The 144,179-nt window shown below is 41.1% G+C and overlaps 1 long non-coding RNA gene across 2 annotated transcripts; it reads left to right on the forward strand.

Annotated features, from left to right (window-relative positions):
* The first annotated feature begins 34,373 nt into the window (after positions 1–34,373).
* Positions 34,374–97,235, forward strand: LOC118499162. 2 transcript variants are annotated; one of them, XR_004901679.1, is made up of 4 exons: positions 34,374–34,570; positions 40,883–41,030; positions 78,313–78,475; positions 81,076–81,640. It is a non-coding gene; the product is annotated as an uncharacterized LOC118499162 (long non-coding RNA). The 2 variants fall into 2 exon arrangements; XR_004901678.1 differs by lacking the exons at positions 78,313–78,475; positions 81,076–81,640 and adding an exon at positions 97,127–97,235.
* Positions 97,236–144,179: the final 46,944 nt, after the last annotated feature.

Here is a 144,179-nt window from a genome sequence, read left to right on the forward strand (position 1 = left end):
TATGACAACATAGATGGACCTAGAGGGTATTATGGTAAATAAAATAAGGCAGACAAAGACAAACAGCATATGATTTCACTCATAGGTGGAATCTAAAAGGCAAAACAAATAAAACAACAACAAAAAAACACACACTTTCTCTTAGATATAGAGATCAACTGATTGTTGCCAGAGGGGAGGGAGATGGGGAGATGGTTGACAGAGGTGAAAGGGAATAAGAGGTACAGAATTCCTCTTATAAAATAAATAAGCCATGGGAATATAGCATATAGAACAGGGACTATAGACAATAATATCATAATATTGTATGGTGTACATTTGGCTGCTAGATTTGTGGGGATCATATTGTAAGGAATATAAATGTTGAATCACTATATTGTACACCTGAAACTCATATAATATTGTATGCCACCTATACTTTTTAAACAGAAACCAAAGTGGTATGATTTTCATGAGCCTTTATGATGAAACTGCTTAACTCAATGGCTGCCATATGAATGTGTAAATGTGTATGTATGTTGCCTTTAGTGACAGGATGTTTCTTGTTCAACCCATTTTTAGTCGGCCCATATTTGACAGTAGCAGATATTAGCTTTCTCATATGTTTGGAACTCTATTCTTAGAAATGTCTCTACTTAGAAATATATCGCAACCATAAGAATCCAGTTTTCTGTACCTTGATGCTTGTCATCTTGAGTGAAGCCAACAGAGTCATGTTGCAGAGTCTACAGGCTACGGAATTCCCAGGGAGGCACTAGGTCCCGGGCCTCTAGGCATGTTCACCTGATTGTCTGGTACAGCAGAGCTTCCTCCCCACTTCACCCCCAGGCTTGTTGAATGCATGAATGAGGGTAGGTCATGGCTCTTTGTATCTGTTGCTCACGTGCTTTGCCTTCTCCTCTGCTCTCACTGCTCTTTACCACTTGGATCTCCTGTCTGGTGCTCTGGGTGGCTCTGCCACTTTCTGCAACTCAGAGCTGGCTACAGGGAGCCAGAGTAGCTTCATCTGGAGTTTCATTTGCAAAGAAAAGATGGGTGAGGGGGGAGAGGGGAAGATGAGTACTTCATAGCCTCTTTCCAAAACCAGAACATCTATGACTCAACTGTTAGACCCAGCACATTTTTATCAGACCTTTGGAGCTCAACATATCAAAACCTAAATCCACCATCTTCTTCCTTTCTCTTTGTCCTGCTCTACCACGTTTTCTATCTGGGCAGATGTAATTGCCATTCACCTGGTTGCCCAAGCCGGAGTCATTCCTTCTGAATGCTTCCTCTCTTTTTAACCCCCACAGTAACTCAGCTGCTGTTGATTCTGCATTCCAAGTATCTCTGGTACTGGTATTTTCCACTTCCACTGCTACTGCCCCTGTTCAGAGCTTCTTCACAATTGCAACGACCTCCTATTTTGAATCCAATCATCTTTCTATAGTTTCCTTTAGTCTATCTTTCAGTAGTTCATTCATTCACTTATTCAGTAAATATATTTAAGGACCTGCTATGTGCAGAAACCCTTTTGGGCATGGGGCTTACAGCAGTTAACATAAGAGGCAAAAGTTCCTGCCCTGTGAATCTTAACTTCTGGTGGGAGGAGACCAATAATAAAATACATAGGTAAGTTTTGTAGTATATCAGAAAGTGATAATTATTAGTAAGACAAATAAGGAATGTGGATACACGTGTTGGGGAGAGAGAGGTGAGATTTTACATAGGGTGGTTAGGGATGGTTTCACTGAAAACATGGCCTTTGGGCAGGGTCTTAAGAAGACTAAGTGGTGACCCATGCAGCTATGTGGGAGACAGGCAGGAGTAAGAGGGAAGGTAGAGCCGTGCCTGGTGCTTTCCAGTGGTTGGGATGAGTGGCGAAGGCAAGAAGTGTGAGCAGCATTAAGAGAGCTAATGGGAGCCAGGCCATTTACATTTAGAGAGGTCATAGGAAGGACCTGCATTTCTGTGTCCCTGAAATGGGAAGTCTTTGGAGATTCTGAGCAGATGTTGTGAGTCTGGCTACTGTACTGAGACTGGGCTGTATGAAGACAAGGGCAGAAGAGGAAACTATTAGGAGACGGTTATCACACTCAGGATGCCAACATGACTTTAGGTCATCCTCTAACTCCACATTCTCTAATGACTTCCCAGAATGGACAGGATACAATTGAAATGGTTTGGATAGCTTCTAAGGTTAGCCATAATTCGTCACCCCTACCATTTTGATCCCATCTCCTTGTGGATGAGGAAGGGGCCACATACTGAATCTGACACGCTCAGGGGAGGCCTGCCTGGTGGCCTTGTAAACTCAGAGGCCTAAAGTAAGCTCAGAGAGTGGTCTGGAATTACAACTTGCTAACTGGAAGCAGTTTATGGCAGGCAGTCACGACCTAGGCTGGAATCTTCCCTAACAAAAGTCAATTTTTGCCTTAATTAAACCTGCCTATTGTCTTTTTGCATCTATGATGACGTACCTTTGGAATGTCAGTAATTTCCTTTTTCTGGACACCTCCAAGCACAGACGCCACACTGAGCACCAAAGCAAAGACCATAAATCCTCTCATTGTTATTGAATTAACTGTTGACTGTTAACTATCCTTTCCCCACTTATGTAAAAGAAGTATGTGTCTATCATTTCACTTTTTTAAAAATTTTATTTATTTATTTTTAGAAAGGAAAGGGAGGGAGATAGAGAGAGAGAGAGAGAGAGAAACATCAATGTGCAGTTGCTGGGGTCATGGCCTGCAACCCAGGCATGTACCCTGGCTGGGAATTGAACCTGTGACACTTTGGTTCACAGCCCACGCTCAGTCCACTGAGCTATGCCAGCTAGGGCTTCATTTCGCTTTTTATCTAATCCCAGAAGTTTCCCTGTTTTACTTTCTCCCACCTCCCTAATCTATCACCAGTGGATTTCATATAAGCCCCTTACTTCTTCTTTGATCCTAATGAATAAAATAAGGTGCAAAACTGCCATTCCCCAGAGCATTTTCTCAATTCCTTGAGGTTTTGCTTCCCAGCAATTGTCATCAGTTTGGCTCAAATAAACTCGTAAAAATTTCATACTGGTTTGGATGTTTCTTATGTTGACCTCTTGCTAAATCTGACTACTGTTCCCCTCCCCCATTCTTTTGTCTGATTGACAGCCTGGTAAATGCCTTTTGAGTTTCCAAGACACAATTTAAATGCTTCCTTCTCCATGAAGACTTCCCTGATTTTACCTATGTTTCTATCCCACATTTGATTTAAGCACTTGTTTCTTATAATATTCATGTTTTTGATTCTTTTCCCACTAGCATATGTGCTTTTTAAGGTTAAGGACTCTACTTTTCATCCTGTTACACAGAAATGACCCCCCAAAAATTAAATTAATGCCTTTAACCATGGAATTTGTCTTGGCTTTCTTTATACACAGTTCATGGCAAGGGACTGGAAGAAGGGTGGAAGGGAAGTACTAGATTTTGAGATCATGTGAGTTACTAGATTCTTTTTTTTTCTCCTTATTGCTAAAATACTCCAGAAGCCACTGAAATCCATTTTACAAAGGGATTCGAGGATGGGATTTACGAATACCTCCTCGATCTGCTGTCATCTCCTCCCCTTTAAGGACAATGAAATCCTTTTCTATTGTTCCTTGTGTTTATCCAGTTCCAGAATCCCCCAAGTAACACTTCAAGAGAAAAAGAAAAACAAGAGAAGAAATAAAATGACTTTTCTCTAGCTGCTATTTTATAATACTCTTGGGTTATTTATTTACATAGGAATTTTGTTGGAGGAAAGGATTGTCCTAAGCATTCAGGCTACACTTATTTTCATCTTTGGGTTAATGTTTATTTCATTCAAATCTCTGAGAATGCCATTTTATAAGACTTAAAACATGTATTTTCTCCCAAATCTTGGAATCCATTTTCCCCAAAATATCAGCTTCTAAGATGTTTCTTCCCAGTTGTTTTGCATGTTTATTTTCTTGTTGCAGACCTCTCAGTTGAGACTGGAATTCACAGTATCTCCCCACAGTTTCTACAATAACAGTCATTAAGATACTCTTTTGTCTCATTCTGTTGATCATTAATGAAGCTGTTAACTAACACTAGAGCTTCATTGATTCCTGGGGCAGGGCTACCAGACATTTCTGTAATGTGGCACATCGCCTTTCTCCTTCGTTGCTGTCATCAGCCCTCAGCTTTCAGCCGGCGTAGAATGCTGGAGTCCAAATCCAATCCAATTTGAATTCATTTTGCAAGGAAGACTTTATTAGGTACTGTATTAAGTGTTTTACCAAAATTAGGTTATGTTACATCTTCATTTTATCTCCCTCTTTTATTAATCATGCAATTCCCACTCTCTTTAAAAAAAAAGAAAAAGACGAAAAAAAAAAGCAATTAGGTTTGCCCAGCTTGATTCAATCTTCAAATCCAGGCTGCTTATTGCCCGTGGTTCCATTATAACCTAAATGCGTGCAGTTGCTGTCAGGCCCCTGTCTTCCTTCTCTACGAAATCAGTGCCACATCAGCTTCTATCAGAACTTCATACCTCCTTAGGCCTCAGTTGTTTTAGACGGAAAGTCCCATCTGATTAATAATGCTTGGAGCTGCAAGTCTCCCCAGAGGCATCAAATAATGTGGTTTTCAAAGTGCTTTTCTCAAAGTTCTTTCTCCCCATAGATGCCGTAGGGACCACAGGGAAATGATAAGGCAGACGCCCAGGGGCAGTGTTCCTTATTCCTGCTTTAATCAGAGCAATATAGTTTTTATCTGTCTTCTGTATCAGTGTTCCATGCAGGGCTACCTCTAGTCCACATGGAGCCTTTGTGTAAGTTAGAAAAAGTCACCCTTCCTTGGAGCAGACACAGACTCGCGACAAGGTAGCCATGGTGTTGTATAATATTTGATTTCCCAAAGGGGGCTCTGATGCTAAAAATTAAGGTGGAGAGCCTTTAACTCAGGCCAGCCTATGATGAACACAGGAAAAATCCAAAACCAACAAGACTAACTTTTCACCATTCTGTAGCACGGTTGTCTGTGTATTCAGCTTCTTCCATCTTGAGTATGTAAATATTTTTGATATTTTCAGTGGATAGCTACTCCTGCCTTGACCATTCATTTGTGCTCACAGATAAATGAATTCATCTAACACATATTTACTAGGCATTTACCAAGTCCACATTCTCATGAAACTTATATCCTAGAGGAGGAAGATAAGTGATAAACAAAGTCATACATAAATGCAATGCCCAGCAGTGAAATGTGCTACAAAGAAAAATAAAGCAAGATGAAAGACAGAGGGTCAAGGGAAGTGGAGTACCACTTCAGGTATCCCATAGAACAGTAATCTCTGAGAGTGATTATAATCTCTTTCACCTTCTTTTTTTGAAATTTTCTTATGTTACAAAGTTTAGGAAACAAACAAAAATACCAACAAACATATTCTTCTTCTCCACTTAGTATTCAGAATTTACTAATAATGTCAATAATAAAATGTGTATCAAACATACAACAGTTTTTAAATTTATTGAATAAATGTTACTAAATAGCCACTAAAAGGAATACATGCAAACAAATAAGATGTGTAATAAAACATTTCCTGTCCTGAAGGATTTGAAGTCTAGTGAGATATGGATATACATTTAACCAACTATAACACATTCATAATGAAATAACAAAAATATTTCAAAGAACAATGACTAGTTGCAACTGGTAAGAGATGCTGGGAAGGGGAAGGTTTAGGTCAATAATATTCAACAAATATTGTGTGTTTGTATTCAATTGGAAAAGATGTGTCAAATGAGCTAAGTATCAAATATGAAAAGGCCCTTAGCAGAAGGTCAAGGCAGAGAAGGATGAGTAGAGACAAAGAAACTAGTCTGATAAACAGGGAGTAGCTTGGAGAGGTAGAATGGTGGAGGCATTGCATAACAGGCTAAGGAATTGGAGATTTCTCCCATAGGCAATAGGGAGAAATGGCAGAATCCAATGAGATGAATGAATCAGTATATCTAAAAGAGACTTTCAGGACTTCCAGCCAAGATGGAGGTATAAGTAGATGTACTTTGCCTCCTCATACAACCAAAAGAAGGACAACAACAAATTTAAGAACAAAAAATAACCAGAACTGCTAGAAAATCAAACTGTATGGAAGTCCGACAAGCAAGGAGTTAAAGAAGAAACATTCATCCAGACCAGTAGGAGGGGCAGAGTGGACTCGTGGCAAGGCGACAGCTGAAGGACTGGGCAGTCTCACATTTGCATGTGGATAAACTGGGAGGAACAATGGGGGAGCGAGACAGATCTCACAACCCAGGGTTCCAACATGGGGAAATAAAGCCTCAAAACCTCTGGCTGAAAAATCCTGTGGGGGTTGCAGCAGAGGGAGAAAAGTCCCAGCCTCACAGGAAGAGTTCACTGGAGAGACCAACAGGGTACTAGAATGTGCACAAGCCCACCCACCCATGAATCAGAACCATAAGGGCCAATTTGCTTGTGGGTGGTGGGGGAAGTGACTGAAAGCTGGGGGAGAGCTAAGCAAGCAGAATTGTTCCCTCTCTGACCCCTCACCCACTTAGAGCTCCACAACACAGCAACATGGGTTGCCCTGCCCTGGTGAATACCTAAGGCTCCACCATTTACTATGTAACAGGCAAACTGAAGAAAAAAAATATGGCCCAAATGAAAGAATATATAAAAGCTCTGAAAATAGAACTAAGCAATGAAGAGATAGCCAACCTATCAGATGCAGAGTTCAAAACACTAGCAATCAGGATGCTCACAGAAACGATTGAGTGTGGACACAATATAGAGGAAGAAGTGAAGGCTGTGCAAAGTGAAATAAAGAAAAATATACAGGGAACCAATAATGAAAGGAAGAAAACTGGGACTCAGATGAACAATTTGGAACAGCAGGAAAAAATAAACATTCAACAGGAACAGAATGAACAAGAATTCAAAAAAATGAGGAGAGACCTAGGAACCTCTTGGACAACTTTAAATATTCCAACATCAGAATCATAGGGGTGCCAGAAGGAGAAGAGGAAGAGCAAGAAATTGAAAACTTACTTAAACAAATAATGAAGGAAAACTTCCCCAATCTGGCAAGGGAAATAGACTTCTAGGAAGTTCAGGAAGTTCAACGAGTCTCAAAGAAGTTGGACCCAAGGAAGCACATCATAATTCCATTATCCAAGATTAAGGATAAGGAGAGAATCTTAAAAGCAGCAAGAGACAAGAAGATAGTTACCTACAAGGGAGTTCCCGTAAGACTAACAGCTAATTTCTCAAAAGAAATCTTACAGGCAAGAAGGGGCTGAAAAGAAGTATTCAAAGTCATGAAAGGCAAGGACCTACATCCAGGATTACTCTATCCAGCAAAACTATCATTTAGAATGGAAGGGCAGATAAAGTGCTTCCCAATTAAGATAAAGTTAAAGGAGTTCATCATCGCCTACCCCTTATTATATGAAATGTTAAAGGGACTTATCTAAGAAAAAAAAGTATATAAAAATATGAACAGTAAAATGACAACAAATTCACAACAATCAACAAGTGAACCTAAAAAACAAAAACAAACTAAGCAAACAACTAGAACAGGAACAGAATCACAGAAATGGGGTATTATCAGCAGGGAGGGGGTGGGGGAGAATTGGGGAAAAGATACAGGGAATAAGAAACATAAATGGTAGGTACAAAATAGACAGGGGGAGGTTAAGAATAGTATAGGAAATGGAGAAGCCAAAGAACTTATATGTGTGACCCACGGACATGAACTAATTGTGGGGGGAGGGAGAGCGGAGAATGATGGTAGGAGGGGAGGTGCAGGGTGAAGGGGAAAAATGGGGAGGAAATAATGAGACAACTATAATAGCATAATTGATAACATATATTAAAATAATAATAAAAATAAAAGAGACTTGCAATGATTTTGTAACATATATCGTATTAGTCAATACATTGACTTATATACTGAATATGCAGTACAAATGTATTTGTTAGGATTCTCCAGAGAAATTGAACCAATAGGAGAAGAGAGAGAGAGAAGGAATGAGTGCTTGAGATTGAGACTGACTTTAAGGAATTGGTTTATGTAGTTCTGAGTACTGGTAAGGAGTCCGCTGGGAGAATTTTCTCTTCCCCAGGGGAGGTCAGCCTTTTTGTTTTAAGATCTTCCACTGATTATATGAGGCCCACTCACATTATGGAGAATAACTTACTTTATTCACAGTCTACTGATATACTAAATGTTAACCTCATCTTATAAGTACCTTCACAACCGTATCTAGGTCAGTGTTTGACCACATGTCTGGGTTCCATACAGCCTAGCCACGTTGACACATAGCATTCACCGTCACAGGCATCTTCTCACCCTTTGTCTGGTATTCTGTGCACACTCAGTAAACAATTCCACCACTGCCCTCAGCAACAACGAGTCTGTGGACAGTGTAACTGAAGCCTGTGCACAAGTGAGGAGAATGGAGGAGGCCTCTGATGTATTTCAGGAGAAGGCACAGAGCTGGAGCTCGGTGCCTGCCAAGCACTAAATTCTGACAGTGATTTTGTAGGTCTGGAGCGAGGCCCAAGACTGGCATTTCTGATAGGGAATGCCGACACCACTGGTCCATAGTCCACACGTAGGGCAGCCAGGCAGTAACGTTTCTGAAGCTCTAATTTTGGCAAGATGGGTACAAGGGAGCCTGTGGAGGAAAAGGGGCCCTCTGAGTTAGTAGTGGAGGGTGGCAAGCGTTGCCTCTCGTGTCTCTTTGAAGGCAATGGGGGTTTTCAGACTTTTGTGCCTCATCGTCCCCTGGAGAGTTTATAAAACACAGGGGCTTCCTCTCTGGAGGTAATGACAATATGTCTAAGGCCAGGACTCCGTGTGAACAATATTAGTTCCAGGAGTTACTGAGGCAGATCTGGGGCCCCCTTTTGGGAAACACTTGTTTAAATGTTTAAGGTCCAGGAAACACTACACATGCGTTTTCTGAGAAAAGTTTCTGAGTCACCTGCAACCACATTTGCTGGGGCAGGGATGGGGGGAACCTAGAAGGGTGGGAAATAAGTTTTGACGAATTCAAAGTTTTACTAGGATGAGAGGACACATACCCTTGGGGAGTGGTGAGTCTATAGCTACATGGAAAAATTCCTAACCAGGCTGGACAAGGATTCCTCTGCTCTTCCAAGGGCAAGGATCAGAAGTGGCCCCTAAGCCCTGTGCATAGATACAGAAAGTCTCCAGCGACACTGGTGGTAGTTTTTTGAATTAGGCCCAGCTGTTCTCTCAAAGATGTCTGAAATGACAATGATGTTACTGAAACTTGTATTTCTCATGTAAAAGAAATCTGGCTGGTGTGGTGACTCCATAAAACTCCTAAGGGGTACAGGTTCCTTCTAGCTATAGTATATTGCCTCAATGTCTCAGATGGCTGCTGGAGAGCCAGCCATCGTTTCTATATCTTAAGCAGCAAGAGGAAGGAAAGATTGAAGAAAGGCATGTGTTTTTCCTTTGAAGAAGACTTCCCAGAAGCCCTATATGTTATTTAATTTCACATTTTAATGACCATACTTACTCAAATAGTCAGTTTAGCTGAAGTATCAGTCATGTCCTCTCAACTCGACCCCATGTCAGTATTCTCTGCTAAAAGTGAAGTTTTCTGTTACAAAGGAAAAGGGAAAATGAACCTTGAAAGGCAGCTAGAAGTCTCTGTTAGAGAAGATGCTAGAAGTTAGTCAATCCACAGAGATGCCAGGCTGGCAGGTAGGGGAAGTAAGTGAGGCCCTTAACGGTACAACCTCAGATGGAACAATATGTAAAAGCAGAGGGTCCGCAGCTAATTTTGCAATCATCCTGGCCTTCAATCATTGATTGAAGAAATGCTGATCCATTTCTTTGGTGGTCTAGGCACTGTACTGTTCAGTGATACAACCATGAATAAAGCACGATCTGCCACTTAGTGTCTAGCAAGAGTTACTAATAAATTTACAGGCTATTATAATGTGTCAATTGCAACATTAGTGCTAAATGTAGGTGCTGAAGTGACCTATAGGTGTGATATCCAACCTAGTTTTGGGAATCAAGGAAGGTGTCCTTGGTGAGGGGAGGGGTGTGCATGTGCTCACATCTGAGTCTGTCTCTGTGTGTGCATACACACACACACACCTGGTGGAGTGTTCCAGGTGCAGAGAAAGATGTTAAAGGGACCCAGGATGGCAAGCTGCAAAGTTGCCTAGACCCTGATCTGCAGCATGCATGTGCAGCTGAGCTACCCATAAGCCGTGAGTGTGTGTGTTCACACGAGCAAGCAGGCTCACCTACGTGCTTTCATAGCAAGAGGATGTTTAGCTGGGAGAAGGGCTGACAGGAGCGGTTGTTTGCAAGACCATGTAGGTAATTATATTTTCAATATTCTGTATACAAAACAAAATGCATAGGTGGTAAAAGATATTTTTCCCTAACAGAAGGGCTCGTGGTACTATGATTCTGACAGCACAATAAAGGTCGGGGGGTAGGGAGATAGCGCAAAACCCAGAGCTGCAACTCTGTACATTTGATATGCACACCTGGCAAACAGCTGGAGTATTTCTCCTGGGATCAGTTTTTCAAAAATAAAATTTTCCATTTAAAAGAACAGAAAGAGCCACTGAAAAATTTGTTGTTATTTTTGTTTTGTTTTGTTTTTAAGACACCACATTTGAAAAGGTAGAAATGTGGTGACAAGTCCAGCCCACTGTGGGGGATCCATCACAAATCCTAAAGACCCAGGATGGAACTTCAGCAGACTGATAACACTTGTCCACAGCCCCGAAGATGCTGTCATAATTAAGAAGTTTTTGTTTCTCCTAATGGAGTTTGATGGTCTTAGTTTATCAGCAACCTTTGAATTGAATTAACAACACGAAACTAATTAATCCTGGTATACCCTGGCAATCCACTTAGAAGCGGCATGCAAAATTCAATTAAGTTCCTTTGCCTTTTATGAAGCATGCACAGTCAAGAAGCCTCGGTTTACAGCTGAGAATTAGGTGACAAAAGGAAAGAGCTTGTCATGTTTTTCAATCCCGATGTATGAAATTAGACAATGGGTTTTAGAATTCTCCCGATTCAGAAAGTTGGCATCTAAAAGGACAGAACAAAAACCCTCCCCGAGCTAATCAGCCCTTGCCTCCCTTGCCTTTGCTTAGATCAGAAAAGAAAGGTGGTGGTCGGTGCCTCTGCCTTGCTGGCCTTGGTTTGTCACCAGAACCTTAGAGTTCACGCTGCTCCTTGAATGCTTTTTGCAAACTCTTCTTTTCCTGGCTTCTGGCATACTCAGTGCTGTCAGTCTTATTGATTAAAACCCTTGGTGGATTTCAAGACCTTCTCGCCCTGTATTGTCACACATCTACTTAAAATGGATTTTCTCTCTTTGCCAGACCTGCGTTTCTCAGTTGGTTGAGCAGATGCAAAGCAGGTGGTACCGAGACTTCAAACAGAGCCTGTTTCTAGTTACCGGGGATAAATGGTAGCATTATAACTTCTTTTGTTTTCTTGTCTCTTTACATTTTGATTTATCTAAAAAAAAATCTTTATACCTCTCAGTGTGTACAGTTAATTCAAATAAGTAGCAGTTATTGCTGTTAGTAAAAGAGTATTTGGCAGAGGTAACAGTCCAAGGCTTTGAATAGCTGAGACCCCATGTGAGAAAGATGTGATAATGTGCTGCAGAACAGACATGGGCTGTGCACACATTAGTGCTTCTCCCATATTTATTTTTCTTTTGCTCCTTCCAGCAGTCCTTGGCATTGGGGAAAATGCATGAAATCTGACGAATTCGACCCTTCAACCCCTCCAGCTTTGGGTTTGGAACTCATGACCTCGGGAGAGTCCATCACAACATTTCTTCCCCAGACTACGCTGACTAGTTCAGGGATCTCAGATAGCCCTGTCAGAGAGAACCTCAGGACTTTTGTTTGGAGTGTGGGAATAAAGGCACTTTTTATCTTTCTTTTTTTTTTTTAAGATGAAATAAGCAGATGGAAGACCCGGAACATCTGCTGTCATTTTTCCACCACAAGAATAGTTTTGTCTGCAGACAAACCCGGTACTTGGAAGAGTCCAGAGTCCAGGAACCACAGTAAAAGTTGCAGAGGTTTATAGACCTCTGGGTCAAACTGAACCCAAAGCCAAAACTATCCCTGGCCTGTTCAGTTTGGTGAAACAGTATATATTTTTTAATGCTTCAGCTAGTTATAGGGTCATATTTTATGCTACTTAAAATGGGAAACATTTTAACTGGATGAGTCAGCTTTTGTTGTATAACAAACATCCTCAGATTCAATGGCTTATTAAACATAAGTAAAAGAATTTATTAATGTAGCACAACAGCTTGTGGGATAGTTGGGGTCAGCTGAGCTGGGCTCAGATTTGCTGGGCTGCTTTGCTGGGCTGCATCTCCTGATACTCATGGATCATCTGGCTTACTCACTCTTCTGCGGATGAACTGGGGCTGTGCTTGAGACAGAGCTGGGATGAGTCAGCTTACCTGGGGCAGCTCCATTTGACAGGTCTCTCCTTTTCCTGGGACCAGAAGGCTAGCATAGGCATGATATTTTTTTCTTGGTATGGTAGGGGGAAAAGTGATAAACAGAAACATATACAGTGTCTTGAGGCCTAAGCTTGTTACTGGCTCATTTCTACCTCGTTCTGTTGGCCAAAGCAAATCACATGACCAAACCCAACGTCAAGAGGTGAGAAAATAGACTTGACCTCTTCAAGGAGGAAGTGAAAAATCACAAGGTAAAGGGCAGGAAAAGGAAGGGGGTGAAAAAATTCAGGCCAGTAATGCAATCTGCCATATTAACTGATACAGGGCCTGCCACCAACATTTATTGTTATCTGGATAGCTCAAGATAACTAGAAAACCTAAATTGTAAAACTGTATAGGAAGTGATTATGCCAGATGTGACAACCATTTGAAATCTACCTTTTGTCAGCTAATGTATTTGTTTTGATATTTTTTTCAGTGAAGAAACAAAATATAATTTTGAATTATACTTTGGTTTCTATATAAGCTGATCTCTGTTCAGGCATGATTTAATCATCCTCTAGATTTAAACTATTCATTTTTCCCTATATATGCAATTGATTTAATGATTGTAAAAACCAACCATTTCTTTTTTAAAATTACACATATTTACTCATGGAGCTAACAGTGCACCCTTCTATGTGAACATGTTTAATTTGTTTTACTGGGAAAAGGCACAGAAACTGAAAGTCTGGAACTTTTCACCTTCCTCATTCAATTTAGATTTGGATGCTCTACTGAGATTATGAATATAATACTAGCAACAATAGTAGCTGATGCTTATATAGTACTTAGCGTGAGCCAAGCATGGTCCTAAAGTGCTTGACATAAATGACTTCATTTAACCTCATAACAATTTTAGAAAGTACTTTTATCACCCTCCCCCCCATCACACAGATAAGGAAACTTAGGTAAAAAGTCAAATACATGGCAAACGGTAAATCTAGGATTCAAACACAGTCAGTTTCCAGATTTCATGATCTTATGTGTCAAGATACTGTTGGAAACTCCGTTAGTGCACTGTACCACACTATGACATTATTTTGTATGCATATTATTGTCTCTCTAGTCTGTGAATTTCTGGACATTAGAGATGTTACTAATTTTTATGCCACCAATGCCTAGCACCATGTCTGGAACATGGACAATGATGTGAAGATTGTTGATATTCATTGGATACTGAAATCCATTTTACCACTCTAAAAATGAGTAATTACTCTATAAGAATAAGTAAATATTCACTTATGTTCTTGTTTGCCATGTTAACGTTCTATGCACATAATCTTAACTCATACTTTTTGTGGTATTTTTGTTAGTGAATTTGTTTTTCCTCCCCTTACAGTTATGGACTTCTAAGTGCTTCAGCCATGTTAGTCTGCTATTGACACCAATAGTCAGCAAAGCTCCAGGACTGTAGCTTATAATGACATATTTGGTCAAGTGTAGAGTTTCTTCTTTTTCTGCTCAGTATTGTCAGAAAATATAGTTATTGGTCTAGAAATGAGAGTTCTTTGCTCTAATTAATAATTCATTATTTTTAAAGCTAAATATCAAATCTCTAACTGCAATGAATTCTTTTAAAATATGTAGAACCGACACATCCAAGAAAGATTTCTGGATTCTAGCAACTAATGATCACCTTTCCCTTGAACCTTTATAGTATTTCCATGACTTTTATTTTGGTTATTCATGCTCCTGTGCACCTCTATTACTGTTTTAAGAAGGAACTTAAATTGTATTCCAATCATACTCAGCACTATGACTTATTAGAAAGGAAAGATAGCCCTGGCTGGTGTGGCTCTGTGGTTGAGTTCCATCCTGTGAATTAAAGGGTCACCAGTTAGATTCCCAGTCTAGGGCACATGCCTGGGTTGTGGGCCAGGTCCCCAGTAGGGGGTGTGTGAGAAGTAACCACACTTTGATGTTTCTGTCCCTCTCTTTCTCTCACCCTCCCCTTCTCTAAAAAATAAAACAAAATCTTTAAAAAATAGAAAGGAAAGATAATTAGAAATGTTGCAGGAATGTCCAACCTTTTGGTGTGTCTGGGCCACACTGGAAGAGGAGTTGTCTTGGGCTACACATTAAATACATTGCAATACATAATCACAAAAAAATCTCATAATGTTTTAAGTAAATTTATGGTATTGTGTTGGGCCTCATTCATAGCTGTCCGGGGCTGCATGTGGCCCACAGTTTGGACACCCATGGAGAGTAAGCAGATTATGTTTCCTGGTTTCCCTTAATATTAAGTTCAAGGATTTATTAACCAACAGAAATATGATGGAAATAGATTTGGCTTCATTTCTTTGATATCACATTTGCACAAATGCTGATGGGTTAGACCGTGAGCCAGACACCACCATTAGATTATAAATTTCTTGAGGGTAAAGTACATATCTTATTTTTTGACATACCACCAGCAGTTAATATGGTGGCTGGTACATAATAATTAGCACTGGAAAGATAGATGGGTGGATGGATGGATGGATGGATAAGTAGATAGATGGACAGACGAATATCAAAGAAGTAAAATTAGTTTGTATAAAGTATGTATCAGTGTCTTCAGATCGCAAGGAGATGTTGTCTGCTCAGTAGGCTTATGGCAACCAAAACACTTATTTTCTCACCCAAAAAAGTAACAACTGTCATAATATTGATTATTAAAAATACAAAGCAAAGTACAAAAGTAAAAACAGTGTGTTTTCAACCATCTGTACTACAAATTATACTTCCAGTTCAATGTTGTCTTTCAAATGTGGGGAAACAGATTTCTTGTTTAATCCTCCTTTGCTGCTTATGCTCACAATATTTTTGCAATTTCCTTGAAGAAGATACCACTCTCTCAGATATATATTTGGACATGCTTGTTAAAACTTATACACCTTACTTTGCAGCCACATGCTCAGATTTTATTAAGGTGAAAAGATATCTGGGAAAAACAAGAGAAAACAGAAGTAAAAATATTAACTTTATTGAACTAATGAGATAATATGGGGACCTGCTGGGGGATTTGATGGCAAAACAAGAGTTTCAGAATATTTCTTAGGGTTCTTAGTTATAGGATGGTGATAGAACACTGTCTATCAGTAACAAGACCAGGCCTCATCTGCATTTCACTTTGGAAGACTGAATTTTCCGAAGGACTCAATTTTAGCTGTTACTTCCCTTGATTTATGCTCTATAATATTTAAGTAGGTGACTAGATGGAAGAGTTGGAAGTGTGCCTCAAACACATAGCCCTCATTTTGCAGGTTCTTGCATGAACTGTCTTTAAAAGCAAGTACCATTGTCCTGTGTACCTTCATAGAAGGGATATTTTGACATTTTTCTACTAAATTATTAATAAGTGCTTTGAAAGACCTGGAGAGCTATGGAACTATTATCTAGCTTTTAAAGATCCTATAGTTAATTTTTTAATGTCCATTATTATCATATTTCTTTTGATCCTTTAAACTGTGAGAATTCTGTGTTCATAGAATTTATATCTAAGGAGCTCTTTGGGCTTTTGGGGCTTCTGTGGAAACTATTGATTATCAAAAAGGAATTCCAGAGTTTTTTATTTATATGAAATTTTTATTTTCTTTATCACAATGTTTTTAAAGATCTTCCTTCTTCCTCATTCCAGGACAAGGATCATATCAGGAGATCGAAAAATGTAATTTTCCATTTTGAATGTTGAAATCCTGGGATCACGATGATTCTGCCAGCTGTATTCCAGTTTTATATGTCATTGTTGCTGTAACTGTGACCATTGCTCACAACTTCTCTTGTAAGGACTTCTTTTCTTTTCTTAAGCACATTTTGAGAATATTTTTAAAGAACCACCCCCATTTCCTTGTAGAAAGCCATCTTATATTCTACAGTTGGAACTCAGCATACTCTACTTCTACTTGGGTTTTACCGCCATAGTTTTCTAGGTCCTACGGACCAAAATCACAGATTCATGTATCTCCTTGTTTATTCTGATTTCCTCTTTTTACCTCCGCTAAGCAGATGCCTAACTTGTCACTAATGTATTTTCTGTGTCTTCTTTCATCACCGATCCGTCTTCCCTTGCTTTTCAATATTTTTTACCCTTTTGTTTTTTAAACCAAGAATTTTTTTTAGGATGTGGGAAAAAATGAAATCCTCTGGGGATCTAATGTAGACAGGAATTGACCTAATTAACAAATGCAGTTTCAAAAATGATGGGTAATGATTTGAGTGTATAAACATTAATAAGTAGGAAAATAAAAGAGATTGTGTTCTATGGCAAAATATTGTCCCTTCTCCCAGCACCCTCCCCCCCTGCCAAATATATGAGAGTGGTTTCATAAAAGAGAGAAAATAAAGTAATTCTTTCTTCTCAGTCCCGTCATCTTGTTATTGCCATTTTAAGTTGTAGGCTTGACTCTGAAACTGGCAATAGTCATTATGAGATGTGTGGATTAGAGGGAGAGTGACAAGAGCCAGTGAAAAGATTTGGGACGCATCAAGGAGACAGGCTTCTAAAAGCTCTGTTGCTTGCTAAAATAGGCTTTTGTGAAAATGGAAATCTCTAGTCATCTCTAAAATAATTGATTGGCAAATACAATGAGTGACCGAGCTGAACCAGATAGAATTTGAAAAGTGCCAACAACAAAATTATATCCCTTCAACCAAATATGTTTTCTTTTCACTGAAATATAATTGACTCATAATAATACTAATTATGCCTAATTATCATCTCAATTATTTTATCCTAGCAAGCACATTTTATCATTATGGTGTTTATCGGTTATCTAATAATAATTTATATTTTCCCCCTTTTTAAAAGAAAAGTTTCACTGGTTTCAACACACTTCCATGGTTTGGTAAGATATACAATTATTATTATTGGCTTTTGTTTGATTGCAGGCCTTTGATGAGTTAGAGAGAATAGGTTCCTCTAAACTCTTCTGTAATAAGTTTTATCAGGAGAGTAGTTTAAGTGGTATTACTGGGGCTCTGGAGGGAGGCCCCCTGTGGCTTTACTGATTAATTGAGGGAGTTGAATTATCTTTTTGTGGGATGAATGTGACCAAGGAGCTGATACAGAGGCAATAAGAAGAAAATGTGAAGTTTCTACTGTAGCCTGAGAGTTGCTTCCCCACAAAATGTAGAGACCATTACATGGGAGAATTCTCCTTTAACACCCCTATCATGTCTTCAGCTTGGTCAGCCTTTGAATGTGTCCAGACTTGAAGAAGTCATTTGGCAGAGACAGGCCCTCCCACCAGTGACAGTCCTTTCCCCCCCAAACAGAAACGCTTCTATTTCTCAGCCCCACCTCTACCTCTTGGGGCCACACAGAACCCCCTTCTGTGTGACAGGTCTTCAATTTTCATAACAGTGACTAACACTTGTAAAGCATCTGCTCATTGACAGAGTGGTCTCCCATACATTATCACATTCAGTCCTGTCAATTGCACTGTGACATAAGCACAGTTGTCCCAAGATTTTCCTCACTCTGCTGTCTCACCGTCACCTTCCTTCACACCTGTCTCACTCAACCTCCGAGCCTTTGAATCCCCTTCTGTTCTGGCAGCTGCCTCTGAATTTGTCTCTGCCCAGTTGTCTGGGTATGAAAAGTGTAGCTCTGAGAACTACGTTGTCCTGCTTTCGGCCTCGTTGTCATGACCCATGCTTTAATCTACTGTGGTCAAAGATTTCTTACGGCAACGTAAGATGTCATTTGTGTTTTTGGCAATGCTATCCTCTGCAGGATTGATTTGGACTTGGCCACTACAGAAACTTTTAGCATTTTAATCATGCAGCTGCAAAGTCACCTTTCCTGTACTTGTGAAGGTTTCTGTTTTCTGTTTTTGTTTTTCGGACTAGAGTGCCCCAATTTTCTTCTGTAGGACCTGGGGCAAATTGACTGACTACTGGACACAGGCAGGTATGGCCCGAGTTCAACTTCCTGCTGCACCACTATTTAGTTGTCTTTCTACCTGTGTCAATGGCAACCCCATCCTTCCAGTTGCTCAGTTCCAGAACTTTGCAATTAACCTTGACTCCGCTCTCAAAATTCCTAATAGTTTCACCTTCAAACATTTTAGAAGCTGATCATTTCTCAGTCGTCCATCCTAACTGCTCGGGTTCAAGCACCCTCAGTTCTTGCTCAGGTGCTGTAACAGCCTCCGACTTCATCCCCTCTGTCCCACATCCGCCCCTGTACAGTCTATTTTTCATGCGACAGACAGACCAATCCTTTTAAATCATGTCAGGACATGTTATTCGTCTGCTTAAAGTTCTCTGCTGCCTTTTCATTTCATTCAGAGCAAAAGGTAAAGTATTTACAGTGCCCCTCCCACCCCCACGATGCTCTCCTGGTCTCCAACCGCTGTTTCCCTCGTTCACGCCATGTAGCCGTGGATTCTTTTGTGTTCCTCAAAGTCACTATGCCTGGTCCTGCTTCTGGACTTTTGCACTTGTGGCCTCTACACAAAACCCTCTTCTACCGGATTTCTGCCTGGCCCACTCTTCACTGTTTTTGGATCTCTGCTCAAACATCCCCTCGTCAGAGGACCTTCCCTGACTGTATGGAGCAGCACCCCAAGTCCTCCATAGCTTGCTTCATTTCCCTCCATAGCACTTTCTAGTACCTGCCATATTATATTGTTAAAATACAAACTGAGACATAGTGCAAATTTTAAGAGTTTAGGTGAGCAAAACTTGATTCAAATTGGCCAGTGCCAAACCAGAAGTGGTTGGGAACGTCCCACCCACAGGGACTACAGGAAAGACTTACATAAAGACTTTAAAGAAATAAAGACAGGAGATTATTGATTGGCTATAGCTTAACCCCTAATTGGCTGTGATAGGTTGACCTTTAAGTTTTGATTTTGTAGCCTTGAGGCATTTATAGGTTTGGGCTTTGGTCTGCTTAGCCAGTCACTGAAACATTGGAGCTACTTTAGTCTAATAGACTCCTTGTTTAATTAACATATTCCCATATTCATGTGGTTTCATTGTTTATTGTCTGTCTTCCTCAATCAGAATGGAAGCTCCTTAAGGCCAGGTCTGTTTTGTTTAGTGATGAATCCAAACATCTAAAATAATGCCTGGTACCTAGTAGGCATACAACAAACACTTGTCAAATGAAAGAATATTTGGACAATTTTTACATTTCTGACTTTGGCTTCCTTGTCTGCAAAAAATTAAATACATAAAGATAAAGATGTTTGTATTAATTTCCTAGGGCTATGGTAGCAAAGTACCACAAACTTCATAGCTTAAACAATGGAAATATATTGTCTGCTAGTTGTGGGGGCCAGGTGTCCAAAATTAAGGTGTCAGGAGGGTTGTTTATTTCTGGATGCTCGAAGGGAGAATCCTTTCCTGACATTTCTCTTAGCTGCTGGTGGCTGCCAACTACCCTGGGTGTCTCTTTGCTTCTAGATACAACACTCAGTCTTTGTCTTCATGTTCACATCAGCTTCTCTGCAGTATCCCCATAGCTTCTCAGAGCACGTGTCATTGGATTGAGGATGCGTTCTAACTTAGGATGATCTTGTCTCAAGATTCTTAAGTTAATTATATCTGTGAAAACTCCTTTCCCAAATGAGGTCACATTTACAGGTTCTGGGTGCGCATATTTTTTTTTGTAGCTACCATCCAACCCCCTACAGCACTATCATGAGGACTATACACAATGAGGTTTATGGAAGCTCTTTGTAGAATTTAATGTATTATTCAAGTGTGAATCATTATGTTAAAACATTTTATCCTCTCAGATATGATTCGGTCTCAGCCTATTGAAATATGTTTAAATGCTAATATTCTAGCTTCTAGGGTATTCATTGGTCTTCCTAACCCTAAGTCAATAGTAAAATTGCTGAATATGTCTTCTATATATTCATTCCAGTTATTAATTTAAATAGCATTAAATAGAACAGAGCCATGGAGAGAGGAATGAGGTCTGAAAGCAGAGAGCTTTTCTAGATCAACATGAATTGGTTAATCAGTACATTTCAGATATAGGGTTGTGTCCAGTTAAGTAACCCCTTTGGGGTACTTTCATCTTTCTATTTCTGCATATTAACCACAGCAATATTATGTTATTCTTTTGAATCTCTTATAAAATATAGATAGAGCTGGCCCATCCCATTGCATTTGTTTGTTGATTTATTCACCTGCTCCTTCAGCCAGGAATCATTGAGTGCCTGCCAGGTGCCAGGCACTGAGGAGTTGGCATTGAACAAAAGAGACAGTGTCTCCACTCTAGTGGAACTTATTGTTACTTATTGCTTGGTCTAGTGACTAGAATTAAAATGAAAACTCTGTGTGTGTGTGTGTGTGTGTGTGTGTGTGTGTGTGTGTTACGGGGAGGGGACTGGAAATGAAGTCAGGCAGTCAGGACTGTTTTGCAGCCCATCCTAACCATCACATTCCTTTTTAGGTGTTTCAAACCATCCCAATTAACTGGTCTGTTCACAGATTCCAGATTTCTCCTTATCTTGTTTGAATATTAGAAGTGCATTTGTTGGGCTCCTGTCTAAGAGTGTGGATTTAGGTCTCCAATTCTTCAGATTCAACCTGTGGTCAATCCCCTTGGAAATTTCTCTTGGTCTTTTGAGGTATCATTCATTCCAGGCAGAAGGCCTGAATCTAGATGCCCTTTTCTGTAGCAATTATAAACACAGGCAATAGTGTGGCGATAGCCAGAGGGAAAGGGGGTGGGGGTAGGTGGAGGTGGGTAAACGGAGGGAAAGAGGGAGACAGAAAGAGACTTTGCTTAGGATGATGGCACATGATGCATTGTGCAGATGATGTTTTATTGAGTTGTACACTTGAACCTGTATGGTTTTGTGAACCACTGTCACCCCAGTAAATTCAACTGAAAACCTGAATATTATTTTAAAGCCAAGAAGAACTGCTGTAATTTTCAGCAACTTCACTGGGCTAAATGCTTAACAAATACCGTTTTTAAAAATCCGCACACATTTATCCTATGAAGAAAGCATTTTACCTCTGCTTTACAGATCAAGAAGCAGTGGCAACAAGGGGTTAAGTAACTTGCCCAGTGTTACACAGCTAGTGATGGTCAGAGCCAAGTTCAGACCTAAGGCTCTTATTCTTTCACCTCTAGGCTACCCTGCCTCCGTTCTTTCCCTTTGATCTCAGAGCTCTTGAACTCCCTCCTAGTGTTCTTTTTACTGATCTGCGCTCCACCCCTTTCAGTTTAGAAATCCCCCACTTGAACATAGCTGCTGTGTTCTTCTTCCTCTTGGTTATCCTTCGAATCAGACCACCAGCCCAAGGCAGAAAGCTGCTTATCCCTGTCAATGTCAGGTTCTGAATAAAACTGGAAAAGCTCCCTTTGTTGTCCCTCACATTTTTCTCATCAAGAATCAGTTCACTTGGGGCTTCCGCCTTTCTGACATAGTCCTTATAAGTCCAAGCCTCTTTCATCTGGTTAAGAGCCCTTCTTACCATCTTTTGAATATTTCCATCTTAATACCTGAGTGTCTCAGAGAATTGGCTCCTTTAGGTACTTCTTTTTCCCTTGATTGGATTTATTTGCAATTACATGTCAGAATTACTTTTATTTTCTGAGAACGTTCCACTTTTTTGAGTAATCTCCTTTTTAGCATTTTATAGCCTCAGTATCACCAATCAAAAACAGTTGTATAAATATACCCTGGGTCAAACTCTATTCAGTACAGAAGTCTAAGAATCTGGTTCCTCAATCTCTTGAAGGAGATATTATAATATAATGTACTATATGTGGCATCATATAATGACATACAAATTAACGGTCAAATCTGTGTTTTCTCATTAAGTGGCATAGAATGGGTTGGGGGAATAGCTGTGAGCTAGAACAGTAGAATAAGCCTTCCCAGAACAGGAGACTTGAATAATGTTAGATAGTATATATAACATTAAAAACCACTTAATCCTCCCTACAACCCAATAGAATATCCCCATATTTCAGATAAGTGAACGGAAGTATAGAATGAATAAGCAAGGTATCCAAGGACACACAGATTGTAAATAGCTAAGTAGAATTTGAATTTTGTGCATAGGACTCTAGAGTTCAAATTCTTAACTGCTCAGCTCTCCTGGAAGCTTCTAGATAAAGAGAGAGAGAGAAAGAAGGACTACCAGATGAGGAATGTTCATGACTGGGATGGGGCACTATTGAGAGGAAGACTTTGGTTGAAGGACATTTACTATTAATTGGAAGAGAAGGATAAGGGCACTATACCTTAGTGATGGCCCTGAAAACCAACTGGGCCACGATGTGCTCGGAGGAAACAGCCCCAGATCTCGTGAAGCCCAGTTCTGGTAACATGACCAGAGCAAGGAGAAGAAAGGCTCATTTCATGAATTATAATAAAAAAATTAAAAATTGGAGTGGTAAATGACAGCAAACAGTGTCAATAGATGCCCCTTGCAACAAATCAAGTGTATTCATTGGGGAAAATCATTGCAGCACATTTTGACATCTTGGGCCTTTCTTGTGCTCGCAGATAGCAGTATTAACAACACTGTCATTGAAAAGGAAGAAAATGACACATATAACAGGTGAAAATAAAGCCATGTGAAAGGTATGAAATTTCTCAGAAAAATGAATTTGGAGAAAATTCAGAGAAATGCACATCTGTTCCACTATTCGATGATCAAACACCTCGGAAGCAAAAACATGGCTTGGAGTGCTAGTTGGCTATATCGTCAGCTGGTGAACCTACCCCGAATAGGTAACCCTGTGAAAACACTACTCATGTGATTTAATCCCATGTTTTTCATGAAGCATTAAGTTGCTTTCTAAGGATTTCTAAATACCAGGTTGCTGATGGGTGTGATTATTAACAATCAAAGAGTCCTATTCACGAGTGTAAAGGCTGCAGTCTTGGGAATCTGGCTAACTTCCAATTGAATAATTAAAGACAGTATTCCCCCTTATCAGCTGGGGATGCATTCCAAGACCCCAGTGGGTGCCTGAAATCATGGATAATATCAAACTTTATATATATGGTGTTTCTTTTTCTATGCATACATACCTAGGATAAAGTTTAATTTGTAAACAGCAACTAATAATAAAATAGAACAATGATAGCAATATATTACAATTAAAGTTATGTGAGTGTGGTCTCTCTCTAATAACTGATCTGATCATTGGGATAGCTACTGAGTGGCTAACACGCAGGCAGCATTCACGGGATGGAGATTCTGAACAAGGGGACGATTCTCGTTCTGGGTGAGACAGTGTTGAGATTTCATCACTCTACTCAGAACAGCATACTCTTTAAAACGTATAAATTGTTTCTATTAAATGGAACTTTCCATTTAATATTTTTGGACTAGTGTTGACGTGGGTAACTGAGACCGTGGAAAGTGAACCCGTGGATAAGAGAGACTACTGCATAGAGAACCTTGTTGAATCCCCCTTGGAGTTGTGGTTATGAGAGCAACTTAGAGGGTGATTTGTAATTGTGTCTGTGGCCATAGAATTGTGCGATGCATCAACAATAGAATAAGCAGTGGCCTCTACTGAAAGCATAGAAAGAACCTATCATGTCTCCTATGGGGAAGCTAATGGTCTCCCTTCAAATAAAAGAAAAAGAAAATGATTACTGACACAATCAAAATAAAATATCAATGAATCATTTCTACTTCTAGTTTTGCAGAATATAGTTAACTACCAAATTATAGCACTATGTCAGAGAGTGTTTTAGAGTACTAAAGTATTTGCTTTTATAGTATCTATCTAAGAGATATTGTTTTTAGTACATAATTGAAGTCCGAGCACTCTTAATTTTTTTATTTTTGATATAATAAAGCAAAAGGATTTTTCTTTTATAAGTTATAACATTCTAAACTCTGCATCTAGTAGATAAGGATACAAATGATTTTTTAATTAATAAAAGATTTGATAATTTTACATTATCAAATCCCAAACCCAACTGTATACAAGAATCACCTGAGAAGCTTAAAAGTAAAAAAGTTTCATGTTCTTAGGTCCCTAACATGAACTGCTTAATTAATCAGTGGTTGGGAGTAGGATTTGGCAATCAGTATTTTTCTATTTTTCCTTTTAATCCTCATCCAAGGACATTTTTTCATTGCTTTTAAGAGAGGAAAGGAGAGAGAGAAACATCGATGCCAGGGAGAAGCATTGACTGGTTGCCTCCAGTACACACCCAGACCCGGGATGGCACTTACAGACTAGGTATGCGCCCCAACTGGGAATCAAACCTCCTCCCTTTTGGTTACTGGACAACACTCCATGCAACTGAATGATATCAGCCAGGGGGGTAATCTGTACTTTTCAAAAACACTTGATGTGCAGCCGCCAGGTTTGAGAACATTTGGTTATCTTCACTCAGCTTCTAGACAATTGCTTTCCTTATGAACTAGACATGTAAAAAATACCTTTGATTAAAAGAATGGTAGCAACCAGGATAACATCCCAGTGTACAGAGAGCCAGCAGCTGGGGGGCTGAGAGCAGTGCTGGGGCAAGGTTGTCTGCACCCACAACCTTTTCTTTGAGGTCCTTTGAGACGGGGCCTCAAAGTCGTTGGTGAAAGTGGAAAAAAAAATGTCTTAAATCTGATGGATGTCTGATAGTTATTAGACAAAGATCATCAACTACTGAGAAATCCTTGTTTCGTACATGCATTTCACAGGAACTTCTTGAAAATATGCTCCAGTCACTTTCAAAAACAATTAAAAAAAGCATAACTAGGGGATTGCAACATTTTCTGTCCAAGTCTGGAAGGGAAACCAAGTAAAAGTTTATCAGTTACTCCTTCGGGGCACATATTTTTTTTGGCTTCCAAATTGATAGAATATTTATGGAAGTGATGAAAACTACCTAACCTAAAATGACTTTGTTTATGAAAATAAGTTTATTATTTTTGTTCTGTGGAGAAACTCTAATGTCTTAGGTGGAACCATGGCCTTCTCAATTCATCACACCGCCTATAACTCAAAACAGTGGATTCATCAGATTTTTCCAGTTTATTGGCAATGGGAAAGAACAGTTTATTCATCTTGTTGGATTAGATGATCTCTAAGGTCCTTTCCATCTATAAAATTCTATTATTCTTTTCCATCTCAGTGATAGACAAAGTATAGAAATTCATCACATCTCTCTGGTACAGTAGAAACTAGTAGAATCTATAAGTATTTTAACCCCAGAGTTTAGTCTCCTCATACATTTTACTGGTGAAGTATACCTTATACAGCCTTAATGTTTTTTATGATTCAAAAGTAGAAATTCATCAGTAGTAATGGTTATAATCAATATGGGGGTGCTGAGTGGAGATGGTAAATAATAGACTCATTACTATTCTCTTGGGTCTCATTCCTAGCTGATGATGAATAATCTTTGAGATATAAAAGATCCCCTATGATACTAAATTATATGAAACCCATGGAATATCAAATAGTTGCCACACTGTCTTTGGTGCTCCTGTAGTTTCTCATATATCTGTTAACATTTATCTCATTATTTTGCATTTTTCCTGCGATGTGTCTGTCTCACTGACTAGACCAGGAGCCCTTCGGAGGTCAGGGCCACTCATAGGTACATCACCAGGATGCAGCACAGTGCTTAGTGTGTGCTTAGTCGGCATTTGATTGGATATGTCTTGAGTATTAAATGAATTCAACTGCCTACAAATAACTGTTTCATTTTTTGAAATAAAAGCTGAAAGAAAAAAATCTTTCTACGAAGTCTATGATGAAGCTTAGAAAAGAAGCTAAGACAATCTCAAGTACCTAGAAAATGTTAACTCAAGAGAAGAAGGCTAGAACACTTACTTATCCGGTCAACTTTTTCTCACTTCTGCTTTTAGGAAGGATAGGTAGATCAACTAAACAATCATTGTATTTCAATTCAATGTAGTGTTGTGTAGTGTTTAGATCAAGTAACACCATATGTACCATTGATTTCACGGGTGGATGTCTTCCCAGGTATTCACTTGATCACTTTGGCGAAATATTTAACTTGTCTGAACCTCAGTATGTTTTTTAAAAAGGGAAAGGTTAAATAGATCAATAGTTTTCTAACATTATTAATAGAGAAATCCTTTCTGTCTTTCAACACACAGTTATGTGAAACCCTTTACATAAAAATGATGCAGTGCTATTGAGATGGGAGGAGGAGTGTATTGGTTAAGATATTCATACTAGTACTGTAACAAATGACCCTTAATTGTAGAAACAAAAAAATAGTTTATTTCTCAACTCACATAAAGTCAAATCTGTAGCCAAAAGTAGGGTTTGAGGGTTAGGTCTCTCTCCAGATGACCACACAGAGACACCAGTAGGTGGAGTCTCTGCCACCTTTAATGTGGGGGCTCTGAGGCAAATCTACATTTTGATGCCAACCAGAAAATGTAAAAAGAGACAAAGGATTACCCATGGGAGGTGTTTTACGGTCCAGGCCTGGACGTGGGCACATAGGTGAGGCCATCACACCTAACTGCAAGGGAGGCTGGGAAATGTGTTCTTCTTCTGTATCCACAACAAAGAGTAAGTAATGGGTTTGGTAAGCAGATAGCTGGACTCTGTCACACAAAAAAATGGTGGCCTGTCACTCAAGAATGTTTACCTAGGGCTCTGAAGAGGACAGTTTGCAATCACTGAAACAGGTGAACCCCAAGAGCGCCTTCAGCTTAATGTTCAGTCATGGTACCAAGCACCATGCCTGAGACACAGGAGTTCCATAAATGCTTCACTTTCCCTGAACTATTGAAAGAGAGATGTTAATTCCTGTTCGGTATGGCATAAGCCGTGTTTGGCACCTCCCCTCTATGCACCCCTGCAGTGTGATAACTCTCCCGGAATTTCCAGATGGCTCTTGAATTTGGGCACTTGCACAGAGTATGAGATGGCAGAGCTCTCTTAATTCTGGCTTGAAGTTGTAAAATAGATCTAGCTGTCTTTCATTCATGTTAAGGAGGACTTAGAAGATGTAAGTGAAAAGTTTCCCCACCCATATCAGACAAGGATTCAAATCCATGTGATGTCTAAGATGTCAACTATTCTCTCCATAAGCTTCTTACACTGCCCCTGCCTGGCTGTTGTCCTCTGCTCGGTCAAACCTTTCATCCTGACTGCCTGGCCGTCTCTTTCCTATGTTTCTCACTAAGTGTGCTTTCCTTTGGTAAGCTAACTGTAACCAGGGTTTTGGATATCTTATGATGACTTCCAAATATGTTTATTTAATCCATGTTTGCACATCTGTATACCCAAATGCTCACAAGACATCTCACATTCAAAATGTCCAAGACCAAAATCCAATTTTTTCTTCCTCTGGAATCTCAGTCTTGGAAGACTGTACTGTCATTCACTGCTTTATCCAGTTTGGGTCTGGGAGCCACATTATCTGTTTCTCCCTCTTTTTCATCCTCCTCCAAGCCAAAATGGTCACAAAGTTATAATCACTTATGTCTTTTTAAAAGTTTTTGTAAAAGATTTTCCTGATTTATTTTTTAGAGAAGGGAAGGGAGAGGGATAGAGAGGAAGAGAAACACCAATGTGTGACTGCCTCTCACACGCCCCCTACTGGGGGCCTGGCCCACAACCCAGGCATGTGCCCAAGACTGGGAATTGAATTGTCAACCCTTTGCTTTGAAGGCCGGTATTCAATCCATTGAGCCACACCAGCCACGGCCTTTTTTAATGTTTTTGAAATTGCCCCGTCTCTCTTTAAATTACCACAGGAACCAAAATGCCCATCTTCTCTTAGCTAGATTATTCACACAGTCTCTCAACTGATCTCCCAGCCTGTAGTCTCTCTCCTCTCCAGCCTGTGGTGTATTCAAATCCCCAACATGTACTCCATTATGCAAACCATTTGCCTGGCTAGCAGGCTCTTTGCTGTCTCACTCCTGCCAACTATCTATCTTCATTTACTGTCCCCTTCCCAAATGAACAATTTCCGACAAAGTAGTCCCCATTTGCTGAACATGCGGTGCCTCTGGTGCCTCCACGCAGGGTCTAGAAACATCCACAGACAGCAAGTAAACCACATGGGCATGGCTGTGTTCCAAGAAAACTTAACAAAAGGAGGTGGGGGCTGGATTTGACCTGTGGGTGATAGTTTGTTGATCTCTGCTCTATACCTTTGCATTTGTTGTTCCTTCTGCCTGGAGTGACTTTCCGTCCTCACTGCACACCTCATTGTCACTACCTCTACCCCCATTTTGAGATTCTAATTTTCAAATGTTTACTGAAACGTTTCTTCTTCTATAAAGACATCTTTGAATAATGCTCTCTCCTAGAGCATATTATACATATAGGCAATTCTGATTATTTGCGGTGGTTGTATTCTGTCAAGTTGCCTTGAACGCTGAATTAGTGAATACTGAACCATTGCTTCCAGGGTAAATACGGGGTTAGGTTCCTGTGAGCCTACAGTCAGCATATTGTTGCCAACTGATAGATATATAACCCTGTTTTATGTGTGTGCCTGTCTAGAGAAACCTGGTTTAATATATATTGCTACTTCATTAACATTGCGCTCACAGTCAATAGCCAACTCATGCCTACATGAAGCTTATGTGACACACGTATTTCCTCCACAAGGCACATCGCAGCCTTTTTGTGCTTACAAACACCAGACAGCACTTCAGCATTTGCTTGGAGGAATTTTTAAACAGTAAAATCACCAACAAAAGTACAAAAATGTGAAAAATGTGGCACTAAGTAGACCACAAAAGGCATAACTGTTTACAGGATGAGAGCAGATACGAGAAGATAGGACATCCCTTCGGATTGTTCTCCCTCAGCTGAGAAGGTACATATCAGACAACTCCAAGGCATCACTGCTCTGCACATGTCTGCAAAGGAAAGCACCATGACTACTAATTCTGGGCTTACACATACATTTTAGTAATTGGGGTATTTGCAAATATGGAATTAGTAAGGATTGACTATATCTCCATAGCAGAGTCAATAGACTGGACTGCTAGGTTCTTGTGGACTACTTAATTCTCTTTCTCTTTTCTATCTCTAGGTCCTTAGGGCTTAAGTGAAGATTTTGAGTATTTATATGAATGAATGAGTGAATGAATTGAATGAAATATATATTCTGCTTAATATTTTTAGTACAGGCTTTATGCATGCAGGGAAACTTTTAAAAAAGACTTTTTTCTAGTATTTGCTATGTGATTAATAATTCTCCTGCAGTACATAGGGAATGATGTTGCTTTCTTTCTATTTAACATCTTCATCAATAATTTCCAACAGGCAGTAAACAACAAATTAATGAAATCTGCAGATGATACTATATAAAGAGGTGTTGTAAACACCAGTAAGAGTACTGATGTAGGATAAATGAATTCAGAGAAGTTAGAAATATGAAGTAAATGAGGAATGATGCAACCAGAAAAATACAAATAAAAAATCTAGTCAAGCAAATATTTAACTATCCAGGCAAATCTGGACACTTCTGCTTGTTGATTCTAAATCACCGGTGTACTTATTTATTCAGCAGGCTTTTATGTGGGGCCTACTATGTACCTAGGATAGTGCTCTGTCCTGGGGTTATCAAAGTGAACAAGACAGTCAATGCTCTTGCCTCATGGGGTCTATATTCCAGAGGAGGAGAAAGAAAAGAAGAATGAATAGTCAAGAGTCTCTAAGATAAGTGAAGAGATGATACTGGAGTTGAAGGAAGAGCAAGGGAAAAGTGTGCTCCAGAGAGAGGCATCCCCAAAGCAAAGGTACAGGGAGGGTGGAATTTATATGAGTGGCAGACACAGGAGCAGAAAAGGAAGACAGTTGGAGCTTAATGTGGGTGTGGCCTGGAGGATAAGGGGGACTTGTGACCTGTGAAAGAGCAGGGAGGGGACAGGTTGTGTAGTACCCTGTAGGCATTGTGAAGGAAATTGAATTTTATTTTAGGTGCCATGGGAAAGCATTGACAACTTTTAAGAAGAGTAAGAAATGTGATTAACTGACATTATTGGGGCAAGTATATGGCAAGGGGTTCAATTAGAGGGTTATAGCAGTAATTCCAGCAAGGGGAGGTGTAGCTTGGGTTAAGATCTGGAAAGGAAAAGCTTTTGGAGGACTGGGATCTCTTTTCAAGGGAAGACTGGCAGGACTTGTAATGGGTTGGCCAGGGATGGTGATTGGAAGGACCCGGAAGAATCAAGGGTGAACTCCTGCATTTTTTTGGCTTGAGTAACTGTTTGCTTGAGTAACCAGGAACGAGAGCTACTGACTGAAATTAGGGAGGCCTCAAGGAGGAACAGTTTAAAGAAGAAGGAAGTAGAAATTGGTCCTTGTGGATATATTAAGCTTGAGGTGCCTGTTAAACATTCAAATGACATTTGATTGTGAGCTTAGTTTGCATTTTACTTATGGTAAATAATGGTGAGCGCCTTATCATGTGCTCATTACCTACCATATATTTTCCTGCATATGGTTTTTGTTTCAGACTTTTGCCCATTTTTATTTGCTTATTTATTTTTGCTAATATTTGTTAATGATTTTTGCTTCTATGATCATAGGGAAAACGATCTGTAGTTCTTTTTTCTTTAATGTCTTTATCTAGTTTTAGTATCAGGGATGATAATTAGCTTATTAATTTTCATAATGTATCTGTACATGAGTAGGTTTTAATTTTTATAATATCCATTATATATTTTATTTTTTTAAATTTAAGGCTAGTGCTCTCTGATTTCTAAGAAATCTTTGCCTATCTTAATGTGGATATTTGGGGAGAGTGATACTCTCAGAAAGAGCACGGAAGCTCTTTGCCCTACCTTCCTTGTCCTATGTATCTCCTCCATCTGGCCGTTTGGAGTCATATCCTTATATAATAAACCAGTAATTTAGAGAGTAAAATGTTTTTCTGAATTCTTTGAGCTGTCCCAGTGAATTGATCAAATCCAAGGAGAGGGCTGTTAGAACCTCAGACACGTAGCTGATTGGTCAGAGCGCAGGTGACAACAGTGGGAAACAGTCTTATAGGACTGAGCCTTTAACTTGCAGAGTCTGATGCTGTCTCCAGGTAGGCTGTGTTAGAATTGAGTTGAATTGTAAGACGCCCAGCTGGTGTCCGAGAATTGGTGGCAGCGGAAACCACCCCCTCCACATTGGAAATTGGCTCCAGAATCCTTATTATCTTCTTACTGAAACTTAATTTGTGGGCTAAGATATGCGTATCCTGGAAAATAGCCCATGTGCATTTGAGAGAATGTGTGTTATGTTGTTGTTGGATCGAGTGGTCTGGTGTGTCACTCAGGCCTAGTTCATGTATTGTGTTGTGCAAATCTTCTCTTTCCTTACTGATCTTTGCCTGGATGTTCTAGCCATTATTGTGAGTGAGGTATTGATGTCTCCAACTTTTATTGCCCCTTTCTCCTTTCAATTCTGTCAGTTTTTGCTTTATGCACTGATTGGGTTGGCCAAAAAGTCCATTTAGTTTTTTCCATAAAATAAAAGACACATTTTCCATTTTCACCAATAACTTTATTGTTGGGATATTTTGAGTATGTTGACTATCTACCACATGGTATAATGTTGATTATTCTCAGCTAATGTCTTGATTTGATGGCTATCAACTTCAACTGCTCTATCTGACCGTGGAGTATCATCCAACAAGAAATCTCCAGCATGAAACTTTGCAAAACACTTTTGACACATTTGACCAGTCCTAGCACTGCCCATACACTGTCAATACACTGCCCAAATCTTACTTTTTTGCATTTCAGTGTGTTTTTGTCTTTCTTGAAATAATAAAGCATAATATGCCAAAATTATTATTTGTTTTCTTCCACCTTCAATATTAAAATGATTACACAAAAATTTACCACTTTTGATAAGTTTTTTTAAAGCATACTGATATGACAGCTGTCACATTGCAATCTAACAAAACTGTTTTGAAAGAAGTTAAAGACAACTAAGCACTACTAGGGCCATCTTATGAAAAAAAAAACCAAAGGAAGTTTTTGGCCAATCCATATTTTGATGTTCTGTCATTAGGTGCATGGATACATATAATTGTTATATTTTCTTGCTGTGATAAACCTTATGTCAATATATAATGTCTTTATTTGCTCCTGGTAAGCTTTTATAAAGTCTTTTTTTGTCTAATGTTAGTATAGCCACCCCTGCTGTCTTTAGGTTGCTGTATGCATGGAATATCTTTTTACATGGTTTCACTTTCAATCTGTTTGTGTCTTTGGATCTCAAGAGAGTCTGTAGTACACAGCAGATAGTGGGATCATGTGTTTTTATCCATTCTGCCAATCTCTGTCTTCACTGGAGAACAGGAACTTAACAAGTTCTTATTACGTGTAGGCGCTGTGCTTGGTCCGGGGATAGATCCATGAATAAGACAGGCAGAGACAGTCTGTGGCCCCAGGGAGTTTATGTGTTCTTATAGGTATACAGCATTAAAAATTAATTACATGACTAATTTCTTATAATTATGTAAATCCTATGAAGGGCAATATGTAAGTGGATGGTGTTCAGAACTACAAGCTTGTGATCTAAATCAGACTTTAAGCCTTAGTTAATTAAGCCTGGAACTGACCAAAACCCAAACAAACAAAAGAGAAAAACAAAAACAAAACTACAGTGTAAATGTTCATCTCTCTCCATGACTTCACTTGACTGCAACTTACATACAACTTTTCAACATATCACCATTTGTTTTTGTAAGTAAAATACATTAAGAAACCATTTCAGTGTTCGTAAATAGGCCACAATAGATATGCCAATAACTATAACTTTTCTTGGAAATGAGTAATATTAACCTGCTTAATATGTATTTTCAACCCAAGAAATAGACACTTGGTATTTTCCTTAGGACTGGATTATAGGTATTAGAGATGGAAAAAGCAGAATTGGCCACAACAATGTCAGTTCTCCCTATTTATGCCTAAAATGCCTAAAAATGCAGGAGCCTGCATTTAGGCCTCCTCGAGTTGGCCCACCACCACTTTAGAATGATTGCAGCAGACTTCCCGTCATGTTGGGTGGGGGGACAGGCACTCCAGCCTGAAGACGACGGGAGGTGGCTGTGGCGGGGGAGACCCTTTCTCAAAACTGTGTGATTGCCTCAAGTCCTCTGAGCGCTGGCCAGCCATGACTTGTCTGATTATTTCTTTCTCCACATTTTTGATTTTGAGTTCTCTTAGCTAAAAGCTCAATTTTTAAAAGTCTCTGAAATCTGATTATTTAAATGAATGTAAGTGGATTCAATATCCACAACCTCATTATACGCTGCACCAAATCCATTAATAAATCAACCATGATTCAACTTGCTTCTGTATAATGGAATTTTTGCTGGAGGTGCTGTAATTGGAAGAACACCACCAATTGCTTGTTATTTAATCTAGTGATTTATACAGATATTTTTAAATGCATATAATAGAAAACCAATTAGTATTAAGTTTCATTTCCCAATTAATTTTGGGACTAGAATGATTAAACATAGCTACCTGAAATAGCTGGTAATGAGCTGAAACAGGACGAAAATATAAGCAATTAATTGACTCATCAATTCACACGGCACAAACTGTTCAGTTCATATTTTAAAGAATTCTGAAAGAAAAAATTCTCTTTGGGGGAAGAGCCTAGAGGGTGGTCATAACCATGGGTAAGAAACTCTAATTTTCACTCTCAACATAAACTGTGTGAAGAGTCTTAAGCTCAAAAAATCTAAAATTCGTAAGTGGACTTGGGTAAGGCTGGCCTGTGCCCGCAGCCTGTGTATCACAATGCAGAGGGATTTTGTCAGGCCCTGCGAATTCATCACAAAAGCCCACTTCCTGCAGAGGAGGGCAGGGTTCCACGTTTCTGTGTCGGTCAGCTTTTTGCATTGTTGATTGATTTACTGCAGTGCTGTTGTCAGTATTTTATCAATAGTCACATAGATCTCATGACTGGCATTCTGGCTTTTTAAAACCATCGTCCCCTTTGCTGTTACAGAGACCTGGAACCTGGAAGCCTGCGGGGAATGGCTGGTAGCCGTTTTATTATTATTTATGAATTCATCAGAAAGGAATAATGACCTCTAATTAAAGCCAGAAAATTACTCCTGGAATAAATTGCTAAAGGTCAGTCTCTTTGCAAAGAACCTGCTATGTGTCTATGTGCTTCGTGTTATCACTGTTACCAATAAGGCAGCATTCAGTCTATTTGTATGCCTAGGTGAAGGGGAAGAGATGTTGTGTTAGTTCTTGCTTTTGGCGTTGAATTTCAATTAAACTCTTTTAATTTTTTCCCCCTGTTCTTGGTATGTTTCTCTTTTGAAGGTGGGAAAAACTGCTCTGTACTAGAGGCGATTAATTAGAATGGGCCATTCTTTTCTTGAGAAAAGTAATATGAGTATTATTTTTAGTCCAAAAATATTTTGGAACTCCATTTTCTAACAAAAGAAGTTTCTCCCCAATTATAGGAAGTTCTATGAAAAGCATTTGTCTATTTTAGATTAGGAAATCAAAGTGAATCAAAATACTGTAATAATCAAAAGAAATAATCAAAAGAAACAGCCTCACTTGAGATTTTGGCACAGTGAATAGATATTTAAATATTTAACAACTCTTTTTATCTTTACCTGTTCACAAGTTATAAACAGGGAATTGGAATGAAATGAAAAAGCTGCCTATTGACTTTGAAATTAAAGTAGTTATTATGCCCAAGGTTTGAATAACTTCCCTTCTGTCTGTTAGAAGGTTCTGTTCTCAGTCTTGCTGGTGTTAAATTAATTATGTGCCTAAAGAGGTATACATCATACTGTGTTGATGCTATATATTCACTCATATTTTTGGACTTTGGCATTTTTTTTAAAAGATTTTTTAAATTTGTTTTTAGAGAGGGGAAGGTGGGAAGAAAGGGAGGGAAAGAAACATCAATGTGTGGTTGCCTCTCACCTGCTACTCACTAGGGATATGGCCCACAACCCAGGCATGGGCCCTACACTGGGAATCGAACCAGAGACTTGTTGGTTTGTAGGCCAGCACTCAATCCACTGAGCCACACCAGCCAGCACGGGGTTTTGGGATTTATCAACCCTGAAAAGATATCTTTGAGGTGATTCCTCAAATTTTGTTGTTTATTACATATGATGAGTAAATTTAAGAAATTACAGTCTTTCTAATTTGGCATTTAGCATAGAGGTTTTCCTGCTGGGGGTGAGCCTCTCAAGGTCTGGAGACAGTTTTGGTTGTCACTGTGCCGGTGGTTGTGCTGCTGGCCTCTAGTGGGGGGAGGCCAGGGACGCTGCAGAAAACCTTATGGTGCACAAGACAGACCCCCAGACAGACAATAATCTGGCCCAAAATATAAATAGCTCGGTGACTGAGGAACACTCATTTAGAGAAATAGGATAAAATGTTGTTTAATGGTAATAGTGACTCAACACTAAAATTTCACACTGGGAAATACAAATTTAAATAACAATGAGATGTCTTTATCACCCATCTGAAGAGCAAAAAGCAAAGGAAATGATATTATCAGTTCTGGCAGAGACGGCAGGAAGCACGCACACTCATGCATTACTGGAGGGAGCAGTTTGTCAATAGCTATCGAAAATATACAAGTTTCCTTTCTCTCGGTAATCCCTCCTTTGAAAACATCAGTATACTAAGATCCAGCTTTTGTGTTGTGGTTAAAAAATTACTGGAAAAAACTACGTATTAATGGATAGGAGAATAATTTATGAGACATCTATAATATAGAGTATTATGCAGTTATTTAAAATATATGCAATGATGGAGAAGGTTACCCCTGATGTTTCAATAGGTGAAAAAAATCAGTTTCATATTAACATGTACCTTATAAAACCATTTTTGTAAAACAAGCAGCCAATACCTTCCATACATTTGTACATTTTTAATGAGCACATGAAAGATTATTTGGCAGATATTTAATTTGATTGTTTACTTTGAAGAAGTAAGAATGAAGGTGCCTGGAGGTTATTTATTAACTTTTCCCTTTCATATGTATTTGCTCTTCCATTTCCAATTCTAAAATTATAATATTACTTTTGTAATATACAAACAATTTAACAAAGAAAATTCCTATCACTCTTCCAGGACTATTTTATGTTTTGTGTTGTTGTCTTGTGAACCTCCTGGAAATGTATACCTTGGTCAGTGTAATTAGTGAGGTATTTACTTTTTGTTTTGTTGATGAATGCTGAAATGAAAGAAAGGCATTATAGAATGAGTATTTATAAGTATGTAATTTTTGTATACATGACACACTTTAGTCCGTCACTGGATATGATATCGATTCCATATGATAAAAATTGCCTCCACTGAGAAAATCTAAGGTGATGGTGAATAGTGAAGAAGAGCAATCGGGGACTCCCGAGCTGTCCCCTGGTTTGGACCCATGGGCCAGTCATTCAGAGCTGCCTGGGGACCTGTTGAGGAAAGGGCACTGTTGTTTTCCTTGATGTCAGCCTCAAAGGTTAGGGACTTTTCCTGAATCTTTTATTATCTCCCCGTGTGTGGACAGCCTCAGTGTCTCACTGACACAGAAGTTGTTGGAGGTGCGACTTGATTGTTTTACGTTTTCAGATATAGTGGTGAGATGAATTTCTTTTCTTGAAAACTGTAGGTGAACACTTGGTGTAAATACTATAGTTAAGATGAGGCACTGGCTACTATCAAGCAAGGAAAAGAACAGGGAAAAAGTTTAAGGGTCGGCAGCCCCCCTTCAGTCTGTAATTATCACGGGTACTGAAACCAGGGCAGCAAAGTGTGGACTGATTCGCTCACCCTGTCCTGTTCCTCCCCCTGTGGAACCAGCCAGCCTTGCTGACCACGTATTTCTGACCCTCCTCTAATCAGTTCACATGACTCTTTTAATTTTCATGGCAATCTAATGAGGTATATTTTATTTTTATCCTCATTTTATACACGAGAAGACATTCACACAGAAGTTAGACAGCTTGCTAAAGTTGCACGGCTACAATATGTCGGAGCCAGAATTCTAGGGAAGAAGGGTCCCCCAGGACTGTGAAAATACAGTAGAATTTTGAGACTGTGGGAACTGAAGAATCTTCTTATATTGTTTGAAGTGATTAAAAAAAACAGCACACCATAACTGAACAAATTTTTAGCTTCAGTAACAGGTAATTTTGTAAAGAAGACCCTTATGGATTAATTTGAGAAATGTCACCCATTATGGATATTAGCATTTGGTATTTAGCTAGGAACTGCTCACTATTTTATATAATGACATTTATTTTGGCCCAGTGAATAAATATAATTCCTTCAACTTCTTCTCTTCTTTAGAATGCATATGCACATATGCATATGTTCCTATAATTGCCTTAGAGAGCAGTTTGTAAGCAAAATAATCTTCTGTAAATAAAAAAAATATGAAAGTTTAAATCATTTGGACCATAACCTAGCTTTTCTGGCCTGGTGATCTTGTGTCTATGGTTATAATGCATGCAGTTCCATTACCATTTAATAGCTTATGTATACATTCAACGGAATTGTGACACCAACACATCAGAGAATGTAGGTTAGTCAATGAATAAAAATAGTTGGAGAGTGCTTTCTCACATTTGAGGTTTAATTCTCTCTCTGCTGGGAGTGTTATATTGAGAAGAACATATTTTGCAGATCTTTCTGCCTTTCTGCAATTCAGTCCCCAGTTCCTGTCTCCCTCCCTCTCCCCCACTTTATAATTTTCATGTTCTCATACAATTCTGTAGCCATAAAGCCTACCACTGGATGACTGGCTTTGGGGGGGCAATTTTGTATCTAGGTTTTCTTGAGTGCTTTTTTCCCTTCCTTATTGCATAGATTTTTCATAGAGCACGTACACCACACATCCTAAAGTGAAACACAGAGTATGAAGTCCATTTTGAGGAGGCTGAGTCCCCCTCCTCTTTTTCTGCCCTGAAGAAGAGAAAATTCAAAGCATGAAATACTGTAACAACTTATCCACTGTTTTTGATGAACAAACATTTGTACTGACAAGGTGAAAAAATATCTAAGTGTGAAGATCTTTGAGCAAGAAGATTTCTGACAGCTGAGGTTACCAGAGCTGTGAATACAGGATGGGGGTGGGGTGGGGTAGAGCCTCCTTCTTAGAAAAAGCTGTGACAGGGCAGACAGCGCTAGGGTCAGGCTCCCTGAAGGATAATTCTTCGTGACGTGCCTGGTGTGATGGAGGGTGTGTGGAGTCGTAACTGCTGGTCCTTTCTAGTGCTTCCCTAGAAATAAAATCAAATAATATAACTAGTTTGAGGAAGAATCAACACAGTGACATTAATTACTATGCCACAGGGGCTCCCAAATGAGGGTGATGTCTTTGGGAACAATTTATTCAATTGAACCTGTGTTAGGATATAGCACCTGTTCTCCAGAAACACACAATCAACTCGCTGTGGTGATAAGCATCCCCAGAATTCAACCTGGAAAGTTAGACTGGGGTAAGAACTATTATGAAGGATACAAGTTATACAGTACTGAAAGACAACAGAAGAGATTTGTTGTAATCAAGGATAGGGAATCTAGGAAGATGCACGGAGGAGGCGGAATGTGAACAGGGGCTTCTAACATGCATAAAACTTCGACAGGAAGAAAGAACGTGAGGGATGCCTGGGAGGTGGGGATCGTTGAAGTAAAAGCTGGGGAATATGAATTGTGCAGTGACTACTTCAAGATGGTTGGAATAGAGGGTACCAAAAAGGCTGTAGCAAGAGATAGATTTGGAATCCAGTCATGGAAGAACTGTACCTTTCAATCCCTCGCTTACTTGTGTCTGAGACCCCCTTTAATGGAAGGAACCGTCATTGCATGTTGCATCGCCTGGCACTCGACGGAGGCTGAATAAACACCCACCAGCTCTCTGTAACCTGAAGAGTTAATTCCAGGCTCGTTGTGTGCTCGAGTTTATTTTGGCAATCCTAACCTCCATCCCTTGTCAGTGTGCATTTCCATCATTAATCCAGTTTCAGGTGGTATGCGTTCTGATTTTTAAACCCCATGCGGAGTGGAATATCACCTCGTGACACAGCCTTATGCACATAGCTGTGAATATGAGGTGGGCGGCAGCTGACCAAAAAGGGATGAACACTGTCCCTGATTTGTCTGGCCAATCTGAAGAAGACCAAACACTTCCCTATCTAGCGATACTCCCAAACACTGTAACTCTTGGCACTGAAAAAGAAAATGATGAAAGAAGCCTTGGATGCTCCATCTTTTCCACCCTCTCCATCTTGGACGTGGGAATGAAGGGGAGGCAGCCTCTGAATAGGGCAAAACAAATCACATCAGCGTGATGGATCGAGGCTGTGCTTGGCGCACCCCGGGTGATTGTGTCGGGTAGAACAGTCATCAATTTGCTCCCCCAAAAGGGCGTGCGGTGGAGTCATAAATATTTCACAAAATGTGGGGTGGCATCTGCTTTCTTGTTTACCGAGAACAATGCCTGCTAGAATGTTCCTCCTTCAGACAGTGGTTGCCAGTTCTGATCTCTCAAAGAGTTATTTACCTGCTGACAGGAAGTGTTGCTATTCCTTTCATTTTCCTTTGAGTTTTCATTTTGATTTTTGATAACTGCATATTCTCCAGAGGCTGAACTTTATTTTATTATGCATTTTGTGGGAGGCGAAAGAAAACACACATTCCTGCTTACGGGTTTGAAGTAGGAGCAGTTTCTAAAGGGCAGAATCATTTTTCACGTATTGGTATTTTGTGGCTCGGGAAAGAGAAGCTGAGTTCTTGTAACATCACAATCAAGTGAGAGAGAGAGAGCGAGATCAAGGTGCTCTTTGTAATTTTGGCTGGTCACTTGTTATTGCTTGTGCATTTTCATAATACTTCATATTTTAAAACTGCTTTCATATGTATAATGTTATGATATGATTATTACAAGGGCTCTGGAATTTTAAAAAAAATTCCAAGAGGAGCAAACCAACTCTCAGGTTAAGGAAGTCACCTGAGTTTATGCAACTAGTTAGTGGCAGAACTAGGATTAGGACAGTGACCATCTTCATAAAATTATTTAAATATTCACAAGAATGAATGAAGGAAGGAAGAGGAAGGAAGGAAGGAAGGAAGGAAGGAAGGAAGGGAGGGAGGGAGGAAAGAAGGAAGGGAGGAAGGAAGGAAGGGAGGGAGGAAAGAAGGGAGGGAGGGAGGGAGGAGAGAAGGGAGGGAGGGAGGGAGGGAAGATGGCAGGTGGAAGGAGCCAAGTGTAGCTGGGAGAGTGAATAGATAGATGATTGGTTCCATCTCAGTTCCCCCCAAAGCTGTCCCTGACACAAGGATCTCAGTGTAAATAATTTATTATCTGTTTGTCTGTTAACTAATTATGTGATGTATGGAGCATTCAAAAGTCAATAAAGCTTTAAAACCATGGTTGGCAATGGCTGTTACGTTATTTTGCTCTCTTTGCAGTCGGGAGAAACTGGGACAGGAGCAGGTGAAGTGATTTGCTCGTGGTGCTGAAACAAGCCACCATGGGAAAGACTGACAGACTCTGTGATTTTCTAGGCTCGGCTCAGCGGGGTCACGCCACACCTGAAGTCTCTTCCCCTCAATCCAGGTAATGAAACTGCAGCAGGGACAGCGTGCTTGCAGTCGTGCGGCGGGTCTAATAACGGTGCCGTCCTTTCCCGTTGTTCTTGTTATGTGCCGCGACTGCGTCTGCCCCGCTTCGCGGAGCGCTCCGGCCTTTGTTAAAAGTACTATAGCTGAGTTATTGCGAGGCCAGGCTGCACTCGGTGCTGTTTCCTGTAGAGGTGAATTGTTACCTGGTTCCTCATTGTAAGCGCTGGAAATACGTTTTTTCAAAAAAAAGTTCCAAGTGAACACTGGAAATGATTTCGCAACACAACTTAATGAGGTTTCTGCAGCAGCCGAACATTAAAATGGGCACAAACCTGAGCTTATTTGGATTTTAATATTGTTCCCTCTCCAGGGGACTTATAACGGAATGCAGCTCATATCTGTGGCAGGATCCTGCTTTTAGTTGTTTTTAATATTTATTTTTACAAAGATTTAAATTAAGTGCTATTTGCCCTAATTCCAGGGCAAAATCTTTTTCAATAAAAAAAATGAGAGGGAATAATATAAAATATTATCTTCAAAGGATATATATATTTTTTCTGTTCTGTGGTTATAGGCATGCATCTGTCACCGTTTGAACTTTGAGGCGGCGTTGAATTCCGTTTGCTGCCTGGGGAGGAGGTGGCCTGGAGGCAGCTGGGCTGGGTCTGTTATCAGGATGTTATTTATGGAGGAAGAGGAATCACGGTGTTTATTTCTGGTCAGATTGTGTTTGTGTCTGGCACTGACGCGAGTGTGTTCAAAGTCATAAATGGGACCTGGGGGACAAAGAAGCAGTGCCAAGCCGAGAGCCTTATTCTTGAGGACAGCAAGGAAAAGCGTAGACTCGGTTGGGATGGATCATTATCCCTCTCCTCCCCGCCTGTCATCATGAACACAGACCAGTGCATGGGAGTGAAGATGCTGATGCTCTAGCTGCACTCAGGGTCAAGCGGTCCCTGGGAATACCAAGTTGGTCTTCCAAATCACGTGGGGCCACCTTGGGGAGATGCCCTGATGGGAGTAGCCTCACTCTGCTAGCCCCAGCCACCTCCTGTCCTGGGACATGAAGGTTCTGAAGGATTTCTTTAATTCTTTGAAACTGATTTTTCTCTGAGTTTTCAGCTTAGGGCATATTTTGGGCTTTCTGAATACATTTGAAGAATTTTAGGAAATGATCAGACCTGTCTTTATGTAATTCTAATACACAATGGTTTCTCTTTTGGTTCTAAGTCAATAAGACAGTGGATCTAGGTCATGGAAAATAGAGTCAGATGAATTTTTCACCTTGAAATGAGATTACTGGGTCTGATAGACAACTCTATTCATTTTATTTATTTAATCAACCACTCAACAAGTATTTATTGAATGTCAACTACGTGACCAACGGTGTCCGAGGCATTGGGATACAACAGTGAAAAATAATATATCAACAATCATAAGGGTCAATATTTACAGAGTTCACTGTGTACCTGGTACTATTCTAAGAATTGTATTTTACACTTGCATTGCCAACTAAGCACATCATTTTATTCTTCTCACCAAATGTGTGAAGTCAGAATAGCAAGTACAATTTTTACCATGTTTCATGGATGAAGAAACTGATGTACAGAGGAACTTGCCCGAGGTTTTGTGTGAATGAGCAGATGTGGGTGATTCCAGCTCGCTCTCCCCTTACCGCCCACATTTTGATTCGTATCTGAGTTGGCGTTCTCATTCACAATGCTGCTGTAGCACTGTTGGCTACGTTTTCTACCATCTCTACAAAATCAAAACCAATTGGGATTATACCAGGATTCAGACTGATACAAATTTTGAAGGGAAGAGAGGGCTCGTGAGTTGGAGAAACTTGGGTGAGCCAGGCACTGTACACAACCACGATTTCTCATACTCATAGCAACCGCGGGAGGTGAGCATTGTTCTCCCCATGTTATACAGGGATGGGAAAGTGCGGTGCAGTATTTTGAAAGGATCTGTTCACGGTGTAGTGGCCAAAGTGGGATTCGAATCCAGGATTTTGTGATTCTGAAGCCTGTGCACTTTGTCTTGTGAAATTCCATTTCCCATGCATGTAAGACAATTGCTTAACTCTTATTCTCAGCACTGCCGTAATCTTCAAAGGTATTATGAGAGATAATGTAAAAAGATGAGGCAGTAGGGAAAAATCTGACCCTACTCCATAGAGAAACAAAAAAAAATACTTCCTAGGAAACTGTTTTTACAGCTTCTTAACGTGTGTGCTATTAAAAAAATATAGGGGGCAAAGAAAATGAAACCCTTCTAACATTCCTTTGAAATCAAAATATTCAGTGAATTCCCTTTGAGTAGGATGTAATTAACTTAGTCTCTCATTTCAAAAAGTTAAAAAGTACATTTCTCTTGATCATTCAACATTTTTGAATAACCAACAGCAATATGTAAGGGCCAGAAAGATGTGATTGTATCAGCCAGATCCTGTTAATAACTTGGACGGCTGTGGAGTCAAGTATGTGGCAGTTGCTCTGATGATGTATTTGCGCCCATGTTCCTGTTTCTCATCTCGCCTTCAGTCAAGAGTACAGTCTACCAGAGTGGGAAACAGAGAGGAATCTTTCAAGTTCTCAGCGTGGCTGTGGGCGAGTCATTTCTGGCTCCTTCGAGCTTATTTCTGTCTCTAAAATTACACACAATTATCCTCACAAAGGTTTAGGGAGAAGATTCATTAAGAAAATTACCACTCATTTAGAAAATTGCTGCTCAAGTTTGCTAAATGTTTCCCCGGTGGGCCTAATGAGCACACAGCTCTCCTCAAGGTGAATGAATCACCTGTCTCCCTGGGGGAGAGCCTTGCTTTTTCTCCACCTCACTCCTTCCTCGTCTCGGGGTGCCTGGGACTAGCGGTTTGCTTTCCTTAGAAAGAACATTGACCTATTTACCCAATCTTTAAAAAGAGTTATGCTTCTCTAAAGTAGTGGTTTGTTCTGAATGTTTTCTTCCAGATCATTCTAGATTTGTGAACGTGGGGGTGTAGAAAGCGGCCCACACAAAGCGGCATTAAGACGAGCCCCCTCGATGTTTCTGTAATCGCAGGTGATGCTTCCCTCTGCAAGTTTCAGATATGATTGGTTAGGACAAACACTATTTTGTGCTGAGCCGATTTAGAAAGGCACATGAGTGGCATGCGAGACAATTCAACGATCTTACCCACTGTGAAGTTAGTTTATAACCTCCTTGTTTCTCAAGTCATCACCGAGCCCAAGGAGCAAGTGCCAAAGGCAGCCTGACTTCTTCAGCAATCAGGTGGGTAGTTGAAGAGGCCTGGTCAAAATCCTCAGTGAATATTTGCCTGTACGAACGAAATGATGAAATAGACACTGTTATTGTATTGGAGGTGATGGATGGGAAGACTGCAGCATTAGCAATTTTCTCCCCCCACCCCCACCCCCACCCCCGCCGTTCATGATAACTTCAGGCTTCAACTACACTCCATCCCACATGCTCCTCTTGAAAGAGAAAACACATGAATTATTCTGATTGATAAGGAAGATTGGCTGATAGAATATTGTTCTTTTCTTCTATTTCTGGCCCTGCCCGTTTGTCACATAATAGTCTTTGAAATCAAGGACTGGGCTGACAGACACTCTAAGCAAAGACTCCTCTGATGGAGGCCCGGTCTGATGAAAATTTTGCCTTCATCTTTTTTATTGATTCGGGGTTTTCCTGTAGGGACTCAGTAGGGGCTACAAAACCAAGCTTCAGGTGACTTTGTAACACACACAAAGTCAGCTTTTTAGGTATGTTTTCTCTAATTCTACCATTTCTTGATATTTCTCATCATATTTTGAGCTCATATATGACAAAATAAAAGTCCATTTATTTCCATGCCCAAGCAGTATTTTATTGAGACTTTGTCAATGCCAGTATCCTATCTATAGGATAGTATCTCCAGACAGTATCCTATCTATAGTATCCTATCTATAGGATAGGATCTCCAGGGGTAGGTAGTAGAGATACTGTAATGAGGGGAAGGAAAACATGTGATCTATGAAACTCAGATCTTTGACATTGGTCAAAAACAGAGTTAGGAAAAGATGGTGAAGTGTGTGTGTATGTGCATCAAGGCAGGTGACAGGGCCAGTGACAAAGGGTCTGTGGAAACATTGATCAGTTCACCTCTTCATTGAATAAATAGTGATTCTAGGTATTGAGACATCAATGGAGGCGGGGTCCGTGACATCAATGTCTTTTTGTTGAGTTGAAGGGATAGTTTGGAAAATTCTACTTTGGAAAATGTATGGAAGTTCTTTTAGTGATATTCCAATATTTGATAAGTAATGGAGGGAGGTCCAGCTCTTTGGGGGTCTAGGAAGTCGGGTGGGGAGAAATAAATGACTGTTTCTTACATCTCTCCTGCAAGCCAGTGCCCTGCCAGGGATCTTCACTGGCATCATCTCACTTGGGGTCTCTGCGGTCAGGTAGGGAAAGTCAGGTTCCCCATGGTTTTAATGACAAGGCAGCCTCGGAGATCCGAGGAAGGAAAAGAAGAGGAAATGCGCAATCCCAGAAAGTATGGAGTAATTAACAAGTGCCTCTTGAGCTCGGCTGCACATTGGAGCTTTACAGTCCTCTGTTTGCCGGCTACGCCCAGACCGATTCATTCCCACTCTGCGGTGTTCGGCCCGAGCACCAGTGTTTTTGAAAGTTCCCAAGGTGATTCCAGTGTCAGCTCCTGTTGAGAAATATGGCTTTAAACAATATTTAAGGCATATTACATGTATATTTCTTTCTTTAAGATTCAGAATCAAGGAAAGTTAGGACAGGAAGTGACCCTAAAATCATCTGATCTAATTACTTCATTTGTACAAAGGAAGAACCCATGGGTGAGATAAGGAAGGTGACTAAGGAAATTCATGCAGCTAATCTGGGACAGAGCTGGGTGTCTTCCTTTAACTTTGACTCGCTGGCCCCTCAAGAAAGGCTGGAATACGGTCACGTCCATATTGCTGATGTGCATAATTAGACTTGGAGCTTTATGACATATTTTCTTGAATTTTTCTGTTTTAATTGTGGGAGCCATTTCTAAACACACACTAACATTTTAGTATTTTAGTATCTGTTTTGATAGTATTTTTTTAATTGGGGTAGTGATTTTTTTTTCAAAATAAAGAATATCCACAAGGTGAGGCTTGAAAAGTAATTTAAATTTTGTCAAGTTTTTGCATAACTGCTGTATCTTTGCTGTCTCAGAAAAGGACTAGGGAATCAGAGGTCAACCAGAAGCACCTCATTTATATGATAATTACCAGTAAGCAGTGGCCAGTGATTCATGATACAAATCATTTGTTCCTCTGGGACTTGTATGTTTACTGGGCAGGAAGTATGTGATTATGTCGTACTAATTAGTTTCTTGGTGACAGAAAGAATGTAGCACAATTGAAACTAAGTTTAATTGTGTGCTGCTTAGTTTCTTTATTTACTTTTCATGGCGGTGTTTTTAATTTCGTTTTTAATCCACTGTAAGTCTCTGAATGAATATATACCTGGATGGGAAAACACCAACCTTCATATTACCACTTTCATAGTTTATGACATGCTTTAATATGCTAATCTTATGTAATCACAGCACCAGTCCTTTGAGGCACATATTAATGTTGTTATAAAACTCCCTTTACAGATGAACAAATGAAGACAGAGAAGTTAGAGTAAGACTTGAAGCTCCTACAACTAGAAATGTATCATATTACTTGGCAATTATATGTTCTATGATTAATAATTATGAAGCATGGTAATGAACAGCCAGAAATGATCATTGTTCAGTTAACTTTTTGTAATTTTCTCAACTACTAAGAAAAAGGCTATAAAGGAAGATGATAAGCAACCACTGCATTAGGGATGAGGAATAAAATCATTAGTGAGGAGTATAAATTGGAAGAGGTGTTATTTTCACAACAAGGGAAAAGACCCTCAGTGGGTATAAGCAGAGTTAAAAATTAATGGAATGGTATTTCTAGTCTAGTGGTAAAGAGGCCTGAGCCTTGGCCAGTGTGGCTCAGTTGGTGGGAGTGTTGTCCCATAACAGAGAAGTCGTGGGTTCGATTCCCCATCAGGACACATGCCTGGGTTGCAGGTTTGGTCCCTGGTCAGGGTGCATATAAGAAGCAACTGATTGATGTTTCTCTCTCACATTGATGTTTCTCTCCCTCTCTTTCTCCCTCACTTCTCTTCTCTCTAAAATCACTAAGCGTGTCCTCAGGTGAGGATAAAAAAAATTAAAAAAAAAATAGAAAAGAAGTTTGAGGAAAGCAAGGAGAAGGTAAGGGTAAATTTGGGAACTGAAACCCACAAAGAACAGTGAAAGTAATTGCACAGAGAAAGACAGAGAAGAAAAGTGAAAAAATAATGACTAAATGCAGTGAAAAAGAAGTCTGTCATTAAACAAGGCAAGATGGGAAGTTAGAAGTATGTAAATAATAAGTTTGGTTTTTAGTAATTTTTTAAAATGTTCCAGTGCTATAGAAATGTTCATTTAGAGGATAGACAGAAAGTTATTATCTGAAATGGAATAGAAAAAATAGATAGTTGCCACTTTTACTTAACAGCATAGTGTTCGCTGCATTTGTCTCCCAGGCAAATGTTTCTTGAATATTTATGACAGAACCTTTATGACAAAAAAATACGGAGCTGTATTACCTGAAATACAGGAAAAAATGCTAGCTAGTGTGGAGCCCAAAGGCCCTTGGATATGGCTGATGTGGAAAGAATATTATCTCTGAAACAGCAGATTTTGCTATGCTTATAAAAAGCCTTGGGCAAAATGTGGGTACTACAAGAACCCAAGACGAGCGATATAGGGGAAGTTCCACAGTCTGATAGGCAGAATGGTACTGGCATAGAGGATTAAACTTCACAAACTCACAGGGCACTGAATTTGATTTCATGCCTTTATTAATCTCCAAGTGCTTTCCTGAGGAGTATTGTCATAAGTTCACAGTCAAAAAATAATTTGGGGCCAAGGGTGTACTACCTATTGCTACCTGTTAGGTCTCCTTTACGTAAGCTCGGATCATCTTAGGCTGTCACATGGCCCATTAGGAGAACATCGGACAAAACTAGTGTATTCGTCAGGACTTTCCAGAGAAACAGAGCCCACAGGATGTGTGTATGTATATATATGGAAAGATCTGTTTTAAGGAACTGGCTCAGGTGATTATGGGAACTATCAGATTCAAAACACACAGGACGGGCTGGCCAGCTGGAGATGCAGGAAAGGCCAGTGTTGCAGAGGAAGTCTGAAGGCCACCTGCTGGCAGAATTTCCTCTTGCTCAGAAGATGCCAGTCTTTTGCCTATTTAGGCCTTCAGCTGATTGGATGAGACCCATCCGTATTAGGGAGGGCAATCTGCTTTACTCAAAGTCCATCAGCTTAAATGTAAGTCTCCTTCACAAACACCCTCACAGAATCATCCAGAATAATGTTTCACTAATAGCTAGGCTTTGTGGCGCAGCCGAGTTGACACATAAAATTAACCATCACACCTAGGCTTACGTTTTATACTCATTGGCTTTTCCACTATCTGGATTCTCTTATTTAAGCTCTATAAAGCGTGTGTGTGTACATGTGTGATCACTTTATCCCCCAAAGAAAGAGAAACATTATTGGCTGACTACACAAAATCAATACTGGAATTTGACTTTTTGTCAGTGTGTCTGGGAAGCCCAAGGATGAATGTGTGGAGTAGGACATAACTTTTAACGCAGATTCCAGTAGCTTTGGCGGATGGTATCCGTGGAAATGACTATACACATGTGTAAGCATAGAGACGCATATTTCCATTTTAAGGAAACGGTCTTCAGGTGGGCATAATATGGAGCGTTGCAAAATTCACAGGATATTCTAAAGAATGGGGCTTGAGTCTTCAAGGGAAGAAGTAAACTACTACCATTGGTTTATAGAGTGATAATAACAATAATGATGATAATAATGGCTAACATTGTGTCAAGTGCTTTATAAGTATGCTTTTAATATAACCCTTAAAACAGCCATTCTGAGTCCGCAGTTAAGGAGACCAAGGCACAGAATAGCTAGATAATCTGCTGAGGCCAAGAAGCCAGCGAGTGGTAAGAAGTCCTTGGGTAAGGAGGGACTCTGCAGTCATATGAATTGCTCTCGAACCCCCTGAAACATCGCTCTGGCAGATGGCCGTCCTGCTTCTGCCCAGCATCTCCAGAGACAGAACCGCCTGTCTATCATTTTTGCATCAAGGAAGGATTCTGCTGAGAAGTCATTTGTGAATGGAGACCTGCATTTCACTCTGAGCCCTCCAGCTGCAGCTGGGCCTTCCGTGCTACTCGTCTGTCATTTCACTCCTTTCTGGCTGGCAGCCTTCCTCATTCCCTCAGTGGCTGTTTTGAGTCTTTGCCTTGCTTCCCAGTGCCCTCCCATCCCTGGTCACTCAGGGACAATGGTTTCATTTTCTGCCTCACTGAAGCATCGCACCGATGGGCATGTGTTTCCACAACTTGCCTCTTTTCCAGAAGTCAGCCTCATCTTCACCCATCCTTCTATCCTCTGGGGACCTAGAGCCTTTGCTCCAAACTCACTGGTTCAGGGCAGTCCAGGATGTAGTTAAGTATGTTGTACAGAGGGGAGAAGGGGGCATTCTTCATGCACACCTTCTGTTCAAGGTAAGTTTTGAACTATCCGATATGATTTTTTCAAATTTTGCCCACCCTAATTTCTCATGTCTTGTTTCAAGTCCATTTATCCTACCTTCTACTCACCCTTCAGATTTGATGCACAGATTTTTGTTTTTCACTTTTATTATTGTCATTGTGGCTTCTCTCTCATCCATAGTGATGACTTGTCTTCCAGAAATTCTTCCTTGGAATACCTAGAGTGGACTATTGGCTGAATAATAATAATAATAATAATAATAATAATAATAATAGACAAACACTTCCTGAGTGCTCACCACGTGGCAGATACTATGTTAACTGCTTTACAGGGGCCTCCTCATATAAAGATACTTAACCTGCCTTGCATCACTAATTCCTTTGAGAACCTGGATATTTTTCCCTGAAAAACCTTCACTCAGGAGCATCCACATGTCTTCTGTTTTGTTTTACATTACTGTGAAACAAACTGCCCCAAAACAATGACAGTTCTGTTTTAATTTTTAATTTTCATGATTGTGTGCATGGACGTTTGGTTCTTCTGCTTGATCTGGTGTCAGCAGGGACACCGGGGCACCTGGACATTCCGAAATGGCCTCACCCGCATGGCTGACGGTTGGTCCCGGCAGTGTGGCCAGGGGCTTCCGTTTTCTTTCTCTTTGGCCTCTCCATGTGGCTGCTTAAACTTCCAACAGTCTGGTGGTCACAGAGCCACTTCCTCTGAATTCTATTAGTGGAAGCAGATTACAGAGCTTGCCCAGATTCATGGGGGGGAACTACACACAAACATGAACACCAGGAGGCATGGTTTACTGCAGGCCACCAAAGCTATAGCCAATGATATGCACACCCAATTTTGTGTAATAACTTCAAAAGGTATGCACCCCCCCAATCATTTAAGAACTCCAGGGAGTGGATAGATTTCAGGTTAAGAACTCATGACCTATGGTTAAGCAAAGGGAAGCCTTTCACCCAACCTGTCTAATGTAGGGAAGAAGACAGATAGTCCTCACCACAAAGGGAATTGCACACAAACAGCACACTGCTGGGACCGTGCATGGCATGCTCCGGGGACAGGGAAAGACGATTTCACCAAAAGACTAGGAATTAGAGTTGGAATCAGATTATGGAATATTTGGAAATGAAGCCTGGGGAGCTTGAACTTCATTCAGTAGGCACTGGGGAGCCATTGCAAGTGTCTTTTTGTTGTTGTTTTTTTTTAACAGGTGTAACAAGCACAAATGCTACAATGATTCACGAGAGTTACAAGAACTAAGAAATAAGGAGAATGGTGTAGGGGGAATTACGTTAAGGAGCTTAATGAGGTTGTGGAGTTTTGACTCAGAAGTCAGTTTTAAAGTCAGGATTAAGAAAATCACCCTAATAAAGGAGGCATAAAAATTTACTGTAGGAAAGATTTTTGTAGTACATTATAGAGCAAATATACATCAATATAGAAAGCATTTTATATCTAGTATCATTTTGTGTCATTGAATTAACAAAGAGCTCAGTTAGCCTTTGTAGTTTTGATTGAAATATATTTTTTTAAAAAAAATCAAGCCTGGAATTTTGGGGGATTGCTTTCCACCCAGACTTCAGAAAGTTTTCAAGTGCAGCTGGGAAGGACAGTGAGCCCAAGACTGAGACATGCTTACTCAGGCCCCTAGGAATGCAGAAGAAGCCCGTGGGGTCAGAGCAAACCTTGAATGTTAGCAGGTTACTCTTCACTAAGGAAGAATGTCAAACCTACAGCAAAGATCCCAAAGGGTCCAAAACTATCAGCAGGGGTCCAAAAAATGTCATTCCATCTGTCATTCCCTAAAAATGAGAAACTGTCCCCACTTTGGGCCCTAAAATGTTACCTGCAATAGTATTTAGAGGATATATATCAGGGATTAGGTGGGAGACTATAAAAGCCTGTTTATTCCAGGGGTGAAATTTCCTCTGTGAGCTTAAATCTGCTTCTTGGTTTCTGAAGCCACCTCTGTTGAGCTGCTTCATCATCGAGCTTTGGACTCTCTTGGGACTAGTTCAGACTGGCTTGCTGGGTGAGGTGATGGATTGGTGCTGAGCTGTCCACATTCACATGAGAGCTTCCTAAGGCCCATTGGCTGATATTGGGGGGCTGGGCAACATGGGGTTAGCAGTGCCATTAGGGCTACGGAAAGGGTCAAAGTCAGTGGGACCACACAGAGATATCTCAACACTGGGGGTTCTCGAAACAAACAAACAAATAAACAAAAAAAAACTTATATTTTACACCCAGAAATTTTCATTTAATTGTTCTGAGGAATTGTTTTTCTTTTTAAGTCTACTTGTTTGTTTTTGTTTTAACTTTATTGAGGAATATTGACAAATACAATTGTATACCACATAATGAGTTGATATACACTGTAGAATAATTACCAAGGTCAAGGTAACTGAAAACCTGTACCTGTTGCCCTACGTCACTGGAATGGGGAGTTCTAATATCCCATCTGGATGATTCTGATGGACAGCCACATTCAGAAACCGCTGCTTTATGCACTCTGCTTGTTAGTACTGGGCTCTTACCTATGGAGCTACCCAGCCACGGCTCCTGATTTTGTAGGTATTACAGTTATTTGGGATGGATTGTTTTCAGGCACCTATCAGGAGAAGGGGGGTGGTAATAATAAATGCTATGTTTTTGGTATCATAAATTCTTGACATTGGAAATGCAGAAGATACCAAAAAAAGCATAGAGGATTTTGAGCTTTCTGCTTTTCTAACAGTTATGTCTCTGTGATGGATGCCTGCAAAAACCAACCGAAAATGCAGTGGCAGCAGCACTTGACCTGAGAATAAAGGAGAAAGAAAAGAAAACACAGCTGTCTGATCTTTCACTCAGTGTGCCATGGTGTCGGTCGGTGGTTTGTTTGGTCTTCTTACACTTGATTTAAGGAGGGCCGGCCTTCCTTCTTGGAAGCACAACATTATCACTTCTGGATTTCCACCACCCGCCCCCTTGGCTGTTTATAATTATCACATCCTTGTTGCAATGCATGGCTTCTGGCCCTCGGTCTGCTCATTGTACTTTTCAGCTCTAATTCCATTTTGGTCGTTTGGCACCGAGTCTGGCCTTTCACCTCTCAAAGCTGTGTTTTCAACACTGTACCCACCAGCTAGCATTTTAATCACCCAATCTCTGTCTCCATCCCTCCCCTCAGTTTATTATTCTATTTTATCTTTTTTTTCCTAACTTTCAACAACCCCAAAACAGCCTCTCAAGCAAAAGTCACATTCAATAACTTTATGCTTCCATTCCCTAAAGTAGAGCGCACTTTTTTATTTTCACTTCCACAGCAACAGCCTTTATGCTGACAGAGCAAGAGCTTTGTTCTCAGTATAGGAAGAGCTACAAATAAATGCATGTGTGTGTATGCATATACATCGCAAGAGAGGGCAAAAGAGAGAGGGTTTGTAAGCTGAAATATGGACAAAGATAGTGGTCTGTGCTGGGCTTGAAAACTAGTTGGACGATCTGTCTTGACTCTAGTTGAAAACTTTTCGTATTGAATTGCCCTCTTGGGGCTGGAATCTATTCAAATTGATCTTTTCTATGAAGAGGCACATCATTTCAGAAATGTTTCCGTGAAGATGTGCTGTTTTCATGCTCAGGGAAGCACACTGCGTGCTGAGTGAGACCGAAGGAAATGCCAAATTAATTCATTATGTCCGTGGCAATGTTCTTTTCCCAGGAAAGGGCTGCTTTAATAAGGTGGGCGGTGGTGTGTGCCGCGGCGTACCTGCCGCTGCAGGAAGCTCAGTAATCCTCTCCCTAGAAAACTCAGCTCTGCTGTTTGTTGTTTGAGGCTCTTGATTGTAATATTAGTTCTCGGTCCCACTCTTGCCATATTATATAAACAGTAGGGGAAGAGTGACAATGGAAATTATGGCAGAGAATGCCTTTCAGAATGGACTGCGCTGTGCGTGGCTGTGGGTCTGTTTTCAGCACCCTGCCTGAGAGAGTGAATGGCTGTTGTTTCCAGCCAAACGCTGGCCACGGCAGGGCCACTTCAAACCATCGGTGCGACAATGTTATCAAGCGGCTGAGTCCCTGCTTCTGTCAGTAAGCCATCATTATTCCTCATGAGCCAACGGCAGGAGAGGGCCACTGCGACAAATACTCTATTATGTTGCATTTTAGCATGTGCCAATCAGCTTAATTCTGGCCCTGACACGGTCTCAGGTACTGCTCTCTTCCACAGCAGATGCCTGTGTGCTTCCTCTGTCTGCAGTTCCAGAGGTTTCCAAAAGAGCAGCTAGGAACCATGATAAGTCAGTTCCAAAGAAACAGAAAGGAGCTCAATCCATGGGGTGGTTGAGCTCTTTCCAATTAAGTTCCGTGATGTATTCCAAAATCCTACAAACATCTGTGCCTGGGCAATCTTCTCATTGACTGATGTGTTTGGGGAGCAGATGCTGAGACACCTGTCCGGCCATAATGAACTTCTGCTGTCAGACTTCACCAAAGAGTCTATTGATCTTTGGGGACTTGCGGATCCTGTGGGGACTTAATTTTGTTCCTCAGGTAGAGGTGTGCATTGTGGATATGATGTTTGCCATCGCTTGACATTCATTTTAAGCTTGGATTTGGAGGCCTCCAGAGATTATTTCCTTTGAACTTTCATACCTTGATCCAAGATAGCTGCCACCTGGATGCTGTGGTGGCTGGATTGTCACTTTTGGGTCGCAGTAAGCTGTCTTCCCAAAAGAAGAGCCATATGAATCAGTGATCATTTGTAACACTTCTGTCCAACCACGTGTGTCCTGTGGGGGATGGGGAAGGATTTTATTAGAACTTCTGAGCCTGACAATCCCTACATTTTAAAAGATCTAAATGTGTACTGCAAGACTGGCTGAGAGAGACACATGCACTTTGTTAAACTTCTCACTCATCTTCAACTGTTGCCACTTACATATCTGAACTTTATTAAAAAAATTCACCTTGAATTTCCTAAACAAGTTGAACATCCTTGGAGGTGTTCTAGGCAGTCTTATGTCCAGTCTCTTAGTTCTCACTCTGTTAGGACATTCCTTCAGCCCAGGGTTCCCAAATGCTGTATGATCTACAAAGAGAGGAATATGTCCAATGTGGTAAATTTTTTCAAGATGGATTTATTGAGATTAAAGTTCTGTTCTTTATTTTGAGATTATGACTTTACTACTTGGGCTTGAATTGTCCATTCTTTATGAATGGACAGTGATAACACATGATGATTTTTAAAAAAGAAATAAATATACTAACTTGGCAAAATGAAGTTTACTGTCTGTGGCAGTATACACAATTCATCTATTTATCCAACTACCTATTTTTGTTCATTTTTATTTTTCCCGGTTCTTGAAATCCAGAAGTTTAGTGATTACTGTTTCACTGAATGAATCGCACACTCTTAAAAGCAAGATTCAAAATGTCTGTGGGTTCTTTCAAGTGCCAAATAATAACAGACCAAACCAAAACAAAGAGCCAATTATGTAGCGATGTGAGATATAAACCTGCAAAAAAGTCAGCATTTTTTCTAATTAGCACTTTTCCACCCAGTAGCTTCTCTATCCCTTCAGTGCTCTCTCCCATCAAGTATCTTGCTAGTAATGTTTACTAATTAATGTACATCAAATACACTTCTCATACGTAGTCACAAAATGTTCCCCTTAGTGTTTTATGTAGCTTCGGCACCTTTTAGAATGTGTGGCCTTTGACAGAGACATCTGACATAGGCTCTTTTAAAGTGACCAAATTCCCAGCTTGTGCTAAACTTTAGTTTTTGAACACTGGGGCCAAGGCCTCAGACAAAGTTATTATGTGATTTCTTGATGGTTGTCTCTATTCTCAAGCTTCCACCAGGTATTACGTAACATATTTTTTGATGACCCCACTCCTTTTACCCAATGCTTTCATCCCCTAATCCCAGCCTCTGGCAACTATCAATCTATTCTCTATATCTCTCAGCATGTTTTTGTTTGTTTGTTTGTTTTTCTGTTTTTAGATTCCACATAAAAAAGAGATCACGCAGTATTTATATTTCTCTGACTTATTTCACTCAGTGTAATACCCTTAAGGTCCATCCCTGTGGTCACAAATGGCAAGATTTCACTCTTTTTATGGCTGAATAATATTCCATTGTGTGTATGCATATCACATGTTCTTTATCCATTCATCCATTGATAGACACTTAAGTTATTCCACATCTTGGCTATTGTAAATAGTGCTGCAATGAACATGAGGCTGCATATATCTTTTCGAGTTAGTATTTTTGTTTTCTTTAGATAAATACCCAGAAGTGATCATATGGTAGTTCTATTTTTAATTTTTTCAGAAACCTCCATGCTCTTTTCTATAGGGGCTGCACCAATTTATATTCCCACCAAGAATGCACAAGTGTTGCCTTTTCTACACATCTTCACGAACACTTGCTATTTCTTATCTTTTTGATGATAGCCTTTCTAACAGGTATGGGACAGTATCTCATTGTGGTTTTCACTTGCATTTCTCTGATGGTTAGTGGTGTTGAGCATCTGTCTGTTCAGGAACCTGTGGGCTGTCTGTGTGTGTCTCCTTTGGATATACCTACTTAGATCTCTGCCCATTTTTTTAAATTGGATTGTTTGTTTGTTTGTTTTTGCTATTGAGCTGTATGAGTTCCTTGTATAGTTTGGATATTAACCTCTTACCAGATATATGATTTGATTTGAAAATATTTTCTTCCATTTACTAGGTCACCTTTTTATTTTGTTGATGTTTTCTTTTTCTCCTCCTTTCTTTTTTTTTTTTCTGTGCAGAAGCTTTTTAACTTGATCTAGTCCCACTTGTTTATTTTTGCTTTTGTTGCTTTTATTTTGGGTGTTGGAATAAAAAATAAAAATAAAAAGGGAACCAACCATACAGAAAAATATATTTGCCAATGATATCTTGGACATGGGTTTGATTTCCAAAATATTTAAAGAACTCATGTGACTCAATGCCAGGAAGCTAAACAATCCAATTAAAAAATGGATGAAGGACCCGAAGGACTTCTCCAAAGAAGACATACAAAAGGCCCATAAGTATATGAAAGAATGTTCAACATCACCAGTCATCAGAGAGATGTAAACTAAAACCACAATCAGATACCACTTCACACAGGTCAGAATGGCCCTCATAAACAAATCAACAAACAAGTGCTGGTGAGGTGTGGAGAAAAGGGAACCCTAGTGCACTGTTGGTAGGAATACAGGCTGGTATAGCCACTGTGGAAAACAGTAGGGAATTTCCTCAATAAAATAAAAATGGAACTGCCTTTTGACCACAGCAGTTCCACTGCTAGGATTATATCCTAAGAATACTGAAACACCAATTCAAAAGAACCTATGCACCCCAATATTCAAAGCAGAGTTATATACAATAGCCAAGTGCTGGAAACAGCCTATGTGCCCATCAGTAAATGAGTGGATCAAAAAATTGTGGTACATTTGCACAATGGAATAGTATATAGCAGAAAGACAGAGGGAACTGCTACCTTTTGTGACAGCATGGATGGAACTGGAGAGTATTATGCTGAATGAAATAAGCCAGGTGGCAAAAGACAAATACCATATGATCTTACCCATAAGAGGAACCTAATGGAGAACTTCCGGCCAAGATGGAGGCATAGGTAGATACACTTTGCTACCTTGCATAACCAAAAGAAGGACAACAACAAATATATATATCAACCAGAACTTCCAGAAATTTGAACTGTATGGAAGTCTGACAACCAATGAGTTAAAGAAGAAACATTCATCCAGTAGGAGGGGTAGAGGCAGGCAGACAGGGTGGAGAGCACACACAGCAAGGCAGCAGACCAGGGCAGGCAAGGTATCGACTCATGGACTGGGTTGTCTTACATTCATGTGTGGATAAGCCAGGAGGAACAACTGGGGAGCGAGACAGACTGTGCAACCCAGGGTTCCAGTGCAGGGAAATAAAGCCTCAAAACCTGTGAGGGTTGTGGTGGCAGGAAGAACTCCCAGCCTCACAGGAGAGTTCACTGGAGAGACCCATGAGGTCCCAGAAGATACACAAGCTCACCCACCAGGGAACAAACACCAAAAGGGCCAATTTGCTTGTGGATTGCAGGGGAAGTGACTGAAAGTGGGGCAAGAGTGGAGCTAGTAGCTCTGTTCCCTTTCTGACCCCTCCCCCCACATGCAGTGCTACAGTGCAGTAATGTGGGTTGCCATGCCTTGGCAAATACCTATGGCTCTACCCCTTAAAACATAACAGGTATGACAAAACAAAGAAATATGGCTCAAATTAAAGATCAGATCAAAACTCCAGAAAAAGAGCTAAGTGATGAGAAGATAGCCAGTCTATCAGATGCAGAGTTCAAAACACTGGTAATCAGGATGCTCACATAAATGAGACACAATATACAGACACATACGGACACAATATACAGGAATAAGTGAAGGCTATGCAAAGTGAAATAAAGAAAAATATACAGGGAACCAACAGTGAAGGGAAGGAAATTGCTACTCAAATCAATGATTTGGAACAGAAGTAAGAAAACATTCAACAGGAACAGAATGAAGAAATAAGAATTTTAAAAAATGAGAAGAGATTTAGAAACCTCTGGGACAACTTTAAATGTTCCAACATCCAAATCACAGGGGTGCCAGGAAAAGAGGAAGAGCAAGAAATGGAAAACTTATTTGAACAAATAATGAAGGAAAACTTCCCAAATCTGGCAAAGGAAATAGACTTCCAGGAAGTTCAGGAAGCTCAGAGAGTCCCAAAGAAGTTGGACCCAAGGAGAAATACACCAAGACACATCATAATTACATTACCCAAGATTAAAGATAAGGAGAGAATCTTGAAAGCAGAAAGAGAAAAGGAGACAATTACCTACAAAGGAGTTCCCATAAGACTATCAGCTGATTTCTCAAAAGAAATCTTGCAGGCAAGAAGAGGCTGGAAAGAAGTATTCCAAGTCATGAAAGGCAAGGACCTACATCCAAGATTACTCTATCCAGCAAAGCTTTCATTTAGAATGGAAGGGCAGATAAAGTGCTTCTCACATAAGGTCAAGTTAAAGGAGTTCATTATTACCAAGCCCTTGTATATGAACTGTTAAAAGGACTTATCTAAGAAAAAGAAGATCAAAACTATAAACATTAAAATGACAACAAATTCACAACTATCAACAACTGAACCTAAAAAACAAAAGCAAACTAAGCAAACAACTAGAACAAGAACAGAATCTCAGAAATGGAGATCACATGGAGTGTTATCAGAGGGGAGAGGGAAAGGGGGAAAGGGGAAAACAGTAAAGGGAATAAGTAGCATAAATAGTAGGTACAAAATAGACAGGAGGAGGTTAAGAATAGTATAGGAAATGTAGAAGTCAAAGAGCTTATATGTACGACCCATGGACGTGAACTAAGAGGGCAGGGAATTCTGTTATGGGTATGGTACAGGGCAGACGTGGATAAAGGGGAGAAATAAAATGAATCAACTGTAATAGTATAATCAATAAAATATACTTAAAAAAGAGGAACCTGATGAACAAAACAAACGAATGAGCAAAATAGAACCAGAGGCATGGAAACAAGGAACAGAGTGACAGTGACCAGAAGGGAGGGGACAGGGGAAGGGGCATAAGGAGGGAAAGAAGGAGAAGCATCTAGTGAAGGAACAGATGTAGGGATTGACTGTGGGAGCCCAGGGCTCAGGGGGAATGTGGGACAGGGAAGAGCAATGGGAGAAAATTGGGACAACTATAATAGAAAAACAACAACAAAATCATCCTCAAGACCTATGTCAAGGAACTTACTCCCTGTATTTTCTTTTAGGAGTTTCATTATTTCAGGTCTTACATTCAAGTCCTCAATTGATTTGAATTTAATTTTTGTGTATGGTGTAAGAGAGTGGCCCAGTGTCCTTTTTTGCATGTGGCTGTTTTCCCAACACCATTTATTAAAAAGACTGTCCTTTGTCTATCTCATGTTCATGGCTCCTTTGTCATAAATTACATTACCATATATGCATGGGCTTATTTCTAGGCTCTTTATTTTGTTTAATTGATCTATGTGTCTGTTTTTGTGCCAATGTTTTATTGTTTTAATTACTATAGATTTGTGACAGAATTTGAAATAAGGGAGCATGATGCTTCCAGCTTGGTTCTTCTTTTTCCAGGTTGATTTGGCTATTCAGGCTGTTTTTATACAATATTTAGGATTGTTTGTTCTATTTTCATGAGAAATGCCATTGGAATTTTGATAGGGATTAGATTGAATCTGAAGATTGCTTTGGCTAGTATGGATATTTTAACAGTATTAATTCTTCCATTTCATGAGCACCGAATATCTTTTCACTTATTTGTTTCTTCTTCAATTTCTTTCCTTAGCGTCTTGTACTTTTCAGTATACAGGTCTTTCACCTCTTTGGTTAAATTTATTTCTAGGTACATAAAACATTCCATATCTCTCCAGCATGATTGCATGAGTTCCCATGATATGAGAGTGCCCACTGAATATCTGAATCACAAAGTTGGTTCTTTAGACAGGTACACCTTAAAGACAGTCATCGAAAGAATCACAGGTACTCAACATCTTATATTTATTATCCATTGCTGCATAATGAATTGCTACAAACTGAGTGTCTTAAAACAACCCAAATTTATTATTTCAGAGTTTCTGTGTTTCAGAATCTGGGCACAGAGGAGCTGGTCCTCTGTCAGGTCTCTAAAGGGCTGCCATCAGGTGATGGTCAGGGATGGGTCTCATCCGAAGGCTCGCACATTTGTTGGCAGAATTCTGTTTCTGGACGGTTGTGGGAACAAGGGTCTCCGTTTCCATCTTCCTCTTGGCTGAAGGCGCTACCCTCAGTTTTTTGCAATGTGGGCTTCCCCCAAGTGACTACTTGCCTCATCAAAACATGCCAGCTGAGAAGGCAAAAGAGAGTCAGCTAGCAATACAGAAGTTACAGTCTTATGTGACACAATCATGGAAGTAACATCCCACCTCTGTGCTGTATTACAGTCTTATGTGACACAATCATGGAAGTAACATCCCATCTCTGTGCTGTAGTCTACTGGTTAAAAACAAGTCACAGGACCTACCTGCACTCAAGGGAAGGGGATTACTTAAGGGCATGAATGTCAAAAGGTAGGAATGATTGGGGCCATCTTAGAGTCTGTCTTCCACACACCCTGGATTTCGGATATATGAAACCTAAGAGCTGTGATTAGTTCTTTGTTTCCATCCATCATTACAGAAAAGAGATCTTTGAGTTTGTTTGGGGGAAGTTAGTCTGGAAGATCTGATTATAGAACAGTGTGGTGGCGTATTATTTTGCTATTCTTAAGGTAGCTAATATCTTAAAATTTATGCAAATAGGGTATTATTAAGGAAGGGTCCTATCTGATATTCTTTAGTATCTCTGTAATATCCATTTATAATCATCATTTTGTTTTCATTCTAGTCAATAATTAAGGGAACATTTTGTGTATGTGTGTGTGTGTTTCCAGTGCATGATAAATGAGGTAGGGAATACAAATTAAGATTATGACAAGGTTTGGTCTTTTAAGAGACGTGTATTTATAAGCGAGGGATGGTGATAAAGGAACAAAACATATACAATTATAACAGAAAGAAAATAAAATTATACAATCAAGTGCTGAATGCATTTAATAACAACCTCAACTCTGTGGTACAGGAAAGAGAGAGATGGATGTTGGGCGAAGTTACTAAAAGCCTTTTTGGGAGAAAGAGAGCTTGAAAGAGGAGGGGAATATGGATAGGAAGGAACAAAGAAAGTTAGGAGAATTTAAAGAGAAAATAGAGGAAGGCAGGAAGAGCCTGGGACTCGTGGAGAAGACGGAGAACCTGTGGGTAGTGAAGGGAATGGGGAGCAATGAGAGAGAAAGTCCCAGGGACATGGGTAGGTTTGCCTCTGAAGGCTGTCGAATGCTGGGGCAGGGTGAGTATAGTGACTTGACGGACAGTGGAGAATCATTTTAGGTTCTTCGGCACAGGATAAAAGCGGTATTTGGGTGGGAATCTGTGCATCATACATAATAGAAAGAGAGCCTGGAAGAGAGAAATGGGGTGAAGAAATCTGGGCCATGCTGGTAGAAGCAGGAATAACAAGTTGGAACAATATTTATGATGAAGAGCCCGCAGTTTGGAGAGGCTGACTAGACACACTGATGGCGGCAGCGTGTGTGCTCGCCCCTGCCTTTGACCAGCCCCTTCTCCCCGTCTGAAACGGACAGCACTTAGGCAGCTAAGGGCCTAATTAGAATTCCCTTTGATCAGTTGGTTCGCTAACTAGTTGTTGCCTCTTGATTCTTGAGATATTCATTTATTAATAAATGCCTCAAAAGTCCAACAGCCTGTAAGAGTTATTGACTTTATTAAGCATTATAATGGGGTCAGGGGGGACCTTTGTATGTCATCCAATCACACTGTATATGTGATCACGTGCAGCTTATAACAATGCTTTCTAAGGTGTTCCAGAAACCAGTAGTTTTAATAGGTTTTCCGTAATATTTCCATATTTCCATAGCATTTAATAGGTCTTGTGAGAACAAAAATGAAAAACAAAACCATATGGGTACTGAGGATATGTTTGGAAACCCTGAGTTAAAATTCGAAAGCTCAACAGGTACAATGTTAATAAACCACCAAGAAGATCCTTGGTGGGAGGAGGTATAATCAAAAATGTTTCCCAAACTTTTTCGCTAATGGAACTGTGTGTGCGTGTGTGTGTGTGTGTGTGTGCGTGCGTGCGCCCATCACCTTTAGGACTCAATGCACTTGAATCAATGCCAGGGTGGTAATAAGTTTTCAATGAAGTCAACAGCATTTTAGAAATTTTTTGGCTTGTGGACTATCAAGTTTCTTCTTATTATAGCTCCTTTGATGTTTTATGTAACCGAATTTTAAAAGCTATTTCTTTCCCAACAGTGCCAGAAATTGGGTAAGAAAAAAGAAGCAAAAGTAACTCTTTTGCTTGATGTTTGATGTTTCTTATAAGTGCTTTGAGAAAGAGGCATAGAAAGGGAAGTGCTTTAAACTAAGGTTGCTACCTCCCTGGGATGTCAAGTTGCTCGGTTTTCAAAGATTCTTTGCTTTATGCCACTACCCTCATTCAACAGGCAAACCTTGGTTTAACTACTGCCTGGATCATTTCTTCTGTTGTAGAACCTGGAAGAAGTTACTTACCCTCTCACATCCTCCATCTTTTTCTGTTTTTTTTTCCCTCCCCATTGATTTATATTTTTAACTCTGAATTTTGTTTCTTAGAAGAGAGTTTCTATAGGAAGAGAAAATAACCCTTAAACTCGTAATTTGAAATGCACCAAGCTTAAAAAAAAACAACTTCCATTGAGCTATTTTATGAAATTTGGATTCCACATGATCAGTTTTAGGATGCTAAGAGAAACAATTATAAGAGGTGGTGGTTTGTAAAGAGATTGGTGTTGGCTTGAGGTGTTTAGTCGACCTACTGTATTAAACATGTTCTCACCTGCTATTGTCATTCCAAAGGTGCTGTTTTGTTTTTGCAAGGTCAGTGTCATAGTGGAAATGTTTTATATGTGCATGTCATGCCATGTTAATGCTTCATTTGTAAGGTTCCTAGTATGATTCAGGTCACTTAACTTTTTATATATGGAGAGAGAGAGAGAGAGAATGAGCAAGAGATGCAGTTATTGATAGGATACTAAAATGTTTACAGTTCTAATTTCCATGTCCTAAATGAAAACACCATTTCTGTGTCCTGTTTAGCAAAACCTAAAAAATCCTCCACACAAAGCCCACATAATATGGGCTGCCGGGTTGCCATGGTCATTGGAATTAATTTTACTTTCATTATCTGGGTCTTGCATAAATCTTTGAAAAGCAGAGGTTATATGTGGTATTCCTGTAATAGTTTTGCTTGGGACATAAGCATTCAAAGGTTAAAACCATGACAGTACATGACACTGCCCTTGCAGAGCGTGTATCTCAGTACTTACATGCTAAATTGAGCACCTTCTACGTGTGAGGTGGTGGGAATTCAACTGGGAGTCAAGGGTACTTACTGGACACAACAACCCTGGTTTAGGTCTGAGAACAACACAGATGAGTTGTTCCCTCAAAGACACACACACTAGGTTCTTAATCATGTTCAAATGCCGAGTTTCACAGCAGCTAGCTGCCCCTGGGACCGAAGGATGATTCTGCCATGCTATGCTTTGTCACAGTAAAAGTCCTTTAATTTTCAACCACCAAAAGGACTAATGGACTTGATCCATCTCGTTTATTCAAGTTGTCCTTTCCTCTTCCAATTTCTCATGACTGTTACTGAGCTAAGTAGCAGTTACCAATTAATATTATTTAGTTTAAGGATTCCTTATGCTTCCCATCCCTAGACTTTTAGTACTAGTTAAAATGTACCTTAACTTTTAAATTTCTAAGTTATTGAGTTCAAATTCTGTGTATTCCTATCACACGAATGACATTTAATTATCTAGATGTTGAACTTACAGAGCGCAGGAGCTATATGTTAATCATCTCTGTTGCTATCTCATAGCACAGAGTCTGAATCATAAATACTTGTTGAACTGGACTAAATAGGCACAAAAAATAGTACTGCCAAGGATCACAGATAGGAATATTTTTCTGGCCAGCCTTTACCTTGTCTCCAAGCCACCATACACAGAGCTGGGAAGGGAACCAGGTAAATGAAAATTCACTAGGGAAGTTCCAGTGATCATAGCCATGACTATTAGAAGAGAGAAGACCCTTTTCTTGCTTCTTTTGATAAATACTTACTAGAAAATCTAAACAGGCAACTGTTTCCAAGCATTCACACCAAAGTAGGAAATTTCCAATATATTTAGTGGCTTGTAAATATTTATTTTTAAGCATATGTAGACAGAAGTTGTAGAATCTGAATGTGTATGCTGAAAAAAATGCAGACTTTGCCCTTCTGACAACCTGTTATGAATTTTAACAATATTTGAAATTTTTATTGCTAATTAGTCAATCTGATATTTGACTGCTGCCTTGGGGAATTTACACTGACCTATTAACAATTTAACACTAGACCAATTAGGTAAAACTTCCAGCTTTCTGCAAATGTCTAGGTATGTGACAGAAGGGCATGATGACATCATACTTGGCTAACTAGGTGTTAAGCAGCACCCCTCTCACTCCCACATGGGAGATCTGGATATGCCTCTCAAGAACCCCACTTTTGTGGCCCATGAGCATTTATAGCCCTGCCCATGTGGCTGCAGGGGTGGGGTAGGGGTGATGGTGGCAGTGGTGAGAAAGGAGGAGGAGATTGGAGGGGCCAGGCTTACTTCCTCTGCCTCCTCTCTGTCTTTCTCTCTCTCCCCTCCCCTTCCTTCCCCTCTCATCCCCTCCCCACCTTCCTCTCTGCTGAGCTACCATGCTATCACAATACGCGTGAAGCCCATCTCCTCCCTTGGCTTCTTAGAAAATTCACTTGAACCTGAGTTTAGTTCCTTTATTAAAGAGTCAGGGAACAGGGCGGAGAATGAATATGGGGTTTGGTCATAGAGGATGAGAAAGTGGCCCTCTTGTTGCCTTGTGCCTGCTATTCATCTCCCTCCTTTATACCTTTCAGTGCAAACAAATATTTTCATTTCCCAGGTACAGAAAAGGTTTATCTACATTTTGATGTCCTCTGAGGTGGCTTATCAAAGTCTTTTCTCAACAATGGTAAGGCTCTTCTTGAAAGGAGTTCTAGAGCCAGAAGCTACATTTTTTTCAACATTGTTATTTTAAAAATTAATTTGTATTCATTTAAAGTTATATTAAATGATTTCTTGACTTTTACTGTAGCTGTGCTTGGTTTGAGGTGGGGCAGGGTAGGGAGTGCCTATCAGTAGATGAGTGGATAAAACAACTATGGGACATTTACACAATGGAATACCACTTGGCCCTAAAAGAAAAGAAGAAAATTTCTCCCTTTGTGACAGCATAGATGGACCTGGAGGACATTATGCTAAGTGAAATAAGCCAGTCAGAAAAAGACAAATACCATATGATCTCACTCATATGTGGAATGTAATGAACAAACTGAACTAACAAGGAAGATGGGGACAGAAACACTTTAACTCTTTTCTATCCATTTTAGTATTCATTTTTTAAATATTTGTGATAAGCATATGTGAACTTACTACAAAGAATTGGCTTATGTGAATGTGGAGGCTGGCTAAGTCAGTCTAAAATCTATAGGATAGGAAGAGAAGGTCATGGGCAGGCTGGAATTCATAGGCAAAAGCTAAGGCTGCTGTCCACAAAAAGAATTTAATTTCTGTTTGAGAGAAGCCTCGGCCCTGATTTAAAATACATATATATTGTGGTAAAGTACACACAAATTTCTGTTTGTATTATTTAGGACTAAATCCTGGATATTTTTTATGGCTTTAAATAAAATCAATTAGTTAAGAGCTTTAATTATACCTGCAAAATACCATCACAGAAACAGCTTACATTAGTGTTTGATGGAATATGGAGTAACTAGGGAGTATAGCCTAGCCAATGTGACATATCAGAAAAAGTCATAGCAGATGGATAAACCTAAGGAATTATTTAAAGGTACTGACGGCAGGTGTATGCATTAAAGAGTTATTCTGACTTGAACCAGGAGACATAATACTTAGTTTATTCATTACATTTTCACAGTTCTACCTAAATTTGTAATTATTGTCTGAAAAAGAAAAAAAATGAGATTAATTTCTTTTTTAAATGGCGCATTAAGGTATTTTTTTTTATTATGAAGGACTCATTAAGCCCTGGCTGGTATAGCTTAGTGGGTTGAGTGACGGCCTGTGAAATAAAGGGTCGCCGGTTCGATTCCCAGTCAGGGCACATGCCTGGGTTGTGGGCCAGGTCCCTGGTAGGGGGCATGTGAGAGGCAACCACACGTTGATGTTTCTCTCCTGCTAATTCTTCCTCCTTTCCCCTCTCTAAAATAAATAAATAAAATTTTTTAAATAAAAGAACTCATTAAAATATTAAGTTCATTCAACAAATATATAATATGAACTTAGTGTATGGCAGACACTATTCTAGATTCTGTGAATGAAATGGTTGCTAAAACAAATGATGACCTTGCCTTTAAGAATTCTGTCATCATTAGGGAAAAAATATATTCATCAAACGTTGACCCAAGTAATGTACAGACTGACAGTTTCTATGGGTCTCTATAGTGAATGGTTCCTACTCCCCTCTGGGATGTCTGAAAGTTTGCCTGAGGACGAATGGTTGAGCTTGGATCTAAAGAATGGGCAGAGTTATTGGGGTAAAGAAAAGGAGGCAGATTTTTCCAGGTAGAGGTAAAACCTGCTTGAAGAACCTGACTGAGGTCAGAACAGGCTAGTTCTGAACACAGAAAGTCAAGGTGAACGTGGCCAGGACGATGCTGGAGAAGTTGGCAAAAGCTAGTTGGTGGAAAGGCACATTAAGAACCAATTGGTCTTTATCCTAGGAGCAATGGAAAGCATTAAAAAGATTTTAAGATTTCACACAAGAGAGCAACACAATCAATAAACTTCTTTCAAGACTGCAAGACAGAGGTTCTACTTTCACCTCTGAAGCAGAGGTAGCAAACACTCAACTTCTCCATTCTTAAATCCTTGTGCCTTATCTATGGCAGACATCACTAATCCATCATGGAAATATGTATTTTTTTTCCTGATAAATACTTAACATTCCAGTCTCAGAACATTCTGAGTCTCACAACATTCCAGACAACCAATACTGATCAACATGTTTCAGCAACTAAGCAAACCCTATTTTACTAAATTCTTTCATTTTTCTTAATAAAAATACAAGATTGTTTGGGATAAGATTGCCAGCTAAAATACAGAACACCTAATTAAATTAGAATTTTAAAGAAAAAATGATTCGTTAGTGTCAGTATGTCCCATGAAATATTTGGGACATATACTAAAAAATTACTTGTCACCTAGGTGAAATTCACATTTACTTGGCTATTCGCTGAATCCAGCAACCCTCATTTGAGAGAGTTAATTGAACTAACATAGGTGGTGATAGCCCACAGCACAGTACAATCCCATAATAAGTTTCTATGAATTCAATCAGTTCTAAAGGTATACCTTTAGGATGGTGTAAAAAGTACTGGTTTCTGACTGACCTTAATTTTTCTTCATGTATTAGTTACAAGAAATAGTCAAAAAGGGTCTGAAGCTATAGTTCAACTGCTTTTCCACTATTCTTTGCCTGGACTAATGGCTCTTCATTGCTTTTACTATGCCCCATAGACAACTCAAAACACCCACAGCCCAGTTAGTCCACTTTCTGATGAAAAACAAAACAAAACAAAACAATGATGAGAACAGAACAGGTAGGTGAATAAGAAGTAGGCTGTAGGGTTAACCAAACAACTTACAACAAATGACTCTTATAAAAATAAAAAAGTAAATTACTTGATAATTTTAAAGTCAAAAGGAATAATGAAAGTTATTCAAGTGAGGACCAACTCAAGAAATTCTTGATGTAATAAAAACAAAGTGACCTTCCTGAATTTTGTGGGATTTCCAGTGATGTGCAAGTGATCACACACAACAGAAGTTTTCCATCCCTCTCAAGCTATGTGTGGCATTCAGTTGTTTTAGAAGAAAAGTGAATTATATTCCCCAATAAACCCTAGGAGCTACCTGGGTTTAGTTTATGAATCCTGAATTTAGTGACTGTTACCTGATGTGGAAATCTGCTAGAAAATAAACCTTGGTTGTTTACATAAATGAAAGCCTACAGAATTTTGAGTGATTCATCCAAATGGATCAAAGCAGAGACTAACAATTTCAGATCAGTCTCAGGGCTATTATTTAGCGCTATGTGGCCCATGCTTTGAGAATTACTGATCCAGACAGAAGTCCTATTGTTTTCTGGCGTCTGAACTCTGAAGGAGATGGTTGGACATTAGAGTGTCTCAATCTACAAACGCAGGTAAATTCTATGAAATAAAAATGATCATTTAAGACTTGTAATTTTATCAGCAGGAATTGGGTGAAATGCGAGTTAATAAAATCTATCAAAGCACTTAGCCCTCTTGGGTCCAAAGTGTATTGTACAAGCACATTATCTATTGGATCTCTAATTAGTTCTAATATCTCAGTGTCTCTTTGCTGGCTGGAATCAGCATCACCTTCCTTCGGAAAGAGTTTACATTACGAGTATCACTACCATCCTTCCTCATGGAGTTTGTGCTGGGTTGACCACATTCGTATTATATTCAAGACTGATGCACTTGGAGCTCCTTTGGGAGCTCGCCCAGATTCTTTTCAATATAAGGGTCCTGTAATTAAGGCTGGGAGGTGTGGTTTTGACTGAGTGCCCTGCAGATTGCTCATTACCATGCCATCTGAACAATTTAATAACCTTTTTAATTAATCCAAAATTGGCATGTCCCCCTTCAGGCTACCGTGCAGCTTTTGCAAGAGTTAGTCTCTTGGTAGTTCTCAATTTAGCTTATTATTTGAAACCTAAATCTGCCCAGGCTAATGAGCGTGACCAATTCCTCTTACCAAGACCACATAGGAGTCTCCATCTGCACTTCACGAAAGGGTGAGAGGACCAGATGGCTTGGGGTGATGCTCTGGTTCTTGGCTTTTTTAAGAAGTTCCCCTCAGTCTGGAGATGAAAGAAAATAATTTATAGAGTAGTCAAAAATCACTTTTTACTTTCACTTTCTTGTTCTTTTATTATTATTATTTTCTTGCTTTCGGGTTTAACTTTTAGAACTTCTAGTCTCAGCTAGTTCTTCATACTTAGGTGTTAGATATAATTTAAAATAATTTAATCATTTTTGGTAATTTGATATTCTGAAGCTTCAGTGTTGCAGGTTATCTGAATGGATTTAAAATATATTTTGGCCAGGTCAGCTTGTACTTAATTTTGTTTTTAACTTGGAAAGATAGGACTAGGGGACACACTCTTTAAAGCCAAATAAAGATGTGTGCGCGTGTGTGTGTGTTTCACCTGGCCACGACCTCCAATGTTTGAGCTTCTTTCTCCCAACCAAACAGGAGATTACTGGCCTTAACTTGTCCCCTAGATTATGAGCGTGGAAGCTCATAAAATAATGCCCCACAAAAGCCTACTCTCTCCTGCTTTTCAGTTTCATTCACCATGGTCTGTCCACTTTCTTCTCCATTTCCAGGCTGACCTGCTTGTGCCTAGACCAAATGCTTCCACCAGCCATTGCTGAGAATCTCAGTCATTCATTCTTACCACAAACAGTTGAATACTCAAATGTGGCAAGTGCTGTGCTAGAAATTCTTAATACCAGTGTCTTTGCCTTTGCTGGTATCTCCATGTGCTCACCGAAAGTTTTTTCTTGAGATACAACGGTGGGGCTGCAATCCATACAGATGGGCAAAATGCCCTCTCCCCATTGATGCCTGCTGATGCCAGCACTTTAAAACTTATGTATAGCTCTTACCTCTTGCCAGACAAAGAAGGTTTTAAATGTACATTTTCCTGGTTTTCCTTGCTCCATCAAAGACTCTAACATGGATGAGATTTGGGTCTCTTAGGGATGAGATTTGCCTGACTTAAAGTTCTGCGCACCCTTCAGGGTAATCGCGTATGGGAGAAGAAAAGTTGTCCGAGAGAGTTGCCTGGAAATCGAAGTTCGCCCTTGTGATAGGAAGTTCATCCCTGCGATATGGGGAGGGACTACTTCCCCGTCCCACGTCCATTAGCCTGAAGAAAAAATATTTTGTCCCTGGAAGTCCCATCCAAGCTTAGTACTGGCCCAGTTCCACGCACCGTCACCTCCCACCTGACAGGATCGACAGTGAAGAAAGCCTCCCCCAGTATCACCCACATCAGCATGGCCCACCAGTGGTACATTATCCTAGTTGATGCACAGGTGCTGAGGCTGTGCCTGTGTGAGGGCGGAGGACACGTGGGAAATCTCTCCACTTCCCTCAGTCCTGCTCTCGCCATCTCCCGCGGTGAGCGGGCCAGGTGACACCCCAGTGCAAGTCTCCAGCCTCTGACTGTTCATTTCAGCCACCATAATGCCCTGGATTCCTGCTCCCAAGTACAAGTTCAGATGCACTTCACAGAAGGAGGTAGGTAAGACAAAGCCCGGCTGCTGGTAAAATGGGCAGCGGGGATCACCACAGCTTATCAACAGGAGGGAGCCCGATTCCACCTGAACCTTGCCGAAGCTTGCATTATCCACTTTCTATTCTGTCAGATTATTTTGTTGGTGCTCGAGAGCCCTAGAGACCAAACTGCCTTTCTTAAAAACATATCAAATGTACTCACAGGCCCACACACTGCCTGTATTTCACGTAAGGCTCTAAGTCAGAAAGCCACGCTCCAAACGCTCCAGCCACTTCCATGCGCACCTCATTAATATGGATGAAGTGCTCGCCACCATAGGGCTCCTCTAAAGTCGCTGTGGAGTGGTTCTCCCTTCTGGTGAGTGGAGACTGAGCGATGTGCTAGCAGAAAGGACCGCAGAAAGTGCTCGAGGGCGTGGTCTGGAAAAGCAGTAAACCCAGGTGTGTCTTTTTAATTGGGGAAAAAGTGCAGGCTTTTGAGTGGCAATATTTGCTTTATTTACCCTAAATACAATACCTTTTAAAAGCCAGAGGGCCAATAGGTATATGGAAAAGCATATGGGTGTTGAATCTCAGGTGTCCTCAGGTGAGATATATAACCTCTGATGCACAACAGCCCCATCTATAACAAGAGAATGTTGGGATGCTGCAGAATTCATTGTGACAAAGTACACAGTTCATACGATATACAGGTCTCTTTCTCTTTCCCTCTTTAAAAGCTAGAAAAGGGGGCAGAAAACCCACAACTGAGAGCTTACCATGGACTTTGGTGAGGGAGGAAAAGGTTTCCCGTGAGCCTCCTGGGGTCGTGCTAGCTGGCTGGGTCTAAAAATTAAACTGACAAAGACAGACTCACAGGAGAAAAGACCTACACATGTATTTAAGGTTTACATGGCCTGGGATTCTTCATAAGGAAACGGAGACCCAGAGGAACAGGTAGACCTGAGAATCTTGACGCTGGGTCTGATGAAGGGTGCGCAGTCATGGAGGAATATGAGAGGTGAAGGAGTGTGAGGTAATTGTAACAAAGTGGGGGGACCCAGAAAGGCCTGTTTGTTTGGACTCTGCAGGGAGCCCCTTTATCTTGGAAAATAAGCGTGCTCTTTTCCTCCCAGTATAAGGCAAGGGGGGAAGGTCAGAGTGACCTCAGCTTACAACATTCATTAGGCCAGGATGCGGTATCTCCGATGAATGTGTCCTGATCCCCATCAACTCTGATGACTCACGCCCAAGAATCGGTGCGCAGACACTGTACTAAATTGCACATGGTGAAAAGATCCGTGCCTCTTCTCCTTCACCCTCTTCCTCACCGCCTGCTCTCACAACCTTATTTACGAAAGGCTGCGTTTTGGTGTGTGTGTGAAGGGGATAGGAGAAGCCGCACTTGGCTGAATGTCAAGTGGGCTTCCGTGTCTCCGCTTCTATGGGCAGAAGCCCCGCTTGGGCAGGCTCCACTCAGCGGAGTGTTTTTCTGTCATTTTAAAGGACGACAGCAAAGATGCAAATTGCCAAGCCTGCTGGGGAGATGGGCACACAAAGAGGCAATTCAAGCGACAAGTGTGCAGGGAGCAGAGCCGGAGAAGGAGGGGGCCGAGGCAGGGAGCATTCTTCAGGTTCTTTCTTCTGCCTTTTGTTCGTGGATTTATTGGGCTTGTTAAGCACTCAGAAAACACTGTGAGGCTTGGTGGCCTCCGGGCCTGGGAGGCCCTTCAGATTTCTAAACTGCAGGCACCTTGGGACTCTCTACCTCCTAGGGTCCCCTGAGAACCCTGGGAATGGGCTCCTTAGAAATTGCATAGATGAATCATATTTTTATTCGAGGTAGCAAGAATAGGACACAGGTCACGCATGACACAGGCAGGTTAAAGTCACAGCCCCCTGGTGTCCGAGCAGCCCCCACTTCACCTCCACCCTTTGCCCCCTCCTCTGCCCTTCTGCACCCTGGCCTGGGCATCTGTTTCAGCTACGGGCCTCTCCTGAGCCTGAACTGTGCTGTTTGGTGGAGACCCCCAGCACTCTGCCCAGAGTCGGGGTGCTCTGCCTGCCATGAGCATTTTGCTCCTCCGCTGGGTGGGGGTTTTGATTCCTGCACAGGCACAGGTCGTGGTGTCTGGAGACCTGGGTTCCGGTGGCAGCCCTAATTGGCACGGTGACTCTGGGCAAGTCACTCTCCACCCCCCACCCCCACCCCCAGGCCTGTTCCCTCTCCCGTAAAACGAGGGGGTTGGGCTGGGGTCTTCAGAGCCCCGTCCTGCTCTGACAGTTGGAACCTCAGTGGCTCTAATTGCCTCATTAGAACACCAGGGAATGCCTTTCTAGTAATTGTCTCCCTGGATCCTGTCTTACCCACTCCCTACTGGGCTCTGCCTCCCAGGAAACAAAAGCAGCTGCTCTCTCCTCTGGGGCTTCCCCAGAACCTGGCGAGTCCTCCTTGTCAGCATATGTGTGCCGGCATCCTCTGTGGTTCTCACTTGTCTGAGGCCTCCCTCCGAGGGCCTTCTGTGTGTCCCCCTCCCATCCCCCGCTTTGAGCCGGCTCTTTCTCTTGTCTGAGTCTTTGGCTAGCGCAGCTGGCCTCTATCCCAGGTGAGATTAAAGTTTCCTTTATTACTCTCCATCTTGCCCATGGACCTGGAGCTGGGCGCTTTACAAATAACCATGTGTGTTGTAGCTGTGATGAAACCAGGAGCAGGCTGCAGGTGAAAAGGCTCAGATGCAAATGGCGGTGAATGGGTGCAGGAGGTTAATCTCGTGGAGCGGTCCCCAAAGAAATGCACCTTCAGAGCTTCCGCAGCTGCCCTCGAGAGAGGGTTGTTTTGCTACGCAGAGGAGAGCTCATTTTCTGTGTTTTAGGAACCAGGCATAAGCAAGCGGTGTAGATAGTGTGGCTTTTCAAGTTAGCCCAAAGAGCCTGTCCTAGGAGCCTCTTACAAAATTCTTGATGTCCAGGAGGGTGTGTGTTTCTGAGAGGTCAGGAAATAGTTTTTGTAAGTTCCTCTGGGCAGGTACAGAGCAGGGGATAGCAGACATGGGAGGGGCTTGGCGGGGGACTCAGGTCTGCATGGAGATGGAAGACACCCGAAAGCCTGGTGGCATTCAGAACGTCAGAGTTATAGAAACAGACAGAGTGAGTCTAGGAAGGAAGCAGAGGTAGGAAGGCTCAGGCAAATTCTGGGAGATCGTGGCAAATGGGGTCTAGCATCCAGCAAGGCAGAGACTGCGGCCCCAGCACGGGGGAGATGCTACAGTGATTTGTGCTCCCAGAGAAGGGCCGGCCACTGCTGTCTGTCCTTCTACGTCCCTCTGGAAGGGGCTGCTCATGCACGTCAGTCCTGGGCCCAAAGGCAGAGCTCAGTGGAAAACAGCTGGTTCTGATTTATTCAGTGGCGTTCCTTCGGCTGTGTTGCGTGAGGTTATAGAGCATGGATTCTGGCGTTAGACAGAACGAGTTCAAATGCCACATCTTCCCGTTGAGGAGCTGTTACCCTATACCTCGATTTTTCTCATCTGTATATTGGGAATAATAATAGCAGTTGCCTTGTAGGGTGGTTGGGAAGATTAAAAGTGCCTAGTGTAGTGTCTGATACACTGGAGGATTCAATACATGTCAAGTACTATTTAGGTTTTTTGTTGTTGTTGTTGTTGTTTACATTTATTTCTTGAGAGCTCTAATGAGAGCCAGAGGGCAGAAAAGTTCTTCAGAATCACTTGGAGGACTTGTTTAAGCACAGATTTCTGGGAGCCATCCCTGGAGTTTTGAATTAACTCAGTGTGGGATACGGTCCGTGGAACACACTTTGAGAACCCCCGCTGTATACCCTGTATACCCTATTCACAGCACATGTGCACAAATGGGACCATTATTTACTTAACAAACACCTGACCAGCACCTACCACAAGCCAGACTTGTGCATATGCACAGTACATGGTATTATGGATGCTGAAGCATTTGCTCCTCATAGAGACCCTATGAGGCAGGTTCCATTATACCCACTTCATAGATAAGATCACGGAGGCCCAGAGAAATTAAGTAACTTGCCCAGGCACTCTCAGCTAGTAAGGGGCCATGTTACAAAACTGAGTACATGCTACCAGAGACACAAAACCTTCATTCACTAGGTAGCACAGAGATTTTAGGGTTCTCAGGAAGGGTTTGGCATCTCCCAGGTGTTCGATTTGGGTGACAGGCTTGGGTCAGTGCGGTCAGGGCCCCGAGTTAAGACAGTGCAGGGGCAGTGGGAGGAGCAGAGACTCTGGAGCCGAACGAGAGTTAGAATCCAGAGCTGCCGCAACACATGAGTTGTGTGGCCTTAAGCAAAAGAATTTCTCTTTCTGTGCCGTTTTCCTCATCTACAAGAAGAAGGAAAAGGGTAAGAATAGTAACACTCAAGCAGCAGGGGGTTGTCAGGGGCGAAATGAGACACAGGAAGTCTGTGGAGGAGGAAGGTGCCCCCTGCGCGGTCTCTGTCCTCTTTTCCTCATCTCGTCGTCGTCCCCCTCACCTCACGGGCCAGCAGGAATGGCTTCTGCTGGATGGCACCAAGTATTCATTCCTCTGCCTCCTCCCCCAGATGACCTGTTCCTCAACCCACCTTCCATTTCTCTTTATCAATGGGTAGCATCTTAGGGTGACAGAATCAGAAAATACCTTAGACCATTTATTGCTGGATATATGTCCAGGTCACATGGGGATTAAAATGCATATATTCAGTGTCTTGGCATCCTGTTTTTAGATTGGATTCTTCTTCAAAAGCGTTCACCCCTTCCTCCTGGTTCCCACAAGAAGAGTATCCTCTCCCCTTCCAATGTCAGCTTGGGCTTTGGTTTGGTCCGTTGACAGACATGATGTAGTAGAGTCTTGACATGAGTTTGTGAAGTTAAGCTGGGTCCTTTGCACCCCTGCTGTTGCCATGAGAAGACATGCCCAATCCGGCATGCTGGTCCCTGGACGAGGGTAAGATAGAGATGGACCAGAGCCGAGCTGCCTCAGTGGAGTCTGGCTCTCATTAGGCAACCCCCAGCTGACCCCCAGATGTGCCTAAGGCAGGCAGGCTTGGCAGAATCGTCCAGCCAAGCCCATCACCTGAGTCCAGCCAGCCCTCCAACTTGGGACCTAAACACATATTGATATATGCCCTTGAAATGTGGTGGTTCTTTGTTGAGGGTCTGATTTTGGCTTCATCTCCAGAGATTCCGGATCACAGGCTTGGGAGCCCAGGAATCTGTGTTTCTGAAGCATTCCCCCCGCCCCCGCCCCCTTTTGCCTGCTAAACCTGATTATGATGTTCAGCTCCATTCAGAAACCACTTCTCCTCTAACCTCCTCCTCTTCTCTTAGAGGAAGATGCTGAGAACCAGAAAGATGAAGTGACTTGCCCCACAGCCTCAAGACCTGCTAAGATTAGCATTAGAATTCTAGATTTTTCTTTTATATTAACACTCTTTCTCCTCTATCACTCTGTTCCCATTTAAAAAAAATGTTAACATGCAAGAAGAAACTCTTCATGTCCCCCTAACTTAGACACTTTGGGCTGGAATGTCTCAGCCCCACACCGATATCCACCCTTTGAAACCCACTGACAAAAGGACACACACAATGGAAAAGTATATTGACTTTGGCTGTAATTGTATTTCTTGGGCCACACGACTCAGCTCAGAGTAAAAATGTGGTCACTAGATCATGCACTTTAGAGGCAGTTTAAAGTACAGTATTTTTTTTTTTCAACTTGGGAAAGTTTATGCAATTTCTAGGCAATTATTTCTTGTAGGAATAAAAAGGTGTTACTCTTTCATCCTGTTCCTCTTGCTGTGGTTTCTCCTCATTAGTGGCTTCCTTCCTCTCCAGCTGCCACGATGCCTCCAAACGCAGACTCTGTTACAGCTGAAGGTTGGCTTTACAGACCCGATGGAGACACAGTTCGGGGAACGGAAATGTCAGTTTTGAGTCAGACTACTGTTTATTGAGCACCTGCTATGTGCCCAGCTGTGTGCAAACTACTCATACATACACTACTTTTTAATTAAATGTACAGGAATTTACAAGGAGTGGGTGTAGACTGTATCGAAGGTAAAGAAAAGAGACACTCGTGGCTTAAGGCTGTTATTACAAACTCCTTTAGTGACATTTCTCTGTTTGCCAACCATTTCCTGTTTAATGTCCCTCGTCTGTGAAGTAGTGAAAAATCATCTCTCTCCCATATCAACCCTCTAGCCCCAAATCACCTTCTACTCCTTTACTATGCCAAGGACTGCTTATATAAATAAGGCCAGACAAGGTGCTAAATATTTCTTGGCTGAACCAAGCAGGAACATGGGCTCCTTCTTGGTCTAAGGTTCTTATTGCACCCCAGGTGGGTCATTGCAATGGCCCCTCTAGTCTTCTCCCCACCCGTTTCCCCCCTGCCTAATCTGTACTACCCAACTCCACCTTCAAAATGCCGTACCCCCGACCACAGCTGCTGAGAGGAGCCATTCACATAGCTCTCCCTGCTGACACCCTTTGCTGTTCTTCCTTTAGGACATCGCTCAGCTCCCACAGACAGAATCTCTCTATTCTGCTGTAGATAGTCCTCCCCTCATTTCTTACTCCTCTACTTTTTCTTCTTCCTAACTTGGACTGAAAATACATGTGTGTGCACACATGCACCCACACATGGCATGACAGATTCTGCTTTCATGCCTTTCCACATGCTTTCTTCCAACCTGAGAATCTCTGCCTCCACATTGAGTCTCAGTTTCCCACAGGGGACTTTCAGTGTAAATTAGAGAAGCTAAGGTGAGATACAATAGGGAGTGGTGGGGAGCATAGCAAACTGGAGCAGGCATACCAGGTCTAAAATGCACAGTCACTACTAGGTCCTGGTGAATGGATGCCACATCACAATGAAGCCCAGTCTCGATGTATCGTCTACATTTTTAGAAGCTAGAAATCCAGATTTTGTCTGAAATCTCTAGGGTTTTAAAGGCATGGAAGTACATTAAAACAAAACCATAAGCCCCTGCCAGGTAGCTCAATTGGTTAGAGCATTGTTCCACCACATACACCAAGGTTATTGGTTGTTTGATCACTGGTCAGGGCACATACAAGGATCAACCAGTGAATGCATAAATAAGTGGGATGAGTCAATGTTTCTCTCTCCCTCTCTCTCTTCTTCTTCTTCTCCCTCTCTAAAATCAATCTGTAAAAAAATTTTGAAAACAAAACAAAACAAAAAAACTTTGTGCAGCAAATAGGCAAACCTGCTCTATACCTTTTGTTGCTTCAAATCCTACCAAATCTTGAAAGTCCAGCTTAGGCCTCTTCTCTCTCCTAAAGGCTTCTTGGATAAATCTGGCTTCTGGGTTCTTTCCTCCCTTTCTCCTCCTGTAAAAGAAACCTGGATAGTTCTGTGCACAAGGTCTAGAATTTGCTTCCCAGAAGCAAAAGCACCTACTTGCTGTGCAGCCTTGGGCTGGGTAATTGACCCCTTGGAGCTCCTGTTCCTTGTCTCCAGAAGGGAAGGGTAACTAACCATTGTTCTGTCTTATAGTCACGTGATGAAGATTAACAGAGAATAGGGACGTGAAGTACTCGACATAACGCGTGATCTATAGTACGCTCTCAGTGAGTGCTGGCTGCTATTACGTATTGCTCCACATCTGCGAGCATCGTCACACAGTGGTTAAAAATCCTGTCCACCAAAGTGCGCATAAGTGAGTCGTGCAACAAATCCATGTCTGTCTGTCTGTCTGTCTGCCTTTCCCTTTCTCTCACTCTCTTTCTCAAATCAATATAAAAATTAAATTTAAAAAAAAGATTCTAGAGCCTGATCTCCAGGATTAAAAATCTCAGTTTCACCATGGCCTAGCTATGTGGCTTTGGGCGTGTTCTTTAACCTCTCTCTGTGCCTTAGTTTGCGCATCTGTAGAATGGAAATAATAAGACCGATTTAATTATTATGAGGACATGACTCTTGACTCATATTTCCTCAGCTGCCGGTGTGATATTGTTCTTTCTAACCTTACACCAGGCCCTCAGTTCCACATTTAGCCTTGAATCCCTGGTCTGCTGTTGCAGTTTCAGTCGGCTGGCAGAAACATTTCCTTGGACAGAGAGCATGTTGTTAGCCATCGCCAGTAGAGGGCGCTGGAGGAACACTGTGGGAGGAGTGGTGGGGGGTTCCTCTCCTCCTAATTCTGGTGTGATGCCTTTTCCTTCTTGCTCCTGCAGCATGGTCCATCAGTGGGTGGGTGGGTGTGTGTGTGTGTGTGTGTGTGTGTGTGTGTATGTGTGTGTGATCGTGACCTGGTGCTGCTGCTCTGTCCCAGACATGTGCCCAGAGTATACGGTATGTGGTCTCTTAGCTAACTTAGCAGTGCTGACCTGGGCTTGGTGACCACTTTGCTGAGGCTCTCAGCCGGCTTCAGGGGTGTCCACCACTCTCTGTGTGCCCACCCACAGCCTTCACTCACCTGCACCTGGAGGGCTGGTTCCTGCTTGCTCTGCAGCAGCTCCGGCGACCCCGCAAACACCTCAGCCATCCACTTACTCCAGTGACGCCTGAGCCCCAGCTGTGGGTGCTTTCCTGCGGCCTCAGGGTGTTCTTTAGAGAGCTCTTCACATCTCTGTATTTACACTTTATCATAGGTTAATCATTCTTCATACTAAACTGCTGCGGTTTAAATCACTGTGTGATTTCTGTCTCCTGATTAACCCCAGACGTACAAGTATCCTGAGTCAAAACTCACTCCTTGGTGACTCGGACATTCTGGGTATAGTCTTTTCTCTACGTCTGCTTATACTGCATTTGCTTCCTTTCCTGCCAACACACTATTTGGTGCTTAATGGATGCTCGCTGAGCTCCCGTGCAGCCTGGATCTGTGCGTGTGGGCAAAGCCCTTAAACCTAAAGGGATTACTAGATTGCTGCTTGTCAACGTGCTGCCTGTGATACAGGTCCATTTGGTTAAAATTAATTTCCAAATCTGTCCTAAACCAATACTTCTGCAGAGCATAATGCAAACAAACTATTACCAATAACATAATTTTTTTTTTAAAAAAGACTTACTAAATACAAATCCATTTCTAGTATTAGGTTCAATAGATGTAATTACTCTATGAAACTACTATAAAAGTTTCTAAATACCCTCCACTTCTACACTTGTGTTGTTGGGGGTGATGACACTGTGCCAGGGCTGTCCAGCCTTTTGGCGTCCTCACACCACCCTGGAAGAAGAGTTGTCTTGGGACACACATTAAATACATTGTGACATGTCATCGCAAAAAAAAAAACCCTCATAAAAATTGTAAATTTACAATTTTATGTTGGGTCACATTCACAGCTATCCTGAGCTGCATGCGGCCCGCAGGCCTCAGGTTGGACACCCTAGGACCATGCCTTGACCAGCACTAATCTGGGCTCTCCAGCAATGCCAGGAATCATATGTGGTTCTATACCCTGACTTTTCAAATCCATCGTCTCATTGCATCTTGCTTGCATTTGGGGGTTTGCTTCACTACTTGAAGGGACAGTGAAAGGCTTCCCACCCTCCTCTGGTGCTGTCCATGTGCCTCCTCCAGCACATGCCCCCATCAGCATCACTTCCATGAGACGTCTCAGCCTGGTGCAGTGACTGTGGTCTCTTTACCACAGGCACAGTCCCTCTTCCATGTATCAGGAGGGAGTGGCTGCGACAATAAAGGGTGCCCATATTTCCCTGGGCTCTAGGCCACTGAATTCAGGAAGAGAGACACACCACCATCCTTCCTGCCACCCCCCACTATGCTTGCAGCTGATAAGAGCCAAAAGCTGAGGGTTATTTGCATATGTGAGTTGTCTTAATAGCATGGCTCACACCTATTATTACAGCCAAAAGCCATGTGTCAAAGCCTGAGTTCAGCCAATCAGACAGGAAAACACAAATGAACTGGCTGTGGTGTCCAGCAAAAGCACCGTAATTGCAGCTTTAAATGTTAAAATGGAGGCTAGCTATAGTACCCAGTCTCCCTGTTCCTGTGGTGTGATGGGGGCACGGCATCCTCCCGTCTCTTAATTATTGTCATTACACCGGTCTATCTAAAACGATATTTGAAAAATTCTTTAGAGCACATGGTAATTCCACTGAGTTTATTTTCACATCTTTCCTCTGTGTTTGTGTCCTGCCTTCCCAGCTCAGTGTGTCAGCCAAAGGTTCATTCTGTATTCAGTAGAGCTTCCATCCCATTGTTGGTGCTTGCTAGGTTGTAATAGAAATGCCATGCCACCGAACTGTGAGTTGAAGCTGAATTACAATGATACCGCCCCAATTTTACAGATGCTGCCCGGTGCCGAAGAGCTTTAATAAAATGCTCAAGGTCACAGAGCAAATCCGATGCAGAATCACGGGTGGGACCAGCTGTTGTGAATTTCGAGCCCAAATCTCATTTCTTTGTATCAGACTGCCTCTCAAAGCCACAAGAGATACTCTTATCAAGGTTGTTTGGTGGGTGTTCCGTTCACGACAGCCGATACCGTCAAAGGATTCTTCAAATGCCAGAAGTGTGCAGCGAGACAGTCTTCGCCTTTACGGACTCGTCCAGTGTTGGAAGCCGCAGCCACGCAGGCACAACCAGGACATGCACAGCCACAGCCAGTGCTGGTTGTTACAAGTCTGCCTGCCTGGAAGTTACTCTGGGGCGGCAACCATCAGTGCTGGCGTTCACTAAAACGACAGTGACAAAGACAACAATGCCCACAACCCACCCGAAACAAACTCTAAATGACCTGAAAGATAGTCTGGCTCCTAGAGAAGGCATAGAAATATAGTCCTAAGAATCCAGCTCCAAATAATGGTAATATCGAATGTGCTCCTTTTCCAACGCTATCCTCCTCCTCCCCCCTTCCCTCTTCCCTCTTCCCCAGGATATTTTGATCACTCCCTCCCCACCCCCGCCCCTGCCCCCCAAACACACATACTCGTCATCCTCCCAGTCATTGGTATTGGGCCAAGGTCAGGTGAAACAGAAGTAAGGAAAGGTGGATTAAAGACAATTTAATGTAAATTGCCAGCATGCATTCTAGGTGGTTAACACTTACCGTGTTAACTGCTCAGAGCAAATATTATGATAGATACTTTACATACCTTCACTAATTATTAAATCAGCCTAGTAATATAATTTTTATAAATGAAAAAACTGAGTCATGGAGAAGGGGACTGGCCTATGATATAGATGGTAAGTAACTGGGTTTCAAACTGGGTCTCGCTGGTTCCGCACCCCACCCTCGGCTCCACTCAGCGCCTGCCCCTCAGGAAATGGAAACGACATCAGGTCATGGTGGTGGTTTGTTCGTTTACCGCTGACACCAGTGACTGCAGTCACTGCTGGAGCCGCAACAGGCGTCAGTGGGAGCTGCTCAAAAGGCGGACAAGCCCTGGGTGCTGAGTGCAGAGCAACTTAAAAAATAAAAGTCAGTATTCTGCCTTGGATTTATAGGTTCTATTTTAGAGTCCCAACAGCTAATCATAAAATCAAAGGAAAATGATGAGAAAGGGGTCATAATTCCCCTGGCATTCAGAGTCAATGAGAGGGCGTGAGAAGGAGTGTGGACTTGGGAGATGAGGCTTTCTGCTCGGGATTTAGAAGCACTCTCCATTCTGCCAGCGTTCCCGGCCCTACCCCCAGTTGCATGTGTATCCGTGCCCCTCCAGACCACTTAGTCTCTTCAAGCAAAACCGGATTTAGGAATTCACCTTGTCCGTGACATAGATAGATGGCTCTGATAATATCTGTGGCTAATTTAGGGTAAGGCAGAAATAGCAATAATTATAAAAATATCTTGAATGTATTTGATTCCTTTATTTTTTAGGTTTACTGAGATACAATTAAGAACAAGATATATATGTATACATACATATGTATTATATATATATATAAAATATACACCTCGATGTTTTAATACAGGTATATTGTGAAGTGCTCACCACAGTCACTCCAATCAATGTATATAAACCTGACATATTTAGCTTTTGGTGGGGGGTGAAACTACTTAAGATCTGCCCCCTTAGCCTATTTAAAGTCTGCAACACTGCATTGTTAATAAATTAACGATTCAACAGTCACATTACTGGATATGAGGGTCCCCAAACTTATTCATCTTGTTAACTAAAACTTTGTATCCTCTGGCCAATTCTTTCCATTTCTTCTTTCCCCCAACCTACCTCGGTAAGCAACTTTCTACTCTCTGTTAGTATGAGTTAAGCTATTAAGTGAGGTCACGCAGTGCTTGCCTTTCTGTATCTGCCTAATTTCCCTTAACGTAATGTCTTCCAGGTTAATTCATGTTGTCCTCAAATGCCAGGGTTTTCTCTTTTTTTTTAAGGCTGAATAACATTCTTTTGTGTAGAACACACACAAACACACATACTCCAATCCATCAATGGACATTTAATTTTCTTGTCTTGGCTATTTGAATAAGGCTGCCATGAACACGGGGGTGCAGATATGGCTTTGATACACTGATTTTATTTTCTTTGGACATATAGCAAGAAGTGGGGTTACTGGCTCCTAGGGCAGTTCTATTTTTAAATTTTTCGAGGAACCTCCTCGAAAATGGTTTTTGATGATGGTTGTGCCAATATACATTTCCGTAAATAGCATAGGGGGGTTCCGTTCTCTCTGTGTCCTTGTCAAAACTTGTTAGCTTTTATCTTTTTGATAATAGCCATTCTAACACGTATGAGGTGGTATTTCTCTGTGGCTTTGATTTGCATTTCCCTGGTGATTAGTCATGTTGAGTCTTTCAAGTATCTGTTGGACTTCCGTATGTCTTCCTTTGAGAAATATTTACTCAGGCCCTTTGCCTACTTTTTGAGGTTTATTTTTTTTTACTATTGAGTTAGAGTTCCTTATATATTTTAGACATTAGGCTTTTATCTGGTACCTGTTTGCAGTCCTTTCTCCCATTCTGTAGCCTGTCCATTGTGTCGACTGCTTCCTGCGTGGTAGCTTTTACTCGGACACAGTTGCATGAGTCTACGTTTGATTTTGTCGCCCATGCTTTTGCTGTCACATCCAAAAGTCTGTGCCCAGAACCAAAGTTTGATTTTTTTCCCTTTATTTGTACATGACCATGGCATTCCAAAGACTTATTTATAGAATATATTGATCCTTAACTCACTCAGAGCTGAGAGGTTGCAGGTAACGGCTTCATCCTGCACACGTCTAGACTGAGGCATGTGGCCACCGCGAAAGATTTGTGAGGGGATGCAGTCAACTAAGGGGCAACATCTATGTAAGGCAACTATATAAGGCAAAATCTAGAACTCCTAATTCCTCATTTGATGTTAATTTAGCAATACCTTAGATATTCAGGTACCACTGCTATTTTCCTCATTGAAACATTTAATTTCATCACAAATTTCTGGGTGAAATATACGGAAGTACCACCACAACAGCATTTCTATCACTGAATTCTACAGCTGTGCCAGCCCTACGCTGCACAAGAAGCACAGGATGTGTGACGTCAAGCAGAGTATTACATCATGAGAGGACGTTAGGAAAATAAATATATGATGCTACCTTCAGAATGCCCCAAGTCTGATTTGAGAGGGTAAACTCGCTCCTATAAAGTCATCACAGCCCAAATTATGGGGTGTTGACCAGCATAACCAGAGGGCGTCAGTGGAACAGAGAGATTGACTAGAAATGGCAAGGTTTATGGAAGACATAATTGTTGAATCATGAAGGATGGACAAAATTCAGCAAGGACAAAAAGGAGAGGAGAGAACATCCCAGGCAGCATCTATGTGGTGCTTTTCAGTGGGCGGAGTATTTTCACATTCACCATGGGTTGACCTCCACAGTAACTCAGTGGGAAAGGTTGTTACTCTCCTTTTACTGATGAGGATCCTAAAGATCAGAGAAGTTAGGCAGACTTTCTAAGACAACACAGCTTGTGTAGAGCTTAGGGTCAAATCTACATCTGATGCATGCTCTTTGGTGCCAGATTCTGAAAGGCTATAAAACCGGGCAGAGGGAAATCATTGCTAATTCTAGACAAAGTCTATAGTGTAATGGAAATGGAGTACAATAGGGTTGGAAGGACAGGGGACAGAGGTGAACCAGGGATCTCCCTCAGCCACTAAAGCACCTGTGCTGCAACGGTTGCGTGTTCGTGACACCTGGTTCCACTCGTCTACTTCTGGACTGTCTGACGCCCTGACTCTAAGCTCCTGGAGGGCAGGCCTTCCCCTTGGGTAACAGTAAGGTCCAGTATGCTTGCTCATCTAGTAGGAAGTTCTAATAATATTTTGAATGAATGAATGAAGTCGTTACAGCTCTGGTCTTGGTGTGGAGCAATTATAATCTGGTGACAACAATGGAACTAGGGCAGTGAAGGCGGATCCATGGGAACTGATGATGCAAGCAGTGTCAGCATCACCAGCATGGAGCCCACAAGGAGCATCCAAGGCCTGGCTAATGTTTTGTGTCTTAACTGGAATGAAGGGATACATCGGTGCTTGTTTTGTTCTTTAAACTGGAAATATACTTTTATATATTTTATATTTCAGTAATAAAATGGAGAAATAGAAGTAGAAAGATAGATAACATTTGGTGGCAGGCTTGATATGAAGGCTAAAGGGGAAGGAAACAACAAAAACAACTTCAGGTTGGCTGGTGTGACACTTGAGAGTGGTTACCTGCCAGAAATGGGACCCTTGGAAGCAGAGATGAGGTCAAGTTTGGACACTTTCAGGGAGTTGTCGTCCATGGGCCTGCAGGTTAACTCTTAGAGCCGTGCCTCCATGCTTGTGTCCTTCTAGCCCCATCTCCCAGAGAGCTGACTTTCTTCTTTCAAATGCCAGTGTCTTCTTGATATCGGGGGCGGCTCTTCTCCTCAAACAGATTTGGTAGCCAGATGACTCTTTTAGCCCCTCTCTTCATTAATGCTCCCCCCCAAATGAAACCCATAGGTACTTTATTTAGAGATTTCACTGCTGACCTCTGTGGGCCTACAGAGAAAGTTTAGCACAACTTGTAAGCAGTTGGAGAATGATGAAGTTACAGAAATCCTACAAAATTCTATAACAATCCAAGGTAGCATTTCTATGATTTTTAAGAGTCTCATGTTCTACTGACTGAGCTAGCTAAGTGAGCCTATAGTTCTATGTTTTTTAGATAGTATTCGTACATCTCTCTTACTGGTGGTTCTCAGAGCTTCCTTAGGTGATTCTAAATGACAGTCTAAACTTTTCAAACAGATAACTAATCCTGGTGGTATGCTTATAATGTGCCAGGTGGTATTCTATATGCATGACATGTTATCTCATTTAAACCTCAACAACAACAACAACAACAACAACAACAAAAACCCTCCTAGAGCTATGTACCACTATTATCCCTTTTTACAGATGAGGCTCTTGAGGCATAGACAATGTAAACACTGAGCCCCAGGTTACACAGCTGATATGTGGAAACACTGAAATTTGAATCCAAGCAGTCTGATTTCAGAGTCTGCTTCCCTGTCGTAGAGTGTACACTGCTCAGACATAGTCCTGAAGGGCTGAGGCCAAGAGCTTTGTGAGATTTGGTGCAATCCATGGTCCCTTTCTTAGTCTTACATTCCAAGGATGGACCACTGGGGCTCAGGTCGTCATCCCCTCCCTTAGACAATCCTTTCTGGGTTCTGGGCTGTGGTGCAGCAGCAGCAAAGATGCCTCCCTGACCTCTCCTCTGTCTGCTCCAGAAATTCAGCTCTTGTCTCAGGCTCTGTCCTTTCCTATTTGGTTGCTACAGATTCTTCCCCTGGGTTTTGATATCATTCTGCATAGAGTTGAAATGGTCTCTCCTTCATCTTTCACTCACTGATTCATTCAACAGATGTTCAACAATTTATTGTATGCTGAGCACAATGCTAAAACTCTAGGGAATACCCAAATAAATAATTTATCACTCCTGTCCTCTAAGGTACTCAGAGTCTCATGGGATATACAGATACAGAATTAAATATAGTTCGCTGTAGTAAATGCTGTGAAGGAGGTATGTTACAAACAGTGAAGGGAGTGCATTTGGCAGTTAGCCATATTTTGGGTATAGAGGGAGTTTTGCAATAGAGATGATAACTTGACTTTGGATGCTTAGGACTTTTCTAAATTTATCAGGATGGAGGGTCATTCCAAAGACAGAAAAGAGCTCATGCATAATTTACAACTGGAGAGTCATGAATATGAAGAATTAATTCAGTTGTTCATTCACTTCCCCCTTAACTATGTCCTGAGTGCCTACTTTGTGCAAAGCCTCATGTACATGCTGGTGACGCCTTGTGCATGTAGAATTCATTGCCCTGATGGAACTTTCTATCAAGCAGTTATTTTCAACGAGGCTAAAATCAAGCTGTCACCAGAGCTGTATTTCTTCTTAGGAAAGATGTATTTCCTTGAGTTTTATGTCATCTGAAAGCTCACCGCCCCTTCCAGCATCTTCAAAGACAGCAGTGTAGCATCTTCAAACTTCTCTTTGACTCTGATCTCTACTCTGTCATCACCTGTCCTTCTCTGCCCCTTCTGACAAGCTGGTTGTTCAATAGATGCCTTTCACAGGTGGATGTTATGAAAAGTCCATATACCTGACTTTTCCCAAGACCTTCTTGTCCCTGTTCTTCCAATCTTGTTACTGCCAAGCTCCTGATCAACCATCCAACCATTCACAACTGCCCACAAGTGTATATGGTTTTACCACACAAAGCAAGATGGCCAGATAAACCACCCAAAGCTTTGTTTCACGGGAGGATTTTCCCTCACTGATGTTTTTCAGAACAGTAGAAGTCCATGTTTCATTGGTATTTACACACCAAACTAATTCATTTGTAAGCCAACCTTGGCTTTTTCTCCTTTTCCACCTGCTGGTTATGAGGGACCCTACTGAGGGACCATGTGTGTGAGCTGAGGAGAGGTGCTGGTGCAATAGCAGTGACATGGGGGTCTGGACCACTTGCCAGTGCAGCAGCTCAGCTGTGCCTATAACCCTGCTGTGTCTGACACCCAAATGCACTGTTATGTAACCTTATGATGGGTAATTATCTGGTTGTCTAGACTTACGATTTAGGATGTATGCCGGGGACACTTTATGATGGGCAGTTCCAACTGATCCCATGTCCAGACACTCATGTCCACCCCTCAGTGGTGTGCCAGGGACTGTTTTGAGAATAGTGTTTAATTTTCCGATGCAGAAGGCATGGGCTTGCTCCAAAACCCTAAAGGGTCTACATCATGGTTCTCTATGGGGCCTTGCCTCATAGTTCCACAAGAGGAGTTTAGATCACCTACAGGAGCTCACATACTGTCCTTACTTTTGACACCAACTGCATGTTTGGGGAGCATTCTAAAACCACCCTCAATTTCCATAATTGGCTGGAAGAACTCAAAGAACTTACTGAAAGGCACTATGCTCACAATTATGGCTTATTTCAGGGAAAAAATTAAAGATTAAAATCATCCAAGGGGAAAAAAGTACAGAGGGCAGAGTCTAGGGAAGTTCCAGATAAGGAGCTTTCATCGTCCTCATCCCAAGGAGTCAGGAAGTGTTATTTTCTCAGCATTGATGTGTGACTGTCCCTGGAGGGTTGCCAACTAGGGAAGCTCACCCAAACCTGGGTCTTCAGAGTTTTTATTGGGCTCCACGGCATAGGCATGATTGATGGATTGACCACATGTTTGATTTCAGTCTCTAGGTCAACTGATATCCTATGACTCAAAACCTGAACTTCAGATCACATGCTGAACTTTCTGGCATAGCTAGCGTCTGACCTAAGGTGAGGCCAGCCCCCACTTGAAATCAAATTGTTACTGTCTATCTGGCCTAAGATCCCTAGGCAAACAACAATTATCTCTCAGGAGCCAAGAGCAAAGGACAGAACACTTTTTGTACAAGGTTAAAGTCTTCACTCCACACTCCACACAGTGGTGTTTTTTCTTTTTCTCTACTACAGATATCTCCATTGCCACAGGGAGTGGCAAGTTGTGTGGCCCAAGCAGCCGGTCTGTGGACCTGGACCTGCCCAGGCAGCCTTCTGTGTCACTTGATGAATGAGCTGGAGCAGAGTATCCAAGCATGAACTATGAACCCTAAACCCTTGGGTTTTCGTTGCCAGCTAGCATGCAGGTGATCCATCTCTAAATCTCATTGTAGAGTTGATTTCTTAGGATGCCTTCCAGGACCAACTCTTTTTTTTTTCATCCTCATCTGAGGATATGTTTATTTATTTTTGAAAGAGAGGAAGAAGAGAGAGAAAGAGAGAGAGAGACATCGATGCAAGAGAGAAACATTGATCAGGTGCCTCCAGTATGTACCCAGACCTGGACGCGAGTGCACAGACTTTTTGTGCACAGGATGACCAACTGAGCCACATGGCCAGAGTCAGGACCAACTCTTTTAGGTTTAATTCCCCAGGAAACAGACTCTGAGGCATGGATTTTTCATGCAGGCATTTTATTGGTGGGCATTCTCAAGAATAACACCTGTAAAGAAAAGGGAAAAATAGGACTGGAGAAAGGGAGCAGGTAAACTTTGATGATCCCTACTCACAAATCCTATTTTGATGATTTTTGATGATATCAACACCGATGATAGCTGTTCAACTCAGGGCATATAGACTAAATTGATGGTGTAAAAAGCAATCTGTGATGTCTAAAACTGACAAAGGGTTATTATCTGGAATTAAGAAAGGAATCAGCAATAAGATACAATAGAAAATTAGGAAATGGGGATACACAGGTAACTTTCGAAGGAGCAATCTGGTTGGTCAACAAATGAATGACAAAACAATCAACCTTACTAGTAATCAGAGAAATGCAAATTAGAGTGACAATGAGATACCACTTTAGAACATAGATGAGCAAAAATAAACAATAAAGTCATATGCAATTCCTGGCAAAGATGTAGGGATACAACCTTTAATGTACTGCATAGTGAAGCATACTTAGAATAGCCATTCTGGAGAAAATAGGGCTGCATGTAATTAAGCATGTGCCTATCTCATAACCTGGAACTTCAGTTCCCAAGAATAGACTCTGACAAGCTGACTCAGGGCCAAATAGAGGCACTTATGAAGATGTTCATCACAGTGGTGTTTGTAGAATACCTAGCACTGAAAAGCTCAGTGTTTTCCACTCTCTCTTCCTCCCTCCCTCTGCCCAGTGCCTGCTGTTGCTCACGCACATGCATCATGGAAGGAAGAATATACATAGAATCCTTCAGCATGGAGGTGAGGAGAGATGAGTATGGTCAACCATACTTCATGCATCTGAAGATTTTAAAAGAGAAGGAAAAGGAAAACAAATAAAACATGGGCAATAGATTTGATTAATATCCTTGTCTTTTGCAAGTAAACGTTTATTTATGTAATAAATTATAAAGTAAATTATGGAATGATACAAAGTTTTTATAAATTATAATTATTTATAAGATATCAACCCATCAACCACTAGACATGCATGAACCACTGATAATAAACTATTATCTATAATTACATAGAGACTTTCTTTTGATCCCCATTCATAATTTCATCCAGCACTTGGGCATTCTTTTTCACTGAGACTCTAATTAGCACTCTCTTGAGGACTTGGCTGACCCAATAATCTTCACTGCAGACCTATGGGGAATGAACCATCATCTTCATCATGTAGTTGAGGGGAAAAGGGCTCGGAGAGGTTGAGTGGGGTTTCCTTGGTTGTGCACGCTCTTAGTAGATTGTAATTAAGGTGGGTCTAACTCTGACAATTACATTCTTTCCTCATCATCTGTTTTACTTCAAGTATCTGCAGAGCATCATCCAACAGCAGTTGTGATTCACAGAGTTTTAGAGTGTGTATGTTGCTGACAGAAAACAGGTTATTTCTGTCTTTTTTTTTTTTAGATAAATTACAACCTTACAGATGGACTGAAGTCTCTTGGAGGCTCAAATATCCAATGAACCATGCCTGGCAAAGTTCAGGCTTGATCTGGGGAAAATGAGTTTCTCTCTGGAAAGCACCCTGGTCGGGCTCTCCGCTCTAGCCAATTTCCCTCCTCAGGAGCTTTCCATTAAGAATTAATTTACTGGCATAGAGAAATATAATCTTCATAATCTCCCCAGCGTCTGGTGCTGTTGTCTGTCTCCTTTTTATGTCCTTTCAGTACTTTCCTCAACACACAGATAGAATTGAACTTGGCTAGTGATTTATCAAATACTTTCATGGGAGCAACAGCAACTCACATCTGTCTAGCCCTTTACAGTTTAAAACACCATCTCCACACATTACATCACTGTGCCCTCACAACAGTCTCTTGAGTTGTCTCTCCATCATGATTTAGAAGAAGAAACGAGGATTCCAGAAGGCCGTGTGCTTCACCTGGGGGGTAGAGCATGATTTTGAATCCTACTCCAAATCCCATACTCTTTTCTGTGTAACTCAGTCTTGTCTCTTAAGAGCTAAAAAAGTGTTTTATCGTTCTCACAGCCTTCTCCCTTACTCGCATCCACCATTCCCACCTTAGAGAGCTGAGATGCATGTGCTGGTAGGGGTTGGGTGACTTGCCCACCATCAGAATATCAGCTGGGGTGGGAGGGCTGTTCTGGGGGTTTGGTCTCCACACCTGTCACTTTGTTCACAACTGCAGAAAAGAGTGCTCCTCCAGTTTAATGTGCGGTTTATCTACTTTAGTCAGAGACCATGCCAGTAAAATGTGTAAAGCTGATGAATGGCACGACCCTTTCTGTGACACTCTGAGCATAAAGTGAACATTTCAAAAGAAACCATAGCCTGTTGTAATTTAGTCAGTGGAGCTGGAGTTGGGGCGCAGAGCCCCCAGGCCCAGCCCCTTTCTCAGTGACTCTTAGGCTGTGCAGAACGGCTCACCAGGCAGCAGGATGATGGAGGAGGCTTGAGGAAGCCAAAGATGAAGCTTTGTATTGGGCTGGCCAAGAAGTCCATATATGGGTTTATCCCATCAAATAAAAGACTCATTTTTCATTTTCACCAATAACTATTGATTAGGATATTTTGAGTGTGTCGGATGTCTCCTGCATGGTAGAACATTGATTGTTCTCAATTAACGTCTCCATTTGATCGCTATCAACTTCAACTGGTCTGCCCAGCTGTGGGGCATCGTCCAGCAAGAAATCTTCAGTATGAAACTTTGCAAACCACTTTTGACATTTTCTATCAGCCACAGCACCCTCTCTGTACACTTGACAAATTACTTTTTGTGTGTGTTCCAGTTGCATTTTTACCTTTCTTGAAATAATAAAGCATAATATGCCAAAAATGTTGTGTATTTTCTTCCATCCTTAATAATTAAAATAGGTACACAGAAATTCACCAAGTTTGTAAGTTTTTTTTTTTAATGCAGGCTGATATGACAGTTGCTGCAATACAACCTAAGAGAATTGTTTCGAATGAAGTTAAAGATAAGTAAGCACTAAGAGAGCCTTTTTACAGAAAAAAACAAGTGAACCCTTTTTGGCCAACCCAATGAAACAATTGAGATGTGAAAGATGGTCTAAGAGATCTGGGGGAGTCAGCGGGTGGTTACTTAGTGATGCTTTCTGCCAGTCCCCCTTGGCTCTCAACCTCGCCTAGGAGCTGCCTGCCTTCCTTCCCATCCATGTTTTCACTGCTCATTAGCAGGTCCAGCAGAGGTTGTTAGAGGAAATGAATGCTGGAGCAGTTGCCTTCATTGCTTGAAGCAGTATTCATTTTCAGTACCAAGGAGTTCTGCCTCAAGTCAATAACTCCCGTTCCCAGAGCAGCTCTCCAGACTCTGGGAAAACAAGATGCAAATCAGGCTCTGATTAGCAAGCTCAGAACTGGGTCTTCCAAGAGAAGGCCTGCTTTTTAAAGGCAGTGACCAAGAAGAGATGGTCCTTCTTAGACTTAGAATCAAAGGTAAGATGGAACCTTATATAAAAGAGGCATCGTCCATCAATGATGCCTCTGTGGTAGGCTGGTTAGCCTGTGCGTAAACACAGGCAGTCTGTGTTTCTCACCTGTTTGCACTGTTCCTAACCTTGGTCTTTTATTTATAAATGCATGGAGAGTGTAGGGCAACCTGGTGGATGGAGTTTTGATGACTCAGGGCCTCTGTCATCACCACTGGTAGATAAACAACACTGAGCTCATGTTCTGACTGCAAGTTCATGGTGTTATCTCTGAGTTAAAGGACAGCCCTGCCGTATCTCTACAGTATAAACCAATTAGCAGATCGGTCTCACAGATGGGACCTCTGCATTATCCCTAGACTCTGTCTTTTTCACCCTATTTTAACAGCTGCCACATTAACTCAGATCCTTCTACCCAGCTATATGTGCAGGCTTGTACAGGGTCCCCTGCCCCCAGCCTTTTCCCTGGCATCCATCCAAGTCAAGGTGTTCAGATTCTCCTTCTCAAGCACAGCTTTCTATGTGCCACTTACCAGTAATGGATCTTTCGGAAAACCAAATACCTGCGTCCTCTGAGCTGTCAGAATACTGTTGTTTTTACTGTGTTGCTTACAGACTTTCATCTTGTATCCTTTTTAAGCTGCTTCTTAAAAATGAATAGGAATGTGGGTCTCTTTCCTCATGTGGTGGTGAGCTTTCTTTGGGGTGAGTCCAGCCTTCTTCATCTTGTATTCTCCAAAACCTAGCCCAGTGCATGGCGCACAGCAGGGACCCTGCATATGATGCAGAATCAAAACATCTAATGTGACCTGAAGTTTTATAAATATACCTACACTTGTATCCTGTGCCTTCTAGAGTAGGGGATGGTGAATTAGAGCCAACCAGCAACCAACCAAACCAAAATCCACCAACTACTTGTTTTTATAAGTAGGCTTTTATTTGAGCGCAGCCATCTTCACTCATTTATGTACCATGTATGGCTTTGTTTGTGCCGCAGGGGAGTTGAAAAGTTGCAACTGAGACCGTTTGGCCTGCAAAAATGAAAATATTTACTATTTGGCACTTTACAGAGCCTAGAGTATAAATGCTCTGAAGGCAGGAATTGTGTGTTGCTTATTTTTATCACTAGTCTCCTTAGCAGGAAGCACAATAAATACATATCAAATAAATTAACCAATGAATCAGTATTTAGTGGGGAACTACAACCCCACTAAACTTGATCTTTCTGTTTTTTTTTTTAAGATGAACCATGCTAGCTAAATTCCTGATGATGGATCAATTCCACTCATTCATTCATTCATTCCACGATTTTTTACATTGAACATCTACCATATGTCAGAAATTATTCTTGGTTTTGACATAAATGGTGAGTGAAAGCCAACTCTCATGAGCCTTAGAGTCTTCGAGGGAGCCAGACGTCATTCAAATGTCAGGTGTATTGTGTTCATTGCAGTGGCGGGGGGGAGAGGCAGATGGGGCGGTGAGAGCCTGCACTGTTGGGTGGCTGTAGAACTAAGATCTGCAGGAAGAATAGGGGGAAGCTGTCCGACAGTTGGAAGAAGAGTGTCCCAGGCTGAAGGAATAGTGTGCAGAAGGCCCTGTGGCCGACAGCTTGGGAATATGAGGAACAGCAGGGCAGAGCGGTGAAAAGCTCAGAGAAAGGACATGCGATGGGGCTGCAGGAGACAGGGGTCTGGTGGAGAGTTTTCTCTCTCCTAGCAACAACGGAAGACCCCTGAAGGATAAGCCAGGAGATGCAAGTCGAGGGGCGGTGAGAAGGGGTGGATTTTAATACCATTTGCATTTTGAAAAGATCACTCTTTTCTGTGGAGGAAGATTTTTTTAGTGACAGCTGCTTTTAGATAGTGATTGCAGATTTCTTAATGAATCAAACTCAGGAAAATGACAGTTGTGTTCTTATAAATATTGTGATAATTATACCTTGTACTCGTTCCGCTTTTTAAAAGAAAACCCAACCCTCTGTTTTCACATTTAAAGCTGTCTCTTTTCATAAGTATTGCACCCAGAGTCCCTACCACAAGTAGAACATTGGCGCGCCCTCCCATAAACTGCACACAAGGGCTCATTAATGCTGGCCTTTAGACGTTGGTTTTCCTTCCAGGGCTGATGTTCCAGGGTCTGTTCAGGGTGAATGCTCCTGCTCTAGGTTAGCTACTTGCAGAAAGGTGGATTGTAGTGCCTGTGGGTCTCACTCAGTGATGGCAACTGGCTGTTGCGTTTTTGTTTGTTTGTTTGTTTGTTTCAGGAAACCTTTGGGCTGCTCTAATGAGTCACTCTTTCCTAATTGTTCTAGCTATGCATCTCTCCTCTCACCTTTCTCTTGTTTTGTTCCTCTCCTTTCCTCTTAGGCATTAAAATGTCCCTCTGCTTCCTTGCCGTCCTTTCTCTTAAAAAATTTTCCATCCTTTCTCAGCTGCAGCAGATGCCTCTCTTGCTTTTCGGAGAAAGAGCTGCGAGGCAGCTGATGGGCCCTAGGTGAGGGGAGGCAGAGGGAGACCCTGCCCCGGGGAAGCCGGGACAGAGCACAGGACGCAGACCCCTGTCAGTCTCTGTGGTTTTCCCTTCAACTGAACCCGGGTGGCCATGCACTTGGGGATGTCGTCTAGACCCCTGAGAAGTCGTGTTGGCACGCTGGCCGCCAACACCAGGAGATCTGGAATCCAGAAAACACTTGGCCAACCGTGAGCCTTTTTGGAGGCAGCTGGATAATTAAGAAGAATTTCATGCTTTTTAGCTTGGTGTCACTCTATATCACATCATATATTTGTTATTCGATTAAGACATTTTAACGAAGCCACGGCCATTGTTCAGGAAGAGAGGGGCGGGGCCCACTGCTGAGTTCCTTGCTGGGGCCTCACCACTCCTACTGGGCGTCTGGCCTGGTGTTCGTTTAGCATTTTAATTGCCATTAAGTGTAAACTTGAAAATTGTGTCAATACAATGCAATGCCAACATTTTTCCATTTGAAAGATTCTGTTTGGGGTTAAACTATCACTTTGGAGGGTGGTCCCCCCCCCCCCCCCCCCCCCCCCGTTAGTTTTCTCATTATTCATAAATGTATAGGGCTCTCAAGTTTGATGGCCAGAACTGTATTTTGATTCACCTGACTCCTTAGGTACTTTTTTCTCTCTTTACATTTTTTCCTTTGAAAGTTATTTACCCATTTATCATCCTTTGGTTCACTAGGTCCCTTTTCACTCTGAGCATGACTGCATTAACCTCTCAGTGCAGAATGAAACAGTTGGCTGTAGAGGGAGAAGGGAGAGAAAAACAGATTCAATTTGGGAACAGCCCTGATGATCAAAGAAGAGACGAGATCTGTGAACCATGAAAGATAAGAACTCAAAAGAAGGCTGATGTATTCACGGCCTTGCCCTGTGTTAACTGTGCAGGGAATCGTAGTTAGTAAAACTACAGGAGAAACCCTCCCATGCTGATCACAACCAAACAAAAAATAGAGTGAAGGAAAATATTATTCTAAAAATTGTATTACATGATTTTGACGGAGACTAAATCCAGAGGTTTTTTAGATTTTTCTCTCTGGCTCTATCTAAACAGAGCTGATCTTGAATTGATGATATTCCCAATGTCTCTTACTTAGTGGGGAAAAAAACAAATTTGCAGTTTATTTTTATTTAAGGTACCATCCAATACAAGTTCATATTTGGTTACATACAAATGTCACTACACCTGTTGGGCTCTGGGATGCCCTGTGGAGAGAACAAATGTTTCCCTTTTATATTGCCGAGGTGGTAAGGCCAGTTAGCTGGGTACCATCAGCCACGGACAGAGTGCCGCACCCCTCCACAAGCCAGTGGGGTAGAACGTAGGACAAAGAGCTTTTCCCACCTTCAAGTTGGTTGGGATCAGCTGTTTGAATTATCCCACAGAGGAGCTGAAGTGACCGACAGACTCACATGTTAAAAAAAAATGGTAGCAAATCCTTGGAGGATGCCATATGCTCTGTGCTTTGCAGCAAGCTGCTGACGGTTACAAACCTGAGATTCGGCACCTCCCCAAAAGCCCACGGACAGGAATTTCTCCAGGCTTTTTCATTGCTAACAGGGGCACACTCCTCCGTTTCTGATATGTATCACAAAGTGAATTAGTTCAAACGCAAATTCTCTCTGCCTGAAGAAGTCTGCTTGTGGCGCGAATTAATAAAATATTATTTTTAAAGTACCGTGTTGACGGTATGGATAGAATTCATCTTGCCTCTCTGTCATCGTAGCCCTGGACATCCTAACATTCTCAAGTCTTGGCCATTTAAGCCTCACCTAGTTCATTGCAGCCTTGGTCTAAAATGAAGTTGTTCCAGATGCTCCTTTATAAATACTCATTTCAAAAGGCAAGGGTGACGGTGTTGTAACAGGACGGTTTTGCATACAGAGCAAGTATTTATGGGCCTGTGTGGCTAAAGGCACTTCTTCCTTTCTCTCCATGCCCAGGAAATTCCCGTGCCTGTAATTACTGGTGAGGGGCACAGCGGCTGGCCTATTGTACGAGCCATGATGAATGTGGACCATGAGCCAGGGGAAGGAGCATCTCCTTAAACAGGCATGGTTTGCTGCATGTTTATTATGTATTATTAGAGCCTTCATGGTAACCTAGCCCAGAGTGAGGATTGCAGGGCGATTTTCTTTGTAATTTCTTATTTTCATTCATTCACAGCCCTGAGAAATGAGGTGAGTTCTTTCACGAGGGCACTAAAGGACCCTTTAGTTGTGATCCGGCTATTCACCTGGCTCCATCTGACCCCATGAAGGCAACGATAAAAGCGCTAATATATATTTCCAGGAGACTGAGAGATGAATTTATGAGTCAGTGATATTTGGCTATAGCTTTTGCATAATATTCCTGCTCCATATTTTTACCGCGGATAGTTCTCTCTATTAGCATGGAAGTGTATGTTCTATTACAGCATCCTATTTAAGGCCCAGTCAAGATCTGGCCTGCCTGCTAATGATTAAGCAAAACAAAAGGCCGGAGGAGGGGGAAGACAGTCCCATATTTAGAAAATCCAGGTTAGTGAGGACTTTTCTAGCTGTTCTCAACAAAACTCTTTTCATTTGATCCCTGCTTTGCTCACTCTCTTTGTCTCCTTATGATTTTTGTCCATTGCTCTAAATTTAATGTTCCAGAAAATTTAACTCTGTTATAAAGCTGTGTAGCTCGAGATAAAGAATTCAGCACAAACACTGAGGTGCTGGACAGGTTGATAGGAAGCAGTGACATAACCAGTATAACATTTAAAAACACGGAGATAAGGGCAGGAGAAAAATAATGGGATGACAAGGGACATGATTAAAATACCAACAGAATAACAACATTATTACAATGAGTCCCAGCCAACCAGAATGCCGAGCTCTAGAATGAAGCTTTTTTCCTACATCTGGCCATGGTGTCGTGCTGGTAGTGTGACTCAGGCTTTGGGGGAGAGCAGTGGTCCCTGAATCAGCAGCAGCAGCAGCAGCAGCACCTGAGAACTAGTTAAATCAGTCCATTATTGGGCCCTTCTCTAGGCTTACTGAATCAGAAACTCTGGGGATGGAACTAGAAAGTTTTTTTTTAATTTTTTAAAAATTATTTTATTGTTAAATTACAGTTGTCTGCCTTTACCCTCCATCATCCCCTCCCCCCAACCAAACCTCCCTCCTCCCTTGCTTCCATGCCCCCACCCTTGGTTTTGTCCATGTGTCCTTCACAGTTGTTCCTGAACACCCTTCCCCCATTACCACTCCCACCTCCACTCTGGCCACTGTCAGATTGTTCTTAATTTCGATGTCTCTGGTTATATTTTGCTTGCTTTTTTTCTTTTGTTGACTAGGTTCCAGTTAAAGGTGAGGTCATATGGTATTTGTCCCTCACTGCCTGGCTTATTTCACTTAGCATAATGCTCTCCAGATCCATCCATGCTGTAGCAAAGGGCAGGAGTTCCTTCTTTCTTTCTGCTGCATAGGATTCCATTGTGTAAATGTACCATAGTTTTTGATCCATTCACTTACTGATGGGCACTTAGGTTGCTCCCAGCACTTGGCTATTGTAAATTGTGCTGCAATGAACATTGGGGTGAACGGGTTCTTTTGGATTGGTGTTTCAGGGTTCTTAGGATATAATCCCAGCAGTGGAATTGCTGAGTCAATAATTTTTTATTAATTGATTTTAAAGAGACGGAGAGGAGAGAGAAGGAGAGAAACATCAATTCGTTGTTTCACTTATGTATGGTTTCATTGGTTGATTCTTGTACATGTCCTGACTGGGGATCTAATCCCAACCTTGGCGTATTGGGGTGATGCTCCAACCAACTGAGCTATCCAGCCAGGGTGGCCACCTGTGTTTTAACAAGAACTTTCAGGTGATTTCGGTGCAGCGTAAAGCTTGAGCACCACTGACCTAGGGCCTGGGTACTAACATTTCAATCTTCAGATGTTAAGAGCTACTTTGAATACAGTACCCTTGACTTGAATTCTTATTTATGATTTGAATGTTTCATTACCACCAATTGGTCAAACCAAAGGTGGCGAGCCTCAAACACCAGAGTTCTCTTGGTTATACTATCAGGCTAATGGGTGACTTCTAAATCAACGGCCAGGTGCCTATTCTCTAATACAATTCTGATTTTGATGGCTGATTATCACTAGGAGAAGATGAGAATTTTTTATTTCAGTTTTTTAAAAAGAACAACCTGTTAGTTATTTATGTATCATTAAGTAGGCTACTGGTACCTTGTCCTTATCTTACCAATTTCCTGTCTGTAAAAACCAGTGGAATGCCAGTAAACATTGTCTTTCTGGTAACTTTTTGTACAGTATGTATGTAGTTGAAAGAAAGTGAGGAGGGTCTCAAAGGATGCATAACATAATTGATCATTTTGTACAAGGACCACAGAGTACGCAGTTTAGGAAAAACTATTTCTTCTTGCTGCTCTTTTGCATTCAAATTTGTTACTACAGCGTACCTGTTAATAGTGCCCTGTTCTGTCCGGTAGCAGTACTATAACTACACAAATCCCTATGGGAATTAGTGTTTATAAGGAAAAAGTTGTGTATTTACCGAAGTTATATAAAAAGTAAAAATGGTATCTCACTGCAAAAGCATTTGGCTCTTCTCAGATGCAAATACATCAGATTTGCCTTGAAAAGAAAAATGGTGGTGTTTCTCTTCCATTGCCAATTACTAAATGTTACCTTTAATGGCACTTGTCAACACCATAGGGAATTACTAGAATTCAAAATGGAAGTCGGCAAGATCTCCTAACTACCAAGAAGATCCTCAGCTTTAAACATGTAATGTCATTACTTAACACTGAGTTATTTCTGATAATCTGAAATAAAAATTTCCAATGATCAAAATCAAATCAAATCAAACTATTTTATATTCCATAAAGCACCTTAACATAAATTGTAGAATTAGTGGGACTAGGGTTCCAAGTATCCAGTAGGTAACCAAAGACATTTGTTGAATGATTATCTAAAGGCAAGTGGTGCACAGTCAAGGTGGCACGCCCACACCATCAAAGACATTTCTCCTTACAGCATGGAGGCAGTTGAGATGGTTGCTTGCCTCTGAAATGCAGGACCTGACCTGGAACTGAAGGACCGTCATTCAAATTCCCTTTGTCTGTGTGGGTAAAAAGCTTTGCCAATGAGAAACTTAAGCACTTTAGGACAGGTGTTAGCTATTCTAGGTTACGTGGCAAATGTTTTATACACTAAGCCTTTGGATACTACTCATCAATTTTACAACATTTATTGAATACTACTTATGTGCCTGACTATATATTATCATAGAAGAAAGCTGGGCTTTGGAATTAGACAAATGTTAGCACAAATACTTGGTTCTTCTACTATTTGTGGTCATAAGCAAGGAACTTCCTACTCTGAACCTCAGTTTCCACATCTGTAAAATGGGGATAAATTATGCCTACTGTAAAGAAAAACTTACAAAACAGGAGATCAGGCAGAAAGAAGATAAAATGATCTTAATATGCTAAACATTCTCTAGAAAATCCATCTAAAGATAATCAGACTATAGAGGGAAATGTTAATTTGTACAATTGATTAGGGTCCAGATATTTTCCAATTTGTAAAAAATTGATAAAATGTGATAATATGCATTTCTGTCCAACAGAGACGATGGCCCCCAAAGTTTAGTTGTATTGCCATGTAGGACATTAACAAGTTTTGCCACAAGCTTAGCAATGCCTTCTCAGCATTTCTTATTTTTTCTTTCCTTATTCTCTCTCCTCTCCACCCCACTGATTATAATTCTTGTTTCTCATCACCTTTTTGAACTGAGTTGGTTTTCCATCTATCTAGTTTCCTTAACAGTGAGCTAAGTCAAATTTGGCACATGCTCACTATATATTTGTATAAGAATTACATTTTTATGTTTCAAGCATTGTGATTTGACATACTATACCCTAAAGGTTTTTTTTTGTCAGAATTAGATGAAAACACCTGTGGGAACCCCTCTATTTTGTAGTGGTTGTTCCATAACACACTTATTGTTTTTCTTTTTTCTGGGTCTAAAATGTTAACTCATGGTTCTTGCCCTTGAGGAAGAAAAGTTCTTGCTAGAAAAGCAAAATGATCACCTAAAAGGAAGCTGGAGAATGCTTATGAACTAGATGAACTAGACTTGATGAAGTTGATTCTCAGGGCCCAGGAACCTGCATTCTAAATAAATATCTCCTGGGCCATAGATTACAACGATTCAGGGGCAAGGTAACCTGGCAGAGAACATGGAGAGGTTACTGTGACTCCGAACATTTCAGAAGTGACTGTACCTGGTGACAGACAGGGTGTTAGGGTGGAAGGAGAATAAATTTTGTGGTCAGACAGAGGCAGGTTGTTGCAATAGGGAGGACAAGTCCAATGAAAGAAATGAATCTTCTGTCAAAATTTCAGCGTGCAGGAAACTCGTATACTAACTTCTCTATAACTGAACTTTATCTCTATTTGGAGCAGAAGCATAATCCCTGACTGTGAGAGATAACCCAGGGTTGTCTTGGGTTACTCACCACATCACCCCTCCCCCAATGTGCATCATGACCCTGGTGGTCTCTTGGGGGTCTGTACTCACTGAGGTCCCAGGGGCCATGGAAAGCACTGATGGGAGGAGGGAGCTGGAATTTTGAATGGTGCCATTGTCTTCCTCTGGCATCATCTGAGGCATTCACGTTAGAATGGTGGCTTCCATGTTGGTTTCTTTAATCACCTGGGTCGGCAAATGTAGTTGCAAAGGCTGGTGGGCCATTTTCAATGTTCCCAAAAATTTCCTTGGCCAGGGGTTCATCTTCCATCCTTCCTGCCGACTGAACTCTTTCTCCCCACAATCAAGATCCTATCCTTAAGTTCTTAACTTACATCTCCCTGAAAATTCTCAGGGAGCCTGAGTCTGGTTTTCCTTTGAAATGTAGATGTATCTTCCAACAGTCCTTTGAAAGCTCACACGTTTAGGATCAGCAGTCCAGTGGTTCTCTCTTCTTCTTCATTCAAAGGGGAAACCTCCACCTAGGAGGGCTGGTCTAAACAGCATAGATGGTTCTGGATTGTGCTTTGGAGTACCCGCATTTCCCTTTCTTTCTTTTTTCACTTTCTTTGCCCTTTAGTGTAAAAGAATTTTTAAAAAGTCATTAAAAACAAGTGGAGTAGCAGGAAGAAAGTAAAGTAAGGTGGCTTTCCCTGAGGTCAGGATAGATACCAGAACAGTGAGCACAGATTGTTGGGGGAAAGAACGTGTTCCACTAACACTTAAGATAAAGGGGGTCCTGGCTTCTTAGAGCCTCCATCCTTTCACCATCACCCCTTCCCCATCTCCTATGTCCAGTGCGTGCCTTTGGTACACATTCTAACCTCGAGGTGCTGGTGCCACTTTGTTTCTGGCTCCTGTCATTCTGGGAGGGGGCCTTCTTTATTCATTCAGCATATAGTCATACACATTGAGTATGGGGCACTGTGTGGGACAGTAGGCTCTGGGAGGTCCTCATAGTGAGAGTGAATGAGACAGATGGAAATATCCTGGTCCCCCCTGGATGGGGGAATCCCTGACTCCATTTTGGGAGCAGGACCTCTCACTCATTTTAAGTAGAGGGAAATGTTGCAGGCCCCTCAAACTGGAATCTTGGATGTATGTTGCTGTGGGAACTTTGACTCTTTGCACGCGCCATAACATTTCTCTGAAATACCCTTTTCCTCCTTGATTACCCGGAAAACCTGCTGTATGTCAGAGTATCCCTTCCCTCTTCCCAGACTGAAAAAAGGAGAACATTTCTACTGGCTCTTAAAAAATTGATTGATTTTTAAACTTTTATTTATTTCATTAAAAAAAATTATTGTTGTTCAGTTACAGTCGTCCCACCTTTTTCCCCATTGCTCACCCCTACCCCATCTCCCCCACTCCTATAGTCAATCCCCCCCCCCCCCCCCCCCAAATTGATTGTTTTTAGAAAGAGAGAGCAGAAGGGAGAAAGAAAAGTGAGGGGGGTATCAATTTGTTCTTCCACTTACTGATGCATTCATTGGTTGATTCTTGCATGTGTCCTGACCTGAGGTCAAACCCACAACCTTGACATACTGAGACAATACTCTATCCAACTGAGTTAACCTGACCAGGGCTTCTACTGAGTTTTCAACATCTTCATACCTGAGGACACTTCTGTTTAAGCACTCAGCTCTCTCATTGCAAATATTAGTTAATTTCCTTATATTTGTATTGAGTACATACCAAAAGATATTGTAGAGAGTACTTAAGGGCATGTTAAAACATAAACTGAGGCACATTAAAATTTTTAAGGCTTTATTTGAGCAAAAATTGACTCTAAGAAACCAGTAGGGGTTAGGAGCACTTCACTGACAGGAGCTCAGAGAGAAACTGTTATATAGAAAAGGCAGAAGCAAGGTAAGGGAGTTATTGATTGGCTACAGCTTAAACCCTAGTTGGCTCTTTGTGCTCAGTTGTCTTTAATGTTTTGATTTTGCAACACTCAGGTATTTACAGGCTTAGACTTTGGTTTGCTTACACAGGCTGCCAAGGCATTAGAACCACATCAATCTAACAGTCTCCTTGTTTAATTACTTTAACAGGTGTTGTTCTAGCTTCGCAGTCAGACACACTGGGTTCGGGCCTCAGTTTTGCCACTTGTTAGCAGTGTGACTGCAAGTCAGTTGCAGTCTGTCTCAGTTTTCCGCTCTGTAGCAATGGGGATAATAAAAACCTAATCCAGAGCATTGCTATGTGTTAAATGGCTTAATAGATGTAAAGTTCTTGGAACAGTTTATATGTTCAATAAATATTATCTATTATCCTGTTCCAAATATTTTCTATTTAACATTGTGTGCTTTTTGAAAGCAGGTAAATGCCTTACTCATGTCTGCATCACCAGTTCCCAACACACGTACCTAATAAATGAATCAGTGAGACACATCCGCACACCCCGAATTCCCTAATCTACCTTAAATGATCATTGTATAGTTTACACAGTCATTCTGTGATCACTGATTCTTAAGCAAATGGGAGGGTTAATTTATACTATTTTTCACAGAAATGCTTTTCTTCTAGATTGTTTAGTGTTACAACTCATATGTTAGCAGTTCTTACGAATGCATCAACAATATTGTCATAATCACAGTCATCACTATCCATGCTATTGCAGACGTACTGTATGCCAGACATTGTACCAGGCCATTTATGACAATCATCTCATTTAATTCCCACAGCTGCCCCAGGAAGTATGTATACTTTATAGGTAAAGAAACACCACTTTACAGATAAAGAAAAGTGGAGTAATTTAGCACAACGCACACAGCTGGGATGTCCCAGGTGACAGTTTCAATCCACATATCTGGCTCCCGGTTGAGTGTTCCTGATGGCCTCATTCAACTGTCTGCTTGGCCAAGGGAGGAGAGTTGTTGGCATCAAGTCAAACCACCATTGACTTCAGGAGAGAGAGTGGGAGGAGGAAGACAAGAGTGAGCTCATTCCCTGCACAATGTCCTGGAACTGCCGTGAGAGCTTCACGGGGAAGAATATTCAAAAGTGTTCCAGAGCTGATGGGTGAGTGACATAGGATTCGTAAGGATGTTTGGGTTCAAGTTCTAACTAACTCTGCTATCCTCTAACCATGGGACTTTGGGTCCAGTCACTGAACGTTTGAGCCTGACTTCACCTGTAATGTGGCAGAGACGATAACCCACTTCTCAGGGTTATTCTGAGACTCCACTCACATGAAAATGTGATAAGGGGCTGTATATCGGCTTTGGCTGTTGTTACCTGTCTTAGCTTGGAAAAATCATTAGGTTAATGGAGGTAAGAAGGAAACTAGGTTGGGAAATAGCAACTTCCCATTTTCAGTTCATTCTGGTTAACATTAGTGGAAATCCCCATGTGGAGAGGACCTTGATTATGCTCTTTGCTAGCTCACGTGGATACCTGGAATGGCCAGCCAAAGGAACTCCCCATGTTTGAGGCTCTGTGGGCTCCTAACGACCTTTGACTTCTTGTAACCTCCCTCTCCCCAAATACCATATAGTTTATATTTATTTTAAAAATTAAAGTGATGTCACTGAGTCCATGAAAATAAAGAACACTGAACTAAAACCCAGGAGACCTAGATTTTTATTTTAGCCTAATCATTACCTGGGTGATCTGAGACAAATCATTGAACTACTCTAGTCCTCCATTTCTTACTCCAAACATGAGATCATAATCCTCTCACCGAAGCTTCGTGGTTGCTGGGGTGAATAAAATGAGATGATGTCTATGCCAGCCTTTTGAAACAGAGAAAAGTACCATGGGAATGAATGTAAAGTTAGCTATATTTCTCGTTGTTTAACCAAGATAGAAATCATGTATTCATTTATTTCTGACAAGTCATTCAGAGTCTACAATATGAAAAATGTTATCTTCATATTAGAAGGGCACAATGACAATTGCAATTTACTGGGTGGTAAGTGAAGAGAGGAGGAGATAGTACCTAAACTACAAATGTAGGCACGCTGGCAGGTGTCTTATCAAGGTATACAGCACATGGCATAGAGAGGGAGAAATCCGGGGAGGTTCAGATGGCCTTGGAGCGAAATCTGAAAGAGGCGTGAGATTGCCTCCTTTGGAGGTGAGAGGAGCAGAGGAAAAAGAAATTGAAGTGAGGAAGGAATCCCATGGCCAGATCGCAGACACAGCAGGAATAATTTCCCATGCCCGGAGTCTCTGATGAAACAATTGGCAGTGGAAGAAAGGGAGGATGGTTAGGAACTTTATGACCTGAATAATTTCTTTTTCTAGTCCAGGGGTTTTGAGAAGTCTGTTGAGATACACAGCCTTCCTGCTCCTTATCTGTAGACTGATATGTGCTATCATAGGAGTAATTAGCCATACCTTTTTGGCTTTGGGGTCCTTACATGGCATACCTAGGTTATGACACTTTCAAGGAATCTTCATGGACAAATTTGTCTTCTAGAATTTTTGGTAAATTTCAAAATGTATAAGCAGTATTAAAATAAGTGGGGTCAAAGGGGATGATTATGAAAGGAGAGATTTTCTGTTATGAGGGGAAAAGAGCAAGGGATACATTGAAAGGGTAGATCCCCTAGTATACTGGGGAGGATTATTAGCTCACTTTCTTGCCTTCTATGGCCTTAAAAAATTGAGGCTATAGTAGGGGGCAAGCAGGACATGAAAATGTGTCCTGTTGGCTGGTTGTAATAGAAGGAAGGTAATAAGGAGTGCCAGGAATCTTGGTGGGCATAGTTACCTAGAAGGTGTGGCCATAACTTGGACCCAGGTGAATATGGGCACTCAGAAATGCAAGCTTAGTTCCCAGATGCGGAAGAGTGCATGTAAAAATGGCTGAAACTGCCTGTGCCTCCCAATATCTACTCCCCTATGCAATGGGACTTCGCCCCTTCTCCCAGCAAGAGTTAAAATCTATTTCTCTACCCTTTAAACCTAGGTTGGCCTTGCGAATTCCTTTGGAAATAGAATGAAGTGACAAGGTGCCAATTCTTGTGTGCTTCCTCTTACTTTCTTGGGACTCTGCCAAGCTGCCATATGAGCAGGCCCAGGCTAGTCACTGGAGGATGAAAGACCGCATGGGCCAGAGCTGAGACAGCCCAGTTGTCCTAGTCTAGAGATGCGACAGTGCCCAGGCAAGATCAACAAAGCCTCCTACCCAACCCAGAGATGACTGCCGATATGGAAGGAAGCCCAGTAGAGATTATAAGAACCACCAAGCTGAGCATAGCCTAAATTGCCCAACTGCAGAATTTTAAGCTACATAAACTGTATAGGCCAAACAAAATATGTCCGAGGCCTGAATTCAGTTCTTAGGCTACCAATATGTATCTATGGTCTGACCTTGTATTTTCTCCCTAAACGGTCCACAGACCTGGCTAGAATCTAGTTAGACTGACAGTTTGTCATTCTTGCTTTCTCTTAGGAAATTATCACCTTATAGCTATTTCACGGTTGCCCTTCTTTTTCCACAGCTCCTATTACAACCCACCTTTCCCACTTTGTTTTCTAATCTGAGACTGTCTCTAGCTACTGAACTCCTGATGCTTATTCTAATGCAGAACTTGTCTTCCAGATCTGGCCGTCACTGCCCATCTCCCCATCCACCTCTGAGAGTGAGCATTCAGGGACCATAGGTATTACCAATTTATAAATAACAACAGCTGGAATGGAAAGGTACATGGATGGACAGGGTTCTTATTATTGTAAGCTTTTCTCGATAAGCACCAGCATATTTTTGCAGGGTAACAGGGCACCAGAAAAATTCGCATCAGTTATGAAACCGTTCCTGGTAAGACTTTAGATAACATGGCTGTTGTTGTTCAGACAATTCCATCATTTCATCCCTTATCTTCTGTCTCCTCTTTTCCTTATGCTTTCTGTCAGGTTCTCTTGCTTATCAAGTCCTCATCAGACGGGTGTGGGTTGTACATATTTCTGTCCCTTTTACTGGTGTAGGATTGTAATCATTTCTATGTGTTCAGCTTAATAAATCCTTTCTCCATACATTATTTGTTTAGTTTAGTTATGTACAAAATATCTCAGCACCTGTGACAGAATAGCTTGTAAATAAAGGTGGTGTGTGTGCACAATAAAATAATGTCCCACATGCCCCTTATTAGCTTTCTGGGCAGTGTTTTCGTGGGGAATTACATTTTATATTGAATCTGAGAATGAGTGTACTTGTGTTCCAAAGTGCATGTCACTCTTCAAGTGACAGCTCCTGTCGATTATGTAGGACAAACCATTCAAAATTTGAATTTTGTTTTAAAGGCACATTACCTTCATGTTGGATTACTATCTCTTCTTTGTTGGCTGGTTAAAATACAATTCAGATCATAGTAGAAGAAATATTATGATTATGTTAGCAGTTTAGTTACATTTTCAGATATGACTGAAATGAGAAATTATAGACAACAATTCTGATTCTCGTTAATGTGGGAAACCTGTTCCCAGCATGCATTTGATGTCATGATGGCGGGTGACTACTCCCTCTGTGTTACTCTTGTTTTAATCTTTATTAACAAAGAGTTGGTTACATGTGTCTATGCTAAAATGATTGGTTTACGCACCATCACCCCGCACCTAACATCTCAAGTCTTTGCCTTTGAGTTTTGCTTTTTATTTTTTTAAAGGCTTTTTGTCAGTTCTCTGAGACTGAAGAAATAAGATTGCTTGTAGTGTGGAAGGTACCCCCAATGCCCTCCAAAGACAGTATCTGTGTTACCTGTGTTTAACTTGTTCATCCTGAGCTAAGAAGCTCCTCTCCTCCCACAGTAGAGAAAAACCACCATTCTTGGGCTGGTTCAGAAAGGGGAGGTATAGACTTCAGACTCTTGTGAAACTCAGGTGAGTGTTTGCAATGTCATTTTACAGAGACGACCCCTATTCTGTTAAGTTAGGTCTTAGAGGAAAAAAGATCCTGCATTGTGTACAGATATGGCTATAGAGGGCCCCAGAAACAGGTGAAAATAGGAAGCATGAAGGCCATGAAATAATGGTCTAGAATGGTGCTGGAGCTTACGCTGTGCAGGGTGGGGGAGATGATGGCAGGTAGACTTGAGTGTGGGCTGGAGCGTGGGTCCTCATGTATGATTTTCCAAACCTTTGCTATTTGTGGGACCAGCCCTGTTTCCAGCAGTTCTGGGGAAGTGGGAGAGTTATTTGGGCTGTGTGCTTTATTGACTCGAGACCAAATGGGGCCACAGATGTCATAATTTCCCTATTATCACTTTGCCGAGCGCTTCCTGGCCTCCCTTCATTATCTTGCTCCACATTAACAGTTATAAGTAGCTTCTTTATAGGATCCAAATGCTGCTGACTCCCTTTGGCAGTGCTTCTGCTTGTGGGGACCCAGTGGGAGGACATATAGGAGCACAGCCTCTGCATTTCCAAAGCTGTTAATGGGGAATGTTCAACTCACCTCTCTCTTCCCAGCGTGGGGGACATTGCATTCTCCAGGATAGAAAGACAACGAACTCAGCCACCCTCCAGCCCCTGCCTTTTATTCCCGGCAAGAAGAGAAAGGCATAAACACTGGAAAGTGGAAATCACAGATAAGGGCTGTGTGTGTCCTAAGAGGAAAGATTATTATGGCTCATGTGCAGCCATTCAGGGGGCACCTGATGTCCAGGATGGCTTCCCAGGGGTGTGTGCATGAGACAGCTGGGCGGCCCAGCTGAGCCGAGCAGGCAATCAGTTCTGTATTCATATTCTGAGCCCAGGTCATTACTTCGAGGCTTCTTTTCTCTGAGAATAATTCATCACATTTCCTTGTACTCTTCATGCCATGATAGGTTTGAAGTTTTGGACAGCGATGAGGGGGATCTCAGTTTTCTTTCCCTTGTCAGTTGCTAGTAATGCAGGTGTGTGTATTCGTATGCAAGTTTTTGCGCTTTTAGCAAAGAGATGCCATGGAATTCAGGGCCTCGAACAGCGCCTGGCTCACAGTCAAGCCTCAAAATAAATAGCTAATGCCTGGATGACTGAGTGAACCTGACTCTACTATGCATCAGCTAAATAAACCCCCATTTCCTTATGTTTGTGAGCGTGCATCATCATAGCAACTCTATATGGCTTCCCTAAAGAGTTAAATGAGACTATGTGTATAAAAACTCTTGAAGGTGCCTACTTACAGTAGTTAGACATTTAAAGTTGGGGTTTTTTTTCATTATTCCTTCTCTTCCTTCCTCCAGAGCTTGTTACAAGCTGCCAAGGGAATTATGGGTGCAAATGTTCTAAAGAATCTACACAAATACACTGTGGTTTTATTGTCACCTGGTGGGTCCTGGTGGACAAATGTAGAAGCGCAATAGCTACATGGATGGCTCCTTTGAAAGAGTTCCTGTTCTCGGACAGGTAAATGAGCAAGTGAAACACAATGAAGTCCGCCTAATGGTGCTTTTGTTGGAGCTGCGGGAGAAAGAGAAAGAAAAATCAGCATGTAGAAATGTTCAAGAGTTTAGCTGGAGACTTAGGTGCCTATGCCCTCTGTATTGCCAGTGATATTTCCTTTTGAAAGTTACTGATGGCCACCCTGATCACCCAGGCCTGGGCAAGCATGACCTGCATCCTGTCTAGAAATCCATGGTCTGCTCAAGTTGCACCAGCCAGCACCTGGAGAACAAGCGAGTCTGAACACAGTCACATTCTCCTAAAGCTCTTGGGTGAAGAGTAACTATTCATTTGGTCTATTTTCCACTAGCATGTTTATAGAATATTTAGGGTGAAGAAATATTTGTCTATGCTAGAGCACGCTTAAGGGGAGTAAAGAGAGAAAGGAGAAGAAAGAAGGAGAAAATCCTGACTGGAGGCTGTGGGGCAGGAATGACAGAGAACTGGAAAGAGAACACTGAGCCTGTGAAAAAGGAAAACAGTCTAGCTTATATTATATAAAAGGAACCCAGTGAGATGAGGGCTCATAGAAGGAGAGAGTGATGGTGGACACCTGAGCAACAGGAGAGGAGCGACTTGGTGGAAGCACCCAGCAGGGGGGATGTTGGCTGCCTCCTGGGGGAGCAAGGGGGGCTGGTGGGTTAACAGAAAGCATCCTCAGCAGGGAGAGGAGGGAGTATGAGACAGACAGCAGATGCACACAGCAGGGAGCAGAGAGGCATCATAGAGCAAGGGAAGCAAAGAAATTAGGGGTGGCAAAGACCTGTTCAGTCATTTCCTGCTTCCCACCGCTGCTGGCGCCTTTGTCTTGCATAGATTTTAAGATGTCTTCTGGATTACTACGCCCACCCCTTCCTGTCTAAACGCTGTGCGGGAAGATGTGTCCACCACTTTTAGTTTCTGAATATACATATGTAAGACATAAAGAAAGATCAGGATAAAAATAAAAGACAGAGAGTTGTCCTGAATGCAGAAGCACACACCTGTTCAGCACCTGCTGCCTCTCCCACGGGGTCTCGTCTACAAAGAAAATGACCACAGATTTCCAAAATGTTATTTAGAAAATTGGTTTGGTTTTGATTTGAAGGGAGGGAAAAGGAGCTAAGTGAGAAGGGATGGGAGGTAGAGAACATGGAATGGGAGGGAGGAGGAGGAGACTGTATGAAAGGGAAGGGTGGGAGGTGGAGGAAGCCTTCTTACTTCCAGAGGTAAGAAAATAGAGGGGTATAGAAGGAGGAAAATGGTACAGAAGGGGCATGAGAAAATATAAAAACTCATTCTGTACTTTGCTTTAAGAATTTAAAGATCATAATCCGTGGTCAGAAACATTTTACCAGTAGCACTGAGATTCCCATCTAAGGAAGAGTCTGCTCACCAGGAGATGTTTGGCAATGTCTGGGGATATTTGTGGTTGTCCCAACTGGCTGTGTGCTGGGGGGAGATGTAGTACGAGTATCTATGAGAAGTCAGGGATGCTGTTAAACATTTATAATGCACAGGACAGTCCCTTACAACAAAAAATCATCAGGCTTAGGATTTTAATAGTGCCCAGGTTGAGAAGCCCTGAACATATGCACGCATGCATGTACACAAAAGTGAAATGAAGGTGCACAAATAACAGTTACTCATCTTCGCTATGTGCAATATACACTGATATTTTGTATTCTAGCTTATTTTATTATGTCATTAAACAATGTTGAGCCAATCCACTAAATTAATTTCTTCATCCACAGTTTGGAAATACTGTAGAAAATGATGGCAGTGCCACAAAATTCCCTGCTCCTTGAAAAGTGCCTTGCATAGTAACAGGTGCTCAGCAAAGACCTAAGGACATTTATGACCTGCCCCCTGGCTACTTGTTTCATCTTTTCCTACTCTGCCTTCCCTCTCCCTGAGGCTGTTCAAGGCACACTGCCTCCCTCTTGTTCCTTCCTGCCTCCAGCTTCGCTTCTCCAGCTGGGATGTGCCTCTCTTGGCTGTGGGCATGATGGGGTTCTTCTTAGCATCCAGGTCTTACTTGTAAATTTTATCTCTCCCCCCACCAGAATGAAGCTTTTGGAGAATAGGGATCTCATCTGTCTTGTTTATGCCAAGTGCTTAGCATGGTGCCTGGAATATAACATTCACTTAACAAATAATTTCTGGAAGCTTCTGAATGAATGAATGAATGACCAAATACCTTTTGGACTGGGTAGAGTGAAACTCTGCCATCCAGTGTTCTTTGAGAGGTTTTTGAGGTCAGAATATTTCTACCTAAATATGACTAAAGTGGACACAAGGGGGTATGGTTTATATCCCTTACCTTTGCCTTTTCCCCAACATCATCTCATTCTAAAGCACTTACTTTGTTCCAGCACTGCTCTCTTAAAGGAACTGCTGGCCCTTTCTGTTCTAGAAGCACCTGAGGGGGCTGGTGTCCACAATGGTTTTACACTACCAAGTATTGCCATGACGTGAGCATAATTTACGATCTGTCTGCTCCTTTCCAATCTGTAAGAAGAGAAATCCCTTCCTGCTCAGTGATGGATTTAGGTAAGGCTTATCTCAGACATTTGATGTGGCGTGTGTCTCTTTTTGAGTGAACATCAGCAAATGATCCCTTGAATGACACAAGGAGGGCATTGTCTCAAGTCCTTACATTTTCATTCTACTTTTACTGAGTTATTGAATTTAAAGTGGAGGAAGATCCAGGCAGATGTTAAGGAGATGACACACCTCCGCATTTTACAGATAGGGTGACTGACAAAGGGCCAGGGATACAAATTCTGATAGGTCTAACATCCACCTTACAAGTGAGGTTTATTGTTGTCTGTTCTTAAGGTGAGAGGATGGGGGCGCTAACAGTTTATGACCTGCTCAAGCTAGACAGCTAATAAATGGTACAACCGGGAATCAACTTCAGGTCTTCTTCTGACTCAAAAAATCCAAATCCACAGGTGTAGGTTGGGGAGACATCAACATTTATGGAGTGCCTGAAGCCACGGGAAATGAGGCATCCACTTAGTATATCATGTAGCATGAAGAGAGATGGGTGCCTGGGAATGAAGCCAGTAAACATTAGTATTTAAGATCCATGCAGAGGAGGATAGCCCTGAAAAGGGTGGCTGAGAGGGAGGAGTGGAGACAGGATGGGAGTGGGGCAGGGAAGGAGAGCGTGGGATCACAGGAGCCCAGAAGGACAGGAGTGACCCAGAAGGTCTAATGCTGCAAGAAACAGAACCAAAAGTGCCCTGGTGGACAATGTTCTCAGGGTTTGGCAACATGGGAATGAGGAGGTGTTTGATGACTCTGAGGGCCATTAATTGAGTAGTGAAATTTCAGTGACCTGAGAAGCGAATAGAGGTAAAAAATGAGATGGAATGAGCACAGTTAATGTTTGAAAAGGAAAAGCAGGAGATAACTCAAAATCAACATAGGTTGTGCTTATTTGTTCGTTTGTTTTTAAAATAATAGAGAATGACATTAGTGTAAGTGATATTGGGGGACCACTTTGTAAAGTATGTGATTGTCTACCCACTATGCTGTGCACCTGAAACTAATACCAAATAATACTGAATGTCAACTGTATTTGAAAAATAAACTAACATAAAGAAGGCCCCAGTAGAGAAGATGGGTTGAGGATACAAGTAAAAGAAGATCATGAAGAGCTCAAGGCCTCTGATTCAAGAGAGGGTAAGTTTGCATTAACAGGAATTGAGGGTGAGATTTTAGATATAACAAATTAAGAATCCAAGCCTGATATTACGTATCAACCATTAATTTTCTATAAAGTAAAATAATTCATATACAGATACACCTTACAATTTCTAGAGAGATCATCTCCCCATCTTCTTTTATCTTTTATAGCATTTATAACTTTCATTTACTTACCTTTGTTTTCTTATTTTTGTCTGATTTTCAGTGCAATGTGGGATCCATAGGGCAGAGCGTGTGACAGGGAAGTGGCCCAAACATTTAGGAACTTTTCCCTTTGAAACAATTTTATTTGGAAACTGAGGTGATGCTAAGATAAATCTCACATAAGAAAGTTTTTAATTCAAGTTGAATAGCGAGAAAAAATAGTCATCATTTAACAAGTGTGAGTGTGTGGACTTGGAATGCATTGAACAAGCAATAAACCCAAGGGCACATAAACCAAACAAAAATTCTCTCTTGAGCCTGTGAGAGCTCTTGAAATAAGCATGCAATGCAATTTTCTCTTGACCTTTCCTCTCACCTTGATAATTTTCAAATTAGAAACTGAAATTGTTAACACTAATTTGAAAAACGTAGAAGGTGCTGAATTTATTTATTTATTTATTTCAATTTTTTTCATTGTTGTTCAAGTATAGTTGTCTCCATTTACTCCCACCACTCTCCCTGCCCCTGAAACTTTGTATGTTCTCTCATCTGTCACTCACTCTCTTGCTAGCTTACTCCCACTTGCAGAATGAACTTGGCATTGCCTGGAACAGAACAGGAGCACACACCACCACTGAAATTCTCCCCTTGGCTCCCCAGGACAAGTAAGGGAGCCTGCCAATATTTTTCTTTTGAGATGAACTTTCTGTTTTACAGATCACACACTGATTTTCCAAATTAAATAAGATAAAAATGCTGCATCTTCCAAACCCACAAAGAGAAGGGTGCCTTGGGACTGTGTGGGAAGCACAGTGAAGGAGAGGGCATTGGGCACCATGCAGACAGCAGGGCACAAGGTACAGTTTATAATTAGGTGACAATAGCATAGTGTGGAATGTTCAAGGGCGTTTCAGGAAGAGGGGACTAGATTTAGATTCTGTTCTGCCACTTACTGGCCGGTGACCTTGGCCTGTACATTAACTTTTTCTGAACATTAATTTCCTCATGTATAAAACAGAGGCAATTTTGCATACATAGACCTGTGAGGATTAAACATATCATCCATGAACATTACCCATGCAATGCCTCAACAAAAACTAGGATTCGGTATATTTGCATTCCATTTTGCACCCTAGACTACAGTCCTCTTCAGTTCTGTTTTGAGTGAACAACACCATGAAGTAGGCATTTTGCTCAAGTATGTGGTGTGGTTCCAGGGACCTGAGATGAGGTAAATCAAAGGAGAATTCAAAGGTGGGGGCAGGAGATGAGTTCAGTTTGGGGCATGCCAACTTTGAAATGTCTCTGAGACTTTCAATGGGGGAACCAGCAGTCAAAACTACTGGAGCGATATCAATCAACATAGGTGGTAGTAGGTAAAGAAAGTGAAAGAAACTCCTTGAACCCCAAGGACTACTAGTTTTTAAAGGGCCAGTGTGAGAATGAGGTGCTGTAGGAGACTGAGATGAGTGGTACAGGGGACCGGGAGACTATGGCCACAAGTACCAAAGGGACCAAGAATCTCCAATAGCACAGTTGTCACCACTGCCAGATTTAAGAGTGTACTTCAGTGACACGGGAAAAAGTGTCCCTTAAAGTTTTTAAATTATGGAGTTCATGGGTGAACTTGATAGCAGTATTTCCACTGAATCGGGAGGGACAGAAGCCAGAACACTGCATGAGGAAGTGGAGGTGATGAGTGTCAACTACTCTCTCAACAAAGAGGGTCACAGCCAGAGAAGGAGATGGGGTCAAGGGTGAACTATGTCTGTTAGATGAAGAAGCTTGAACGTGTTCATGGTCAGAGGGCAAGGAGACCAAAGGGAGAGGAAGAGATCAAGTTAGTAAGAAAAGGAGAATATTGGGGGCAGGAATTGAGAGGAATGGGAGAGAATTGGATTGGGGGATGGAAGGAGGGAGGGGATGGCCTTAAATAAATGGTGCGAGGGGGTACCTCGCCCGCTGGGCCTGGAGGGTAGACGATGTTGGTACAGGCAGAGGGATTTGAGATGGGAAAGGGTTGTGCGTTGATGGAGCTCACTTCCAATCATTTATTTTGTCTTTGCACACCAAGATATGGTGAAGTTTGGAATGGTCACTGAAGGGTTTTAAGATATTTGAGGATTTTTGAGGTGTACAGGTGTTTTCCAAGTTCCAAGGTGCTTGCTCATACTGCATTTGCACTGCACGGGGGGCCTCTGCGGACTGGATCCTGCCCATGCTCCAGCTTCTAATGTACGGCTTAGCATCCTTTACCATTCATTTTGTTTTATTTTTGCTTTTTTCTTTTCCTAGCCCATCTTAAACATCTAACGATGTAAGCTCCATTGACTTTTTCAGGAACAGCATTCATTCAACAGCAACTTAGTGAGCCCTTGGTAGGGACTAAGTCAGTGATTGAAATCGCATAGTCTCAATCTTCATGGAGCTTTCAATCTAGTGAGGGTAAAAAGACAACTAAACATAAATGACAAATTATGGCAACACCGGTGAAGGTAAAGCACAAGGCCTGATGACAGGGGATGGAAAGATGAGGAGAGAAAAGGGCATAAAGTTGATCAAGAGAGGGAGACACAGGCCAGTCCGCATACCATGGTGAACCTTACTAAGACTTGGACATTATGATGGGCGCGATGGGAGGCATCAGAGAGTATTGAACTGTGTGTGTGGCTAAGGGGAAGTGTAATGTGATCATATTTGCTACGTAGAAATGATTCCTCTCAATCGCTTTGTGGAGAACCATCGAAGGGATCTAAGAGGGGAAGGAGGTACAAGATGGCCTGCTAGAGACACTCTGATCATCCCAGTGAGAGAGAATGGAAGTTTGGATGAGGATGGTGACAGGGGCTGTGGAGGAAAGAGGGCTGAACTCAGATCTGTTTTGGGAAGCTGACGCAACCAGGCTTGGACGTGGGCATAAGAGAGAGGGTGCTGTCATGGCTGACTCGGGGTCATTATGGGTCCACTGAGTTCAACTGACTTAGATAGTACTTGACACACCATCACCTTATAGTAGTGTGAAGTTATATTTATCTTATAAATCTACTGCTTATGAGTTTGTTTCTTGAGTTTAATTACATGCTACATCTGAATTATGGAGTAATGGAACATGGATCTCTATTTTTCCAATATTTTCTTTCTCAAGCTTCAGGAAAGTGCTGTATTTAACGATACAGCACTGGTTAAAACAAGCTTAGAGTCATCTTATTCAGATTCTTTGTGATCTTAAATAGTTTCACAGCTGTGTGACATTAGGCAAGTCATTTAGTCACTTTAGCCTTAGTATCTTTATCTGTGAAGATAGAAATTTCTGAATGGATATTTCAGATTCAATTCAGGATGAGGTAATATAATATGATACATTTGCATCTTATCAGATTAAATTCCAAAGTCAGGACTTAGAGTCACCTATGAAGTATCCTTGCATCTCATCAAGCATATAGATCCAATCTCCTACGTACAGGAAAGTCAGGGACAACAGAACAAATTAATTAGTGTTGAGAAACAATCAGATAAATTCAGCATGTGGGATATTCTGTAAGGTATCGAGTCTGGTCTCTCAAATAGTCAATATCACAGGGGGGAAAAAGAGTGAAAAGACGTGACAATTAAATGCAGTGCATGAACATGATTAAATCTTGATTTGAAAAGAATTATCTCCAAAAGTTATGCGAGGAGGGATAGCTGGGGGACTGTGAGTGTGGATCCTGTGGATCCTATGAGGGAGTGACTGCCGGCATTCGTAAGGCATGAGAATGGCATCACAGTTTTGTAGGAGCGCGTCCTTAGTTCAGGAGCTGCATTTTAAAGCGTTAGGTGTAAAGTGGTGTGGCGTCTGTAACTTTGTAACAGTCACATAAAAGTAAGGATGTTGAGATGATAGAGAGGTTGAGAGATAAAGCAAACACGGAGAAATGTCAACACTTGCTGGAGATGCTGGTTAAATGGGTTTTCATTATTCTACCTCTTGTATTCATTCAACTCTTTTATATACTTGAAAATTTCAAGTTTAAAGTCAGTACAGAAGGCACAATTTGAGTGTCATCAGCATTGTCAGATGAGGAAGTTGGTTTCTCTTTAAGTTTTGTGTTGTATGAAAACATGCATCTTTAAGCGCTAGACTCATATGCAGCCTAGGAAGACGTGGGCACTGTCGGAGGCCCTGGGGGACCTGAGAACCAAATGTTAGCAGATCTGGGTGTCCCACATCAGGCTGGCATGGAAGGCGATTCTCTGGGACTGGAACGGAGGGCGCAAGTACTTGTATTATGCAAATCGATAACTTCTCTATTTGTAGTTTGTTTTGTCTGGCTGGTAAAATTGTACTATGGACTCTATACATGCATGAGGCAACCAAAACATGATTTATTTTTGGAAACTACTCAACACTGTGTGTATGTAATATGAGAAATGCTCTTTGAATAGTGTAGCTCCTCATCATTTCAGACCCAAAGTCCCTGTCTTTGCATTCTGTTACCACTGACCTGTCTACCTCTGCAATTAACATCTTCGTCCCACTCTTTGTCTTCTTTTCCTTAGCAGCTCAATGCTTTAATGCAGGTGGATGATGGAATTTTAACCATTTGGTTGGTTTCTAGGACAAGTCATTATGGGCTAACACTGTGAGTTTACTGAGGGGTGAACTCAGGTGGGGGCTGAAGTTTTGAGGGGCTTTTTTAAGGAAACAGTTCAAAATTACACACAAATAGCAAATGAACATTTATTTATGAGATATAAAGCACAACAAATTTAAAAATTTTTTTAAAGATCTGCCAAAGTTCATAGACATAAGATCCAATATAAATAAATAAATGAATAACTTTAAGAAAAACTAACTTGACTTACCTGAAATACTTTTAACACAAACATTTTTGGATGATATTTATGCCTTTTAAAAATTGTCGTTCAAGTAAAGTTATCTCCATTTTCTCCCCACCAGATTTTTAAACTTTTAATAATGTGGCTGTTCTTTGTTAAAAATATTTTCTATGGAGGAAGTAAAAATATAATCCCATCTTACCTCCAGCTTTCATTATGGAAAGGTTTGAAAGTTTTTCTCACCTTAAATGTTTGTTATTGGTAATGGCAGATAAACTATTGGACTTACTGTTAAGTTTGGGAAAGGTTCTATTAAACTTTTTTCAAAGGTAAGCCATAAGAGTTTAGGTCATTTCAAGCTTTTCACGTGCAATGACCAATCACAAATTCTCTTGGACTTGACAGTGTTCATTGACCACTTTTCATCGATGTCAGGAGGAGTGTTTCATCAGCCCTGGTGTTTCATGTCACCGGCTTGGGTGAGCCAGTGCATGGGCAGTAGGAAGTTTCTGCAAACCATTCCTATAGGCTGACAGCTAGCAGTAACTTTATTACCTAGAAATGGCAAATGAACTATTTTACGTATATTCTTCTAAGCCAAAACGAAATATATCCTCAAGTCAAGTGTCCCTAACCATTCTGACACCATTAGGCACAGGGAGTAGAGGAGATAATGGTGAAACTATAGGATTTTTTGCTGATTTTACTATATGAATATGTCAGCACATTGCCAAACTCCTCCCATGGGTCTGTGCAAATGAAGGCCCTGAAATTTAACTCGTTAGCTTTCTGGTAAACCTGTGACACTGGAGGTAGCATTTCCTTATTTCACAGGAACTTGTAGTGTCTAGTAGAGAGTCATGCTTACCATGGGCTCTGAATAGTTGCTAAATTGAAGCTGATTTTTTGGAAAATATTTTATATAGTATTGCACATGCTGTTTAAAGGCCTCAAATAAAACAAGCCATGAGGAAAATGCTTCTGAAATAATATTATTCAGACTTCTCCATATATAACTTATGTAGCTCCAAAGAATCTTCTAGTGCTGTGGTTTTCAAGCCCGGCTGTGCACTAGAATCTCCTGGGATACTCTGAGATAAACACCAACATGGGCAATGGTATTTTTTAAAAGCTCTCCAGGTGATTCTAATGTTCAACCATAAATTGATACACACTGTTGTAATGCTTAAAATTCCTTTTAAAATTAAAAAAAATTTGTTTTGCTTAAATGTCAAAATATTAGTCTAGTTCTCCCCGGACTCTTTTGAATGAAATATAAGACTATGCTGTTCAGGAAATGCATTACACATGCGTAGCACAATAGGCATTATGTAAAATACATCTTTGCTGGAAAGGAGCTACTCTGGTAAAAATTACTGTTTATGTAGAATGCTGTTCTATGGTATGCTGACCAGACAATAGAAGAACCAGATGATGGGAACAGCTCCTAATTAAAAAATAAAGTTAATTTCCTACCAAGCATCCTCTGCTGCACTTGAAGGCAGATACACTTTTTTTGTATTGGGTTGGCCAAACACTCCTTTTAGATTTTTTTTCATAAACTAAAAGACACGTTTTTCATTTTCACCAACAACTTTATTGATTTGGACATTTCAAGTATGTCGGCTATCTCCTGCTGGTATGATGTTGATTCTTCTCAATTACTGTCTAGATTTGATCACTATCAACTTTAACTGGTCTACCCAACCGTGGAACATTATCCATAGAGAAATCTCCAGCACAAAACTTCACAAACCACTTTTGACATGTTCGATCAGTCACAGCACCTTCTCCGTACACTGCACAAACCTTTATTTTTTTTTTTGCATTTCAGTCGTGTTTTTACCTTTCTTGAAGTAATAAAGCATAACATCCCAAAATGTTGTATATTTTTTCCATCTTTATTATTAAAATGGTCACACAAAAACTCATCAATTTTGATAAGTTTTTTTAAGGGCACGCTGATATGACAGCTGTCACAATACACTCTAACAAAATTGTTTTGAATGAAATTAAAGACAGTTAAGTGCTACTAGAGCCACCTTACAGAAAAAAAAACAATTGAACTTTTTTGCCAACCCGATATAATAAGGGTGCCATGAAGAGGTCAGCTATAAGGGTATTTCAAATAGAAAAGCGTCCAGCGTGATAAATCTATTCCAGTTCCTCAAACACCCTCTTTCTCACGGTGGCTCAGGTAAGCTGTGGAGTTGTCCAGAGCTGCCAACGGGCTTGTCCTCTCTGATCTCCAACTCAAGTGGATTGTGCATCACTCATGATCAATATCTGCGTATTCAATCTGCCCACACTGCATGGATTGCTCTTATTTCTCCAAATATGGCTAGTTGGAAGAATAAATATTTTCATCTGATAAAAGGAAATTTAGAATTAAGGACTTTTTCATAAGCGAGATATTTAATGCTTTCCAAAGCTATTTGATGCTGTCTGAATGCAAGCTTAATCTCCATCTTTTCTTAGAGCTGTTTTGTAATATTATACACTAAGAAAATTTTTCACGACTCCCTTAACTTTCACATTATTTCACTCAAATTCAAAAATGTATTTGTCAATAAAGCGTTTTTACATGTACACTTAAAACTATGTGTAATACGTACAGAGTGTGCTGTTCTCCTGGAAAGTAATCCCGCTCCAATATAAAGAACTTGGCTCAGCTGTGAAACTGGCCTGTGACAGCCTGATTTCATAGGCTTACGGCTGAGCCCCTTAGCTACTGAAGTGTTTGGAAGTGGTTTCCAGCCCAAGAAGGATTTATAACATGGTAGAAGGAAACAACAAAATAAAGAATGTCAAACTGAAATAAATTTTATAGTAAAAAAAAGCAAACATTTGAACCTGCTGTATGCCAGAGCCAAAGCATTTCTTTCCATTTTGATTGCTCAGAACTCGTTGGGCAGGGAGGTCTTAAAGCTGTAATGAGAACATCTGCCATCTGATATATATTTCTTGGAACAGGAAAAATAGGGCTGCAGAGGACATTCCTAGCCTATCAAGAGGGAAAGGCTTGTTAGTCCAGGGGGGGAAAGGGCAGCCAGAAGTACAATTCAATGTATCCACATCCGGTAGTCTAAGAAGCCAACCAGAAAATGGGATGTGAGCAAGGAGAATTTAATTAGTGGCAAGAAAGGATTAGTGAGTAATTGCTAAATTACCTTTAACTTTCTCTTTACCTAGAGTGAGAGGTGGCTTCCTCAGGTCAGGCTCTCAACTTCTCCACCACAGCACAGAGAAGTCTTCACGAAACATGGAACCTGATCATGTTAGACCTCTGCTCACAACCCTACAATGACTTCCCCCAACATCCTGAATCAAGAATGCAAGATGTTTTAAAAAACATAAGCCCTCTGCCTTCCTATCTGACTTTTTCTCCAGCCCTTCAACACATTCAACTACTTCCATCACACACACACAAACAACACGGTGTCTTTGCTGCACATTCTGTTTGTCTTGCCTGGTCCACTTGACAAACCCATCTTCCTCCAGGAAAATCTTGCTGAGGTGTTGTTTCCCCACGAAGTGTCCTCTGAACTGCAAATGTTAGCCATACTCAGATCAGTAGGTCTTCTGAACTTCTGAAATTTCATAAATTCGCTTGTTTACAGTCCTTTTCTACTGCGACATTGTGTAAGCTCCTTAGGGGCAGGGACCATTTTTCTTTTGGGAGGCCACCACACGTACTATGGGCCAGCACAAAGAGGTACCCAATAGTTGCTCAATTGCACAGAAAGAGCTCAAGTGTGTTAATTCCACTCGCCCTCACTTCTTCTACTCTCTCACACTAGGTGAGCCCCAGGATCACAGATAAACAAGTATTTCTCACATACAAATCCATTAGTTTATTCATAATCCCTTGTGGACATGAACATGGCCATAGCAATTGTTATTTAACTCCAAGTCCTAACTGGGTATATCTGTCACTGCTTTTATCAAGTTATTTCCCATAAAACTTGCCTACAAAGATTATCATAGACTATGATGGATTATAGAAGACTACAAATTCTTTGCTATTCCTGCCATTAGGAGGGGGAATTAAATTCTTCTCCCTTTGAATCTGGCCTGGCCATAGAGGCATTTCAATAAATAGAATATAGAAATCACATACTGAGGTTTCTGAGGCTCAATCATGCTTTGAAGCTTCCTCCTGAACCAGAAGTCCAAATATACTGAGACCACTATGCTGGAGGGTCCACACATAAGTGTTCTGACTGATAGACTCAGCTGAACCCTACCCTTCTAACTGTCCCTGCCAAAGAGCTAACAGGTGAATGAATCCCTCTTGGATTCTCCAGACCACTTTATGTGCCAGCTGAGTGGCCTTTTTTGATACCGTGTAGACCAGAAGAATCACCCAGCTGAGCCCTGCCTAGATTCCTGACCTACGGATTTGTGCAATAATAAAAAAATGGTGGTTGTTTAAAGCTCCTAAGTTTGGTCCTCTTTCCACCACTTTTTCTTCATTGCTCAGGACCATTATCAGCTGAGTCAAATATAGAAAGATTCCTGCTCTGAGTTCTTAAATTATGGGACAAATTTACATTTATAGATCTCCTTTATTTATCCCTAGTTAAGCATATTTTTATTTCTTTCTTATATAATTCACTTTTAGACTGACTTAATTAGTCTTTAAGATTTTGAACAATTTCTAGCCACATCTTTCTCCTCATTTTATTCTATCCCACCACACTCCCCCACCCCCCGTCATGTTATTGTAATGGACATCAGAGAACCCCCAAATCTCTTTGCCTTCCTCCTCAAGAGGGCTGTATAGTTATACAGCAATCAAAGTTGTAATAAGTATTTGAACTGGCAATTTAAAAAAAATGTTGGAGACTCCACATCCCTGGAAGACTTTAAAATAGGATAAGCAGTAGATAGATGTTTAAATATTCCTCGTCCCAGAATCAGACGGCCTGGATTAGACAAGCTCTAGTGATTTCTTTCTGCCAGAAGATTCCATAATAGATTCACATTCACTGAACCAGTCACAGCCGTGAAACATGTGAGCCACCCATTTCTTGATATCATAATTTTATTACAGTTAAATAACTGTTTGAGCATGTTTTTGATATATGTTTGAAGAATTTTGTCTCTTTAGAACATGTTTTATTTCTTGAAAAGAGTTGTAAATATGAGTTCTTCCAAATATAATCAGTGTTTATCGCTGTATTGATTGTCTTTCTGGTGTTTTATAGTCCATTATGATTTTTTCCTTTGTGAACATTTTCAACCTTATTTGCAATTTTCTGCTTCTAGTGTATTTAATTGCTGCTCAAATGCAGTTCTCATTCACTGTGGGTGTGGGTGTGGGTGTGGGTGTGGGTCGGGAGGAGGAGAGAGAGGGAGAGAGAGAGGGAGGGAGAGAGAAGACAGAGAAATCTACTTTACATACTTACTTTGGTGACTAACCTGTGCACTTCAGAAACGAGCAAACTATTCCCCCAAGTGATGGCAAGATAGTCCTCTTAGAATGTGGGAAAGCTAGGAAATTCTGCTTGCCTTTTCTCTGAAGGCCTTCTCCTAAAAAGAAATGGGGAAAAGAAGCAGCATTGTCAAGAATAATAGTTTAATAGCTTATATTGACCTTTAAAATGTGTCTGGTTATAAAGTAAACCATCTTTGGCCAAAGCAATCAAGATTGCCAGCCATTCTGTTTCCTCCATCCAAAGCAGTGGAAGTAAAGAATTCTCACCATGTGATGAGTTGACCAACCAGAGGAGAGCTGTGGGTGAATCCATGTCCTAAAGCAGCAGAATTAGACCAAGGGCATGCAATGGGGGTAAGGGAGGCAGGCTGTAGAAAGCCCTACACTTTCATCCCCTGCCAATTCCCACCAATATGGCAAAATTTGGTTGCTGTAACCAAGAGACCCAATAGCTCTAAAGGTCTTACTTTCAAGTCTAATTCAAGGTGGAGTTGGAATCAAGCTGGAGCAGACTCAGAAAGATTCTTCGCTCTATCAAGGGGGAAAGGCAGTGTCACATGGAGTCTAAGAACCAGAAGCATTCACATAATGAGAGCAGACACACGATACCCTGGGGAACTCATAACAGCAGGAAAGTCCAAAGACTCATGAAAGGGGAAGGGAAACTGAGGCTGTGCCTTCCGATAAGAATATGGCCACGGGTGAAGAAGGCAAGTTAGAAAGAGGAGAACAGTGAGAGACTGTTTCTATTCGTTCTTATATCCGATGATATTTCAATATTTTACTAGTGTCTACGAGCTGCAAAATACCGTTCTAGGCACTGAGAATTTTATAATGACCAAAACAATCAAAAAGCTTGGCCCTCAAAGAGCTTAGCTTATAGTTGGGGAGAGAGCCAATAAATATTTATCTTTTTTTTTAATAATTGCAAAGTAACATGTCAAGTGGAATCAAAGCTTTGGAGAAAAATGAAACAGGGATATGGAGTAGGCAGGACTGAGGTACATAAGAGCTTTCAATTTTAAGTAGGGTGGTCAGGAAAGACATTCTTGATCAGGTGACATTGGTCTCCAGGTGAAGACCAGGAGTAAAGGGGAAGAATCACGTCACAATTTAGGGCAATAGCCTTTATGGGTCTAATTGGTGTATAGCTCTGCCCAGTTTGGAACCTTCTGGGATCAATGGTCCCAGGATTATCTGCCAAGGAGCAGTGTGTGCTGGAGATGGAGGGGTCCTCCTGCATGCAGAGACACCATATCCTGACAGTGACCATCTCTTTCTTCCAGGGAGAGACCCACACCCCTGGTTAGCAGGGGAGCCTAGTGGGATAAGAGAATAAGCTACAGGATGTTTACTGTGCGGGGTGGAGCCACTACTCCTCTACTCCCAAACCTGAGGGGGGAAAAGAGTGGTTTGCTGGAGGTGGATTTCAGCCAGAGGAACTGAGTGTACATAGCTCTACTGTTTTCTCCCTGTTTTATCTTAGAATCTGGACTGTGAGTTTGCGCTCTGGGTTGCTCCGGGCCATGGGTAAGCCTTGCATTTCACAGGGGAGTGTGGTGGTCATTTGGTGCATCTGTGGCTGTGTGATAAATCTCCCTGAGTCTGGTGTTTGACATTACAGTCTTCTTGTCTCTATATAAAACAGTCTCCTCTAGCAGCTGTATCAGAGAAAAAGATGTTGATTTAATCTTCATTTATGATTCCTTTGTTTTATTTCCATTGGGTGGGAAAGAAGAGTGTTATGTATTGGGAATCCTCAAACCCAAGACGGTACGTGTGTGCATAGTGTATTATTCATGTAATACATAGTCACTGAATGAACAAATGGATGAATGACAGCTGAGTTTGTGATTTTCTTACTGACCTTGCAATTTTTTGGAACTCCAAAATCCAGTGAAAAGGGTAATGTAATTTAGATAAAAATAGACAAAGCTGTAATGGATAGACACATGCAGAAAAAGAGACCAAAGGGAGGGACGGTTGTATACAACCAGATTTTTCCATTTTAATGGGGAAAACGTTATATTCACAAATACACTCACCCAATGGCATTTAAGTTCAAAAGGGTGACTCCTCAAATTGAGGTTGCTGCAGACGCGCCTTTTACGTACCTGCCCAGATTTCCCCTGTGTGAAAATCACACCCTCGGTCTTGGATGACTTTGAAAGCTTCTCTCACCCTGTCAGACCGGTGTCCTTAAAGGTCCCCGAACAAGTATAATAATTATAGTCACTGTTCCCTGCTGACATTGTCACCTAGAACTTGGTCTGTCCTGAAACTTGAATGAGGCTTCGCTCTGTCCTTGGGAGGAAGAAAGGCATGAAGGAACCGGGTGTTATGAAAGTAGTGGATGTTATAATAAAGGGGGTATTTTCTAAGATAAATGATTACAGGAACATTCGAGAATCTCCAGAGTTTCAGAGACCGCCGAATGGTCTGAACACCTGAAAAGGTGTGCTGCTGAAAGACATCCACGAGCTGTCTTCACACCCTCTCTGTGCTTTCTTGGCTTTGGGCTGTTTCATGACCAAATTTTTTTCTTTAAAAAAAATGTTTTCTTCTTTCTACATAGTTACTGATGAGCCTAAGGGCTCAGACAATAATGAGACAGTCAAAACAAGAATCGTGAGAACAACAGTTTGCTTTTCTTTTTTATTTGCTGAGCATTAGAATTATGTTTGTTTTTAAGTAGAAATTGCAGTGTAAAGAGATACCATAATCCACATTTGGGTTCATTTGGGTGGCTGGATTCGGGTGTAATGGGATTTGCTTATATTCTACTGGCTGATAAATGTGACACCATAAACCAGCCTGGAGCTTTTCTATGTAAACAAAAGACCAGAGAAATTAGCATTAGGACAAACTGCCTTTATAAAACTCTATTAGCGTTTGAGGTAGATTTAGATTGTTTTTCTGTAGATTGTAAAAATCCTCTGCTCTGTCTCTTTTCTGCTCCTTTATCTGCCGGATTCAATGCTGTAAACACAAAAGTACTCCATAAATGACAGACTTGGATATAAAAGCAAAACAGTATTCAACATTGCTAGTGTTAGTTGGTTATAGTTAAATTTTTTTTAAAAGGCCGTGGTGGTATAATGTATTAGAACTCTCAGCTTCCCCTAGATAATGACAAAATGTAGCCTGTACTGCCTTGGTGAGGCCCCTGGGTGTCTAGAATAAAGACGGATTAGGAGAAAAGGTCCCAGAGACTTAGCAAAGAGCTTTGTCATGCTAAGATGTAGGGCGGCATAATTCTTAAAATTCTCCTGGAGGAATCATATCCATTGATAAGCTTTCCTACGCTTCTCAGAAAGGGCACAAGTTACTGTTTTAACTTGCTCCATGAAGTGATACATTACATTGTCACATCTGGCACCTTATAGCCGACTTGGTGGGCTCTACCCACATCTCTTCTCTGGAGTTCATCTTGAATGCTTTATGAATGGCAGCCGACCTCTGAGACTATTGAAAACCTTTCTTACGCAGAGTTGGTAATCCATAAAATGATCATCCTTTAAAAAATGAGCAATTTTGAATAGATTTGTGAGAAAGAGACCTTTACTTTTAAACTCTGAAATCATATTAATGTGAGTAGGGAGAGAGTTGGAAGACAAATCATCCTGATATATTACTGCCTCAATTCTTTTTGAAGATTAAAACTAAGAATAATTACATGTAATCCATTTTTTAGGGATTTTCTATTTTCATAGAAATGTGGCTTAAACTAAAGAAGGACCCAGGTGGAATTTTTCAAGGTGTGCTCAGGGATTGTTTAGCTCTTCCTTCAAAAGACGTGAGGTTGACTTATTGACAATTTATGGTTGGATTTTCATAACAAGCATGAATCAGTTGAAGCAGCAAATGATTTGTGAGTTTGTATGATGGATGGGGGTTGGGAGGCATATATTGTTCTCTCTAGCGATCTGCAAATTCACGGCCAGTACAGCAATGCTTCTCTGTATGCGAGATGACCTTACCTTTTAAATTTAATGTTGGTAGGTTCTGTTCTTTAGTGATTTACTGTTACCTCCAATTAGAGTGTTTCTTGCAATTTCTCTGTCCTTAGATGAGTTTTGTAGGCCAAGGGTGAAAGCAAAATGAGTAAATGCTTCAATTAGAAACTGTTCGTCAGCTTTCCTTCTTCCTCCCTCCCTCCTTTCTTTCTTTCTTCCTTCCTTCCTTCCTTCCTTCCTTCCTTCCTTCCTTCCTTCCTTCCTTCCTTCCTTCCTTCCTTCCTTCCTTCCTTTCTCTCTTTCTTTCTTTCTTAAATTTTACATCTTAAATTCTCTCCAGGTTATTTAGAGACCTCGTACTGTTTGGAGACCAGGCCTGGGTCTGTGATGTGCTTTAGCCGCCCCCATGACTTTTCATAATGATGCCTCTTTGTTCTCCAAACCCCAGCATCTTCATGCAGATGTATGCTAATGATTATTTACTATGCAAGTACTTCAAGTTAGTATTTATAATAGAGGAAATACTGATCAGTAAACCAGAAATTGAAATGTAGCTCAGTTTTGAATTATGAGACCTCATATATTTTAGGTAATCTCTTTGGGATATAGTTTTGCTTCTGTACCATGGAGGTCTTAATAACCATCTTAATAGCACTGCGGTGAAAATTCAGTAGGTGAGAGCTTTACAGACTGTGAAGTACCAAACAGGTGTTAGACTGCTGTCTATGCATGCAGATCCATTCCCCTCCTTTTCTGAGTAGTGGCGTTCTATCCGATTCAGCCTGGGACTACACATCCCAGCGTCCTTTGCAGCTAGATGTTGCCCAGTGTTTAAGCTCTTACCCAAGGAATGAAAGAGGGAGAGATATGTATCATCATTGCTTTGTTTACTTTGCAGGGCATCTCTGGCCCTGGGCTTCAGGTTGTTCTCTGGCCAGAAGGGTTATTAGCACAGTGACCTTGGAGACCAAGTATCATTACACCAATTTCCTGAATCAAAAAATAGGGCAGAGGTATCTATCTAAAATACCTACTGTGGACCGTCCAGTGAAAGAGATTCTTTTTTTTTTTTTGAACTGTTGTACTTTTGGGGGTTTTTTGCTAGCAGCTTAGCCTACCGTAACTAATGCCGACATTATTTTTGAGCCCATTTTGATAGCGATTCACAAAACTGGAAGGACCCAGAGAGGTCGTCTTGCATATAAAAATAGTGCTTGGAGAGGAAATAAATCTTTGCTTGGTCACAAAACAAATTAGTGACAGAACTGGAATAACTTCAGTTTCATGACATAACTTTGCTTCTGTGTAGAATGAGAAACAAACTGACAGAACTCAACAGTGCCTGAAAGACGGTACATGCGGATCAAATGAATCAATTCGAAAAGTACCTGTGTAAACTTTTTATAACCCTTTTAGAAGTGGCAAGTTAGGGAAGTGCCATTTTACCTCACTCTTTACATTGAGATCCAGGTGGATAACCAGGCCCTTGCAGGAAGGGCACGAACTCTGGGGGTTCGTTTATCCATAGTTCTCAAGCTGGAGGGCCCAAGTATCAGATAAAGGATAGCGATCCCTTTTGGTTCTGTGTGCGAACAGCCTCGGGGACAAAGGGCCGACCTAGCAGTGGTGCTGCTTTCATGCTGGCCACAGCTGCTGAGGGCTTCTGTGCCCGAAAACATTGATCTAGCATGACTTCTTGCAACCTAGCCCAACTGGAAGAGGGAGGTGAGATGATGTTTTGAGCATCTGAACCAGAACACGCTCACATTCTGCTTTAAAAGGTCTTATGGGACCAAAAAAGCCCAGGGAAACAGAAGTTGCTGTTCTCATTAAAGGAGAGACGTATTTTTATTCATTGTTTTTATTCACATCAGTTAATTTAACATGCCTTCAAGGGGCCTCTTCCAGGGGAGCGGCATTAAAGTAGCAGCTTACTCACTGATTATAAACAAACATTAGTCACGTCGACTTAGAAAAGTTGGTGCATGGATAAAAAGAAAAAGAATTACCTTCTACCTGACAGATGGGATGAGTCCCAAAGGTCTCTTTGAGCCCTGTGACAGTGTGCCTTATAAGAAACTGAGAATGAAATCCGAATTCTTTAATCATGGCTTGTAAATCTCTTCTCAATCAGGCGCCACCTACTCAAGACCCTGTGACCTTGGCTCCCTGCTGAGAAGTCCACTCGGCCTTTCTGTTCTACAACCATAGCCTCATTCACATGCCACAAGTTCCTGCACGGGCTGCTAATGTGGCTGGTGAATTTCCTTCTTGGGTCTCAACTTCACAATCGCCACTCTAGAAATGTCTTTCCTGACCACCCTCCAAAAGGAGGATCCTGCAACTTTATTTTTCCTTCCATTTAGTTTATTTCCTTCAAAACCCTTAGAGCATTTGCCATTTGTTTTATTTATGTGTCTGCTTATGTACTTTTTGTGGGGCATTAATACCCCTCCCCTACTTGACAGTAATTTAACTGGCTAATGACCCATTTTGGTCGCAAAAGGGGCAAAGTTTAACCCAGGCAGACTTTGAAAACCCCTTGTGGAGGCCAAGCTAGAGCTCAGGTAGGGAGGAACAGAAGCCTGGAGTCTAGGGAGGGAGGGTGGGATTAGTGACCTGATGGGGTTTCCTTGGCAGGAAGGACAGACAGGCGGAGGTAGACTCCCAGTGAAGATCAGTCTCATGTGAGAAGCTGAACAAGCAAACCAAGGAGGTCAAGGACCAGAGAAGAAGCCAATAGAGCCGCAGCTAAGGCAGGGAAAGAAGCAAAGCCTCAGACAGAGTGAATGAGACTCCCTTTCACGTTCAGCTCTTCGACAGAGCATGTCAGCACTTCCCTGGGTAGGCAGCCCCAGGTCATTCTCAACATCTCTAAGGACTTGGACAATTGAGTCTGGGAGCCTTGGTCCCGTGGGTCAGTGAGTTCATCTCCCTCTGAAGGCGGTCTATTTGTCCTGTCCTTGGGTCAGACAAGTGGAGGGTGACTCTCCCGTCTGGTGTCACCCCTGACCAGTTCTTAACTCTATGCACACATTTCAGCAATAGAACGTTTTCCTACCACTTTGGGAGCTCACTTCTCTGAGGGCAGTTTTGCACCTTTGGTCTGGAAGCATGTCGTAAATCTTGAGCTGCTCTTCTACTGACCCCCAATTCGGATCGTCTTATGCCTCCGTTCATACATCAAAACCCTCTTCAAGTTCTGCTTCTTCTAATGAAAGTTCAATTTGCCTTTGGCCTCTTGGAGATGGACCCAAGAATCTTCCTGGCTTGTGGACTGCCCTCTGGTGCAAAGGATACTTTTTAGATTTTGCCTTTCTGCTGTTAGAGTAATCGCAGGTGTGCCTCTGGAATGTTATGTTTCCTGGAAACATGACTATACCCACAACTGTATTTGTTTTCTTGCAATACAGAAGCCAGGAGACACTGACAGGGTAATAGAATCAAATCTTTGCAAGAAGTAGGACTTGTAACATGATGGAATCTGATATCTAGCGTGTTCTACTTTACGAAGAAAACGTAATGCCAATAATTTACCTGTACTGTGATTATTAGCATAAATTGTGCTATAAAATATTTAGGTGTAACAGAAACTTCAAAAGCATCAAATAGATGATAAATGATATAAAACACAGTGGATTACTTTATCTTTGATTTTAATGTTTGTAAAATAAACAAAACAGTGCATTTATATGTGGAAACCTATATTATCATAAACATATTGGCTAAAACAGCATAAATTGTGGTTAAATGCAGTAATGTCTGATGGTATGCTTGAATGTTTCTTTGTGATTAAATGTGAACAATTGCTCCTTTAAGGTAAAGGTCTGTGTATATGTGATTAATCAGATTGAAATGAAAGTGCAGACAGCTCATGCCATGCCTAGTTATCAGAATGATTGATTTCAGTCCGTGCTTCTAGGTGAAAAAATGTCTTTTAATAACCCCAGCAGCCAACCCCCTGATGTCGCTGATAACTCAATGATTTGTGCACATTCTGCACTATCGCACCCATTTGCAGGTAGAGGGTCTGCACAATGATCCGCTGGATTGCAAAATTATAACGTGAAAAAAGTGACATCCAGATTTATGCAAGAGTTATGACTGCAAAGTGCATTTCATCACTGGGAAGTTTAAAATTGTTGCTGTTCTAACTGTCACGGGCATGTTATTTTCTCTGGTTTGTGTGCAGCAAGGCTGTCAAGCTTCTATCGCGCAGCCCGGTGTTTTTGTGTACCGTTGCTCTCTGCCAGTCTCTGAACCAAGTTGTTATTAAGTCTTCAACTTTAAGGTAGTGCTTTACCAACCAGGTTGAATTACCCTCCCTCACAAACACCTTAGTGTTGTACGGGGTGTAGAAGGTGCCGCGCGAACCGTGAAAGCAGCTCTGCAGTCAGTGATGGGGGATTGCCGGTGGGGGCGGTTGCTCTTCGTCCCTGCGGAGGAAGTGGTGTCCCACTCAGAAGTCTCAGTCCTGGGTCCGCTCAGAATGAAGGACCGAGGTTAGCAGGAAACTCCCCAGGTAAAATTTAGATGTCCTCTGTTGTCCTGGAGCTGCTGATTTCCAGACCCAGCCACTGTATCACCCAATTGTCAAACACTCTGGCCCTGCACCTTTTAGCCAAGCAAAGTTCTCTCTCATAGCTACCAAATTGTTTGTTCCTGGGGGCATATGAATCCAGAATATTTAGGTGAATTTGTATTTGGCACCAACTGTCTTTCAGATTCATTTTTGTTTCTTGTAATCAAAATTATTTTGGTGCCTGCTATAATGAAACCTGAAGGAACTGACAGAGTATTAGAGTCCCATCTTGACAGGAAAAGTAGTGAGATTATTTTTTTTTTGTGATGAAATATTTTGCCTCACATATGCTACATTTATGGAAGGAAATGCAATGCTAATACTTTATTTGTACTTTGACTATTAGGACATATTGTGGGATAAAATATATGGATATAAGGAAATGCTGCAAATAACAGCTTTAGACCACAATGGATACATTTAGCTTCAGCTAGTATACTTGCAAAATGAATGAAACAATGTACGCAGAAACCTCTCATTAGAAAATTCCATACAATTGTGCCTGGCATAATACCTGGCCAGCATCAAGCACTCTATAAATAGAAGCCATTAGTATAAATAGTAGTATTATAATAATTAGTATTATAAGCAAAAAAGCAATATAGTTACATGCGCATTTATGTGCTGAATGGCTAGATAACAGAGGCCAAAGCAAGACCTCAGAGGAAATGAGACTTCCCAGAGAACCCACAGCTGAGGAGGCACTGTGCTCCTCTCCCAGCTTGCCTCGCTTGGCTCTTAAGCAGCTTACATCAATCCCGACCTAAACCTCTGGGGTAGTGCTATCCAATGTAGTAGCCACTAGCCACATGCGATTATTTAAATTTAAATTAATTAAAATTCCATAAAAGAGAACATTCAGCTCATCAGTCACATTAGCCACGTCCCAAGTGCTCATGGAGAACATGTTCATCACCATGCCATGTACTGTATTAGGTGGCATTGCTCTAAGGGCAACTCTGCAGAGAACCTGGGATTTGGAGCCCAAGATCTGCAAAAAGAAAAACAGGAACAAAAATCAACTATGCAATCAAGTGAGTACCAGACTTGTTTGTGGAAATTAATGAGTAGGTAATTGAAAAGGAACATACTGTAGGTGTGACTCTCTCATAGTTGGTAGACATGGGCAGGCAAACAGGGAGGACCACTGGTAGCCATTCAGCATAATCTCTCACCATCCCATGGGTGGGAGACTCTGGAAGCAATGGGTCCTAAGGAGCTGCCATGGAAGGGAAACCAAACCCAAACCCAAACCCAAATGGGATTATCCAACAGAAATGTGGTTTGTAACTAAATGAACCTGGGAACCATGTGGGCCATCTTAAAAGCAGCTTTTTCAAGAGTCTGAATAGCCAAAGCAATTTTGAGAAAGAAGAACAAAGCTGGAGGCATCATGGTACCTGACATCAAACTATACTACATGGCTATAGCAATCAAAACAGCATGGCACTGGCATAGAAACAAACACATTCTATTCCAAACACATATTTGGAATAGAATAGAGCCCAGAAATAAACCCACAACTATATGGTCAATCAACTGATGGCAAAGTAGGCAAGAAGTAAATGAGTAGAACGAGGTAAAGAAAGTGTCTTTAATAAATTGTATTGAGAAAACTGGACATGTGCAAAAAAATGAAACTAAATCATATTCTTACACCATATACATGAATAAACTCAAGAGTTCTAGCCAAGATGGAGGCATAGGCAGATATGTTTTGCTTCCTTGAACAACCAAGAGGAGGATAATGACAATTCTAAAAACAAAACAACCAGAACTGCCAGAAAAAACAAACTGTATGGAATTCTGACAACCAAGGAGTTAAAGAAGAAACATTCATCCAGACTGGTAGGAGGAGCAGAGCCAAGCAGCTGGGGTGCTGAGGATGAAGAACAAGGTGGCGACTGGCAGACTGGGGGTGGGTGAGGTGGTGGCTGATGGACCAAGCAGTCCCATGTTTGTGTGTAGATGAACCAAGAGGAACAACTGGAGAGCGAGACAGACTGCACAACCCATATGGGAAACTAAAGCCTCAAAAACTCTGGCTGTAAAAACCTGTGGGGATTGTGGAGAATAAACACCCAGCCTCACAGGAGAGATCATTGGAGAGACTAGAATGTACGCAAGCCCACCCACCCAGGAATCAGCACCTGAAAAGGCATAATCCACTTGTGGGAAGAGAGGGAAGTGACAGACAGCGGGGCAAAAGCGAAACAATCTAGCAAGTGGCATTGTTTCCTCTCAGACCCCTCCCCCACATACAGCACCACAACCCAGCAAAGTATGTTGCCTCCCTGTCAAGTACCTAAGTCTTCACCTTTTACAATGCATCAAGTGCACTTAGACAAAGAAATATGGCCCAAATGAAAGATCTGGAGATCAGAACTCTAGAAAAATAACTAAGCAACAAGGAAATAGCCAACCTATCAGATGCAGAGTTCAAAGCACTGGTAATCAGGATGCTCACAGAAATGACTGAGTGGGGTCGCAAAATAAAGGAAGAAGTGAAGGCTATACAAAGTGAAATAAAGAAAAATATACAGGGAACCAACAGTGAAGGGATAGAAACTGGGGCTCAAATCAATGATTTGGAACAGAAGGAAGAAATATACATTCAACCAGAACAGAATGAAGAAACAATAATTTTAAAAAATGAGGAGAGGCTGAGGAACCTCTGGGGCAACTTTAAACATTCCAGCCCTGTCCTGTGTCCATTTTGGAAACATCCAAATCATAAGGGTGCCAGAAAGAGAAGAGGAAGAGCAAGAAATTCAAAACTTATTTGAACAAATAATGAAGGAAAACTTCTCCAGTCTGGTGAAGGAAGTAGACATGCAATCCAGGATGCTCAGAGAGTCCCAGAGAAGTGGGATCCAAGAAAAAACACACCAAGACACATCATAATTAAATTACCTAAGATTAAAGAGAAGGAGAGAATCTTAAAAGCAGCAAGAGAAAAGGAGACAGTTACCTACAAAGGAGTTCCCACAACACTATCAGCTGATTTTTCAAAAGAAACCTTATAGGCAAGAAGGAGGTGGAAAGAAGTATTCGAAGACAGGAAAGGCAAGGACCTATATTCAAGATTACTCTATCCAGCAAAGCTCTTATTTAGAATGGAAGGGCAGGTTAAGTGCTTCCCAGATAAGGACAAGTTAAATGAATTCATCATCATGAAGCCCTTATTATATGAAATGTTAAAGGGACTTATCTAAGAAAAAGAAGATGATCAAAAATATAAACAGTAAAATGATAATGAACTCACAATTATCAACAACTGAACCTAAAAATCAAAAATAAAAACTAAGCAAACAACAGGGACAGAATCACAGAAAGGAAGATCACATGGAAGATTATCAGTGGGAATAGGGTAGGGGGAGAATAAGGGAAACAGGTACAGGGAATAGGAAGCCTAATTGGTAGGCACAAAATGGAAAGGGGAAAGCGAAGAACTGTATAGGAAATGGAGAAGTTAAAGAACTTAATATGTATGTATGACCCATGGACGTGAACTAAAGGGGGGTAATGCTGGAGGGAAGAGGGCGTGCAGGGCAGAAGGGGATAAAGGGGAGAGAAATGGAACAACTCTATTAGCATAATCAATAAAATATACTTAAAAAAGAATAAACTCAAAGTGGATTAAAGACCTAAATGTAATACCTGAAACAACAAAACCTCTGTAAGAAAATATAGGCAGTAAACTCTCTGACATTGCTCTTAGTAATATATATATATATATATATATATATATATATATATATATATATATTTGGATATGTCTCCTTGGGCAAGAGAAACAAAAGAAAAAATAAATAATTGGGGCTATATCAAATTAAACAAGTTTTGCACAGCAAAGGAAACCATCAATAAAATGAAAAGACAACCCAGTAAATGAAAGAATATATTTGGCAATGATACATCTGATAAGGGGTTAATATCCAGAATATTTAAAGAACTCATATGACATAAACCAGTAAGACAAACAATCTCATTTAAAAATGGGTAGAGGCCATAAATAGAAATTTCTTCAAAGAGTACATACAGATGGCCAATAGACATATGAAAAGATGGTCACTGTCACCAATTATCAGAGAAATGCAAATAAAAACTGCAATGAGGTATCACCTCATACCTGTCAAAATGGCTATTATCAATTAATCAACAAGCAAGTGTTGACAAGGATATGGAGAAAAGGGAACCCCAGTACCCTAGTACACTATTGGTGGGATTGCAAACTGGGACGGTCACCATGGAAAACAGTTTGGAGGGTCCTCAAAAAATTAAAAATAGAACTACCAATAACCCAGCAGTCCCACTTCTGTGATAAATTTGATGAGCTATGTGCTTCCCTATGTTTATTGCAGCATTATTTACAATAGCCAACATATGGAAGCAACCTAAGTGTTCATTGATAGACAATTGTATAACAAAGATTTAGTACATATATGCAATGGAATATTACTTGGCTATACAAAAGAATGATATCTTACCATTTGCAACAACATGGATGGAGCTAGAGGGTATTATGCTCAGTGAAATATGTCAGACAGGGAAAGACAAATACCATATGACTTCACTTATATGTGAAATCTAAAACAAAATAATAATAACAAAACAGCAACAAGCTCATAGATGCAGAGAATAAACTGATGGTTGCCAGGTGGAGAGGAATGTTGGGTGGCTGGGTGGAAAAGGTGAAAGGGGTTGAGAAGTACAAATTACCAGTTGTAAAAACAGTCACAGCGATGTCAAGTGCAGCAAAAGGGAACATAGTCAATAATACTGTAATAACTATATGTGGTGTCACGGGGCTAATGGGGGGATCACCTCGTAGGTTACATAAATGTCTAACCAATAGGCTGTACCCTTGAAACCAATAAAATATTAAATGTCAACTGATCTGAAAAACAAAAAATTAAAATAAAAGTGGTCTTTTCAAATGCAATGTGATTTGGTGGGGCTTTTTTTGTACATCTGAATTTAATCATGCTTAGAAGGTGAGCAAACTCAGTCCTGGTTACTCGTTTTTATCTAAGTTTCCAGGAATCCATCCCATCATTGTGAATTGTGCTACATTTACTAATGACACTCACTTAATTAATCCCAAGGGAGGCAGGAGCTGATGTCTGGTTTAGTCTTGACAATTATTAGAAATGTAACCGATAGCATTGCCTTTAGAATAAGTGACTAGAATGAAATTCCTGTAATAGTGCTGATGTTTTCGTCATACTTTTCAAACAGTTTAAGTCACTTCACTTAGGAAAAGTTGTGGCACCCTGCCTTGAAAGAGTCCTCCACTGGAACCCCCTCGTGAATATGAATATGGTAAATTTGGCTGAACTTCAGTAAACTGAAAACTGAAATTGGAGAATGTAGTGGATTGCATGGTATTTTCAGCATATTAAATATTGAGTGAAAGTTATAAATACTATCGATTGTTTTTAAATTAGAAAAGTATCTTCTGCGTTCAATATCAATTTTGGCTCACTTTTTTTAGAAATCAAGAAATAAATTAGAATCATAATGCTGGCAGAGAGCCCAACCGACAATCTTGTCTTTCCTCTTAGATCTAAGCCTGGCTGGGTAAACGTGATCCTCAGAAGCTTGCAGGGAGCCGGGAAGTGGGACGGTAGGAAGAGCACTGGTCCAGGGACCCGTACAAACAACCTCTACTCTAGTCCCAGCTTTGCCTCAGTTTCCCTCCAAACCTCACAACGTCCCTGGATCTCAGTCTTCTTATTGGTAAAATAAGGGAAATGGATAAAATAGTTTCTGTAGCACTTGCTAACTATATTGGTTTTCTATTGCTAAATGACAATTTACTGCAAACTTAGTGGCTTGAAACAGTGGCCATTTAGGGCAAAGGACTTGAATGGATATTTATTCAAAGAGGGCATCCAAATGGCCAACGGGTATATGAAACATGTTCACCATCACTAATGATCAGAGAAATGCAAATCAAAACCGCGGTGAGATATCACCTCAAACCTGTTAAGATGGCTTCTATCAAAAAGATGAGGTAACGTGTTGGCAAGGATGTGGGAAAAAAAATCCTGGTGCACTATTAGTGGGAATGTAAATTGGTACACCTACTGTAGAAACACTATGGCAGTTCCTCCAAAAATTAAAAATTGAACTACCATATAATCCATTAATCCCACTCCTGAGTATATATCTGAAGGAAGTAAAATCAGTATCTTGAGTATCTGCACACCCATGTCCGTTGCAGCATTATTCACAATAGACAATACATGGGAAAAACCTGAGGGTCTGTCAGTGAATGAATGAATAAAGAATATTATACACACACACAACAAAATAAGAGGGATGGATCAATCCTGCTTTCACCCTTTAGTAGCAACCTTTGTTCAGGGCATTCATAGAGAGCTATTTTCAATGAAGTTGACCTTTCTTCAGTCCAGACCCATTGTGGTGATTTCAAGTGACTTAGGTATGGTTATGCCTATTCTTTTCATAGTGATTTTTATTATAAAAATAAATAAAATAGAATCTGGAAGTATGGATGACCCATAGAAAAGAATGAACATCACCACAATTGCATCATTCAAGGGTAACCACAGTTTACATGGGGTTGTATGTCTTTCTAGATGTTGTCCTATGGCATGTGCATAAATTACTTTTAAAAGGATATTGTACAACACTTAACAGTTTGTGGCAAGAATTTTCATGCCACTAAAGATATTTCTAGGATATCATTTTTTATTGAACTTATTGGGTTGACATTAGTAAAATGATGCAGGTTTCAGGTGTACAATTCTGTAATATATCATCTGTATATTGTATTATGTGTTCACCACCCCAAGTCAAGTTTCATTCCATCAAAATTTATCCACCCCCTCACCCCCTCCTAACTTCCCCCAACCCCCCTTTTCTCCGCTAATCATGAAATGGCTGCCACCTGATATTTCATCTTGTGACTATATCAGTATTTATTCAATTATTTCTGCTAAACATTTAGGTTGTTTCTATTTCTCACTTTTTATGAATTATGCTTCAGTGACTATCCAAGCAGCTAGAATTTGAGCATCTCTTAAATGCATAGGATAAGTTTCTAGAAGTAAAATTGTTTGGATGGAGCATAGATACATATTGAAATTTTTTGAAAGGTGCTGGCAATGCCTTCTAATTGAAAATGCCCATTAATTAATATGGCATCACGATAAACACACTGAGTTTGTGGTAAACAGGTGGGCTGGAGGCCCCCTTTCATTGCTTGCTAGTAAGTGAGATGATAAAATCAATATCCCTGACTCTTAATGTCCTCATCTGAAATTTGGAAATAATAATATCCACTCTACCTACCTCTTATGAAAGGTTATTATGCAGGTGAAGAAAGATGGGTTATGGGGCAAGAACTTTGAAAATCATAAAGTTATGAATAAATATAAGGCATTTACTTTATCCCTTCTGCCCAGACAAGGACATTGATCTTCAGGAAAACTGTCCATATTTTCATCCCCATTAAATGACACCTCTTCTGAGAACACGTGATTGTACTGACATCCCCCAAGTGCACACTGTGAATTTGATGGCATTCTACTGAGTACGTTGCTGGCTCTAGTCCTGATCCAAAGTGTGCTTCCATATGTGTTTGCCTGCGCCTTTTCTTGCATGCATGATTATGCCTATGACTTGGGAAATCTATTCTCTCTGGTTACTGTATTTATTTAGTTTTGTCCCCTTGCTTTTTCAAGCTGGCTATTCACTCATTCCCCCTGCTTCTCTATGAGGTTGCCTTCACTGGTACACATAGGCTGCATTTAGCACTCATATGGTACTTTTCATCTTGAAAGCATTTTACAGACATTAGCTAATTAATTTTCACATCACAGCATGATAGGTAGGTAGGGAGCTAATCTAAGCATTTGAGCTATGGCAATGGAAGGTGTGTTACAAGTGCAATAAGTTATTTTTATTATTCTTTGGAGGAGGAAGGGATGCTTATACGATTTGTCCCAAACCACAGAAGGCTTTTACATTATACTTGAAATTCAAGCCTTATCTGATACACTGAGTTGTACCACAGGCCTTCTTTCTGGTTCTGATCCAGCTTGCTCCCCAAAACAGTGTTATGGGAGTGAACCGGCCAGCTGGCTTTTTCATCCACTCTGCAGAGGAAGCAGCATTACTGCCATTTGAGTCACTTTCTTCCCTTCTTTCCTTTTTGAAGGATGGTGCCTATTGAAATGAACCTGATGAGGAAATTTGAAAATATTTCAGAGGAACCTCCAAGTGAGGAGAGAGAGGAGAACAGGCACCAGCTGGAGGCCACACCCAGTATAGGGCAAGTGTGGGTTATAACTGGATTTAGAGTTGCATTGTAAGTTGCTTTTGAAATCGAAGTCTTTCTGATTGGCAAAATGATGATGTCCCTCTTGCTCTGGAAAGTAGTGAGGGTTAACATCCCTGGCTTGGCTCTTATGAGCTGTTCCATTAGGGACCTTAGAGTGGAGAGGGAGGATTCTGCAGTTTGTCAGCATTTTCCCCTTTAGCCCCTGGGCCTCCCCAGATCTGATAAGGATGTCCCAACTGCCCAGGATTCTCCAGAATTCCCCCAAAAGTTGATGGGCTGTGAGACCACAGGCTTTCTCTCTTCAAGGATTGCATTTGAAGATAATGAAAGGATCCAATTCTTTTAAGAGAAGATCTAATTCAGTTTCCTGTGTTTTGAAATGTGGTCAAGACTTACAACAATAGTAATTGAGATGATAAAATCTTTAGACTTTGGAAGTTGTTGGGGAAGAGGGTGCTGGTGGAAGAGGGAATGAGAAAAAACAAGTCCTGATATTTGAGCTATTTGCCAATAGCTCTTCTCTGATAGTCAGATTTCTCTAGTCTCTGTAATTTCTCGTGCCAGTGGGTGTCAGTCTGAACACCTAAGCAGATGGCCTAAATATGAGGGGAGATTTGACATTTAGCTGTTAATTTATTTTACGATGTTGGCTGCCATGTATTATACATGAGGTAAATAAAAGTGATGGACTAATTGTGGAAACGTGTACTGCCTTCCAATTATTCTTGGATTACGAGTTTAATATTTTGAAGTATTCCAATTACAGGAAGATTTGTCACTGCGGCAGACTTTTTCATTTGTGGAATTCCAACTTTATCTGCAGCAAGGCTCAGCTGATTTTGTTCTGCTAAGTAAATGAACGTCTTAGACTTTCTAACACATTTGGGATTTTTTTTTCCTGGTTGAATCATATTTTAGACTTATATTTTTGACAACCTATTTCACAGATGACTGGCCTCCCCCTCCCAATCTGGGATTCTGGTCCACTTTCAAAGAGGAGATCCACATTTGTTATCATAAAAGGGCAATCTTGTCATTTTAAAAAGATCACTTCTGGTTAATTCAAAATCTGTAACTTGTTTTGGTCTATTAGCTCTCTCATATTTCTCTTCATGAACAATTTGATTGGGAGAGGAATGGATCAACTCAACAATATGGCTTAATGTTATCCTAATGCCTAGTTAAAAATTACATATAAATTTTAAAAAGCAGAAACAACAAAGTTCTCTCAAGCTTAGGTTAACAGTAACAGGAGCACTCGAATGTTTGAAAGCTAGAGGATTGTTTTACTTTGTGTCTAAAGACTTAATGAAACTCAATTTTGTTTCATTTTGACCTCATATTCTAATATATGCTAACAATACAACTCAGAGCCATCCTTCTCATTTCTTAAAATTCGAAATTTTATAAAAATGGAAATTTTTTTGTTTGCTTGTCCATTTAAGATTATTGTGTCTAATCCAGAGCTTGCTGATTTTATTTTGATCTTTTGCAAAAAGTGAGTTTCATACAAGGAAACATAGCAGATTTGTGACAAAGGAAAATGTTATGCATGCTATGGTTTGAGCATTCTATCCATAAATAGTTACATTAGTTTTATATGCTTGTATCTAATCTCATTCCAAAATATCATTAGAGATAGCTTCAACAAGTACATAAACCCAAATGGGCAAATTATAAATGAGTTACAAATCAGGAACAAACAATTATAGACAGAAGAGAAAGTCAAAACTTGGGGAAGAGTTTGAACATTAAGTAGAGAACACAGTTGCTAAAGCTGAGCCACAAGTTTGCTCTGTGTTCCTGGTATCCAAAGGAAAAGGGAGGCGAGATCAATTCCAAAAGATATACCTGCTCTTCAGGGTAAACCAAGCCTTTTTTTCCTGGTAATTAAGTTGTTTATATTAGTAGATTACTATATAAAAATTAATATATCAATATACATTTTGGAATAACTCACAATACAGGCTTTATTATGTTTTGTCACTTTTGTTCCATAATAAAACTCAAGCATGGTGGCTTAGAACAACAAGCATTCATTATTTCTCTCTATTCTTGGTTGGGTGGTTCTTTTGGTTTGCGCTGGTTTGGCTGGGTAGGGTGGTCTAAGACAGTCTGAGCTAGGAACTCTGGAATGACTGGGTCATATCTCTGTGTGCTCCCTCCTCTTCCAGAAGGCTACTCAGGTTCATTCATGCTGTGCAAAAAAGGTCCCCAGCACCAAGAGAGAGCAAGTTCCAGTGAGTGGCCATTCTTTCAGGTCCCTGTTTATATCACATTGGCTAATGTCCTTTTGGCCAAAGCAAGTCAGATGGCCAACCCAGATGCAAGGAACTGTGATGCCAACCCCAGCCCATGGGGTCCGTGTGTAGCAGATGTGACAAACAAGTTCATACAGACTGGAGAGGTCCTGTGGAGAAAAAGGGATGGCATGGCCACTCTCTAAGTGAGAGAGAGGGCCCCGACTCCTGTCTGGACAGGCTTTTATTGGTTTTAGGTGCATTACAATGAGGATGGTCCTCATTTACTATGCACAGGTTTGCTTTAGGTGGTTACCTTTTACAGATAACAAAGGAAAGGATGTTGCTAATTACATCAAAGAAGAAAGATATTTGCAAATACAAAAGGAAAAGTGGTTGAACTGGTTAAACTCCATACTTGGGAGGTTTAGCTCAGATTTTAGGAAGTTACTTTAAAGATATGCAGTAAACATTTGCTGCTTCAGTTCAGGGCAAGAGAGTGTTAGCAAAAAGCAAGCCTCATAGCAGCCTAGGTACAATACAGGCTTGATTCCCCATGGGAAACCCTAACCATGGACGTGGGTCTTATGTGCCGATTCACTCCTGTCGGCTTTCTGATAGGGCTGGGCCACATTCCCCATACCACTCGGATAGATTCCCTATAGAACTGAGAAACAGACTCTCCCTCTTGAGGGCAAGAGCTGTGAAGTCCTATTGCAAATGGGCACGAATATAGAGAAGAAAGGAATTCTTGTGACTCTTTCTGCAAACAATCTTGCAGAGTTGTGAAGTCTATCCTCTTTACTACTCCCTATTGATCATTAAAGCTTAGTCCAAGGCTGGAGTAGAAAAGGACATTGTATCTGTCGTCAATTAGTTGCCTTTCAGCTGTGAATGTGCCCTTC

This window comes from Phyllostomus discolor, chromosome 2 (genome assembly GCF_004126475.2).
Source record: "Phyllostomus discolor isolate MPI-MPIP mPhyDis1 chromosome 2, mPhyDis1.pri.v3, whole genome shotgun sequence".
Classification (NCBI taxonomy): Eukaryota; Metazoa; Chordata; class Mammalia; order Chiroptera; family Phyllostomidae; genus Phyllostomus; species Phyllostomus discolor.